The sequence below is a fragment of the Chlorocebus sabaeus genome, chromosome 2, assembly GCF_047675955.1.
Source record: "Chlorocebus sabaeus isolate Y175 chromosome 2, mChlSab1.0.hap1, whole genome shotgun sequence".
NCBI classification, from domain to species: Eukaryota; Metazoa; Chordata; class Mammalia; order Primates; family Cercopithecidae; genus Chlorocebus; species Chlorocebus sabaeus.
Genome location: NC_132905.1, coordinates 1,277,428 through 1,397,271, shown reverse-complemented (window position 1 = coordinate 1,397,271; position 119,844 = coordinate 1,277,428). Strand labels below are relative to the sequence as shown.

The 119,844-nt window shown below is 55.5% G+C and overlaps 4 protein-coding genes and 1 pseudogene across 11 annotated transcripts; 3 read left to right on the top strand and 2 right to left on the bottom strand.

The window, feature by feature from the left end:
- Positions 1 to 34,293: 34,293 nt before the first annotated feature.
- On the top strand, positions 34,294 to 39,344 carry MRGBP (MRG domain binding protein). Its single transcript, XM_008011662.3, has 5 exons — positions 34,294 to 34,522; positions 34,961 to 35,082; positions 37,341 to 37,422; positions 37,729 to 37,803; positions 38,208 to 39,344. Exons 1-5 carry the CDS (start codon positions 34,375 to 34,377, stop codon positions 38,393 to 38,395), a joined length of 615 nt encoding a protein of 204 aa, XP_008009853.1. The 5' UTR covers positions 34,294 to 34,374; the 3' UTR covers positions 38,396 to 39,344.
- Positions 39,345 to 43,669: 4,325 nt separating this feature from the next.
- Positions 43,670 to 52,503, top strand: OGFR (opioid growth factor receptor). 3 transcript variants are annotated; one of them, XM_037982568.2, is made up of 8 exons: positions 43,670 to 43,902; positions 46,328 to 46,396; positions 47,017 to 47,095; positions 48,352 to 48,430; positions 49,274 to 49,340; positions 50,263 to 50,411; positions 51,038 to 51,752; positions 52,193 to 52,503. In XM_037982568.2, the coding sequence occupies exons 1-8, from the start codon at positions 43,726 to 43,728 to the stop codon at positions 52,253 to 52,255; spliced, it is 1,398 nt and encodes a 465-aa protein (XP_037838496.1). In that variant the 5' UTR covers positions 43,670 to 43,725; the 3' UTR covers positions 52,256 to 52,503. The 3 variants fall into 3 exon arrangements, with proteins under 3 accessions (XP_037838496.1, XP_008009831.2, XP_008009841.2); XM_008011640.3 differs by having other exon boundaries at positions 43,671 to 43,902; positions 51,038 to 52,503; XM_008011650.2 differs by having other exon boundaries at positions 43,672 to 43,902; positions 46,333 to 46,396; positions 51,038 to 52,503.
- A 2,966-nt stretch (positions 52,504 to 55,469) lies between these two features.
- On the top strand, positions 55,470 to 83,046 carry COL9A3 (collagen type IX alpha 3 chain). Its single transcript, XM_008011585.3, has 32 exons — positions 55,470 to 55,593; positions 56,016 to 56,084; positions 57,344 to 57,379; positions 58,021 to 58,092; positions 58,747 to 58,800; positions 59,997 to 60,032; positions 60,329 to 60,352; positions 60,579 to 60,632; positions 60,944 to 60,997; positions 61,423 to 61,464; positions 62,984 to 63,040; positions 63,500 to 63,553; positions 64,222 to 64,275; positions 64,592 to 64,645; positions 65,140 to 65,193; positions 65,562 to 65,615; positions 66,244 to 66,297; positions 67,103 to 67,156; positions 67,262 to 67,315; positions 67,776 to 67,820; positions 67,949 to 68,002; positions 68,087 to 68,140; positions 68,680 to 68,733; positions 68,837 to 68,908; positions 70,788 to 70,823; positions 71,718 to 71,762; positions 75,299 to 75,331; positions 75,566 to 75,712; positions 75,848 to 75,902; positions 76,452 to 76,634; positions 80,444 to 80,521; positions 82,000 to 83,046. Exons 1-32 carry the CDS (start codon positions 55,516 to 55,518, stop codon positions 82,188 to 82,190), a joined length of 2,055 nt encoding a protein of 684 aa, XP_008009776.3. The 5' UTR covers positions 55,470 to 55,515; the 3' UTR covers positions 82,191 to 83,046.
- Positions 82,753 to 104,591, bottom strand: TCFL5 (transcription factor like 5). 6 transcript variants are annotated; one of them, XM_073005340.1, is made up of 7 exons: positions 103,805 to 104,440; positions 102,938 to 103,124; positions 102,192 to 102,354; positions 99,820 to 100,063; positions 97,243 to 97,384; positions 88,557 to 88,735; positions 85,320 to 88,133 (listed from the first exon to the last, which is right to left on the bottom strand). In XM_073005340.1, the coding sequence occupies exons 1-7, from the start codon at positions 104,437 to 104,439 to the stop codon at positions 87,887 to 87,889; spliced, it is 1,797 nt and encodes a 598-aa protein (XP_072861441.1). In that variant the 5' UTR covers position 104,440; the 3' UTR covers positions 85,320 to 87,886. The 6 variants fall into 6 exon arrangements, with proteins under 6 accessions (XP_008009787.2, XP_008009797.3, XP_072861441.1 ...); XM_073005341.1 differs by having other exon boundaries at positions 99,820 to 100,060; XM_008011596.3 differs by lacking the exons at positions 85,320 to 88,133; positions 88,557 to 88,735 and adding an exon at positions 82,753 to 83,526 and having other exon boundaries at positions 103,805 to 104,591.
- A 13,482-nt stretch (positions 104,592 to 118,073) lies between these two features.
- LOC103242961 (ADP-ribosylation factor 4-like) lies at positions 118,074 to 119,633 on the bottom strand (annotated as a pseudogene).
- Positions 119,634 to 119,844: the final 211 nt, after the last annotated feature.

The window sequence follows — 119,844 nt, the reverse complement described above, 5'->3', positions numbered from 1 at the left end:
GTGACTGTGACTGAAGTCGGTTTTTCCTATTGATGTTTTTATGCTCCTCTCTGTGCACTTGCTGTAGGTAGGGACACGTGTCCACGCACCACAGACACACCCACGACAGCTGATCTCATATCATTAGCTTGCGGCCAGGTCATGAGGTGTGCCCAGAAGCTGGCCCTTCCTGCCATGAGTGCGTCGGTCATGGAGTCTGGAGCCCCTGAGCTGCCCCCGGTGATGACGCAGCCCCGTAGCTCAAACGCCCACCCCCACTCCCACCGTCTGCAGTTGACGAAAACAAACCCCTGTATCTCTCAATAAAGGTGTCCGAAGGGCCCTGGATGTGGACTTGAGTGTTGAGGGCCTGCATGTGCCCACCCACTCATTCATTCGCTCATTCATTCATTCAGACACGCACCGACGCAGCAGCCAGCCTGCACTGGGCCTCTTACCAAACACCACAGGGCTTTGGCCCCAGAGGCTGGCGGGCGGGGGCGCCAGGATCCCTCTGCTCACAGCCCACCCACCCTCCCTAATTCTTCAAGGAGCAGCAGACCTCCTGCAGGGCCTAGTGACCACTGAGGGGCCTGTGTGGGCAAGTCCTCACCGTCTCCTGAGCTTCAGTCTCCTGATCTGTGCGCTGGACACAGAGGAGACTCAGTGAAGCGGGGAGCCCGGGGTCCCATGATTGCTCAGCTCAGATCTCCATGGCCCCCTCTAGCTAACCCAGGGGTCCTGTGGTTGGTGGGGTCATGACCCTGTCAAAGCCTTAGCAGTGGACAGATAGGCCTGGGTGCAGTACCGAGCCTCTGGCCTGGGCCCAACCCCGTGCAGGCCACTGAGGAGACAGAAGATGCAGCTGAACCCTCACCCCAGGACTTCTGCTCTAAAAATGAGGGTTCCCAGGCACCTCCCAGACCCACCGTTTCCGATTCTCCCCCGCCAAGGCCCTGGTCATTCTACATCCCTGGATGGGCGGCTCTGGCTCTCTGCTGTGCTCCCTTTTAGGGCACCAACAGCTTTTCTCCTGCTTGCCTGAGCCTGAGCCTGAGCCACAAGAGGCTGGTGACAGCAGAGTCTGCAGGGTGGGGCCCTGGAGTCTTTCTCACAAGCCTCCTGGACCTCAGGATTAGGCGTGCTGGGCTCACCCTGTGGAGCTCAGCAGAAGAAGCATTTGCTTGGGCTTGAACAGTCCAGGAAGGCTGCCTGGAGGAGGAGGCAGGTGGGCCGGTGGGAGGCAGAGCCTGAGCAAGGGAGAGTGCAGGAGTGAGGGGTCTCCCCAGGGACATGAGGGGCTCAGAGTGGCTGGAGAGGAGAAGGACAGGTGCTAGGGGAGCAGCAGGGGAGGGAGAAGGTGGGTCGGGAGCTTGAGGGATTTGAGCGCCCATGGAGGGGCTGAGTAGGGCCCTGGCGGGAGGCAGAGGGGAGGAGCCTTGGGGCCCCCATGGTCAGGAGACTGCCATGGTTCCTGGCTCCTGGTGGCAGGGAGCACCCCTTTCTGAGGGGGTCCTCTTGGCCATCTTCAGCAGCCCTGGCCCTGCCTGCCCCTCTCTGCAGCACTTAGAGATTCTCTAAGTGTTGTTTTCCTGTGCCTGGGGGCTCAGGACTCCTTCCTTTGGGGGCAGTTGTCTGGTAGCAGGGCTGGGAGGGGTCTGGGTGAGGGTGGGGAGATAAACTATAACCCTGATCATCTCATGGGGTCTTGGCACATGCTGCCAGGCCCCTCCCTCCCAGCACCCAGCACACACCTTCACCTGCCCTCCCAAGGGGCGCTGCCCCAGATCCCCACCAGGCTCAGCCTGTCCTTGTCTGTGCTAAAGTGTTAGTGGCCACAGCATCTCCTGGTAACAAAGATTCCCCCACCTTCACCCAAAGGACAGCAAAAACACAGAACAACCCCACCCAGCCTAGGGGCAAGGTCCCCCACCTTCCTCTCCACGCCGCACCTGCCCAGCTCGGTCCCCCACCTTCCTCTCCATGCCATACCTGCCCAGCTCGGTCCCCCACCTTCCTCTCCACGCCGCACCGGCCCAGCTCGGTCCCCCACCTTCCTCTCCACACCGCACCTGCCCAGCTCGGAGGTGGGGGTGGCTGGAGAGAGGACTCCTGGGCCCCTGAATCAGAAGAGGCTGCAGGGTCTCTGGGAAGACCCTGTCACCCAACAGCTGCTCTCTCCAGGAAGCCTTAAATTCCCGACAGAGGAAAGCCCAGAGCCAGGAGGAGGCCGGATGGGGGCAAGGAGAGCCTGCCACCTTGGGGTCCCCCTTCCCCTCGGCTGTGAGTGGTCACAAGGTGGGCACAGGGAGAGGGCACTCACCATATGGAGCCCTTGGGGGGCCTGCGTTGTGCACCCAGAGGCTGTGGCGAGCGTTGGGTGAAGAGGGGATGCCAGCTCTTCCCTCTTCCCCAGGCAGCACAGCACAGCCGTGAGGGCACAGGTGCCGATGCACAGGGTCCTGGGCCGAACTCCAGCTCTGCCACTGTGAGCTGGGACGTGGGATAAGGTGGAAGTTAGCACTCAGGGCCCTGCCCGCAGGACCAAGGTTGGCCCCGCCAGGGGAGCTGGGCGGGAGGCGGAGGCTGCCTTCCTTGGCTTCGGGCCTTGGCGGCCAGGCCAGTGTCCCTCCTGGCCCAGAGTGGCACCTGGACCCTCGACTGCTGCCCTCCACAGGCTCCCTGCCTGAACCTGTCCACATCCCCAAGCCTTCAGAGGAGGGCGGTGGCCCAATTTGTCCCCAGGGTTTGACACTCCGCAATGTTTAAGGTTAAGGAACTGGTGTCATTCATGAGCCTCGTGCCTGGCTGCCCGGCTCCTTCTCTGCTCTGGTCTAGTCTGAGTCCCCTCCACCAACCTCGGAGCCTGGTGCCACCCCTCCTGTCACTCTGGAGGTGGCACAGGGTATAGCAGGGCCTGCAGCCAGGTCCCTGCTGTCCTCTCCACTCTAGAGCCTCTCTCCCCTCCAAGCCTCTCCCTGGTCTGAACCTTCCTCTCCTCTGAGCCTCCCTCCGAGCCCCTCCTCCCTCTCCTCTCTTCTCCCTGCCCCTCCCTCTCGCCGCTTCCTCCCTGGAGCTGGGGGCTGTCTCTCTGACTGCATCTCTGGAGGAGGAGGAAGAGGATTGAGAGATAGGACTTTAAGGGCAGATTCTGCCAGGCATCGCCCGGGAGCCCCGGCTGAACCCAGCTGTGTGCAGGGAGCCTCCGGCCGCCCTGGGGCTGAGTATCCTTAGGTCACTGTTCCCATTTGACTGGCCGAGGAAGCCAAGGCTCTGGTAATCTGCCAGGAGCCCACAGCCTCCCTGAGCTTGAAGACCATGGTCTCATCAACGAACGAACGAAGGAAGGAAGGAAGGAAGGAAGGAAGGAAGGAAGGAAGGAAGGAAGGAAGGAAGGAAGAAAGGAAGGAAAAACTCACCCACCATCTGCTTGTGAGCTGATGAGGATGTCCCTACCATCCCCACAGAAGGACACCCCCATAGGAGGACCCCCCACCCCGAGAGCTGACAGCCCCACAGAAGTACCTTCTGTGCTGGGTGTGTCCCTGCCTCATCCCCCTTCCCACCTCCCTGCCTCTGCCTCCATCTCATGTAGCAGGGTCCCTCAAGCCCCCCTGCCCAGCCCCAAGCCTCTAAGGCAGAGGCAGGGCCTTGTTGACAGCCAAAATGCTGTCCTCTGGGGGACAAAGAGGAAAGCCCCTTTCCCAACCACAGGCCTGCAGTGCTCCTGCTGTCCCTGAGCCTTGCGTCTCCTGGGCAGACAGATGGGTGGGCTCACGTCAGAACCACCAGGAAGCCTGTTCCAGACCAGCTTCCCAGGCCCCAGCTGAGCCCCAGGCAATCAGAAGCTGGGGTGGCCTGGAAATCTGCATGTTAACAACTTCTCCAGGAGAGTCAGATGTGCCCTGGGGTGGGAGAGCCACCTCCCTATACCTACCCATCCATCCATTCATTCATTCATTCATTCATTCATCTGCTCTGTGCTCCTCCACCTGGCTGACTCGTCAACCCCCTGGCTGGCACAGAACGGAGGATGTAGGGCTCTACTTCCCCAGCCCCTGCAGGGAATTCTCACAACCCCTGTTCACTGCAAGGCGTACGAGATCACTGCACCCCAGCCCGAGGAACACTGACATTGATGAGAACATCACAGGAATGGAAATACAATCGTGGAATTCCACCGTCATGGAGCAGGAGATCTGGGGACACTGGCCGGGCAGCCTGCCCCAGGCATCCTGGAACACCAGTCCCATGAAGCCAGAGCCCAGGTCACGCCCTCCCCACCCAGCAGGTCTGCTGAGCTCCGCGCTGTTCCAGCACAGAGACAGAAGCCCATCAGCTATAAGACCCACCCAGGAGGACAGTGCTGGCCCGTCGCCATCGCAAGGCAACAGGGGAGCTCTTGGGAGAGGATTCTATACACTCTAAATACCTCTGAAGGAAGAAAAACCAGCCACAGCCACTGAGACCTGAGCTTCCTGTACAGAAAAGTTCCCTACCGCCTCCTCCCTCTCTCCCAGCTCCCTCACTCCCTGCAATTATGACTGGAATTCCAGTTTTATCAGAGCACCATGGAAACCATGGCCAGGCTGAATTTATGAAAGGAATGACGCCAAGCAGAGAGAGAACCGGGTAGGGGAAGGCTGGGAGCCAAGGCAGGGCAGCGAGAGCAAGGCAGACAAGGAGGGGCTGGCACCCGCACGGTGCCTGCAGCACGTGGTGAGCAGGCCCTCCCCAGCACACATGCACGTACACACATGCACCCCACGCACATGCACACAGCATGCACACACACACCCATGCACACACACCATGCACATGTGCCAGTGCATGCATACACACAGGCACACTCGTACATACACACAGGCACACTCATACATACACACAGGCACACTCTATATACACACGGGCACACTCGTACATACACACGGGCACACTCATACGTACACACGGGCACACTTGTGTGTACACACGGGCACACTCGTATATACACACGGGCACACTCGTATATACACACGGGCACACTCGTGTGTACACACAGGCACACTCGTATATACACACAGGCACACTCGTGTCTACACACGGGCACACTCATATATACACACAGGCACACTCTATATACACACAGGCACACTCGTATATACACCCAGGCACACTCGTGTGTACACACAGGCACACTCGTATATACACACAGGCACACTCGTGTGTACACACGGGCACACTCGTATATACACACAGGCACACTGGTGCACATACATGCACCCATGGGCATACACACCATGCACAGGTGCCAGCACATGCACACACACAGGCACACTCATATATATACACACAGGCACACTCGTGTGTACACACGGGCACACTCGTATATACACACGGCACACTCATGTATACACACAGGCACACTCGTATATACACACAGGCACACTGGTGCACATACATGCACCCATGGGCACACACACCATGCACAGGTGCCAGCACATGCATACACACAGGCACACTCGTATATACACACGGGCACACTTGTATGTACACACGGGCACACGTATATACACACAGGCACACTGGTGCACATACATGCACCCATGGGCACACACACCATGCACAGGTGCCAGCACATGCATACACACAGGCACACTCGTATATACACACGGGCACACCCGTATGTACACACGGGCACACTCATATGTACACACGGGCACACTCGTGTATACACACGGGCACACTCATGTATACACATGGGCACACTCGTACGTACACACAGGCACACGTGTATACACACGGGCACACTCGTATATACACACAGGCACACTGGTGCACATACATGCACCCATGGGCACACACACCATGCACAGGTGCCAGCACATGCATACACACGGGCACACTCGTATATACACACAGGCACACTCATGTGTACACACGGGCACACTTGTGCACATACATGCACCCACATGCACACATTTACACTCACCCACACACGCACAAGTGCATCTACACATGCTTGCATGCACACACAGGTATGGCATGTGAACATGAGCACACGCACAAGTGCTCACACTCAGGCACACTCAGCCTGCATAGGGCCTCCCATCTCACTAGGAACGACTCGTTCCTTGGGTCTGTGAGACCTGCCACTTCTCATCCTGCCAGGCCAACTAACCAGGTGACTAGCAGAGCCATTGGGGACACCCCCAGCCAGGGCCAGACCCCAGCCAATTACCCAGGGCCTGCAGCAAGGCCCTGTCAGCTCAACCCCCACCACCTGACCTGGTTCAAGACCCATGACCACTGAGGGCCAGTCTGCAGTTAGGCAAAGGGGCAGGCATAGGGGCCCTGAGGGTTAGCAGCTGTGTCTAGAGCTCGCTGGACAAAGGCCAGGCCAGGCACACTTCAGAAAGCACCTGCCTCCCACCCACTCTTGTCGGTCCCCCACCCCAGGCACCACGCGGCACTGAGGTCTCATCTCGGGCCCCCAATGCCAGGCTCGAGGCCAGCCCTGTCAGGATGGGGCAGAACCCTGGGGGTGGGGGGTCCTGTGGCTGGGCCACTACGCTGCAAGTACAGCAGTGAGAATGATAGCCAGGAAAGGACACTGGCAGCAATAGGGGGCTCTGCCCAGGGCTCTCTGCCTGGGTCGGGGCAAGCTGGGTGTCAGGCAGTCGCATCCCTCGTTTGTTATCCCCACAGGCAGGAGCTGGATAAATACTCAGCCTCCTTCCCACTCCAGGGGAGTCACTGGAGGGTGCTCAGCAGGGGTACTAAGTCATCAGCCCTTCCAGGCGTGCCCCCTTCCCTACTCCCTGTCTTCCTGAGTCACCCCCCAAAGAAATGAATGGCTTCCACGTCAACCCTGGCCTCACATTCTGCTTCCAGGGAGAGTCAGCCAAAAACATCAGGAGACAGCCATGGTGGGGGGACTGTGAGGACCGGGACCCAGACGCCAGCACTCCAGCCTGGACGCCTGCTCACTGGCATGCGCACAGGTGAATATGGAGGGGGGCGGGGGAACTAGGAAAGGAAGAGGAGGTCCCCTGGAGGGAAAGGTGTGGAAGCCGAGGCCTGGAGGGGGCAGATGAGAGGAATGTTCTGGGCAAAGGGGCAAGTTCCTGGCCCTGTTGTTACCATGGCCCAGGGCTCCCCTCACCCAGCTGACAGCATAGCCCCACAGAGGCCTCAGGTGAGGGCCTCATCTGCATCCCCACACAGCCCCCAGGGAGGGTCCCCCTCACAGAGCCCCCAGGTGAGGGCCTCATCCCCACAGAGCCCCCAGGGAGGGCCCCGCCTCACAGAGCCTCATGCCTGCAGACAGGGCCAGGTGAGGTGGACATCTCCTGCACCTACACATCCTCACAACAGGAGGATGCATGTTGCACAGATGGGGAAACTGAGGCTGGGAAAGGGAACATGACCTGCCCATGATCCCACAGGTGTGACTGCCAGAGCTGGAACTAAAACCAGCGTCCTTCCCCAAATCCAGATGTGACTCAAAGTCCTGAGTACACAAAGATCACATGAGGACAGAGGCTCCTGGGGCCTGCACAAACCACAGTTCCGGGCGCCCCAGCTCCAGCAGGCCCGCACACTCCACCAGGGTCTGTCCCCACATCTGCCCTGGGACAGAGGCTCTCACCCCATGCAGCCATGCAGAGAAAGACCACCCCTGATTCTCACCGGCAGAGGTGCCAGCAGGGCCCCGCCTCCCAGGGACAGCGAGTCACACCTGCCTACCCACAACAGCCGCAGGAGCTTTGCTCTCTAAGAATCATGTTGGAAGACCAGAGCCTTTGGGGGCTTAGTTATGCTCTTAGGGTCCTAAAGCCATGTGAGGGTAACTAAGGCCACCACGGTCACCCACTCAGACAGGGAAAGTAGGGCAAGAATGACATTGAAGTTGGCAAACAAGGAAAAACAAGGAAGCGGGTATCTGCCCTCTAGGAGGTCTCCGCCCTCTCAGGGGTCCCTGCTCTCAGGGGTCTCTGGCCTCTCACAGGTCTCTGCTCTCTTGGAGGTCACTGGTCTCAGAGGTCTCTGACCTCTCAAGAGTCTCTGCCCTCCTGGGGTCTCTGCCCTCTCGGGGGTCTCTGCTCTGGGCATGCTCTCTTCCGTCTCAGTGCTGTGTCCCTGCCCTGCCTTTCTCCTCTCTGGTAGTCCTGGGCTCCCAGGACCTAACCTGGCCTTGGATGAACCCAGTACAGTGCCCCTCCTGCCTGTCTCGGGGCATCTGGACACCGCCAGCATCCCATTACTGGACTCTGGTCAAGGAGCTTGGTGTGGATAACAGATTGTTTTGGAAACTTCCCACCCTTAGAGGGACTGAGGGGAATGCCCAGCCCAGCCACAGCTGTCCAGGGCTTTGTTTCTCTGACGTGCCTTACGAGGAGACAGAGTGGCCACCGAGGGGACAGAGCCTGCCATGTACCGTGTGCAGCGGTGGACCACCAGGCAAGAGCACCACAGGGAGTGTCCAGAGATCCAGCCTGGGAAGAGCCGCTCGCCACTTCCAGCAAGGAGCACGCAGGCGCATCCGTTCTTTCTGACCCACACTTTCTAGGGACAGCAGGCCGAGCACCTGTTGTGCGCTGTCCCAGCACGTGCTCTGCAGCCTCTGTCCCATGTGCGGCCGGCACAGACCCTTGCTGCTCGGTGTGCGACTCCCCTGGGCCCTCGCTCCTTTGGGCCGTCACTTTCCCTACTTTGCAGACCTGGAATGCCGTCCCTGCCCCAGCTCCACTGCCCACGGGTGGCCATCCAGGAGCCACAGCGGAGTACACACTGCACTGTGACGCCCAGGGACTCCCAATGCGATGTCCCCGGGGGTCACTGCCCCAGCCCTCAGCGGCCTGCCTCTCTGGGCATTGCACTGGCAGAAGAAAATGTCCTCGCCAGGTTGGGCATGGTGGCTCACGTCTGTAATTCCAGCACTTTGGGAGGCCGAGGCAGGTGGATCACAAGGTCAGGAGATCGAGACCATCCCGGCTAGCATGATGAAACCCTGTTTCTACTAAAAATACAAAAAAAAAAAAAAAAAAAAAATTAGCTGGGTGTGGTGGCGGGTGTCTATAGCCCCAGCTACTCAGGAGGCTGAGGCAGGAGAATGGTGTGAACCCAGGAGGTGGACCTTGCAGTGAGCCGACATCGTACCACTGCGCTCCAGCCAGGGCGACTGAGCAAGACTCTGTGTCAAAAAAAAAAAAAAAGAAAGAAAAAGAAAATGTCGTCACCCAAGGTCACGGCCACCAAGGTCACAGGCTGCCAAGGTCATGGCCGCCCACACCGGGCAGCTGACCTCCAGGGTCATCCTTGGGAAATGCCCACCTGGTCCCGCCTGACCGCCCTGACTGTCTGCCCCATCCCCCGCATCACTGCACTCCAGCCTGGGAGACAGAGCAAGACTCTGTCTCAAAAAAAAGAAAAGAAAAGAGAAAAAGAACTCTATGTTCTCCATTTCAAATGCAGGGAACATCTCTCGGTTTAAGCCGTAAGTGCCCTTCCCAACTCGGCAGACCCGCCCCAGTGAAGAGCATTTTCATGACTTGGGAACAGGACACTCACCTTGTCACTAGGCAGGGCAGTACTCACTGGCTCGGGTGGGCGCCCAGGCAGGAGACAAAGCACTTCCCGGCTTCCGTGTGCCACATGACCAGTCAGTGTGAGAAAAACACAACCCCCAGTGACTGCTGAAGAGGACAGTTCAGCCAGAACTCAAACTGCCACTGTCATCTGCGGAGACCTTGATTTCACAGGGCCTGGTGGTGCTGAAATACTCAGAACATCTTGAACAAATGAATATCCACTTCCTTCACCAGCTCTGTGCTGGGGATGGGGCAGGGCCCTTGCCAGATCAGGAGCTCCTCCCCTGGGGCCCAGCCTCGAACCCCTTAAGCCATCAGGAGATACAGACGACACCCTGAACGATGACACCCAGCTGTTTCCAATCTCTTGCTTGTCCCAGCGAGCACAGCGAGCACATCTTTCCTTGTGCTCTGGGCAAACCCCTGCGGCATCAGCTCCTACCGCGAAATTGGTGTTTCTGGGTCACAGGGTTTGTGCCTTTGTGATTTTGTTGTTATTGCCAAATACCCTCTGCAGAATTGTGCCAAGGCACCTCCCCGCCAGCCTGAGTGTTTGCAATGAAACGCTTTAGCTCGCCTGACATTTCTGCCAGCGTGTTCCACAGCATGCTCTCTCTGCCACATTAATCAACAGGAGCGCAGAGGAAAACTTGAACTTCAGGCTGAGCCATTTCCTGCAATCTGAAAAATGGACATGGCCTTCGGACACAGGGTGGTCCCTTGCCAGGGACTGGATGGAACTGGTTCAATTCCCTGCTCCTGGGCTTCCTGATGTGCAACGTGAGCCATGCTCACCCCAGGGTGGCTGGGAAAAAACACCGGTCCGCTCTGAACGTTTGTTTCTGTGATGGCTGTTCTCGTCCAAGTGAGATGTGCCAGCTCTAAAATACTAAATCGTGGTGCGAAGCTTCGAGGGGCAGCACCTGGGGAGGGGCGGCGGTGGGCTCCAGGTTGCCCAAGGCTGTCATGGGTTCCCGGAGACCCCAGTCCAGCCCAGCCTTGTGCCTGCAGGGGGTTTCCAGCTGCGAATGAAGGAGCTCCAAGTACCTTGTCTCGGCCTTTGCTTGATAATGAAGTACCTCTGCCAGGTGCAGCCGCACTGCACACCTACAGCTCCACACCCTCTACCCACCAGCCCCTCCACTCTGTGGCCTCTTCCACAGGGAACCCCGAGGGGACAGTGGAGCAGGGCCAGGGCTGTTTCAGGCTGCAGGGGGGCACCTGGGTCAGCGTCCCCACCCACTGCCCTCCCCGGCCTTCCAACTTGCTGTGTGCACATTGACAACATGAACAGCCTTTTTCTTTTATTATAAAAGTGATTCATTCTCTCGTGAAGATTTAAATATGAAAGAGTGGATCATACGGAGTGAAGTCTCCGCTAATCCCACCCAGAGATGATTGTGGCAGACAGACGGGCGAGCGTAGAGCTCAGACACTGCCAGCAGCCTCGGATCCTTACATATCCAGAGCACGGCTCACACGCCACTGCCCTGCTGGCTCTGTCAGCCGCACCGCCCTCGGTGACACCTGGGGCTCTCCCTCCTTCCTTTGTGTGCACAACCTCAAAGCCATTTTCTCCAGACTTGGCATTAAGATGATTTTCTGACATGTCGATGCTTCTGAAGCACAAGGAGAGCCCTGTCTCCGTGGTGTCCAAGCAGAGGCTGACGTCCTTTCATGAGGGAGGTGATTCGGGGCGCAGCTGGGCTGGCCGGAGGCATGGAGGCTGAGTTCCCTTCCTCACTGCTCTCTACCTGGAGAAGAAACCATGAGACCATGAGGCCGTGCTGGGGAAAGCCCCAGGGGATGCTTGGGCTCTGTGCTCCCTCCACTGGGGCAGGTGGAGGGCCCTGTGTGCTCCTTCCAGGCAGGGACTGAGGGGACCATGGAAGCCACAACAGGGGTCTGTGTGAAGAGAAGACCCCAACACAAGGTGCCCCAGCACTCCCACCGACTACCAAGGACAGGCAATTTTCAAACCTCCGCCCCAAACTACAACCTGAGGAAAATGGGCGGAGAAAATAAACCCCTTTGACAGAGATATGGTTTTCACCACCACGATAGGACAATGATGAGGGACGGAAGCTGTGGCTGGGCGTGGGAAGGCTGGGTGTGCAAATGTGGGTGGAGTTCTGAGGCCCTGCCCCCTGCCAGTCTTCCACTTGGTCCTCGCGAGGACTTGCATGAGGGAGGTGTTGCTTCTGGGCTCAGAACCCAAGGCAGAGCAGGCTCAAGTCCCACCCCATGGGCCACAAGCCCGCACTGTGACCCCCGAGTGCCCATTCTCCTGGACATCTGCAGAAGGAGGTGCATGAGCCCGGGAGCTCCTGCCTCTGTCTTAAGAGTGGAGCAGCTGGCATGAGGATCAGAGGGTCCCTTCAGTGCAGCCTTCTAGAAGAATGACGGCAACCAGGGCCTCGCAGGGGGAGATGCACCTGCTGGGGCTGAGGAGCAAGTGCAGCCAGCCCCCGGGAAATGTGCACCCAACCCCGTCCTCCCCTCACAAGGGAGGGGAAGCCTCCCCGTTAAGCATTCAAGTCCCAAGTTGCCGGCCGGCGTCGGCTGCAGCTCTCTGTGTGTGGAGATGTCTCATTCCGGCGTCTCCTTTGCTCAGGTCAGCACTCACAAGTTCGGCTGTGTCTCAAAACCCAATTCCTTCCAGTTCCTGAGATGCCCAAGGACAAGGGCACCAGAGAGCGTGAAAAGCTGGAGTAGACGGGACAGAAAGCAGGGTGCAGCACCCCCCAGGGCAGCCCCAGGGACCCCACAGCCATGGTCACCTGTGTGAATGAGCCCCAGGAGCAGGGCAGTGCACGGCCTGCGCGACGGTGCGGGGCGGCCCCGGGTCTCCCTAGCCGCAGGGCAGAGCATGGTCTGTACGATGGTGCGGGGTGGCCCCGGGTCTCTGCCTCAGAGGAGTTCGTTTCCTTTGCCTTTTGTGGTTTCCAGAGGCTCCTGCCCTCCTTGGCAGCACAGCATCTCCCAGCCTCTCTCTCCCTTCCGTTGTGCCCTCTCCTCCTCTGACTCTGACCCTCCCAACCTCTCTTACAGGGGCTATGATTACACTGTGCCCACCCCGACCATCCAGGATAATCTCCCATCTCAAGGTCCTTAACAGCACGTGGGACTGCATTAGCCACCCCAAGGCCCCCAAAAGGCAACCCTGGAGTGGGCCCCTGAGTTGCCTGGGATTCATGGCCGCCCCCTGGCTCGATGGCTCCAGACCGAAATGCACCCAGTTACAGAAACAGACAGTTACTACCTCTTGAATGTGCACGTGTGTGAGGAGAGTGTCACACCCGTCGAATTAAGGTGGACCCGCCATGAGTGGGGGCAACGCTGGCCAACGCCCACCTGGCCCAGCACCCGCAGCTCTCGACCTGGGGCTCCCTCTGTCTCTGGAGCCCACACTAAAGTATGTGTCTCCACCCACGACTGGCAGGGCTTGGGGCATAAACACCCCTCCGGCTTGCCCACAGGGGCCCCAGGCCTCCGCTCCCACACTGTCCCAGGGCTCCCTGGGGCTCGGCTCTCTTTGCTCACAGTGGCCAGGGCTGGGGTTCATTCTTGGTTTCTGGCTGTGTTCTTTCCTTCACTTTCTCTTTCTCCCTTGCCTCAGGGTCTGCATCTGGGGGCCCACTGGGGAGGAAGCAGCCTCCCCCGCCCTCCTCCATCCCACACACCTGTCCCTGGGCAGCCACGGGGAACAGGAGCACAGAAACCCTGGAGACAAGAGGGTGTCCTGGAGCCAGAAGGCAGAGGGCAGGACCCGGGTGGAAGGGCCTTTTGCCCTTGCTTCATGCAGCCCTGGTGCCAGCAGCAGGGCAAGACGAGATCCCAGAGGAGGGGTCTCGGCCGCAGAACTGCAGGGCCAAGGCACCAGCCGCTCAGGGGCCTGGCGAGCTCAGATCACAAACTCCAAGTCAGCTGCCCAGAGAGGAGGGCAGGACGGAGGGATGCGCTGGGCTGTGATGTCACCTCTGCAAACCTCGGCTGATCCCAAGGAGGTCCACAGTGGATATGGTCCTTCAGGGATGCCCTTGAAGGTGAGAGCGGGCCAGGACTTTACACTGTTCCCCCCACCCCTTGGAGCAGTGACCAGCTGCAGCCCAGATGAGGTCAATAGGTACAGAAAGGAGGGGACGGACAGGAAGGAGGGGGCGGGACAGAAAGGAGGGGGCAGGACAGGAAAGGGGCTGGGACAGGACGGAGGGGGCGGGACAGGATGGAGGGGGCGGGACAGGAAGGAGGGGGCGGGACAGGACGGAGGGGGCAGGACAGGAGGAGGAGATGGGAACAGGAAGGAGATGGAATGGGAAGGAGGAAATGGGACAGGAAGGAAGAGATGGGAGCAGGAAGGAGATAGGACTGGAAGGAGGAAATGGGACAGGAAGGAAGAGATGAGGCAGGAAGGAGGAGATGGGAAGGAAAGGAGGGGATAGGACAGAAAGGAGGGATCAGGGTCCTATTCTAAGCTCCTGGGGGCATGATTGCAGGGGTGACATGATGACTTCCAGTCAGCCCTCTATGAGCCACCCCTGTCCATGGAGTCAGCCCTGCCAGGCCAGCAGAGCCCTGGGTTCGCACAGGGAGCCAGGGTGGCGCGGGGCCCGCATTGCTGGCTCCGTTGTCCACATCAATCATTTCTCTACGGCCCAAATCACCCTTAGTCGCCCAGTTCCTGCTCCGCGGCAGTCTGGCTCCTGCTGGCGCCCCAGCCATCTGTCTGCATTAGAGAATGACGCTTGCCAGGGCCTCAGGGAGGTGGCACTGATGGGCAACGCTGTACTCCCTGACCAGGTGACAGCAGACACCACCTCAGGCCCCATGGCATGGGCCTCAGCCTATCTGATGGCTTTGTCCCCAGCCTGTCTGATGGCTTCGTCCCCAGCTTGTCTGATGGCGTGGTCCCCAGCTTGTCTGATGGCGTGGTTGGTGTGGTCCCCGACCTATGTATCTGATGGCGTGGTCTCTGGCTTGTCTGATGGCGTGGTCCCCGGCCTATCTGATGGCTTTGTCCCCAGCCTGTCTGATGGCGTGGTCCCTGGACTGTCTGATGGCGTGGTCCCCGGCCTGATGGCATGGTCCCTGGACTGTCTGATGGCGTGGTTGCTGTGGTCCCCGGCCTGTCTATCTGATGATGTGATCCCCGGCCTATCTGATGGGTCCCCAGCCTGTCTGATGGGGTTGTCCCCTATTGGCTGGCGTGGTCCTGCCTCTTGTCTCACGTTGTGCACCCTGGCCTGCAGGAGGTGACCTAAGGTTGATGACCCCTCCCCCAGGGCCCTTGCACCACACAGCCTGGCCCTGATTACAGCCCCTGGGCTCCTGTGCCTATTCCCACAGCCCCCGCTCTACCAGTTTGCAATTGTCTGTTTCACTCAACACACATTTAATAAGCACCTACTGTGTGCACTGAGCCCAGTGGGAGCAGCACATCAAGGAGGCTGGTGTGGGAGGCCTTGGGTGCCCTCGCTCTGGCTCCCCACCCCAGTGCATGAGGCTGCCTCTCAGGGTCTCAGGCGCCCACACCACAGTGTCTGGGAGAAGGCCTGGGAGCCTGCATTTGGGCAGTGGCTCTGCGGCCCGGCCTTGCTGGCCTCTGGTAGCCCCAGGCAGTGACTCCTCCCTGCCTCCATTTACAGATGAGGAGAGGAGCTGAGGAGGGGGGGCCCGTGACCCTTAGCGGCCAGTTCATTCCCCAGGCCCTGACTGGAGCGGCAGGAAGGAGAACCCACCTTGGGTTGGGGGGTGTGGCATGGACTTTAAGATCCACCCTTTTCCACCCTGGGATCCTGGCTCCTGTCCCCCATCCCAGCCCCAGCCAGGATAGCCCCTGGCCATACCTTCTTGGCACATCAACAGTCATGAGAGGCAGCATCTGCCACCAGGAGGCTTCGTCCCACTGGGCTACCTGGCCAGGGCAGCTGCGACAGGAGAGAGCTGAAGCCCTGAGCCCTCCCCTGCCCTTTCCTAGCTCACCCTCAGGGTTCTAGCTCTGTGTGGATGCCCCTCTGATCCAGAAACTTGCCATAGGCCCCCTCTCTGCCGTGCTCCCCTCTGAGTGACACCCACCCCCTGCAGCCCCCACACCCCCCCACCTTCGCTTCAGAAAGCAGGAGCTGTTAGCCCCGGGGCCCCGCCCACAGGCCACGGTGCCAATGGTGGCTAAAGTCCGCTGTGCTCACCAATCCCCTGCAGTCTTGTCCCTGTAATACCACTTGAGAAGGAACTGGCCACGCAGTCATTTCATGGAGGGGGAAACTGAGGCTCAAGGGTGTCTGTACTTTGGACTGGATCACCCTGCTGTGAGAAGGGGCAGGGCAGAGACGGGGAGCCAGGACCACTCTGCACTGGGAGCACCCACCCTCCCGCACCCCATGTGCGGACTCGAGCTCATCCCTGCTGCTGCAAGGCCAGACAGACACACGGACACTTCGACAGTGGTCCCTGCAAGGGTCAAACACAAATGAAAAAAATTTTTAAATTAATCTTCTATCCTGCAAAAAGGAAAACAGACCCCTTTTCTTACAGCTTTTACTTCAGAAAGCTCTTCGTTGTGGATTCTTTGAATGTGGGTAAATCTTTTTTTTTTTTTTTTTTTGAGATAGAGTCTTGCTCTGTCGCCAGGCTGGAGTGCAGTGGCACGATCTTGGCGCACTGCAAACTCCACCTCCCAGGTTCAAGCGATTCTCCTGCCTCAGCCTCCAGAGTAGCTGGGATTACAAGTGCCCGCCACCACACCCAGCTAATTTTTTGTATTTTAGTAGAGACGGGGTTTCACCGTGTTGGCCAGGATGGTCTCGATCTCCCGACCTCATGATCCGCCCACCTCAGCCTCCCAAAGTGTTGGGATTACAGACGTGAGCCACCACGCCCGGCCAAATGTGGGTAAATCTTTTTAAAAGCTGAATAAGCCCCCTGCCTGGGGACAAGCCAGGGATGTCTTTCCCAGGGGCAGGATACACCACCTTTGAAACGTGGACATCAAGGCAGGTAGCACCTGCCTCCCTGCTCCCTGCCCAAGGCTAGGAGCCTGACTTTGGCAGCCACGATGCTTCAGAACCACCTCCTGTCGTAGAAATACGAGGAGTTTGTTTTTCCTTTGGATAAAGCCAGCTAATTGCTGGCACAGATGGTCACCCCAGTCTCCAGGTGGATGTGAGATGGAGTCTGTGTGACAAATGGTGCCGTCAAGCCGTCCCGCTGGAAGACGAGCTCCTGTTTGTCTTTCAAGGAGAGATGCATGTAGCGGACTGCATCCGCCCGGCTGTGCGCAGGCTGAGATTTCTCTCTGTCTTTGCAAACTCTCAGCAGCTTGCACGTCGTGCACCTGGCATCCTGGTTTAATGCTCAATCAATGGCCAAACGGTTTTCTTTCTTTTCTGCCTTGGTGGAGAGGTCTGGGGGTAGCAGGAGATTTTGTTTTTAACTGTATTTCTCCCACACCCCATGAGATGCTCCAACTCCGTGTGACTAGGAAGGGGCAAGGGAGGAACCCTCTGGAGTCCCCTGCACAGGACGCTGTCTCCGCCCTGCCACCACCGCTTATTCCTGGCTGCGGCTTTGCTGTTGACTCTCACAGGCGTCTGCTCAGAGAAGAACCCAGGTGCCATCGAGGGAGTGCAACGTGCCGCACCCCAAGACATCAAGCTTGTGAGAAGAACAGCGCGGCCCAGCCCCCACTCCAGGCACAGCCGCGGACACCCTGCCCGCCTCTGCCCAGGGAGGTGCAGCCTGCAGAGCATACCTGCCGCTGCCTTCGCATCCCTCGGGAAAGCCAGCCTCATGCCCAGTCTGAGGAGAGTTCTAACGGACGCTGCCAGCTGCCTGCAGGCTCCGGGCTGAGCGCAAGGGAGGGGCCGAGGGTGGCTTTAAAAGGCCTTCACTGATCATTTACCAGGAAGCCCAAAATAGCTTCCCAGTCTACAGCCTCCATGTGTGCCGTGACTAGGACATGTCTGAGTCTTGTCTTTTCATTTCTTGTGTTTTTCAAAAGTATACAATTTATAAATAAGAGTATAGGGCTGGGTGTGGTGGCTCACGCCTGTAATCCCAGCACTTTGGGAGGCCGAGGCAGGTGGATCACGAGGTCAGGAGTTCAAGACCAGCCTGACCCAGATGGTGAAACCGTGTCTCTACTAAAATACAAAAAAATAGCTGGGCGTGGTGGCAGGTGTCTGTAATCTCAGCTACTCGGAAGGCTGAGTCAGAGAATTGCTTAAACCTGGGAGGTGGAGGTTGCAGTGAGTCAAGATCGTGCCACTGCACTCTAGCCTGGGTGACAGAGTGGGATTCTGTCTCAAACAAACAAACAAAAAAAGTACAATTTCCAGTAGGTAACACGTGCACGTGGAGCCACACACAGGAGGCAAAAGCAAACTCCACGTCCTCCCAGCCCCAGGCCTCCTCCTCGAGGCAGCCCTGGGAGGCATTTACATGCTCCTAGAGGGATGGGGAGAATGGGGTCCCTCCTGTCCCACCTACGGACAATTTGTCCCTTTGAGGCAGGAGAATAGGATCTGGTCAGGGAACCTAAGGCTGTTTCACGCTGACTTACTAGAACTAAATTGAAAGGAAAACCCTAACATTCCAGGCCTAAGTAACAAAAGGACCACAGGCTACTCCCTTTGCAAACCCGGCGGATGTAAAATTGAATGAAAATTGGTTTTTGCAACCAATCAGATGTTTGCATAGGAGTGTAACTTTGTTTTGTGGTTTGTTTTTTTGTGGTTTGTTTTCGTTTTGTTTTGTTTTGTTTTGTTTGAGATGGAGTCTTGCTCTGTTGCCCAGGCTGAAGTGCAGTGGGACAGTCTCAGCTCACTGCAACCTCTGCCTCCTGGGTTCAAGCAATTCTCATTCCTCATCCTCCTGAGTAGCTGGGAGTACAAGTGCACACAACCACACCCAACTAATTTTTGTATTTTCAGTAGAGACTAAAGCAGGGTTTCACCATGTTGGCCATGCTGGTCTTGAACTCCTGACCTCAGGTGATCTGCCTGCCTCAGCCTCCCGAAGTGCTGGGATTACAGGTATGAGTCACAGTGCCTGGCCAGGGGTGTAACTTTGCAACTTCACTTCAGCCTCTGATTGATTGCTCTCTGCAGCCAATCAGACTGGTTTCATTTACATGAGGTGAGCATCAAGTACCAATGGGAAACCTCTACAGGGTATTTGAACCCAAGAAGATTCTGTATCCAGGGCCCTTGCACACTCCCACTCCCACATTGTAGGGCATACTTTCATTTTCAATAAATCCCTCCTTTCATTGCTTCATTCTTTCCTTGCTTTGCTGTGCGTTTTGTCCAATTCTTTGTTTAGATGCCAAGAACCTGGACAACTTGCAGTCCAGACCCTCCACCAGTAACACCTTCTCCCTGCCCAGCACCAGTGTGGAGGTCTCTTCATCTCACTGCAGCCCAGAGCTCTTTCCACATGAGACCCAGCACCACCTCCCGCTGGGAGAGGCAGCTCAGTGTCTGTGGGAAGCAGAATGCCCACATTCCAATCCCTTCATGTGCTACCGTGACGTGTGAAAGGGTGTTACGGGAAGTCAGGGACCCCGAACGGAGGGACTGGCTGAAGCCATGGCTGAAGAACATAATTGTGAAGATTTCATGAACATTTATTAGTTCCCCAAATTAATACTTTTATAACTTCTTATGCCTGTCTTTACTGCAATCTCTGCACATAAATTGTGAAGGTTTCATGGACACTTATCACCTCCCCAATCAATACCCTTGTGATTTCCTATGCCTGTCTTTAATCTCTTAATCCCGTCATCTTTGTAAGCTGAGGAGGATGTGTGTCGCCTCAGGACCCTGTGATGATTGCATTAACTGCACAAATTGGGTGTAGAGCATATGTGCTTGAACAATATGACATCTGGGCACCTTGAAAAAAGAACAGGATGGCAGCAAGGCTCAGAGAACAAGGGAGATAACCTTAAACTCTGACTGCCGCTGAGCCGGGGGGAACAGAGCCATATTTCTCTTCTTTCAAAAGCAAATAGGAGAACTATCACTGAATTCTTTTTCTCAGCAAGGAACATCCCTGAGAAAGAGAATGCGCCCCTGAGGGTAGGCCTCTGAAATGACCGCTTTGGGGGCAGCTGTCTTTTACGGTCAAAGACAAAGCGATGAAATAAGGCCCAGTCTCCTGTAGCGCTCCCAGGCTTATTAGGACAAGAAAATTCCCGCCTAATAAATTGTGGTCAGACAGGTTGCCTGCTCTCAAACCCTGTCTCCTGATAAGATGTTATCAATGACAATGCGTGCCCAAAACTTCATTAGCAATCTTAATTTCACCCCATCCTGTGGTCCTGTGATCTCGCCCTGCCTCCACTTGCTTTGTGATATTTTATTACCTTGTGAAGTATGTGATCTCTGTGACCCACACCCTATTCGTACATTCCCTCCCCTTTTGAAAATCGCTAATAAAAACTTGGTTTTACAGCTCAGGGGGCATCATGGAACCTGCCGACATGTGATGTCTCCCCTGGACACCCAGTTTTAAAATTTCTTTCTTGGCCGGGCGCAGTGGCTCACGCCTGTAATCCCAGCACTTTGGGAGGCCGAGGCGGGCGGATCACAAGGTCAGGAGATCAAGACCATGGTGAAACCCCGTCTCTACTAAAAAATAGAAAAAAATTAGCTGGGTGCAGTGGCGGGCGCCTGTAGTCCCAGCTACTCGGGAGGCTGAGGTAGGAGAATGGCGTGAACCCGGGAGGCGGAGCTTGCAGTGAGCCGAGATTGCACCACTGCACTCCAGCCTGGGCGACAGAGCGAGACTCCGTCTCAAAAAAAAAAAAAAAAAAAAATTTCTTTCTCTTGTACTCTTTCCCTTTATTTCTCAGACCAGCTGATGCTTCAGGAAATAGAAAAGAAACCACATTGAATATCAGGGGTTGGGGTTCCCCCGATAGCGGGGGAAGGAGACTTGGCAGCTGTGGTTAAGATTAAGGTGGGGACAGTCCTGGATTCCCCAGTGAACCCAGCATATGAACCCTTAAAGGAGAGCACATTGGCCAGCTTCTCCCTGGAGGCTGAACCATAAGGCAGGAGGTGGAGGCAGAGAGATTCAAGGTAAGGACTTGACCTGGTTTTACTCTGAAGATGGAGGACGGAGCCATGAGCCAGAGAACGGAGCAGCCTCCAGAAGCTGGGAGAAGACTTTGGCCAACATCCAGCAAGGATAAGTCCTGCAGCAGCGGGGCCTGGGTTCTGACAATGGCTTGTCAGAGCAGGAAGCCAGTTATTCCTGGAGCCTCCCAGCAAGAACCCTGCTGGCTGAAACCTCCATTTCAGCCTCATGAGACCTTGAACAGAGAAACCAGAAAACCCAAGAGAACCTCTGACCTCCAGAGCATGAGATGAAAAATGGACGTTGGTTTACGCTGCCACGTGTGTTCTAACTTGTCCCACCAGCAGTGGGAAGCCCACAGCATCCCCCTTGCCTGCTCTGCTGATGTAAAGGCACATTGTTTTCAACCTTCTGCTATGAAGAAAGCTTTGCATTAACTCTCTTTGCTCATATGCACATGTAGTGGAGGACAAATCTGTCAAGCCCTGAGTTGGGTTTTTGAGACACTGTCCATCAAAGCACCCACGGTGTGCCCCTGTGCAGAGGCTATACGTACACACAGCCCCACCAGCCACAGGACAACAGAGGCTGGCTCAGCCAGCCCAGGACCATCCGGCCCCCCAGGAGCTGCCTGATTCCAGAAGCTCACAGGCCATGCCCGGGCTCCCCCTGCGCAGGCTGTCTCCTGGGTCTGAGTGGGGGACAGGAAGGCCTCAGCCTCTCGGGCCACCAGAAATTTTGTGCTCAGATGGGCTGAATGTTCTGGATCTATTTCCTCCTCAAGCCCAAAAGGGTTTGCTTTGTAGGAACCTGTTCCAAGTGATTTCTAGGTACTCAAAGGCTCTTTGGTGGATGTGTCAGGATCCCAATTCCTAAAATTAGAAAGTTGTGTCAAAAATCACAAAAGAGGCTGGGTGTGGTGGCTCACATTTGTAATCCCAGCATTTTGGGAGACTGAGGTGGGCAGATCACTTGAGTTCAGGAGTTCAAGACCAGTCTGGCCAATATGGTGAAACCCTGTCTCTATTAAAGATACAAAAATTAGCTCAGTGTGGTGGCAGGTGTCTGTAATCCCAGATACTCGGGAGGCTGAGGCAGGAGAATCACCTGAACCCAGGAGGTAGAGGTTGCAGTGAGCCGAGATCATCACGCCACTGCACTCCAGCCTGGGCGATAGAGTGAGACTCCGTCTCTAAATAAATAAATAAATAAATAAACAAACAAACAAACAAAATCAAGAGGAACTGGCCTGGCCCAACATCCTGGCTGCTGTGTCCTCCTCGCTGCTAAGTCAGATTCCTCACTCCCCCTGTGGGGTTTCAGTGACCCCTGCACACAGTCTGCTAAGTGCCTGACCTGGCCAGTATTGGAGTCCCCGATCGATCCCACAGAGGTGCCTGTTCAGAGAGAAGTGGTGGGCTTAGAGTTCCCCAGGCCACACTCCACAAGTAGGTGGAGGAAGAAAAGAGAGGTGACACTTGAGGCCGCTGGGGCTCAGCCCCTCCAGGGCCCTTTGACAGGGGTGTATAAACCTCCTACCCAGGGGTGAGGAGCTGGGTGCTCCCCACCAACACCCATTGGCATCAGCAGCAGCTGCCACTGGGGCATCACCTGCCCAAAAGCCAAGGAAGCCCCGTGCAGAAGGCAGCGTGTCTGGAAGTGACCTTCGGGTGGGGCCGCCTTCCTCCAGCTCCCATCCCAGCGAGGACTCCCCTCCCTTCGGCTCTCAGCGTGAGGACGGCTCTGGGCACGGCACCTGCACCCAGCAGAACTTTGCTAACCGGGTCAGATCTCCGGGGCCCAACTCAGCCTGGCCTCTGGGATGGGCCACAGTGCGAGGCGAGAGCGGCAAGCGTGGGAAGGGCGGCTTCCACTTGTTTGGTTTTTGATCAGGGAATGGCAGAAACCCAAGCTTCCCAGGTGGGGAGTCAGCTCTCCTAACGGAGGTGGCCTTGGTGGGGGATGCTTTTCAGCAGGGACTCTTACCCGGAGTGTGTTTGCTGGTGCAGGATGACTGGCTCAGTTTCTGTAACAATCGTTTCCATCAGCATAGAGACAGCTGTTTATATTCTTCAACTTTGTATTATGAAAAACGTCAGACAGAAAAGTTGAGAGACTAGTATCGCATGCACCTGTGTGCACAGAGTCGAGATTCAACAGTTACGAAGGGAAAATTCCACATTTTCTTTTAAATTTACCAAAGACCGAAGCACACCAAGTACTGCAGGAAGGATAGCCTGGGTGGAGGAGGGATGGGGCCGGAGGGTAGGGGCACAGGGTGAAGGGAATGGGGTGGGTGGGACAGAGGTGGGGGATGGAGGGTGCGGTAGCATGGGGGGGAGTGGGGGATGGAAGGTGGGGTGGGGCTGGGTGGGACCGGGTGGGGAGATGGAGGGTGGGGTGAGGCAGAGGTTGGGGAATTGATGGGTGGATGGAGGTGGGTGAGGGTAGAGTGGGATGGGTGAGACATGGCAGCGATGGAGCATGGGGTGAGGCAGAGGTGAGGGGATGAAGGGCAGGGTGGGCCGGGGCAGCTCCCAGTGCCCACAGCTGGAGCAGGCGAGGGGCAGGAGGGAGCGGCTACCTGCCCTGTACTGGACGGGTGGGCCCTGGGGTGCCCCTGACCTGCTGCTGGCTCTCCTGAAGGAGGGGTTTGTTCCCGCCTCCCAAGCCCACAATCTGGTCTGTGTCTGTTGACAACTCCATGAGTGAACTGTGATACGTCAAGGCTTGGGGGAAGTGTGGGAAATGCTTGTGATTTTCTTTCTCTGTAGAAGTCGAGCAGAGAGAGAGCAGCTCCCCCAGTGTGAGCACCTGACACCGAGGAGGCCCGGGGCTCGGAGGCCTAAGGCACTCACTCCAAAGACCTGAGAATTAAGGGAACCTGGGGGGCCTCTTGCCCAGACCTGGAAGAGCAGCAAGTGCTGTGAGGGCCTCTGCACCCCCTGAGGACCCCTGAGCCCCCTGAGGACGGCTGCACCCCGTAAGGACCCCCGTGCCCCCTGAGGACTCCTGTGCCCTGTGAGGACCCTTGTACCCCTGGGCCTGGATGGAAACCCACACACAACCCCACTGATTCCAGGGGAAGAGAAAGGGACCCTGTGGGGCTTGTCAACCATCACAGACCCAGAGACTCTGGGCAGAAGCTTCTGCCTGCCACACTCGGCCCGTGACAGCCCCACCAGGAGAGCCCAGCTATGGCTCACAGAGGAAGCGGCTTAAAGGGCCTCTTTCCACCGGCCGCCAAGCCCCTCTAGGCTTTGCTGAGGCCCTGAGATAACCAAGCAAAAACCAGCCTCACTTCCCAGGGGCTCAATTACCAGAAACTTCACGGAAACAAAAACCCATCCAAAGACATTTTCCCTAATTACCCCGACAAGTCAGACAAAGGCCGCGTAGAGCCTTTCCCCGAGTTTCCCAGCAAGCACCGCGGCATCTGGGTTCTTATGCGGCCGTCAAGCCTGTGCACCTCCACACGGAGCTCAGGAGCCACCCCCAGGGCTCCTGGAGTCAGCTCGGCCTCTGCCAGCAGGCAGGCCCCAGTGCCCACCGGCATTTCTGGGTTTGCAGGGCACAAAGCCTGACGCGTTGCTCCAGCTCCCAGCAAAAAGGAGAGGAGCCCATGTGGCTGTGGCGTGGGCAAATGCATAAGCCCCCCAGTCTGCTGGAAGCCCAGGTGGCCCAGGAGTGCTCCTGGCCTGGCCAGCTGCCCACGCCTCTGGCTTGGACTGTCTGAGGTCCTGAGAGGGAGGCCTAGTCTCCAGCTGCTTAGCCCCAAGAGGAAGGTAAGGCTCACAGGCTGGATGGGTCAGACGCAGCAAAGACAAGAGGCCGCTTGACTCTAGCCAGCACCTGCCTGTGTCCCAGGGCTGCAGTGTGTCCAGGAGGGACCAGCAATGCCCATCTGTCTTGCCTTGGCCACTGCCACAGCCAGCTTGACCACCCAGACCTGAGAGATTTGCGCACCAGCGCACTCAACACAGCAGGCCACAGAGCTGCCCAAAAGCCTTAAATCTGCTCCCACCTTTTTATTCTTGATCTCGGTGTAGACATGCTCTGGAAGATGATCCATTTGGGGCATTGACGCTCCTTCCGCTTGCCACTGTTTTTCTTAGTTACTGCATTATTTTCAGACGGCTGGTGGACACTTTATACCTGTAGGCAGTGCACTGGAGCTGTGCCTCTTGGCTGGTGACTTCTGACTACTCCCATGGAGGGAAAGCCTGGGTTCCCCCTCCCACCTGCATTCCCACCCTCATCTTTTCCTTATGTCCCCTTCAAGATCTTGGACATTCGCCTTCTGTTCAATCATACATTTGAGACCTCCTTTTTCGTCTATAGGATGATTCTAACCAGGTGATATGGTTTGGCTGTGTCCCCACCCAAATCTCATCTTGAATTGTAGCTCCCATAATCCTCACGTGTCATGGGAGGGACCCAGGCGGAGGTAATTGAATCATGGCAGCAGTTACCCCAGGTTGCTGTTCTCGAGACAGTGAGTGAGTTCTCACAAGATCTGATGGTTTTCTAAGGGGTTGTCCCCCTTTTGCTCGGCACTTCTCCTTCCCGCCGCCACATGAAGAATGACGGGTTTTCTTCCCCTTCCACCATGGTTGTAAGTTTCCTGAGGCCTCCCCAGCCCTGTGGAACTGTGAGTCAATTAAACCTCTTTCCTTTATAAATTACCCAGTCTCAGTTATATCTTTATTAGCAGTGTGAGAACAGACTAATACACCAGGCCATCCTGATAAACAGCACTTAAGTATTATGACGATTTAAATATCATCTTTTGAGAAGCCAAGTGCTATGTTTATGTACTAGGGCAGGAAATACAATTCCATTCTAAACCCTTCCGTGTAAACCAGACTCCACAGAGCACAAGCTCTCTGTACCCCGTTTGTTTTCACTCTAGACTTTCACCTTTTCTCCACGTCCTTGCGTCCCCCTGGCCTCCTTCTTCCCAGCTGCTGTGCCTCAGGTGCTTCAGGTGCACTGAGCACCCCAGGTCCTGGCAGATACGTTGTCCTCACACAAGAAGACGTGGGCTGCAATCGAGGTTCTTGGTTCCTTGTGAACTTTGTCTTCAAGCATACAGTGTCGCTGATCCAAGCAGCTGTCACTCTAGCTCTGAGTCCTGTGGGCACTCAGTTCCTCTCCAGAAGCTCTTGGGCCTTCCCTCTTGACCTCCAGATTCTGAAATGTCACCAGAAGCGGAAGCAACACCCTTTGCCTCAGTCCAGCTCAGTACTCGGGAGCCTGGCTCACGTCTCTCTGTTCCCTTCCGTGTTGTCCTCATGGAGCTGCAGATGACACCCACCGAGTTGGCCCTTGAAACCCCAGCATCTCCCTCCTAACAGTCGACAGCAAACGCATCCAAAGCCCGGGTGCTCCAGAGCCCAGCTGATGGGACGTGCTGGGGCAGAGGGACTAACTTCAGAAGGACTTTTCTTGCCTGTGAAAAGAATTGCTCCTTTTACAAAGAGGACATTGGCTGTTTTCTATGTTGACCCAAATAATAATTTCCCTTTGTTGCACAAAAAAAGCAGAGCTGGCCTGTAGAAGCTGAATGAATGGGGAAAGTTTCCATCTTTTTAAAAAATAAATTCTGCCCCTTGTGAACTCACAGGAACCCAACTGGAGAGTTGAAACCTCTGGGAACCCAGGCCAGCCTCCGTGGCATTTTGCAAGTGTCATGTCTCCATCCTGAGTGTTTTTAAAGTCGTGATTGTCCCAGGGTTTTGAGGGATCCAAGGAGACGAGAACAGCAGTGTGAAGTGATGCATGACACTTGCCACAGATGGCCGTGTCAGAGCCTTATCTGAAAACATGCAAGCAGAGGCTGGCTCCATGGGCAGAGGCGCTGCTGGCACCAGGCTCCCCATCAGCCTGGGGAGGAAGCTTCATGGCCAACATCAGTGAGACTCCAGCCTCTGGGGTCAAGGGCCCAGCCCGGCCAAGAACCTGAGAAGCCCTGTCCTCGCTGCCGGACGTCATCGCCCCTGAGAGCTGGTCTCTTGCTCTGGGCAGGGTCCCTGGGGTGCCCCCCCAAGCCTGCACCCCAACTCCCCACCACCCTCAACTATCTGACACCTCTCCTGAAGAAGATGATTCCTGCCAACCCTGCAGAAAACTCCCAGGGGGCCATGGGAAGGGGAGCAAGATGGGCAGGGCTGGCTATTCCCAGGCAGGAGAAAGGAGGGCTGCCCCTCAAACCCACCATTCAGGGAAGGTGAGGGCAGGTGATGGGCCCTGGGGTAGGAAACCCATTACCCAGTACTCCTGAGCCTCAGTTTCCCCATCTGCAATGGCGATAGCAATGGCTCTCCTGGGAGGTTTCTCTGATGCATAAGTGATGTCGTGCCATGAAGAGCTGGCACAGCACGGGCAGAGTGACCAGGAACACGCTCCCACATCCCGACAGCTTGGCCCTTGTTGTCTGGGCTCTGGCTGAGCAGGTCAGGACGAAGGTGTGGCCCCTTGGCTCTCGAAGTCACCATTTGGCAGCTGGACAAAGGTCCTTCCAGCTCAGCCTGTTTGTTTGTTTGTTTCTTTGTTTGTTTGTTTAGACAAGGTCTCACTCACGTTGCCTAGGCTGGAGTGCAGAGGCACAATCACAGCTTGCTGCAGCCTTGACTTCCCAGGGTCGAGCCATCCTCCCTTCTCAGCTTCCTGAGTAACTGGGACTACAAGTGTGTGCCACCACACTCAGGTAAATTTTTTTATTATTTTTTAGTAGAGATGGAGGGCTCCCTATGTTGTCCAGGCTGGCCTCAAACTGCTGGACTCAAGCAGTGTTCCCACCTCGGGCTTCCAGAGTGCTGGGATGACTGTCCCTGGCTGAGCTTGGCTCTTGGTGACAATGGGGCGGTGACTGAGGACTCAAAGGGCCACACAGCCCATGGCAGGCAGGAAACGTGAGGCTTATCTCCCCCAGCAGACTGGAAAAAGACAATGAGAAGCAGCTCAGCCCGGCACTCCCCAGCCAATGTAAGCCAACTTAAAAACAGCTCGGGCCGGGCGCGGTGGCTCACGCCTGTAATCCCAGCACTTCGGGAGGCAGAGGCAGGAGAATGGCATGAACCCGGGAAGCGGAGCTTGCAGTGAGCCGAAATCACGCCACTGAACTCCAGCCTGGATGACAAAGTGAGACTCTGTCTCAAAAAAAAAAAAAGAAAAAAAAACAGCTTGAGTGGCAATTGCGTGGCCTTTCCCACTATGGTGCTTGCACCCACCACCCCTGGAGAAGTGCTGGGCCCCGCCCCAAAGCGTCTGATGCAGCAGAGCTGTGTGTTGGGTGTGCTGACCATGTGCATGTGTGCACGAGTGTGTGCGTGTATATATGTGTCATACATATGCATGTGTATGCACCTGGGTGTACATGTCTGTGTCCGTGTGTGTGTACATGTGTGCACGTGTGTGTGCATGTGTTGTACCTGTGTGTACGTGTTGTACCTGTGTGTACAGGTATGTACGCATATGTATACACACATGTGCACATGTGGGAAGAATACCCATTTCTGACAAGTCTCCGGGTGAGGCTGAGTCTGCCGTTGCAGGGCCCGCATTCTGAGTACCCTGGGTCTATCAGAACGTAAGCCCTCCTCCTCCTCCTCCCGTCCTATCCCACAGGCCAGAGAATAAGAGGTGCGCATGTGGACAGGGGTTCCAGGACAGCATGGCTTCTTACAGCAGAAACACACAGCAGAATCTGTCCATCAAGGCAGGCGTGGTGAAATCAGTTATACACCCTTACCTAGGAATCCTTGGCGCCCACAAAAGCCGTACCTGGAGAGCCAGGGCCCAGGTCTCCCCTGGGCTATCATGGCCGGCCTCTCTCCCTCCCTCTACAGATCCTAAGGAGCACCCAGCAGGGACAGCACCATCCACCCTGCCCCTCACTCATGCAGCTCACACCAGGCAGACGTGATGCTGTGGACCTGGGTAGGCACCACGTTTCAAGGCAAATCAAGCAGCTGACCAGGAGATAATTCAGGCAAAGGAGCAGAATCATCAGATAAAATATAGGATGCCCAGTTATATTTGCATTTCAGATAATTCAAATTTGATTCAAATTTGAAATTAAAATGTGAATTATTTTATAGTATAAGTATGTCCCAAACATATACATGGATTACATTACATTGTGCTATATTATATCATATTATTTTATTAGGAAGGTGGTGACCACTGCTAACCAGAAGGTGCCCATCTCCCAGCCTCATGGGGACACGTGGTTCTTGGTCACGAGAGCTGGGTACGGTGGAAGGGATGTTTAGAAAGCTTTGGTCAAACATATATATATGTGTATATATATACACACACACATATATATAATATTTGGGACATACTTATACTACAAAATTATTCAATGTTTATGAAATTCAAATTTACCTGGGCATCCTGTATTTTTATGTTAAATCTGGCAACCTCTGAAAGGAGCCAAAACCCCCTCAGGCAGTGGAGAGTGTGGCAGCCAGGCCAGCACGCTGCAGCTCCCTCCCTCTCGGGCCGTGGCCTGGCCCTGCAGGGGACATCATAGGAACAATAATTGTCCACTTCTAGTGCTGGGGGCATCATGGGCGCTGCCCCAGAGCCACGACCAGCCCCCCTTTCGGTCAGCATGGTGAGTCTTCAGATGCCCCATGTGGAGAATCATGCTTCTTTTCTAAACGCTGAGAGTGGGCCCCTCGTGGTGGGCAGGTTCCCAGCGAACGGAAACGCCTTCCCTTAGTTCCCTCCAGCAGGGTTCAGACAGGAGCCAAGATCTGGGTCCGAACAGTGGGTGGAAAACGCCCCCTAGAGGTGTGATGTGTTGGCTGCAAGTTTGGCAGCTGAGCCTGCGGACACCCTCACCACGTTGCCTTCAGTCGGGGGTTCCCCCGAAGCCCAACTTCTAATTTATCTGCAACCACAGGCTACTTTGGTCAGAAGGGAAATAATTAGATCAGAATCTTAATAGCATTAATTTCCCCCAAATAGGAAGAAAGCAAACGGTGGGGACATGAGAGCTGTTAATTAGGTGACGACTTCTCCCACCTGGCTGTGCTGGAAAAGCGCCTCTGTGGAAGACACAGCATCCAGGACAGGAAGAGGCAGGCTCGGTGGTGTTGGGTCAGAAACCCCCCGCTTCGTCTGGCAGCTATGCAGTCCCCAGCACCTCTGAGGCCACTCAGCCCGGGAAAGGGGACGACACAGCTGTGCTCAGCGTCTGGCTGCCATGCAGTCCCCAGCACCTCCCGGGCAAGGCCACTCAGCCCAGGGAAGGGGACAACAGAGCTGTGCTCGGTGTCCAGCTATCTGGATGAAGCCCAGGAGGATGGCCTATGGTGGAGCAGGAGAACCTGGGGGAACAAAACCCACAGCGTCCACCCAGCTCCAAAGGCTGTGCTCTTTCTATGATGTCTGGGGTCTCAGGTATGAGTGGCAGAGGGAGCAGTTCCACCAGCCATGTCAGCCTCGCTGCAGTGCAATTCCACTTCTGTCCCAGAGACTCAACCAGAGGGGAGGAAACTGTGACCACAGGCATGTGGACATGCAAGGGTATGTTTGAGTAAAGTCTTCTAAACCTCCTTTCCATTACACCCAACTCTCATGACCAAGAACCAGGTGTCCCCATGGGGTTGGGAGATGGGCACCCTCTGGTTAGCAGTGGTCACCCCTTTCCAGAGATGACATCAGCTCACCAGGCAAGAAACTCCACTTAGTCAGAACCCAGAGCCGATCTGGGGAATGATTCACACTAGCTAGACTTATACAAGACTGATCTATAACCTGGAAGGCTTGTATGTTCGCTAACCATGGGAAAGCCTTTCCAGGGCCTGAGCATTTCCCACCTGGCATCCAAGTCATCTGTTCCTAGGATCAAGATATTTGGGGAGCCACATCCATCTTTTGAAGGAAATTTGAGCAACAGGGATCATAGAGTGAGGATCATTCATTCCATCCCCATGAGTGAGGGAATGGGTCAGTAGGTTGCCATCCACAAATGGCCACTGTCCACCTGCTATGTGTTGGCCTTGCCTGGGAGGTGGGGGACAGTGGTACCACACCAGACCCAGCCCTGGCCCCCTGGAGCCAGCTGATAGCCTGGCAGTGGAGGCACACGTTGAACAAATCATCATCCATGATTCAGAATGACAGGTGTGCAAAGTGTGTCCCACAAAGAACTTGCCGAGTGAGAAACACAAGTGTGTGGCCATAGGGACCAAATGGGGCCCTCACAGCTGGGTGTGCACAGGAGAGAGACAGGCAAAGGGGTGGGGGCAGGCATTTGCACCCTAGGGGGCTGCAGGGTGATTTGCAAGGGGAGCCCAGGTGAGGGTCCACAGGGACTAGAGCAGGCCAGGAAGGGAGGTGGTCAGGGGTTGGCTGGAGCCAGGCTTCTGAGGGTTGATTCCTGGCTCTGCCTTCAAACCAGGCAGTTCCCCACTCTACTCATCTCTGACTCCTCCCCTCAAAGCAGGCGTGACAGTGGCACCTGCCTCTGTCAGAAAGGAGGGGGCGTGTGGGGAAAGCGGGTATTTCATGACGAATGCCCAGCATAGAGCCCTGGAGACAGTACCCCTGCCCAGGTTCCCACTAGAGCAGGCAGACAACCCCAGCTGGGATGAGCCAAGCGTGTGTCTCCATGTAGACCCAGCCCAATCTGGGGCTCAACACCCTCGGGTCTCCTGGTCGGGGCTCCTGTCTAGCCCTTTTATGCTATCTTTTCTCAATAGGCACAGGTACAGGGGATCCCCGAGGGAGAAGGTGCTCCAGACTGCAGGAGGAGAGTACCTGGCTGGGACGGGGTGGGGAGGCGCAAGGACCCCAGGGTGTCCAGGGAACAGTAAGGAGATGAGTAATGGTGAGGGTCCCGTCTCCTGAGCGTTTCTGTGCTAAGTGGCTGTGGGCTGGGTTTCATCCCTCTTTAGAGCAAGGCTGAGGCCAGGCCCACCTAGGGGCCAGGGTAGAGGACGTACCACGTGACAGCAGTGGCCTAGACCCCTCACGAAGTCTCACTGGGCCATATCTCCACCAGGTCATGGCAGGGACCCGTATCACCAGTGGCACCCTGCACAGATGGGGACGCTGGGGCCCAGGTCCCAGACAGCCAACCCAGCTCTTCGACCACTCAGCGGTCCCAGGAGGTGAGGCTGACCACAGTCTGCATGGGCTAAGAGGCTGAGCTCACTAGTGCCAGCTCTGGTTGGTCACCAGGATGCCAGAGCGCGCTGGCACAAGCCCAGGGCACCCTGCAGAGCAACCAAACCTCACGGAGATCCTCAGGGAAGGGGTTGTTGTTGGCCCATGGTACGGAAGAGGACACTAAACCCTCAAGAGGCTCAGGGCCTCGCCCGGTCACACAGCTGGAAGGCGCCAGCGCCAGGAAAGGGACCCGGAAGCCAGACCCGGAGCCTACACCCTCAGAGGCGAAAATATCTGAGCAGCGGGTCCCTGGCCAATGGCCCGTAGTGGGCGTGGCCGAGAGGGAATGGGGCGGAGAGAAGCCCGTGAGGGCAGGGCGGAGGCGGGGCGGGCGGAGCCGGCGGCCGCGGCAGCGTTGATTGGATGCCGCCTTAAGCTCGAATGGGTTTTGACTGGCGGCCCCGCCCCTGATCCGCCCCCGAGCCGCCCTCCCCAGCGCTTCCCCGCCCGGCCCCAGCCTAGGCCCCGCCCTGGTCACGCCCCTTCTTCCCCTCCCGGCCCCGGCCCCGCCCCGCGGTGGGGCTTCCGCAGAGATCCGCGGTTAACGCTTCCCCAGAGCTCGGGCTGGGCGGCCGGGAGTCGGAGGCCGGCGGTCAAGGCCGGCAGGGCCGGACCCCTCCTTGCCCCTGCTCCCAAGAGGCGCTGGACTCCGGAGGCGGGCGTGAGGCCCTCGATCCCGCGCCCAGACCCGGGCAGTGAGCCCTACGCCTGCAGTAATTGTGGGATTGTTGGTTTTGTTTTTTCCTTAGCACCTTTATTGAGATCATAGAGTTCACCCGCTTAAAGCGCACGATTCGGTGGGGTTCTGTTGCGAGCAACCGTGGCCATTATCTAATTCCAGAGCATTTCACCTCGTTAAAAAAGCTGGGCTCTAGCCCGGCGCGGTGGCTCAAGCCTGTAATCCTAGCACTTTGGGAGGCCGAGGAGGGAGGATCACCTGAGGTCAAGAGTTCGAGACCAGCCTGGCCAACATGGTGAAACCGCGTCTCTACTAAAAATACAAAAATTAGCCGGCCGTAGTGAGCGCCTGTGGTCCCAGCTTCTCGGGAGTCTGTCAGGAGAATTGCTTGGACCCGAGAGGCAGAGGTTGCAGTGAGCCAAGATCGCGCCATTGCACCCCAGCCTGGGCAACAGAGCGAGACTCTGCCTCAGAAACAAAAAAGAAGCCGATCCCCATCCGCAGTGACTCGCGTTTCCCTCCCCTCCCCCGTCCCCGGCAACTGTGCGTCTACTTTCTATTTCTATGGAGTTGCCAGTTCTGGCTCTTCCTGTGAATGGATTCCCATGCTGCGTATTTTGGTGTCTGAATTCTCTGACTTTCGTCTCAGCCCGCACCCACGCTGCCGCAGTCCGCGCTCGCGGCTTTTAGGCTGAACGCGGCTGCGCCGTGCGGGTGCCCGCGCTCCGTGCGCCCCTAGCCGGTTCAGCCCCGGTTGGGGGCGGCGCTCGCCTTGCGGCTGCGGATCCCAGCCTGAACCTGTGTCTTGTTCCACCGCCGCGGGCGCCCGCCACGGAGCTGCTGCCTCCTAGGGAGACGGTTCCATCGTTGAAGGAACGGCCGTTCTGTCTTTCGCAGCAACGGCTCCATCTGGCCCCACAGCACGACCGCACGAGGGTCCCGAGCCCCGATCCTCGCAGTACTCGCCACCCCGGCCGCGTGGTTGCGGCGGTCTCGGCGGGGAAGGGGGTCCCCACGCGGGCTGGTTCGCTTTTCGCGTGACCGATGGTGCTCATTGGCCATCTATAAATCTTTTTTTTTCTTTTTCCCGAGTCGGAGTTTCTCTCTTGTTGCCCAAGCTGGATTGCAATGGCGCGATCTCGGCTCACTGCAACCTCCGCCCCTCGGGTTCAAGCCTCTCGAAGTAACTGGCATTACAGGCGCCCGCCACCACGGCCAGCTAATTTTTTTGTATTTTTAGTAGAGACGGGAGTATGCCATGTTGGCCAGGCTGGTCTCGAACTCCTGACCTCAGATGATCCTCCCGCCTCGGCCTCCCAAACCAGGCTGGTCTCGAACTCCTGACCTCAGATGATCCTCCCGCCTCGGCCTCCCAAAGTGCTGGGATTACAGGCGTGAGCCACCGCGCCCGGCCCATCTGTACATCTTCTTTGGAAAAATGTGTATCCAAATCCTTTGCCGTTTTATAGTTAAACTGTCTTTTTATCATAGAGTTATATTTATACCTTCTGCAAGGAAGTTCCTTATCAGATACAGGATTTGCAAATACTTTCTCCCAATCTGTGGGTCGTCTTTTCACTTTGCTGATGGTTTTCTTTGAAGCAAAAAAGTTTTCTGTTGTTGTTTGGGTGAAGTGTTAGAACACTTACTGTGCTTTAAAGAGGAACACGTTTTAAGCACCCCCGCACGGGGCGGAGCAGGGCGGAGTCCCCGGCGGGAAGGGACCCGAGGCCTCGGCTGCGCCTGCGCCGAGGCCGGCGCGTGAGCCAGAGCTCGTGCCTGGCGGAGCGCGCGCCCGCTCCCGAGTGCGCCTGCGCGGAGCTCGTGGCCGCGCCTGCTCCCGCCGGGGGCTCCTTGCTCGGCCGGGCCGCGGCCATGGGAGAGGCCGAGGTGGGCGGCGGGGGCGCCGCAGGCGACAAGGGCCCAGGGGAGGCGGCCACCAGCCCGGCGGAGGAGACAGTGGTGTGGAGCCCCGAGGTGGAGGTGTGCCTCTTCCATGCCATGCTGGGCCACAAGCCCGTCGGTGAGCGCCCAGGCCGCGGACGCGCGTGGGGGCGGGGCGGGCAACCGGCGGGGCGGGGCGGGGCCTGCGCTCGCGACACCCGCGCCCCCACGCGCCCCGCCGAGCCCGGGCCGTGACACCCCCGCCACACCCGTCCCGGGACCCCCGCCCCCTCCCACGCGCCCTTCGGACCCCGCCCCGGACCCCGCCCCCGGCCCGTACCCCCGTGACACCGCGAGGCCCCAGCCCGCAGCGCCCCACCCCCACCTCTGCCCGGGGACGCCCCACCCCCTCCCACACACACCACCCAGCCCTGCCCCCCGACAGCCCCTCCGCACCCTGGCCCGCCCCATCCCACCGCGGCCACCCTTGCCCCTCCAGTCCCCAGGGCACCCCGTCCGCTCCATCCTTTTTCTCCTGCCCTCTGACCGGTTGTCCCGCCGCCCCTCCTCCCCCCAGGTGTGAACCGACACTTCCACATGATTTGTATCCGGGACAAGTTCAGCCAGAACATCGGGCGGCAGGTCCCATCCAAGGTCATCTGGGACCACCTGAGCACCATGTACGACATGCAGGCACTGGTGAGCCCAACTGCCCTCTCTGTGCTGCCCGATGGGGACACGAACCCACACACCGCTGAGGGTCAGCCTGAGCTGGGCAGAGCAGAGGCTGGGGTCCACTGGGCAGAGCAGATGCCCCTCCATGCCTGCTGGGGTCTGCTGGGCAGAGCCCCCTGCAGTGAGACCCATCCTTAAGGAGGGCATCCCAGGGCTCCAGAGCCTGTCGTGGAAAGCACAAACACAGTGCTAGCAGCTGGCCAGCTTTTCAGGGGGCCTGCTTTAGACTGGGTGCTGGGCCAGAGCCTCCAGCTGAGACCCTGGGGAGGGAGGGAAGGATGCGGAGGCCCCAGGCCCTTAGGCCCTTGTCAGCCTCCTGGGATGCCCCAGAAGTGCTTTAGGCAGAGGGTGACCCTATCTGAGTCACACCAAGGTGAATTTGGTGGCTTCTGTGGGAGTCAGGCACATAGAGTCCTAGTCCTCACAGAGCTTGGAGCTGGCAGTGTGTGACGGGTGAGCGCGTCAACTAGGTAAGCAGGGTGGCCACAAGAGACAGGTGGGTGTTCCAGGCTCTGTGGCAGCAGGAGGTGGTGGGTCCAGGAGCTGAAAGAAGGTGGTATACTTGGAGAATGGGGTGGGGGTCAGGGGTCAGGTGACCAGGAGGAGTGGGGACCTATACTGGTGGAAAGAGAGTCTGTGCCAGCCACGCTGGACTCAGGACCACACCAGCCCTTCCAGTAAGACATAGGGGCACCACTGAGGCAAGGAATGCTTGCCGTTGACATTGGTGGAATGACCTGGGTCTCCTTGTCATAGCTGTAGAAAGGGGACAGAGATGCCAGCCGTGCAGGGGCCTGGCTGGCTGAGGAGAGGAAGGATGCTCAGCCCTAGAAATGCCCTGGAAGCTTAAGCCCCTGTTGCTGCAACGTCGCGTGTTGAGGACGTTCTGAGCCAGTGCGGCATTTGCACTGGGCGACCAGTACCTAGTGGCCGAGACACAGCTGGCTACTAAGCTCACAAGGTCCTCCCTGGACCTGCTCCTCCCTAGAGCGTATCCATCAGCCATTGAACCCTGGTCACCACCCCTCAGGGTCAGAAGCCCCCTGTCACCAAACTCCCAGCAGCTTCTTGGTTGTGGGAGAGGGCACCAGGTCCCCAGACACCTCCCACACCGGGATTTGGAGAGATTGGTGCAAATCTATGCCTGTCTCTGGGGAAGACAAACAGCTCCAAGGCCCATAATGTCCCCTGGGGCATGGGTGCTGGCTCAGATGAGCACAGCAGCCCACATGACACTCAGGAAGCCATGTGGGACTGCCAGGCCTTTCAGCCCTAGGATTGTGGCCCTGTTCCTTATTCCTGCAGTGGCCTATGACATCAGTAAGGACTGGGCAAGACCACAGGCTGGCACTTTCTCTGGACCATGACACTTCTGTGTGACTGAGATCTGAGTCTTTCAGACCTTATGAAATACAGAGCCCCTGGAGTACCCCCGAGAGGCTGACCAGCTGGCCCAGGAGATTTTGAGGAGCACAAATGTGGCCTGCCTGTTCCATACAGCACCCAAACTGCCGAGTAGAAGCCCCTGTCTCCTGAATCACCTCCCAGTCCAGGGCCCTTCCTGCCAGCTCCACTTTTCCCTGGCTCCCGGTCTCTCCCTCTGGTCTGTGTGACCTCAGGAGGGCAGTGCCTGGCAAGCACTCGGGTGGCCCCGCTCCATCTGCTCTTCTTCCTTGCCTGGTTCTGTGCCTGTGGCGCTCCCAACTGACACCCTCAGTGTCCATGGGTTCCTGCCACGTGGATGAGAACTCGAGGCGCTGCGGCCTTTCCCCAGGGCTGTCACCGTGCCCTCTGCACGCTGCCTTGGGAACGCAGTCTCTTGGTGAGACCATAGGCCATGTTGGGCAGGCAGGGCCCACAGGTGTGCAGTTTCTTGGTGAGACCGTAGGCCGTGGTGGGCAGGCAGGACCCACAGGTGTGTGTCACAGGGCTACCCGGTCCTCAGGGCCCACCTTAGTGATGCCAGCCCCGGTGGGTCTTCCTGACCCCTGCACGTGCCTCCACTGGTTCTGCCCTTCCTGGGTCTGTCTGAAAAGCCCAGCTGTAGCAGGCACTGTTCACAAAAAGAAGAAATGCCCTTTGCCCATGCCCCGCCCACCGCAGCCTCCAACACAGTGATGTGTGCTTGCTGGCTGCTCGCCAAGTGGCTCTTACATGGCTGTAGTGGCTTCTTGAAACCGCATCTTCACCCTTGTTTCTTAAAACTCTCTATTTGACATCAGCATGAGTCTGAGATTCTTCCATTCCCGAATCCAGAGAGGAACTTCGTCCTTCCAGAAGAGATCATTCAGGAGGTCCGAGAAGGTGAGACTCGGGAGAGGTTGGGCTTGGGAATCAGAAAAGGCCAGACCCTGGCCAAGGGCGGGGAGGTGAGGGTGAGGACCCCGGGCCTCCAGGGAGGTGTGAGGGTCCAGTGCAGACCCCGCCCCACCTGTGCTTGGGTGGTCTTGGAACCTCCGGGATTGGAGAGGACTTTGTTTGAGAGCAGTGGCTGGACGGAAGCTGAGGCCCGTGTGGGCAGCAAGCGTCGGAGCAGTCCCTGGCCTGACCATCCCCCAGCGTCGGCCACCACCGTGGGTTTTCGGTGAGCGTCAGCTGTCTCCTCCACAGGAAAAGTGATGATAGAAGAGGAGATGAAAGAGGAGATGAAGGAAGACGTGGACCCCCACAATGGGGCTGACGATGGTGAGTGTGGAGCTCACCCTGCCCTAATGCCTTTGGGGCTCAGCACCCTGAGGCCACCCTCAGGCAGGGCACAGTCAGGCGGGCATAGAGCGTGTGGTGCAGAGGCCCCGGGCAGGACATCTAGGCACAGGATGGATCCTGCAGTGCCACCTCCCCAGGAGCTGAGTTCCGGCTCCGTGTTGTAGGCCGGGGTCTGAGTGGCGGTCCCTGCAGTGCCCACAGCAGGGAGGTCCTCAGGAGGACCAGGCCCCTCTGCAGCCCCACATGCAAAGGGCTCCCAGCTCAGCAGGAAGCTTTGGGTTCAGAGGGTCACGTGTCAATATGCAGATTTTTTAACTGAACAGGAAGACAAAAATAAGATTCTGGATATTCTGTTTTCAGCCAAGTGATTTTTCGTTTCTCAGTTTTTTCATCTTCAGGGAGTTTGGGGAAAGCAACAGAAAAATCCAGCAAAGACAAAGAGAAGAATTCCTCAGACTTGGGGTGCAAAGAAGGCGCAGACAAGCGGAAGCGCAGCCGGGTCACCGACAAAGTCCTGACCGCGAACAGCAACCCCTCCAGTCCCAGCGCTGCCAAGCGGCGCCGCACATAGACCCCTCAGTCCTGGCGGCAGCAGAGAAGCGGGTGAAGGGCTGTGGTCACTGACGGGGTCGGCTGGGTCTGAGTGCCACCCCCCAGGCCACAGTGATATCACCCCAGTGCCGTGAGCCCACACTGCCCGCCCTCAGGCTCTCAGGTGAACGTGGCCGTCAGTGGGGAAATGTATGTCAGTTGGACCATGTGGGACCCTGATGGACCTGAAAGACCAGGATCAATCCAGCTCAGATGTTGAGGGCTCTGAAGCCTCGTTGTGTCTTCTCTGGAGCAGCTGTGGCTTCCCCGGGGCTGCTTGGTGACATGGATTAGCTCTACATGGGCTGCAGCATTTGGGATCCAGGCTACCTAGAGGGGCATCAGGCCAGGGGAAAACCTCGGATTAGCAAGCAATAAAAACATGACCTCACTCTTCCTCAAAGGAGCCACTGGTCTTCCCTGCGTGACTCAGTTCTTTCCATCTGTTTGTCCCGCTGCAAGCCTGTTTCTGCACTGACTGTGACATCAGAACATGGCCTTCCTGTCACCCCTCCGTGCCACGCACTGACAGCCCCCCTCCACCTGGGAAACTAAGAACTGGATATTTTGCCTCATTCACTTGTACTGTAACAATGTATATAATTTGGTTGGTATTTCACTATTTAATTTTTAAGAAGCCTATTTTACTAGTGTTTTATATGAACAAAGTACTGCAGAAGTTAAACCTGTGTTGTATTTTTTCTGAGATGTTTTGCTTTAAGAGATACTTTTTGCTCAGTTTTTATATGCCAGATACAGAGAATTTGTAGCGGTTATTTTTGTATGATCTAGTAACTTGCAAACAGACCAAATGGGTGAGAGGCGGGACCGTGCAGCTGTCGGGCTGATGAGGAGGAGGTGGCCGCCCCAGTGCTGATGGAGATACCACTTTTGTGTGACTGCGAACATTAAAGCACAAAAAAATCCAACCTGGAGTTGTGTGATTTTCATACCAAAGTGAGTTAACTTTTCCTCCAAAAGGAAGTTTTTATTTTTCCAAGATTTATAACTAAAGCATACACTTAGATGACTTGTTAACATTCACTTGATACAATGTATAAACAAAATAGTAACAGATTCTGAGTGGTTATTTTGTGGACTGTGACAAGCACTTAAAATACAAAATGTTAGGAGGGCAAAACGGTGTGGGCCCTGGTAGGTCAGGCAGGCACCAGCGAGCTCCTTCCTGCTGAAAGCTGGGGCTGCAAGATGAGACCGCTGGCGGGGCCACAGAGTGAAGTCCAGTGTTCCATGTGTGGACAGGGAGACAAGCTCTGTCGTGGCCAGCCAGCGCACCCCAATGTCTTCAGCTTGACGCTGCTTCTCTGCCCGTGGAGTCTCCTCCACATGGGAACATCCCTGGCCGTCTGTCCCTGGAGTCCTCACTATGACGCAGATCACAAGGCACCCACTAAAGAGGCAAAGCCAGGAATCCCGTGGTGTGATCGCCCCGTGTGGCACCTGGTGCTGGTCTGCACCAAACCCGCTGTTGCTTCTGGGGCAGAAGAGCCCAGGGAAGCTGCTGGTCTATGGCCTGCCCAAGCTGCACTCCCAGGGTAGAGCAGCTGCCTGGGGGACCCTGTGGGTCCCTTTTCTATAGAGCCGGGACAAATCCACAGCCCTGCTGTAACAGCCTGCCACAAAGAGCAGGCACCTGGAGGGCCCCACACGCCTAGACCGTAGGACTGAACCTGCCTGGCATTCCTCCACTCACACCCCAAATACTCAGCCCTGCAGCCAGGGAAGGGTGGGGTCTCCCTTTGCTGCCCAAGTGTGCCCCCTTGCCCGTCCGATCTCTCCTGTGAGGTCAGCCTCAGTCAGGGCTTTGTGCCAGGTCCTGTCCTGGAGTCTCGATCTGGGACAGCAGTGTGGCTCTTAGGTACTCCAGAAGCAGGAGGGGAAAGGGGGACAAACACTAACACAGGGTGTCACGGGATGGCCAGAAGGAGTCCTACTCTCCACCCAGGCTCACCGTTGTAAACCTCCATCTGAAACTGCATCTTGGGTGACCTGAGATTGTGCTGGGAAAGACTGGTTAATAAATCTGCCTTCTCTCGATTACTGTAACATTTTGCTGCACTTTCAGGAGAAAGCGAGAGCCCACAGAGTAAGCCCACTGGGCAGGCAAGCAGCAGCCCCCACCCCGGGCCTGCCCTTCTGGACGAGAGGCTGACTGGTTGAAGTCAGGAGCCATGCAGCCCTTATGGACTCACAGGGACTTCCAGGCTTCCTTGTGGGGAGGCCCCGTTCACGCTCTGCTGGCAGGTGGGATGACCACGTCAAATTCACGAGTGTTGGGGCAAGGGCGGTGTGGCCTCCAGTCCTGGTCAGCGCTGTACTTACCCCCTCCTGGCCCTAGAGGTCCTGTCTGTAACCTGGGGGCTTCATGTAATGCATACTCCACCATGTCATGTAGAAGGTGCAGACTGAACACAAATCTGAAAAGGAAAACGGAGCTGGCATGAGGCTGGCCTGCGCACCGACGCTCAGGCACCTGCTGCTGTAGAGGCGAGACATGGCACAGTGCGTGCTCGGGACAAGATCTGAATGGGTCAGAAGCCGCCACTAATGTTGAGCCTGGAAGCCTCAGCAGCGGCTCTGTGCCTGGAACACCCAGGGCCCGAGAGCACCTGTTGCCGCAGAGACATTTTCTCTATGGCTGGCAGCTGGGGTGGGGACTCAGTGAAGGCTGAGAGTGGGAGTGATCTGAACTACCCTGCCTGCCCCACCCAGGGCGACCCAGGGGTGACTGGGAAAGGCAGTTGGGCTCTACTGCTCCCCAAATAGCAGCGAATAAATACTGAGCAGCAGGGCACTGGCCGCCAGGCTCCCTGCTTGGCTGGTTGATTGAGGACAGGGCATGCTTGGGCCAAATCACGTGGCTGCCACTGGTCTTACCTGGAGAAGATATGAAGGCTGAGATCCAAGCCCCGAGCCACACAAAATTCTGCTGGGCTCCTTAGCTGTGAGCAACGCCTGCTGCAGGCACATCACCTACTGCATGTACAGAGACCACTGCCCTTCGTGGGTGCCTGAGAGCTGTGTGTGTGTGTGTGTGTGTGTGTGTGTGTGTATGTGTATGTGTGTGTGTGACAGAAAGGGAGGGAGGGAGGGAGCGGGGGGGAGGGAGGGAGAGAGAGAGAGAGAAAGTGACAGAGAAAGAGAGCCCCTTTCCCCAGCCTCAACAGCAAACCCTTCTGGAATGCCGAGCCATACAGGACGTCACTGAACTGCAGAGGACGCTCTGAAGAAGCAATGCTGTTGCACAGTCCCTTGCAGCAGCTCCTGCACTTCTTGGATTAGTATGTCCCCGAAATGAGCTCTGCGCGCATGCACACACACACACACACACACGACACAAAAGCAACTAAAGAAGAAATTTGGTGTGGTGATATTTGTAAAGAAGCAATTCAGTGTGGTGGTATTTGTAAAACACAAGTTGGGCAATGTCTCTTAATACTCTTTTTAGGGAAGTGGTTCTATATCCTGCCAACAGTAGGCAGCAGCAGGAATGCTGCCCCCTTGGAACAATGTTGTCAGCACCCAGTATGCTTGTCTTTCTGTTTTCTGGGGGCAGTGGAGGAAGCAGCCTGCCCACCCAAGTCTCAGATCATCCAAACCCTATACAACCACCCAGCACCCATCAACGTCCCCATCAGAGCCTCCCCGCCCCCACCCCACCATCTATTCTGATGCTGTAAGCAGATCCCAGCTGTAAATCATCTAACAAGAAGGTCAGGCAGCTCACTCAGTCTCCCTGGGAAACCGGCCCTGGCCACTGCAGTAAGTTGATTTGCAGAAATGTCCAGAGCCCCAAAACTTCGGGGAATCACTACTGTCGTTTTAAGAAAGGGAGATGTATGTCCACAGGTTCCAACCACTAACACCAGTTAGCACCTGCTAACAACGGTCAACAGGTCAGCAAAGATTAGGGCCCAGCGCCCAGAGAGTCCTTAACCTGTACTTGTGACCAGGATTGGAACACTTCCGTTCACGGCTGTCCCTGGCACATAGTACAAGGAATGTCACCAGTTCCCAGGTCCAGGCAGCCTGAGGCCTGCCAGTGGGCCTGCAGGGCTAGGAGATGGCAGTGTCCCCTGGGGGCTGGGCTGGGGCCCGCTCCACCTGTCCACCACCATCATTCCAGGGACAACTCTGCCAGAAGCTATCCTCATGGCCAAGTCCAAAATCCAGATTTAGTTTTACCTAAATTTTTTGAAACGAAGGGGTATAGTAGTTACAGAAGAAGTTTATCTGGGGTGGTCACTCCTGATTTGTATTCCAAGAGGTCACCAACTTTGCCATGCATCACCAGCAGATGTCAAAGGTGGATGGGCAAGGGACCCGCGGTGCTGGGAAACGGCAGCTGAAAGTGACTGTGTGCTGCCCCAGATCTGCCAGTACTTAGAGAGACGGCCCTGAGGAGGCACTGAACTGGCAGCAGCTGTGTTGAACCGTCCCCAGGGTGACCCTCCTGGTGGCCCAGGCTTCGTGTGGTCCTCTTCCCCTAAGTGCCTTCTTACAACTGAGAGAAGATGGCGAGAGAAGATGACAGCTTGCCCATGTCATCTTGGTTATATAAGACTCGGCACCCTAGAGAGAAAGACTCCCCTGGTGGCTTCGAAAAGAAAACGGACATGCTTTGCACTGCCTGTGGAGGGACAGGGGTCCGCCAGCAGCTTCCAGGAGCTGAGTAAGGCCCCCGGCCCGCAGCAAAAGGACAGGGACCCCCACAAACCCAGCTTAGGGAGAGAGGCCCCTGTGGACCTGTGGCCCCTCCAGGGGTTATCCTCCAGGGGCCATTCTTCTGATGGGGACATCCTCTGGGGGGATTTCTCTTGGGGGACAGAAATATTCTTGGAAGGGGGGATTATCTGCGGGGCAGGCATCCTCTGGGCAGAGAATCCTACTGGGAGAACATCATCCGGAAGACATCCTTCCGAGGTACCCGGCTCATCTTCCGGGAGACGGTCCTCTGGGGGGCGGGCAGCCTTTGGGGACATTTTCGGGAGGGAGGATCTCTTAGGGCGGGCATCCTTGTGAGACGGGGTGGGGCGAATCCTCCCGGGTGGGCATCGTGGGGTGGGGGTGGCCGTTCTACCAGGAGCATCCTCCCGGGCGGACGTTGGGGGATTCTCGGGGGAGGGAGGGGCGCCGGGGCGGGCGTCCCGGGGAAGGAGGGGCGTTGCGCGCGGACGCGGGCGGGGCCTGGGCCGCTCCCTCCCCTCCCCCCGCCCCGCCCCGCCCCCCGCGCTTCCTCCGCTTTAGGTTTCGCTTCCGCCTCTAGCGCGAGCTCCGCCGCCGCCGAGCATGGACGACCCCGACTGCGACTCCACCTGGGAGGAGGACGAGGAGGATGCGGAGGACGCGGAGGACGAGGACTGCGAGGACGGCGAGGCCGCCGGCGCGAGGGACGCGGACGCGGGGGACGAGGACGAGGACGAGGAACCGGAGGAGCCGCGGGCGGCGCGGCCCAGCGCGCTCCAGGTGCGGCCCGCGGCGTTGACGAGGCCTGGGGTCCCCGGCGCCCCCCGCCTGGCTGCGTGGACCGGAGACCCCCCTCTCCCGGGCGGAGATACCTGGGGTCTCCTGGAGCTCCCGCAGCCCCGGGGACCCCACCCCAGACCGGTGGACCCCGGCCCCAGGGCCTGGCGGAGAAGTGCGGGGGCCGCGCGTGGGTGATAGAACCTCCCGGGCCCCATCGTGCGTGGGCGCCGTTTCCCCCAGGGGTGCCTCGGGCGCGTCCCGTCTCCGGCCCCCGTGGCCGCCCCCGATGGGACCCCTCCCGCCTCAGGCCCGCGCCTTGGCCTCCTGGCGGCCCCTGCGCAGGCCCCGTGGCCTGGGGCTGGGTCTGGAGCCCGGGCCGGGGCCGGGTCTGGCCTGGGAGGCTTCGCTTCTGCACCCGCGGGAGCCCGGGGCTGGCTGGTGGCCTCTGCCTGTTACTTTTGTTACCGCCGGGCGCCTGTCAACGCCAGGGTTACTTTTGTTGCCAGCGGCTCCCTGAGCCTCGCTGGGAACGCCGCATTGTCACAGTCCGGTCCCGGTCGGGGAGCTGGGATTTATTTGGGAGCGCCCTTCTAGCTGAGCTGCCCGGGTTGTGGGGCCTGGGAAGTATCTGGAACTCCGAGCCATAGGCTCCGCATGGTTTCTCCCCTTGGCACCCAGCACTGTTTGCGTTTGCGCCTAGCCAGGGTGGAGTGGGCAGTGAGAGAGCACGGAGAGGCTGGGCCCTGTCGCTGGGAGGGCAGCTGCCAGGCAGGCTGGGCAGGGGGGCGGGGTCTGGCACTGACGGCGTGACCCCTGGGTGAGCTCTGACGGGCTCCCCTCACTGGAGTTCCTCAGGCCACTCTCCTGAAGCGGTGCTTAGAGGCCCTGACCATCCTGCCAGGCGCCTGTGACCTTTGACCTCTTCCCTTCTGCCTCCTGCTGTGGCTTCTGTCCCCAAGCCCCTCCCCTTCTCCTTCGGACCCCTCAGGCCTCCTGAGCTGCCTGCGCTGGACCCTGGCGGGGCTGTTTGACTTTCTCGTGGGCAGTGTCATGTGTGCACCTGTGGGCTGACTGTGGCCACGTGCAGTCAGGACCCAGCCTCTAGAACTGACCCAGGGAGGCTCCCGCTGGCCCCAGGAAGAAGTAGAAACTGATGGCTGGGCCGGGGGAGAGAACCACAGGAGCAGGCCCTGTTGAGAAGTCAGGCTGAGAGGCTGGTGGTGGTGGCTCAGGCCTGTAATCCCAGCACTTTCGGAGGCCTAGGTGGTCAGATCACCAGAAGTTGGGAGTCCAAGATTAGCCTGGCCAACATGGTGAAACTCTGTCTCTACTAAAAACACAAAATTAACCAGGCGTGGTGATGGGCACCTGTAATCCCGGCTACTCGAGAGGTTTAAGCAGGAGAATCACCGAAACCTGACAGGTGGAGGTTGCAGTGAGTGGAGAGTGCATGGAGCTCCCATCTCCGGGGGAAAGAAAAAGAAGGAAATCAGACAAAGAGGCAATGCCAGGCCCCAGCCGGAGCTCAGCGGGGAGCCAGGGGATACAGTGGCTGACCGGGCCTCCCAGACCCCTTTCTAGCACTCCCTGGGGATCCTGGGTCCCAGTTGTTACCCTGGACAAGCACACCCATTCCTGCCCTACCCACCAAGTGGGGCTCAGCCCCAGCCCCCTTACCCTCATCACAAGGTCAGGGCTGTGTCCCAGCATCCTCATCACTAGGTACTTCCAGCCCTTTGCTTAGCCTCATGATGCTTGGCCTGCAGAGATGGGGGCTGAAGGGCTTGGGGCATCAAGAGGACCTGACGTCTTGCTGAGAAGCCATCTCCAGACAGGGCTGGAGGCTGGAGACTCAGGGCCTGACCTCACCATGGCCAGTGAGGTGTGGGGTTGGGCAGGGAAGGGGCATTCATTCATTAGACACTGCCAGAAGCACGTGGGTCCCCTCCTGGGGCTATAGGTGGTGAGGCCACTGCCCCCAAGAACACAGCCTGGTGACTTTAGAGCACAAAGCAGGGGGAGTCTTCAGGGGCACAGAACAGAGGCTAAACCCAGAGTGGGGGGGTGGCCAGCAGGCCTAGGGGGAGGAGAGGGTCAGGGCCACACCCCTGGGGAGGTGCACGTCAGCCAGGGGCCATCCTAAGGTGGAAGCCAGGAGTCCCAAGGGGGCCTATAGAAGGAGCAGACCCCTACTTGGCTACTGTAGCCCTCTCTGGTTCTGTGCAGGGTGTTCGGGTACTTTACTGAGCCCCAAATCTGCCCCACCGGGAACCCCCGAAAAAGAACCAGGGCGGGAGAATGAAAGGGAGGAGCCATGAAACCCCCATCCTTTAAAGACAGGCCCAGGCCCTGCAGCCCTCACCACGGTGGGGGCTCACTTGGGGGTCTCCCATGGGGGTCCTAATCCCATCTCTTCTCTTCCCAGTCCAGGATGACAGGGTCCCGAAACTGGCGAGCCACGAGGGACATGTGTAGGTACCGGCACAACTACCCGGTACGTGCCTGCCCCTGCCCCAGGACACGGAGCCCTCCCACCAGCTGCTCTTCTCAGCATGTCCCGGCTTCTTCTGGAAGGCCGGCCTGGCTTGCTGCGCCAGGGCCACAATTCTGGGCAGGACCCTGCCTGGAGCACAGCCTGGTGTAGATTCAGAGCCCTGCCCATCCCCTCTCGTGGGAGACCAGGGGTGTCCCCCTACCTTTCTGAGCTTCAGCACACTGTAGCCTTGCAAATGTGGCCATAGTGCCAGCCATGATGTCACCCACACGGCACCCCACTCCCATGCCAGTCCTGTCTCCTGCGGGTGGTGGTTGTCCTCAGCAATTACCCTCCACAGCCCTGAATCACAGAAACCCCTGTGCTGCCTTCAGGGTGCTGAGGAGGGGACCTGCCAGGTCTGGCCTGGCTGGCGAGATGGGGAAGCGGGGGTCCCTGCTGCTTGGAGACAGCTGCTGTCCTCTGAATGGCCTCCACCTGCAGAGTGAGGAGCCATGCGGACTCTTGGGGTCTTGGGCCAGCCTGGAGGTTTGCAGGTGCTCCTCCCCGAAAGGCACGGAGGGCCCCAGGGCAGCTTGTATCTGATGGGTCCCTGCTGTCCCCTTTCTCTGGCTCTTCAGGATCTGGTGGAACGAGACTGCAATGGGGACACGCCAAACCTGAGTTTCTACAGAAATGAGATCCGCTTCCTGCCCAACGGTAGGTGCCCCACAACCACTGGCAGCCAGCACTTCCATCCTTGCCTGGCGGGGGTGGTCCACCGGGGCCTGGTTTGGGATGTCCCCCCGGGATTACCGGGACCACGGCTTTCAAATAGCGCCACAGTGCCCCCTGGAGGCGGCCAGAGGGACTCCAGGTCCCCCAGCCTGGGATCTCTGCAGAGAGGTGTTTGGGTCAGGGTGGGCCAAGTCTGCAAAGAGCCAGAGACTGAATATCTGCAGCTTTTCAGGCCACACGGTCTCTATCAAAACCACTGAGCTCCTCCACGACCTCATGCAAGCCACACGTACACCAAGGAGCTAAGGATGGTTTTTGTATTTTTAAATAGTTGGAAAAAAATTAAAGTAGAGGCCAGGCCTGGTGGCTCACGCCTGTAGTCCCAGCACTTGGGGAGGCCGAGGCGGGTGGATCACACAGTCAGGAGTTCGAGACCAGCCTGGCCAATATGGCGAAACCCCATCTCTACTAAAAATACAAAAAAAATTTAGCCGGGTGTGGTAGTGTGTGCCTGTAGTCCCAGCTACTCAGGAGGCTGAAGCAGGAGAAGCGCTTGAACCTGGGAGGTGGAGGTTGCAGTGAGCCGAGATCAAGCCACTGTGCTCCAGCCTGGGCGACAGAGCGAGACTCCCTCTCAAAAAAAATAGAACAGTATTCTATGACTTTAATATTATAGGAAATTAAAATGTCAACGTCAATAAAGTTTCATGGGCACATGCCCACACCTGTTTATGCATTTGTCATGGCTGCAACGTGAAACAAAGAGACTGGGTGGCTGCACAAAATAGTGTCAGGCCCCCATCTCGGGAGACTGTGCCTGCCTGCCACATCATGGGGCTGGCAGCCCCACAAGCTGGGGGCTTTGTTTGAGGACAGATTTCTGTGGCTGACAGGCCACCTTTTGCGGGAGGTACTGAGGCCCCTCCTATACAGACAGGTCCTGGCCAAGGAGCACTGGTTCCCCCAGAGGGACCTTCCCGGCTCTTACTCGGGTTTGCCGCCAGCCAGCAGCAAGGGTCCAGTTCACAGTTGGCAGCAGGGCAAGGGCTGTGCGTCGGAGGAGGGATGGGCAGCCCCGCTGAGCCTGGCACCCTGAAGAGCCTCAGGAGACGGGGACGAGGAGTAGCTTAGGGAAGCTGCTGGCAGCACTGCCTCCCTTTGTCCCCCCCACACACCCCATCCTCCTGAGCACGGGCAGGGTAGCTGCCACAGCTGACTTGTCCCCATGGGGCTCCCAGGCTGTTTCATTGAGGACATTCTTCAGAACTGGAGGGACAACTATGACCTCCTTGAGGACAATCACTCCTACATCCAGTGGTGAGTTCGGGAGAATGGGAGGATGGGCGGTGGGGGAGGCTTCAGGGGGAGGGGCCCTCCCAGGCAAGAGCCCTCCCCATGCTGCTTCCTGGCGTGACTGAGCACTCCCTGTCCTTCCTGGAAGCTTCCTGTCCATATGACACGAATGGACATTACTGGACATGCAAGAGCCACTGAGGGAAGGCTCAGGTCTGTCCCCAGTCTGTGGGCTCTTGGTGACTAGGGGGACAGGAAGGGCTGCACACAAGCTCCCTGAAACAGGAGAGGGGGCGGGTCCTGCCTGCCAGAGGGGCAGCCTTGGTGCCAGGAGGCCTCTGTGAGCCTCAAGAGGTGGCCCCTGTGTCCGACTCAGCTGGGGCAGGATCCTGGCATAGTGCTGGGGTGAGCCTCGTGCAGGCATCTCGGGAATCCACAGTGTAGCCTCGGAAACACAGCAAGCTCTACTTTGGGGACAGCTCTCTGGGCATCCACAGGGAGCCTCTGCTGGCGTGCGATGTGTCACGAGTGACAGCACAAGAGAGGGAAGACTTCCGTGAGGAGTAGAAAGGAAGGCCCTGGTCTGCCCGGGGTGGATGGCCGCAGGGCCCCTTGCTATCTGAGTCACCTCCCCAGTGCTGCTGAGCATGCAGGCTGTGGTCACAGCCGCACATCTCCTGTCCTGGGCCCTCGCCCACTCACCTGAGCTCCCCCACCCCTGCTCCTCTGCCTAGCCACTCCCTCCTAGAGTTGAGCCTGGGGGAGCCCAGAGAGGATGGGAGCTGCCCCGGGCTACACAGCAAGTACGTGCCTGAGAGCTGGAAGCAGCTCTCCTAACCCCTTGCCTGGGCATCTCTTCTCCTGCAGGCTGTTTCCTCTGCGAGAACCGGGAGTGAACTGGCATGCCAAGCCCCTCACGCTCAGGGAAGTCGAGGTGAGCCAGGCCTTGGCTGTGGCTGGAGGGGGAGATGGGGAGGCCTGGGCAAGCCACGCCTCTTCAGAGACAGAGTCACATCTGACAGCAGGCATTGAGTGCCTCCTCTGGGGCCCCTTGAAAGGCAGAGGTCCAGTATGATGACCTCTAGTATGACCTTCCCTCCCCAGTGGTTCTCGCCCCACTAGGCATCTAGAGAAACCTAATTTCCGAGGCTGTTTGTCCCCATGTGGGGGTCTGGGACTGAGCTCCTGAGAGACCTGGAATGGTGGGATTTGCCTTTCTCACCACTGGTTTAGGCTGGAGTGGGGTCACCCAAGTCTGGAAGCTGCCCCTGAAGGATGCAGGGACTTAGAGAGCCAAGGGGCCCCTCCTGGCGCTTTCCCGTGGCCAGGGCCTTCCTCTCGGGGGAGGGCAGCAGCCTCGGGCCCTGGCAAGAGCTCGGAGCAGCTCAGAGGAGAAATGAAGACTTGAATGTGTCTCTTGTCACTTTACCCTAAAAGTCTAAGTTCAGGCCAGGCGCCATGGCTCACATTTGTAATCCCCACACTGTGGGAGGCTGAGGCAGGTGGACCACCTGAGGTCAGGAGTTTGAGACCAGCCTGACCAACGTGACAAAACCCCGTCTCTACTAAAAATACAAGAAAAATAGTCAGGCGTGGTGGTGGGCACCTGTAATCCCAGCTACCTGGGAGGCAGAGATTGCAGTGACTGAGATTGCACCACTGCACTCCAGCCTGGGCAACAGAGCAAGATTCTGTCTCTAAATGTATGTATGTATGTATATGTGTGTGTATGTGTGTATGTCTGTCTGTCTAGTCCAGGCCTCTGAGTGAGTCGGGACCCAAGGCCACCCCCACACTCCCCGAGAGAACTGGGGCTTCAGGGATGGGCCTGAGCTCTCCAAGGGGGTCTTTTCCAGGTGTTTAAAAGCTCCCAGGAGATCCAGGAGAGGCTTGTCCGGGCCTACGAACTCATGCTGGGCTTCTACGGGATCCGGCTGGAGGACCGAGGCACAGGCACAGTGGGCCGAGCCCAGAACTACCAGAAGCGCTTCCAGAACCTGAACTGGTGAGGCCCCGCGACTCCTGCCCGCCCCCAGCCCCAGCACAGAACAGGGTCACGTCAGGTTTCGGGCAGGTCACAGAGCGCTGCTGCAGACACACAACTCCAGGGCCGCTTGGGCAAGGACCAAGGCCCTGAGCCCCTCCTTGCTGCCTGTAGAGCCAGGCGGTCGGTCCCTCCCCAGTAGGGTTGGTGAGAAGGTGAAGAATGCTGTTCCTGCACCCGGGAGGGGGCAGTCCGCACAGAGAAGCAAGCAAGGGTGAGGGAGAATCTGCAGTGGCACAGCCAGCTCTCACAGGGTGATCAAGGCCCCTGTACCCTGGAGGGGCCCCTTGTGGTTCTTGTCCAGCCAGCTCCTCCCCACCAGGGGGACTCGGGGTACAGCCACCCTCTAGGTGATGTGTCAGTATCCCCACCTCCAGCCCCCCTGTGTCTAGGGCCCACAGGCCATTTTCATGGGGACAGCGTGAGTCCTCCCCTGGGCCCAGGGAGGCAAATGGAGAGAAAGACTGGATCGTGGGCCGGGATGGGGAGACTCCCGTGGAGCTGGGTGGGAGTGCAGGCCAGGACAGGATGTGGCCCAGCAGGAGGGGCCCCGGCCATTGACCTCTGCTGACCCGAACCTCCCACAGGCGCAGCCACAACAACCTCCGCATCACGCGCATCCTCAAGTCGCTGGGTGAGCTGGGCCTTGAGCACTTCCAGGCGCCGCTGGTCCGCTTCTTCCTGGAGGAGACGCTGGTGCGGCGGGAGCTGCCGGGCGTGCGGCAGAGTGCCCTGGACTACTTCATGTTCGCTGTGCGCTGCCGGAGCCAGCGCCGCCAGCTGGTGCACTTCGCCTGGGAGCACTTCCGGCCCCGCTGCAAGTTTGTCTGGGGGCCCCCAGACAAGCTGCGGAGGTTCAAGCCCAGCTCTCTGCCCCGTCCGCTCGAGGGCTCCAGGAAGGCGGAGGAAGAAGGAAGCCCCGGGGACCCCGACCACAAGGCCAGCACCCAGGGTCGGACCTGTGGGCCAGAGCACAGCAAGGGTAGGGGCAGGGTGGATGAGGGGCCCCAGCCACGGAGTGTGGAGCCCCAGGATGCGGGACCCCTGGAGAGGAGCCAGGGGGATGAGGCAGGGGGCCACAGGGAAGATGGGCCAGAGCCCCTAAGCCCCAAGGAGAGCAAGAAGAGGAAGCTGGAGCTGAGCCGGCGGGAGCAGCCCCCAACAGAGCCAGGCCCTCACAGTGCCTCGGAGGTGGAGAAGATCGCTTTGAACTTGGAGGGGTGTGCCCTCAGCCAGGGCAGCCTCAGGACGGGGACCCAGGAAGTGGGGGGCCAGGACCCCGGGGAGGCCGTGCAGCCCTGCCCCCAACCCCTGGGAGCCAGGGTGGCTGACAAGGTGAGGAAGCGGAGGAAGGTGGATGAGGGTGCTGGGGACAGTGCTGTGGTAGCCAGTGGTGGCTCCCAGACCTTGGCCCTTGCCGGGTGCCCTGCCCCATTGGGGTACCCCAAGGCTGGACACAGTGAGAACGGGGTTGAGGAGGACACAGAAGGTCGAACGGGGCCCAAAGAAGGTACCCCTGGGAGCCCATCGGAGACCCCAGGCCCCAGCCCCACAGGACCTGCAGGGGACGAGCCAGCTGAGAGCCCGTCGGAGACCCCAGGCCCCAGCCCAGCAGGACCTGCAGGGGACGAGCCAGCCAAGGCAGGGGAGGCAGCAGAGGTGCAGGACACAGAGGCGAAACCTTCTGCCAAATCTGGGAAGCCTTAAGGAAAGGATTGCCCAATGGCGCGTTGGACCTCTGGCCCTGCTGCAAGGGCTGGGGCCTCCGGAGCTGCTGCGGGCTCCCCTCAGGCTCTGCTCCGTGACCCATGACCTGCAGTGCTGGCCTCCCGTGGTGGCCACTGTAGCAGCCACCGGAAGGTGTGAGGCCCTCAGGGAAAGCCAAGGCCTGCAGAAGCCTCCTGGCCTGGCTGTGTCTTCCCCACCCAGCTCTCCCCTGCACCCCTGTCTTTGTAAATTGACCTTTCTCGGGTGGAGGGGGTGGGGGGCAGGGCTGCTTTTCTTAGTCTGGTGCCAAGCAAGGCCTTTTCTGAATAAACTCGTTTGACTTTGAGTCTTTGGTATGGACTGGGGTCCTGTTGGGTGGCTGGTAGGGCTGGTGTCACGGCTGCTGTCCCTCCAGGCTCCGGTGGCCTGGCCCGGCTACTGCCTCACATTGCTCCACCAGGTGCCCGTGGGGGCAGAGTGGTGGCACAGCCCTCCCCACACACCCACTTGGCCACAGTCCCCAGGTGTGCACAGGTGGGCAGGCTGCAGCCTCTCAGAGCCTTCGAAGGTCGGACTGAGGTCCCTCAGCAGGCTTTGCCACCTGTTGAAGATGAGTCTGGGAATTCCCCTGGGGTGGGCTGGGGGCAGTGCTTGTGCATGGTGGGGGTGTAGACAAGGCCTTTCTGCCTGCTGTGATCTAGGATGCGATGCTGTGCCTCGGGCAGGCTTGGCAGTGCTCTCTGTCTGGCTCCTTGGCTCCCTCAGGTCTGGTGAAGCCAGGTGCGCCCCCCGGGCAGCCCCTCCCTGCAGTCTGGTCTTGTCACCCTGGGCCAGGACCCCCACCCTTCCCGGTTCACTACATTTCTACATCAGCGGGGTAAGGAGCTTTTGTGGGGCCTCAGGAGGGGCCGGACACTTGTCTTTGCTCAGTGAAGGATAAGGCAGACCCGGGGCACCCCTGGGTGGGAGGATTAAAGCTGAAGACCCTGGTACCACTTCAGGGAAAATGCCCAGGTCCCATCTGGTGGCACCGGATACACAAGCCAGAAGTCATTGGGAGGAGACACCCCAGGTTCAATGATCCCCCAGAGCTGGGTGGGGAAGCTGTGGGACCCCTGGTGCCTCAACTCACGTGTGGCTCAGTGAGGGGATTCCTGCCATGGAGGGAAACCGAGGCAGTGAGGGGGACATAGGGCTAGAAATGCAGTCACTGGGGCAGCACCCAACAGATCCAGCGTCCCTGGTTGAGGCCGTTGTGGGGCTGGAGTCGGTGGAAATCAGCACCTGAAGTGAGGAGCCCCTGTTGGAGCAGCCCTGGGGGCCGGTGCCTGGTGGTGGGCGCCTGGCGACAGCAGGCAGTGCTGGCCAGCCAACCTGGGCTTCAGGGAGAGTGATGACCCACAACGGGCGGGCAGCAGGAGGCTCTGCACCACTCAAAGGTGAGCCGGGGGAGGCTGAGCTCTGGCAGCGTCCACCCTCTGCCCAGGATCTGCCTGGAGCTGGGGGTGGTTTTTTGAGGGACTTGAAGGTGGTTCAGGGGGACATCAAGTAGGTGTCCCAGGCGTGAGGCGGCTCCCCTGGCCTGAGGTGAAGGCCAGCTGTTTTGTCTCATTTGGATCAGAGAGCAATTCTTGCTGACCGCATGCTGGGCATCGTGGGGATAGGCAGAGTGGGGTGTGGGGCCAGGGACCAGGGGAGAGCCACTGAGGAGGGGCTGGCCACAGGGTCATCTTGCCAGGTGGAACTGGTAGGGAGGAGGACTCCTGTCCCCCAGACCCTGGGCTTGGGGTGGGGCTGCTGCTAGGAGCCCCTGAGGCCCCCTGCTGTCTGGGCTGACCTGCTCCACCCACCCCTCCCCCTTGTCAAAAGTCCTCTGTTAGGAAGCTCTGTGCCAGGATGACTTGGACTCCTCAGGAGGGTGAGCCTTTCCAGCTCCTCCCGCCTGGCCTGATGGAATTCACACCCCCCCCCCCCCAGTCACCGCTGTCCCCCAGCAGTGAAGGGAGACTCTCCCTCCACTCACTTCACCTCGGGAGAGATTAGAGCGACACTTTATGATTTTGAGACAGGGTCTCACTGTCTTGCCCAGGCAGGAGTGCAGTGGCACCATCTTGGCTCACTGCAGCCCCCACCTTACGGGCTCAAGTGATCCTCTTGCCTCAGCCTCCTGTGTAGCTGGGCCTACAGGTGAGCACCACCATGCCCAGCCGATGTTTTAATTTTTGGTAGAGATGAGGCCTCCCTCTGTCACCCAGGCTGACTGCGTCTGGCGGGAGTGCCACACTCCTGCTGAGCCATTTGCACCCACTCCCCTCTTATCCCCTCCTGCCCTTGCTAACTCGCAGCATCGCAACAGTCCTGAGTCCCCACCTGCCCAAAGGAAGCTCCTGCAGCCTCCTACAACCCCCAGGGCAGCCTTTCTCGGGGAATTCTCAAGACTCCTGGGGGAGGGGCTGCCATTCTGCGCCTTCATTGACCCTACAGGCAACTGAAGCGTTTGAGTCCCCTAGGGCAGCGACTGCCCTGGCAGCCTGAGACAGACCTTGGCCGGACTTGGCAACCCCCGAGCTTGTGGGAGATGGACATGGCCAGCACCGCCTTCAGGTTCCTGCTCAGGACACAGTTCCTTCAGGCCGGGAATCCGGGGGAGGCATCCTTCTCCTGGACCAGGGTCATCGTTTTGTGCTTGCTCCCGGGAGTCTGGGGTTGGAGTCTTGTCTTAGCCAGTGGCAGCTGACGTGGCCTGACCACCCGGCCTGTCGAGGTCCACGGGTGACGGGCCGCGGTGGGGGTGCTCCCAGCCCAGCAGGCAGCCCTGGACAGCGACCCCAGAGCAGGAACCAGGGCTGCAGTGGGCACTGACCTGGCCCTGGTACCGAGGATTCACCCTCCCCGGGGTCTTCCTGGGCCTTGGGCCGCCTGGGTCCGCTCCAGCGCCTGGAGAGGGGTCTGCGGCTTCGGAAACTCGCGGGTCCCCCCTGCCCCTTCCTGAAGGGAGCCCTTCAGCGCCGCACGCTTCCTCCCCCACACTTGGGTTGAAGAGCAAGGAGGGAAAAGAGCGTCTTTCTCTCTTGCTCAAAGCTGCGTGTGTGCAACGCGCCAGCCCCAGGATAATTTTAACTCGCGGCCGGAGAGAACGCGCCGCCGCCCGGCGTCTTTTTTTTTGTTTTTTCACCCTGGCGGGTTGGGCTGCGGCGCAGGGCGGGTAGAAGCCCCCCCTCCAGGTGGGCCCGGCTGAATGGGGGGCTTGTGCAGGCGGGGGCGGGGAAAGGGAAGGGGAAGGGGCCGCCCACCTCACGCCCCGCCCGCCCGCCCGCTGCCAGCCCCGACGCCGCCGCAGTTCAGACTCCGCGCAGCCATGGCCCGGCCGCCCGCGCTCGCCCCGCTGCTGCTCCTGCTCCTGCTCGGGGAGCTCCTGGCGGCCGCCGGGGCGCAGGTGAGCGCGAGCTCCGGGCTCTGACGCTGGACGTGGAGCCGCGCGGCCCAGGGACGGCCCCAGCCCCGAGCCCGCCACTCCAGGGTGCCCGGCGCAGCCGCGACGCCCCCAGCCCATGTCGCTGTCGGGGCGCGGAGTCGCCAGAGCCTCGGGATGAGCCTCGACCGACTGTGTCCTCGATGGGTCCTCGCTGGCCCTGGTCGGCCGGCGCCGCCGCCTCTGCTGGGAGCACAAGGAGGCCTTTGTTCCCGCGGCCCGAGGGAGGCGGGGGACACACTGCCCGGGGGCGCCTGGCTCCGCCCGGGGCTTTGGGGCTCACTGAGGAGAGCAGGCCCCAGAGCCGCTCGGGACCCGGGAGGAGGGAACGCTGGGTCCGGCCCACCGGGGCACCTGCGCTCCTTAATGAGTTTTCTCCGTTTCAGAAAGTGGGACTCCCAGGCCCTCCAGGCCCCCCAGGGCCGCCGGGGAAGCCCGGCCAGGACGGCATTGACGTGAGTTTGGGGGTGGGGAGGGCCCCGAGCACTCTGGGGTTCTGACTCTGGCCCCCACCTCCCTGAGCTCCCCAGCGTGATGGAGAGAAAACCAGGCCCCACCTCCCAGAGCCAGGGTGACACCAGGGGGCAGCCAGAGCCTTCACGGGATGGAGGTGGCCCTTCGGGGATTGCTGGTGGGTAGGGGTGGAGGGTGTCACGTGGTGGTCCCCGACCCAGAATGCCGGCACTGAGCTGTGTGTCTCTGGGTCCCCTGAGGGGCCTGTGCCCCTGTGCTCTGGGTTCTGGCCCCTGGGGCTGAAGTGGGGAGGGGCACGTCCCTCGGGTGGATGGGGGCCGGGGGTCTTGTTGGAGGTTGCTGCGCTCTGGAGCCAGCCATGGAGGGGGTTCAGGAGCCAACTCGGTCCCAGAGATGATGTCCCTCACGGGTATCTCAGGCCTGGTGTGGACCAAGCAGCAGGAGGGAGCAGCTGAAATTCTACAGCTGTGTGTCTCTTGGAGGGACCGTCTGGGGTGAACCTCCCTGTGTGACCACCACCGGGGCGGGGGTCCCCTCAGGGCCTGTGCTCGCTGTGTGGTTCCTCATGGAGGGCCGTGGCAGGCTGCACCAAGAGCCCCCCGTGACCCACCCTCTGCCCCCCGCCCAGCTCGGCCTCAATGGCCACAGCCTCCTTCCCCAGCCGCAGGGCTGTGCTCAGGACAGGCATGTGGACCTGAACCCCCATGGCCCACGGCCCTGGCCTCCCTAGGCTCCTCCTGGGCCAGACATCTGGACCCCAGGGCTCCCACCTGAAGCCTGGTCTTGACGTCTCAGTTAAAGACCCGGTGGTCGTCAACAGGGTGGGGAGCTGGGGGATCTTCCTGGAGACTGTGGGGAAGCTGCCCTTCGCAGCAGATGGAACAGAGAGGCCTCCCAGCCCCCAGGCCTTCTTCCTAAAGCCCCAGGCCATTGAGGGAGGGGGATTACTGATGCATTCCCATCACTCCTGGGAGCTGTGTCCCCGCCTGCAAAGTGGTTCCCAAATGCCCTGTGGCTGCAAGCGCTGAGCCTCTCTCTCCAGGTCACCCCTTTGCCTGTTGCTGCCCCACACATGGGAGGGTGCCCCCTAGGTATGGATCGGGGGCTCAGGGACGCCTTTTGTCTGCTTGAGCTGGGCCTCCAGGGCTGATTTGGAGGCCAGTGCTGCTCTTTACCCTGAGGCAGGGTTCTTGGGGGACCTCTGATTTTCAGGGTTACATGTGGGTATCTTTCCTCACAGGGAGAAACTGGTCCTCCAGGTCTACCTGGGCCCCCGGTGAGTGTCCCTGGCTGGGGAGACAACCTTTTTCTAGTCTGGAGAGAAAGAGGGGACTCGGAACAGAGGGGTCATTGATGTCCTGTCGCATCCTGCCGGAGCCCGGGTTGCCTAAGGGGAGGCCTCAGAGGGCCCAGAGCAGGCCCGGAGCCAGAGGGGCGGGAGGGTAGTGTGTGGGCTCAGCCTCTGCATGTTCTGGGCAGGGCCTAACTTTGAAGCTTTCTTTGGACCAGTGCCAGGCAGGCCAGGGCCGGGGCTGGTACAGCCCTTCAGGTGCCCCAGGCCCAAGGTGGCACGGAGCCCTCCCACCTTCTCCAGCCCCAGGGATTGAGGGTCCTGGGGCTCAGAGTTCTGTCTGGGCCCACTGGGGGTCCAACAGAGATGCCTGCTGGCTCTTAGCCAGGGAGGCTGAGGTGACCAGACGAAGATCTTACAGATGCCACTGAGGGATGAGGCAGGCAGCCTTCCTGGGCCAGCAAGCTGTGGGCAAGCAGGACACACGTGCCCCAGCTGAGCTGGGTCTGCCAGACGGCAGGGAGGACCCAGGTGGGGGGAATTGGAAAGCATTTTGCTTCCTTGCTGAAGGCCTGGGCTCGGAGCCAGACCCTGCCCTCATATCTCTGCCCTTTCCTCCTGCACAGGGACCAAAGGGGGCCCCAGGAAAGCCGGGGAAATCAGGAGAGGCCGGGCTGCCAGGACTGCCGGGTGTGGACGTGAGTGCGCCTGCCCCTCCCCCCATGCCCCACTCCCCGCTCCAAGGCTCTGGAGGAGTCCAGCCTTAATTGCTGTTGTCCAGCTGGGCCTGCTCAGGCGGGAAACCCAGTCCTGAGAGAAGTCTCCAGAAGTCCCCAACAGGGGTCCTTTGGCCTTCGTCCCAGACGCCACTAGCATCTGGCAGAGGACAGAGCCAGCCCAGTGGAGTCGGAAGTTCCGCCAGCCTTCGCTTGTCCAGGAATGAGTGCCCATTGTCAGGCCCCTCTGCCCACTGCTGCCCGGGCCCCTGTGAGCCCCAGGCTGGTCTCGCTCAGTCATCATGGGCTCCAGGCCTGGCCCCAGGGCCACTGGAGCTTTATTTGGGAAGCCAGGCCTGAGAAGTGAGCTGTCCAGTCCTACTGGGTTGGTCCCCGAGGCCTGACTACAGCAGGCGCCTCCGTTGCTGGCTTCCTGCTGGCTGCCCCCCTCCTCCCAGGCCCTCTGGGCACAGCAGGTAGACAGTAGACAGGGCCAAGAGAGGAGGCTGCCAACCTAAGGGTCTTCTGTGCCTCTCTGGACTCACCAAGAGAAGGGTCCATGCTTCCATTTTTGCCTGGGAGTGGCATGTGCTTCCCATGTGGCCCCTCGAACTCGCCCTCTGCCTCTTTCCCCAGGGTCTGACTGGGCGAGATGGACCCCCTGGACCCAAGGGTGCCCCTGGGGAACGGGTAAGTGCCTGCGCCAAACCCAGTGGCTTCAGTTCAGAAGTGAAGTCCCCCGGCCACCTCTGGCTGTTCTGTGTCCACAAGGCCAAGGAGCTGGTAGTTCCAAGGACAGCTGCCCTGCCCGTGCCTGGGGTGGAGGGGCAGAAGGGCAGGATGCCACGTGGCCAGTCCCCTGTGCCTGCCTCCCTGCCCCACCCCCACATATGGTCAGAGTTGTCCTGGTATGCAGACCATGGCAGGGAGAAGAGGGATGGTTTGGGGGAACCCACCCCAGGTGCCTCCTCAGAATGTCCCTGCAGCCCCCAGGGCCCTGGGCAGACCACCACCAGGGACCCCTGGGCACGCAGCCTGCAGAGTCCCCTGTGCCTGCCTGCTGGACACTGAATCCTTTACCCTGAGTGGCACCACCACCCAAGGGTGCCTTTCTCCCCTCGTGGCTTCTGAGTACAAAACTGAAACCAGCATTCTCTCTTTGGCCCTCATAAGACATGGCAGTCAGCCAACCGGGTGCCACTGACCCCAGACTCAAATCATCACAGAGGGCAGGAAGGCTGGGCTGGGAACACAAGGACACAGCCCTGCCTGTGGGCCCCTTGGGAGCTCGTCAGGCATGAGGCGATTCTGAGCTGAAAACAGGAGGGAAACAGTAGCTGCTGGCGGCCGAGTCTGTGGTGCCCAGGGGTGTGGGGTGGGCTCATCTCCAGGCTTTCAGGAGGGGCCTCCAGCCTCAGAGCAGGGCCCGTGTGAGCCGTCCAGGGAATGACACATTTCAAGCAGCAGGGCCCAGACAGGGCCCAGAGTTTGGACAGCAGACGGCACCTGGCTGTCCAAGGCTCTGGGGACTTGCTGACGTGGGCGGGGGCTGAGGATTCAGCAGGCTTCGTGGGTGGGTTATCGGGAGGGCTTCCTGGTGGAGACAGGCACCTGGGGTCACTTCTGTGCATCTCAGACCTGCCCCAGGTCGCGCCTTCGCCTTTCTGTAGCAGGCACTGGGACTCTGGTGCCATCTGTCTCCGGCAGCTCCCCAGGACGTCAAGGACCCTCCAGGTCGAGGGCTCAGAGGCCCTGCCCCTCTGTGAAGTGGGGACTTGGACCCTGTTGCCCTGGGAGTTGGAGCTGTGGGTCACACTTCAGCGGGAGGGGATTGGGTTTGCAAATAGAGGCCCAGCTCAACCTAGACACCTGCTTTCCTCCCACAGGGAAGTCTGGGACCCCCGGGGCCGCCCGGGCTGGGGGTGAGTATGGAGTGTGGTCCTCTCCTCTCCATGCAGTTTGGGGAACTGGAGAGGTCTGGTCTAAATGGCATCCAGGAATCGCAGGGGCCATCCCTGGCCCTCTCCTCTGCCACCCCTCTGCAGCCTCTCCTGAGGCTGGTGCCTGGACAGGGTCCTGGAGCCCTCTCTGGGCTGGGACCAGATGCCCATGCCTGGAACCGCCCTTTCCCCGGGACCCACCTGCACCATCTTAGGGAGGGGTGAGGTGCAGCCCATGTTGTGCCCAGCAGGCTCTGACCCCATGTTTGGCTTTGCAGGGCAAAGGCCTCCCTGGACCCCCCGTGAGTACTGACAACCCTTGGGGCCCTGAGCAAGCGTGCCAGTACCCAGAGCCTGCCAGGCTGGGGTGTCCCAAACCATGCCTGGGTGTAGGGCTTCTCAGGGGCAGTGATCTGACCATCCCATACCTGGAGCCCCCCTCCCTTCGGAGGCGGCACACCGACCCTGGGTGGGGATCCTCGGGGCTCCCTGGGGCAGACCTCCTCACCTCTCTTTACCTCCCTCCAGGGAGAGGCAGGAGTGAGCGGCCCCCCAGGTGGGATCGGCCTCCGCGGCCCCCCGGTGAGTGGCTGTCCCAGACCCTCTTAGAGTGTGCTCACCTATGGCCTCCACCCCCAGACTCAACAGCCAGGGACCCTCTTCCCTTCTCCCCTTTCCCTTTCTCCCCCACCCCTACGTTGGTACGTGTTGGTAGAAGTCCTGGCCAATGATCCAGACCCGACCTCAGGACGCAGACACCAGCAGAGGCCGTGGGAGTGGGGGCTGGCGGGAGCTGGGCGTGTCCACCTCCCTGGGAGAAGCCGGGCACCTCACTTAGGTGGGGGCTGGTCCCACTCTAAGTCATACCACTCTAAGACATACCCCCTCCCCAGGGACCGTCTGGACTCCCCGGCCTCCCTGGCCCCCCGGGACCTCCCGGACCCCCTGTAAGTACTGGGCAAAGGCTCTAAGAAGTGCTGGGCATGGACTAGGGCACCGGGTTGGGCCCTCCCCCGGCTCCATGCCCTCCGAGATCTCCTAACCCTAACTTGGCCACTCCCAGGAACAGTCAGTGGTGGGGCCAGTGGCTGTGGCTAGGCCAGCCAACTTGGGGATGATCAGGGCTCAGGTCCCCAAGGCCACCCTGCCCCAAGGACAGGTGGATTCTGTCATTGTCACATGCCCTGTGGGTGGGCCAGCAGCACCCAGCACTGGCCACTTGGGGGACGGGATGAAGGGTCTCCAAGTCCCCTGGTGGATGGGGAAGGTTGTGGTCCGTCAGAGAGTGGGTGGGTGGGTGGGTTGGGTGGGTTGGGTGGGTGCAGGTGGACGAGGAGGGCAGGAGAATGTCAGCTGTCTCTTTGTGTCTTAGGGACACCCAGGAGTCCTCCCTGAAGGCGTCACTGACCTTCAGGTAGGCACTTGCAGCCATATGTGAAGGGCGCTGGGAGGTGCCTACCTTGGGGGGCGGGGTCTGGCCTGGAGAGGGACTCGTCCATCCTGGCAAGAAGGCAGGGCCCGAACACTCCCTGGGGACGGGAGCTCAGTGCAGACAGCTCAGACACAACCTGGCAGAGAGCCTGGCTGGGACCTCCCCCTCCCGCTTCCCGCCCTCCTCGCCACTGCCTAGACCTGCACTGTCCCTCACAAAGCCACCAGGGCGTGGAGCTGGGCAAATTTAATGAATCACAATCATGTCATGGAGCCATCGAGCTCCCCTGCGTCATCCACAGAGGACACCTTTGGCCACAGATGGCGACAGAATAGTCCCTCGCTGCATTCGGAACTGCAGTCTGGGGCCTACCTTTATCTTGATCTTTGAGCCATGTCAATCACCTGAAAAGAAAACAGGCTCAGGCCAGGCACAGTGGCTCACGCCTGTAATCCCAGCACTTTGGGAGGCCAAGACAGGAGGATTACTTCAGCTCAGGAGTTTGAGACCAGCCTGGGCAACATAGTGAGATCTTTGTGTCTACAAAAAATTTTTAAAGTAGCCAGACGTGGTGGCATGCCTGTTGTCCTAGCTATTTAGGTGGCTGTGGTGTGAGGATCACTTGAGCCCAGGAGGCAGAGGTTGCAGTGTGCTGTGATCAAGCCACTGCATTCCAGCCTGAGCAACCAAGCTAACCCCTGTCTCAAAAAAAAAAAAAAAAAAAAAAAATGAAGAGGAAAGACAATGGGCTTGGGAGGCCACGGATCCATCTCTCCTCTGGTTGGCCATCTGTGGTGGCAGTCAGTGCCTCGTTTCCATAGAGAGGTTTGATAGTTTTGAAGGGAAAAGCTCGGCCCACTCCGACCTGGCCACCGGTGGCTGTCTACCAGCCTCTCTCCTCACCCCACCCCGGGGCCCGGGTGCCTGGCCAGCCTGTGTCTCAGAAGGGAGGCTTTAGGGAACCTTCCAGAATGTGGTGTGTGATTGGGCCCCTGACCATGGGATGAGTGGGGCGGGGGCTGAAGATACGGGTCTGAACCCTTGGCCCAGCCTGCCCATTGCAGCTGTGGGATAATCTAGAAGCAGCCCTGGGTTTCCTGAGCATCAGGCCTGTTGCCTGGGCTCACGGTGTCCCTCCTAAAAGCCCCGTGCTAAGCATGTTCCTGTGCTGAGGACAGCCCCCAACCTAAGGCTGCTACAAGGCCCCCTGCAGAGCCAACTGCCGTGCTATGCTGAATGGCTGCTTTCAAACCCAGTGTCTGCCGTGGGGCTGAGAAATCCGAGCCGGCTGCTCTATGCAGCCTTCGCTGGGCTTGGCCAGGTCTTCGAAGGAGACCCTGTCTGTGATCTGTCCTGGTGTCGTCACCGGGGTGGAGTGGCCTCCTGGGGTCCCGTCACCCGTGCGGAGTGGCCTCCTGGGGTCCCGTGGGTGCTGACCTCTGCGTCAGAGGGTCCTGCTCTGTTTGGCTGGGAGGGGTCTGACTGCTCTGTTTTCCGACAGTGCCCAAGTATCTGCCCACCAGGTCCCCCAGGGCCCCCTGGAATGCCGGGGTTCAAGGTGAGTCACTGGGACCCAAGCACTGCCCTATGCAAGGGCAGGAGGTGGCCGGGCTCCCATGGGGCTGTGGGGGTGGCAGGTCCAGAAAGCTGGGCCCTGGTTCCAGGGTTGCCCCAGGAAGAAAGCCAGTCCAGCCTCCCTGTCCCGCCTTCAGCACCCCAGTGACAAGCTGATGTGGCCAGGCTGGGACTGGTAATGGGCGTCAGAGAGACTGTGGGGGAGAGCTAGCCTCAAGCCCCCACCACGCCCCCAGCCCTGGCCCGCTCCTGACCGCAGAGTGCCCTCAGGTGGGTCCCAGCGCCTCTCAGGCCTCGGTTTCCCCGTGAGGGCCCAGGCCCGCAGTCCTGTGCTGCCGTGTGGCGGGCCCTGGGCTGACTGACCCTGCAGGCCTCACTTCAGTGTTGCCAGGGAGGGGGTGTCAGGGGGTCGAGGGGGCAGTGACCCCATGTTTGCTTTCAGGGACCCACTGGCTACAAAGGCGAGCAGGGGGAAGTCGGCAAGGACGGCGAGAAGGTAAAGCTGCCGCACAGCAGCTGGGGAGGGGCTGGGGCCTGGGGGCTGGGCTCGGGCGGGAGGGAGGGGCTGTCTCATGGGTGTGGCTGTGCTGGCACCTGCTGTGCCCGTCTTCTGGGGGCCTGGCTGGCCAGAGCTGCGTGATTTGGGCAGGGTCCCTGGACAGATCCCGCCTGCCTGGCCTGGCTGTGGAAGCTCTCCCTGGTTTGTGTCTGTGGCCGGGCAAGGGGTGTCTGTGAGGATGACTGTCTTTAGCCTGTAGCCTCCCCTCACCTGTGGCTGCTGTCCATGGAGGGTGTCCATCGTCGCCTGCAGGCCGGGGGACCGGGTCTGGGATGGCCTTTAGCATGGCTGGAGTGATCAGATGAGGAGACCCCAGGTGCACATCAGAGGGGTCCCTGCTTGGCCATGAGGAGGGGCCTGGACAGGGCTGAAGGGTCTTATGGGAACAGTGGCCACAGACCCAGCCCCCGCAGGGCGAGGCCACCGAGACTCGCAGGACTGCTCTGGAGCTGTGGGCAAGTGACCCCTTCGCAGAGCCTCCAAGGCCCAGCTGTGAAGGGGGCAACGCCCCCAGCTGCTTGGACTTGAGCAGGGCGACTAGAGGCACTGAACGGTGCAAGGAGAGCCAGACTGGGCCACTGACCACCCTGTCTGCTCTGTTTCAGGGCGACCCTGGCCCCCCTGGGCCCGCCGGCCTCCCGGGCAGCGTGGGGCTGCAGGTGAGGCTAGGAAGGGGTAAGGATGGTGGGATGGGAACTCAGCCCTACACGTGTCTACCCCTGAGGGGGCCGTCTCGGGCTGGGGAGTGTTTGGCCAATACCCAGGCACAGGAGCACGACCTGGCTGGGGGTCTCACCTCTGCCAAGGCTGCGGATCTCAAGGCTGGTGCCCCCTACCTCTGGGGGAGCTGAGCTGAGGCTGAGGGCTCATGGAAGACACCAGGGCTCCCAGGGGTACCCCGAGGGCCGAGGCCCTGCGTGCTCCCCGGGGTGGAGGTGAAGCCCTAGTCTCTGCATCTGTGCCTCTCTCCCGCAGGGCCCGCGGGGATTACAAGGACTGCCAGGGCCACTTGGGCCCCCTGGGGACAGGGTAAGTTCTGCAGCCCCTAGTGGGGGCCGGCCAGGTGGCTGGGGGCCTGGTTGTCCACACCTCCAGACCTCAGATGGGCCCCGTGAGTGATGCTCTGAAGCAGCCGGCACCCTGGCTCTGGCTGTTGCCGCTGTGGTGCAGGCCTTGCTCTGGGCCCCTGTTCTCGCGTGTGCCTGGGCTGACAGTCAGCGATCACGGACACCCACACGAGGTCCCAGGCTGCTGTGGGGGCTGTTCTCGTGTGTGCCTGGGTGAGGGCTGATGAACTGCTCGCTGACACCCACACGCGGTCCCAGGCTGCTGTGAGAGCTGTCGTGGCTTAGGCCAGAGCAAGGAGCAGGAGGGATTTGGAGACGACCTGGTGGCATCTTGGGGGAACTTGCTGGGGAGCCCTAGAGGAAGGGCTGCTTGTGTCTGGGCCTCCCCTGAGGGAGCACTGGGGGCATGCCAGCCAGGCCTCAGACAAGAGGTCCCCAGATCCCCTCTCTCTGCAGGGTCCCATCGGGTTCCGAGGGCCGCCTGGGATCCCAGGAGCACCTGGGAAAGCGGTACGTGTGTCAGTGGACGGTGGGCCCCATGTCTCATGGCCTCTCTCACCCTTTCCCTCTGCTCCTCTCAGATGCCCCCAACCCCACTGGGGTCCCCCTTCTGTGGCTGAGCTGTTCCCTGGACACCCTGGGAGGGCTTGTGGCATGAGTAGGGGGTGCTTACCAATGGAATCCATTCTTCGTGGGACATTTGCCTCCTTTCTGGTTCTGGACGTGGAACGAGAGGTCACCATTGTCCCTGTGGCACCTCCGGCCATCTCTGACCACTCCTGGAGGGCTGTCCCCTGCCCGGGCCTGGAGGGGCCCCCATCCCACTCTCTGACCATCTCCGTGGTGTTAACTCTGTCCCTGTCCCACCTTATTTCCAGGGTGACCGAGGCGAGAGGGGCCCAGAAGGGTTCCGTGGCCCCAAGGGTGACCTCGTAAGTGAGAGGGAACTTGGTTCCCTGGGTCCTTATGTGGAAGAACCCAATTTCCCTCCTGACTCGTGCTGGGGAGGGGGACACACTCGGGAGTGAGACTGTGAGGGGCCACCCTGGGTGGGCCTGGGGGTGCGTCGGGGGGAGCCTGGCCCTGGAGGGCCCCAGCTCTCTCCCTGGCCCCAGCTGTTCTCCCGGAGCCACATGGGAGCTCTGTGGCCCCTGCAGAGCGGCCAGCGGGCCGGGTGGAGGGACCAGGTTCCAGGGCTTGGATCCTGCCCCCAGAGAAACGGCTCTCGGGTTGAGCAAGTGAACATAAGGAAAGTCCAGAGACAGTCAAGCGTTCCAGGAGTGGAACTGAAGTGACCGTCCCCAAACTGGTCAGCCTCCACACCTCCCTCGACCAAGCCCTCGCAGCCGGAGCAGCAGGGAGCCACCGTGCCGTGCTGCAGCATCCATGGATCCAAGCACAGTTTTCTCCGCGCACCCACAGGCCCCAGGGTGGTAGTCGGGGGTGGCCCCTGCCACTGCCCCCCACAGCTCCTTGGTGTCCCCGAGCAGCTGGCCGGGGAACGCGTGAGGCCGTCTGGGAAGAGACTGCCACTGCCTCTGTCACTTGTGTGTCCTCTAGGGCAGACCTGGTCCCAAGGGAATCCCCGGAGTGGCCGGGCCAAGTGGGGAGCCGGTGAGTGCATGTGGCTGCTCCCCCGAGAATGCTCCTCCCCTGGGTGCTGGCTACGTACAGGCAGAGACCGCACTCAGAAGGGCTGGAGCTCAGGGCCCTCTGCTGTGGCCGTCTCGAAATCCGGGTTAACGGCTGAACAGCCCCCCTGCCCTGCACATTTCTCTTTTGCCCAGAGCCTCACGAGTGTGCAGGAGTAGGGGCCTCAGGCTGGGTTTGCCTGCATGGAGGACACGGGAAGTAAGGGTGGGTGGGCAGCACCGCTGGGCAGAGGTGGCCACTCCTGGGGTCCCAGGCACCTGTGCAGGCACCTTCCTTCCTGCTGTGTGCCCACCCTCAGCCCAGACTGGAGCTCCCTTCCAGCCCCTCGTGTTGCCTCTACCCCTGGAGCGGTGCCCTCTCTTGGGACACCCAGCACTTGGCTGTGTTCTGATTCCAAAACCAGTCCAGGGTGGATGAGGCAGGCATGGCCTAAGTCCTGGCTCCCAAGCCTCAGTTTTCCCCCCGTAAAATGGGCCAGAACCGAACTTCCCTTAGGGCACCATGATGTGCCTTGTGGACAAGGCCTCGGGCGTCAGCGCTGCTTCAGCACCACCTCTGCCGCCCACCGCACTCCTCGCCTGTGTGGTCACCGAGGCAGCACTGGTTGCCACAGGCCACCTCGATCATGAAACCAGACAACTGCCAGGGTTTGGGGGCAGACACAGTGTTAGGTTGATGGGGAAGGAGGCTGCCCCCAGGGCGGGACTGTAGAGGAAGGGAGCGTGGGCCACCTGCCCAACGGGCCTTACGCATCCCTTGTCCCCAGGGCATGCCGGGCAAGGACGGCCAGAATGGTGTGCCAGGACTCGATGGCCAGAAGGTTGGCATGGGGCTTAGGGTGTGATGAGAGGGAGGGGGCTGGAGGGGAGTTCAGCCTTCTGAGGCCTCAGCCTCCCCTTCCCCACCCCAATCTCTGTCCTCACAGGGAGAGGCTGGTCGCAGCGGTGCTCCGGGAGAGAAGGGCCCCAGCGGGCTGCCGGTGAGTGCCTGGTGGGTGGGGCCAGCCTGGAGCGCCACAGCTTCTGCCTGCCCAGGGGTCCCTGTTGCGCTGGGTGGGTTGGTCGCTGTAGGGCTGGCTCCCTGTGAGGGGTTCTGGGGCCTGTGTCCATCAGAGCCTGGCACAACCCCTGGCTCCCAGTGGGTGCTGTGCCCGGTGGGTTGCCTGTGTGTGTGCATATGTGTGCTTATTCATATGTACGTGGGACATGTGTGAACATGTGTATGGCCATCCCTGGATGCCGTGCGGTCATCACCCCCAGGGGCCCGGAGTAGGGGCTCCTGCATCCAAGGCCAGGGAAGCTCTCAAAGCCGCACGTAAGGTCGACAAGGCTGGGAGAAGTCAGCCCTGCCCTTTGGGTGCACTCACTCTGGCCCCTGCACCCTGCCTGTGTGCACATTGCCATGACCGGCAGCCCTGACCTCAAGCTCTCTCCTGGCAGGGCCTCCCTGGACGAGCAGGGTCCAAAGGCGAGAAGGGAGAAAGGGTAAGTGGCTGCAGCTGCTTTCTCTCTGCAAAGGGAGGCAAGGGGACGGGAGGCGAGGGGACGGGAGGCCAGTGACCTGGCCCAGATGCAGGTGTAGGCAGGCACTAACAGCTTTCTTTTCTCTGCAGGGCAGAGCTGGGGAGCTGGGTGAGGCTGGCCCCTCAGGAGAGCCAGGCGTCCCTGTGAGTATCTGCGGCGCCCCAGACCCCACCCCGTCTCGCATGTGTGCAGGCCCTGCCCTCACACCCTCCTTCCCTTCCCTGTAGGGAGATGCTGGCATGCCTGGGGAGCGTGGTGAGGCTGGCCACCGGGGCTCAGCGGTGAGTGCAGGGATGTGGCCCTGGGTCGGGGGTTAGCACTGAGCCGTTGGCACGTGGGCCCAGTTTCTGAGCAGGCCGGGGTGGCATTTGGTTGCCTTGATGAGCCAGGCTCACAAAAGCCGAGGATGCTGGGAGGTGTGGGGCCCCGCCTTCTTGTCCCTCGCCCACTGGGAGATGGTCCCGGGCCAGGCCGGAGCTGCCCTGTTTTCAAGCCCTCTATGCCGAGCCTAGCCTTGTGCCCCTGTAGACTGAGATGACAGCACGAGCCACAGGACCCTGGTTGGGGGAGCCATGGGCATGGGTGCCTGGCCCCGAGTCTGACCTGACAAATTGGGTCCAGGGCATACCTGCGTTCTGAGACCCCCTAAACTGCCCTGGGAGGTAGCCCTGCCTCTGTCCCCAGCAATCCAGCCAGGTGGTTTAGAACTGGCTCCAGTGTCCACCCAGCTCTGGGGGGAGGCCGAGCCAGGCTCCCTGTGACCTCTTGGGGGCTCCTTGAACCCTGAGACATCCACTCACACCTCATCTTTGTCTTCCAGGGGGCCCTCGGCCCACAAGGCCCTCCCGGAGCCCCTGGCATCCAAGGCTTCCAGGTGGGTGAGGTTGGGGCAAGGGCCTAGCACAGGGGGCGGCATACCCAGACGGGTGAGACCCGACAGGGTATGGGCACTGACGAGCCAGGACCTCCTTCCCCAGGGCCGGAAAGGCAGCATGGGAGAACCCGGCCTTCCAGGCCCCCAGGGCCTCCGAGGTGATGTGGGTGACCGGGTAAGTGGCGCTCTCAGCAGGAAGCACCCCTGCGCCCCCATCCCCACCCCCTACCACAGTCTCCCACCCCCTACCACAGTCTCCACCCCTGCCACAGTCCCCCACCCCCTACCACAGTCTCTACCCCCTACCACAGTCTCCACCCCCTACCACAGTCTCCACCCCCTACCACAGTCTCCACCCCCACCACAGTCCCCCACCCCCTACCACAGTCTCCACCCCCTACCACAGTCTCCACCCCCTACCACAGTCCCCCACCCCCTACCAAAGTCCCCCACCCCCTACCACAGTCCCCCACCCCCTACCACAGTCCCCCACCCCCTACCACAGTCCCCCACCCCCTACCACAGTCTCCACCCCCTATCACAGTCCCCCACCCCCTACCACAGTCTCCACCCCCTACCACAGTCCCCCACCCCCTACCAAAGTCCCCCACCCCCTACCACAGTCTCCACCCCCTATCACAGTCCTCAACCCCCTACCACAGTGCCCCAGGACGCAGACAGGGAGAGGCCCTCATAGCTCCCGGTGGCAACTCTGACCGCGGGCAGTGTCTCCCTGCATGGTGGAGGCGGTGGCATCAGGGCCCCAACTGTGGCGCCTTCGGCCCCTCTGACCTTCCATGTGGTGTTCCTTGTGGGTGGACGGCTGCGGGAGCCTGGGCTCTGCCTCCTGCCCTGTGTAGAGGCCTGGCAGGGGACCTGGCGGGCGACCTGCACACAGGCAGTGCTCATTCCTCAGGACTGGCGTGGAGGCTGAGGCTCCGAGAGCCAGGCCGGCTCCTGCCTGCGGTGTCTGCGGAGGCACCATTGACAGAGGATTGCGCTGCTATAAAATGGGTTTGAACACCAAATCCCAAGTGACTGCAACAGTCACAGTTTCCACCTCGTCAAGACTTTTTCCTGCTGGGCTTGCAGCGGCTGCAGCGTTGGCTCCTTGGGGTCCGGGCAGAAGGGGGACATGGCCTGCCCAGGGCCCCAGCTCACTGGGAGGAGCCTATGGGTCTGGTCTGGGCCCCAGCCACGCTCCACCAGGTCCCTGGGGACCTCGTGTGCCCGCTGTGGCCGCCTCTGCCCAGCAGACAGACCCTTTTTAGACGTGAATCCCGAGAAGCCTCCGGGACACAGCTGCAGATGCCCGTGCCTCCAGGGTGATGGTCATTCCAGGGTGATGGTCATTCCAGGATGATGGCCATTCCAGGGTGATGGCCAGGGCTGTAGACACCACCGCCCCATGGGGAATAGCGGGCTGTTTTTTAGCCTCCAGGCAGGACATTCTAGAGGTGGGGGCCCTGCCAACAACCTCAAGGCCTCCGAGAGATGGTAGGACTGGCACTTGCCCTGCGGGTACTGCGCCTATCCCAGGTGTGGGTGGGGCCTGGTGGCTGAATTTCCCTTTTGCTTTAAACTCACAGGAAAGCCTCCTGCTTTTCTGCCCCTTGGGCAAGTTCTCACTTACACGGCCATGTGAGCACGTGGACGTTTTTTAAAGGGGTTCATAGCAACTCCTGGCCATGTCCTAATTTCACAATCCCAGGGGAAGGTGATTAGATGAGCTTTTGCATCTTTGACTCCACTGTGATGGGATTATCCTGCGATTATGCAAAAATACCCGCACGAATTCACGTGTGTTACAAACAATGCCAAACCTAACGAGACTGCACTACCCACAAGGGGAGACTGGACAGAGCCGTTGGGCCCAGAGGCTGTGAACCTGAGCTTGGTCTATGGGCCTGTGTCTGGGAGCCTGTGTTCACAGAAGCCCTTTGTACAGCACAGATGGGGATGTGGGGCGGTGTTTACCATTCCTGGGCCCAGGGCAGGCTTACTTTAGGGATTCTTGTCATTCCTCTAATCCAGAGCCTTTTCTCCACTCCCAGGGTCCGGGAGGCACTGCAGGCCCTAAGGGAGACCAGGTGAGCTGGGCGCAGGCCGAGGCAAAAGGAATGATGGCAAAGCTGCACAGCTTCTCCCAGACTCTGCCTGCCCTGGCTCTGGCCCTGGCTGTGTTTTCGGGACGCTGAGCCTCCTTTCTCCTCTTGCTGTCTCCGTCGGTCGCCCTTTCTGGCTCCTGCCACTCCTGCTTAGGACAGCGACAACAGCACTGGGCACCCAGCCCCCAGGCATGCCCCAGCGTCCCCCGCTGCCTTCCTGGGTGCAGACAGCTGGCCAAAGTGTCCCTGCATGGCCCTGGGTGCAACAGAAGCTACTTCTGGTGCAGGAGGCACCAGTAGGGACCCTCAAAAGGACGGAGGTGTTTCCTGCTGTCCTTTTGGAGAACGAACAGAGGGAAGGGGCTAGGCTCTGCGTGTGTGTTTTGCAGGCAGATTTGAAATGCATTTCTGCTCTTCCAAGCGCTTCTCTCTCTGGAAAAGTGTCGGGGTGGGTGGGGCTGTGGTCGTGGCTGCCCTGCCCTCCTGCACTGCCTGCTCTGGGTGAGTGGGGCCGTAGTTTTTGTGGCTCTCCTGCAGTGCCTGCTCTCACTTCTGGGCACACAGCCTTTCCATGCAGCTGGAGGGCCTGCGGCAATCGAACCCCCACCCTAGGTTCTGCTTGGCCGAAAAGCCTCATTATGCAAACAAATGTCTTCCCTTTTTTGGCCCCGCCTCTGCCTGCAGGTCTCCCAAGGCAGGGTCCTGGGCTGCCTTTGGAGCTGATTAAAAGGCAGTGAGACCCTGGGGCCTGGGCTTTTGGCCTCGACCTCAGGATGAACATTACACCCACGGAGGCTTGAGAGCAGGGAGTTTAAGGCATGAAGTCTCTACTCATGCATGAACAGCTCTTTTAACTTTGGGGTGTATTGTTTTCAGGGCATTGCAGGTTCCGACGGTCTTCCTGGGGATAAAGGAGAACTGGTGAGTACTTAGGTAACCTCACTGTCACCAATAGCTGGGAGTGAGGTCGTCACTGTGGCCGGGGAGCAGTCCTGGGGACAGGGTCAAAATCTGCAGCTCCCCCTGGAAGACCTGCAGCTCTGCTGGGCAGCGTGGGGATGGAGCAGGGTCGGGCAGAGGCCCTGGCCACTGGCCGTCCCTTAGCAAGTGGGCAGTGCCTGGCAGGAAAGCGAGGTGGCTCTGAAGCCTGACCTGACCCGGTCAGACCGGTGGGGCTGCCGCACTCTGCCCCATGGAGCGGCACCTGCCTGAAGCAGTCACAGTGGCGTTTTTGTTTTGTTTTCTTGTTTTTGTTTTTTTGGGGTTTTTTTTTTTGAGACGAAGTTTTGCTCTGTTGCCCAGGCTGGAGCACAGTGGTGCGATCTCGGCTTACTGCAACCTCTGCCTCCTTGGTTCAAGCGATTTTCCTGCCCCAGCCTCCCGAGTAGCCAGGATTACAGGCCCTCCCACAGCCCACTAATGTTTTATGTTTTCTGGGGGTTTTTGTTTGTTTGTTTGTTTGTTTTGAGACGGAGTCTCGCTCTGCCGCCCAGGCTGGAGTGCAGTGGTTTGATCTCTCACTGCAAGCTCCGCCTCCCAGGTTTACGCCATTCTCCTGCCTCAGCCTCCCGAGTAGCTGGGACTACAGGCGCCCGCCATCACGCCCGGCTAGTTTTTTGTATTTTTTTTAGTAGAGACGGGGTTTCACCGTGTTAGCCAGGATGGTCTCGATCTCCTGACCTCGTGATCCGCCCATCTCGGCCTCCCAAAGTGCTGGGATTACAGGCTTGAGCCACCGCGCCCGGCCTGTTTGTTTTTGAGATGGAGTCTCGCTCTTTTGCCCAGGCTGGAATGCAGTGACGCGATCTCAGCTCACTGCAACCTCCCTAGTTCAAGCGATTCTCCTGCCTCAGCTTCCTGAATAGCTGGGATTACAGGTACCTGCCACCACGCCCGGCTAGTTTTTGTATTTTTAGTAGAGACAGGGTTTCACCATGCTGGCCAGACTGGTCTCGAATTCCCGACCTCAGGCAATCCGCCCACTTCCGCCTTCCAAAGTGCTGAGAATACAGGTGCGAGCCACCGTGCCTGGCCTAATTTTTGTATTTTTAGTAGAGATGGGGTTTCACCATGTCGGCCAGGCTAGTCTCAAACTCCTGACCTCAGGTGATCTATCTGCCTTGACCTCCCAAAGTGCTGGTATTACAGGCGCGAGCCGCCATGCCAGGCCCACAGCTGGTTTTTAACTGAAGAAAACTCCACTTCCACAGGCCTGAAACTCAGGTGAAGCATAAAATCAGGTTCTTGTTTGAGTCCCTTGATGGACAGATTTCTCCTTCTGGAGGTAACAAATGGAGCAGTCATGAGTCCGAGGGAAGGAGGGCCTTTCTGGCTTTCCCGAGGCCAGGGTTTTTAATCTATAATTAAGTCTTTCCTTTGTGATTGGGTGAAATAGAAGCAGCCTAGCCTCAGGGACCCCAGTCTCTGGCAGACCCCCGCAGCCCCATGTAAACTTTTTGTGCCTCTGACCAAAAGACCTTAGTTGTATGTGTTTCATGTCGTGAATTCTTTTTTTAATTTTTTTTTGAGACGGAGTCTTACTCTGTCCCCAGGTTGGAGTGCAGTGGTGGGATCTCAGCTCACTGCAACCTCCGCCTCCTGCGTTCAAGCGATTCTCCTGCCTCAGCCTCCCAAGTAGCTGGGACTACAGGTGCCCGCCACCACGCCCGGCTAATTTTTGTATTTAGTAGAGACAGGGTTTCACCATGGTGGTGGTCAGGCTGGTCTCAAACTCCTGACCTTGTGATCCGCCTGCCTTGGCCTCCCAAAGTGCTGGGATTACAGGCATGAGCCACCGCGCCTGGCCCATTTAGTGAATTCTTAGACAACCCTGACAAATGGACCCTGGAAATCCCAGAAGCTGCCCTACCTGGCTACTGTTGCTTGTGGGGTGAGGGGCAGAGCCCCCGGCAGGCGTTTCGGGAAACCTAAGGCTTTGCTCTCAGCTACTCGCACGGTTGGGCTGTGTGAGGTGACCCCACAGTCGAGCTGTGTGAGGTGACCCCTACCCTCCTGGCCTCAGTGGGGCATGGTGCCTGGGCCCGGTGGGTCCCTCAGATGTGTGGTTAGGCTGTGTCAGTCCGTTTTCTGCTGCTGTAACAAAACACCACAGCTTGGGTAATTTACAAGGAAAAGAGATTCATGTGGCTCCTAGTTCTGGAGGCTGGGAAGCCCCAGACCGAGGGGCACATCCATCGAGGGCCTCCCCACTGCGTCATTCCATGGTAGAAGGCAGAAGGGCTGAGAGGAGGTGCCAGAGCGGGGGAAGGGGCCCAACCCATCCTTTTCATGAGGTGCCCACTGTGGAGACAATGGCGTTAGTCTACTCCAGAAAGCAGAGCTCTCAAACCTAATCACCTCTTAAAAGGCCTCACCTCTGTTTTTTTTTTTTTGAGACGGAGTCTCGCTCTGTTGCCCAGGCTGGAGTGCAGTGGCCGGATCTCAGCTCACTGCAAGCTCTGCCTCCCGGGTTGATGCCATTCTCCTGCCTCAGCCTCCTGAGTAGCTGGGACTACAGGCGCCCGCCACCTCACCTGGCTAGTTTTTTTGTATTTTTTAGTAGAGACGGGGTTTCACCATGTTAGCCAGGATGGTCTCGATTTCCTGACCTCGTGATCCGCCCGTCTCGGCCTCCCAAAGTGCTGGGATCACCAGCTTGAGCCACTGCGCCCGGCCAAGGCCCCACCTCTTTTTTTTTTTTTTTGAGACGGAGTCTCACTCTGTTGCCCAGGCTGGAGTGCAGTGGCCAGATCTCGGCTCACTGCAAGCTCCGCCTCCCGGGTTTACGCCATTCTCCTGCCTCAGCCTCCTGAGTAGCTGGGACTACAGGCGCCCGCCACCTTGCCCGGCTAGATTTTTTGTATTTTTTAGTAGAGACGGGGTTTTACCATGTTAGCCAGGATGGTCTCGATCTCCTGACCTCGTGTCCACCCATCTCGGCCTCCCAAAGTGCTGGGATTACAGGCTTGAGCCACCGCGCCCGGCCAAGCCCCATCTCTTAACAGCATCGCAGTGGCCCTTCAATTCCAGCACGTGTTTTGGAGGAGACACTCAGCCCAGCCGACTGTGTGTTGACACACCTGCGGCCAGTCATTCCTGAGGACCCGGCTGGAGGGGGTCCCAGGGTTTTAGGGCAGAGAGGTTCAGCCTAGCATTAGGCATGTTAGTAAGAAAAAGGAAGGGAAACGAAGTAAGCGTGTGTAGGAGACAGCACCGCACAGCTACCAAAGTCACTCTTCCCGGGAAAGTAAGTTTTTAAAAAGCTTCAATCAATCAACACAATCACAGCAATATAAAAAATGTATATAGAAGAACAGAAGGAAGGAGCCACTGTCAATAATTGGATGTAGTCTAATAGCAGGTGTGTGGATGACTTGATTTATTTTATCCTCGACTGGCTACTTCCCACCCACCAGCAATACACACTTAGTTAAAACGCACAACTCTTCTCTCCTCAGGGTGCCAGCGGCCCGGTCGGACCCAAGGGAGAGGTGAGTGCCTGGCCACTGTTCCGGCGACACAATCCGTGGGTGCCTGCTGGCTTCCTGCCCACTGCTGGGCAACCAGGCGGCCCTGCAGGGCACTGCCCAGACCTGAGGTTGTAAAAAAGCTTGCTCTGGTCAAGGCTGGGCAAGATGACTCCGTGCCGGCCAGGAAAAGAGCGTGTCAGGGTGGCTCTGGGCTCCTGGGCTCGCCCTGACCCGCCTTCCTCTGTTTCTCTGCAGTCTGGCAGTCGAGGGGAGCTGGGCCCTAAAGGCATCCAGGGTCCCAACGGCACCAGCGGCGTTCAGGGTGTCCCCGGGCCCCCCGGTCCTCTGGGCCTCCAGGGCGTCCAGGGTGTTCCTGGCATCACGGGGAAGCCGGGCGTTCCGGTACGTCGCTTTTCCAGCTTTCGCAGGCTTGAGATGGTGTTTTTTCCTGAAGGAAGTTACTTTGCGGGGTGGTGGTGGGAACGCCTTCCAGAGGCTGCCGCCCCCATGCTGACGAATGTGTGCGGTGAATTCCAGGGGAAGGAGGCCAGCGAGCAGCGCATCAGGGAGCTGTGTGGGGGGCTGATCAGCGGTAAGTCAGACACCCGCACGGCTGCAGGAGGGCCCGTCCCCACCTGGGGTTCCCGTGCCTGGGGCTACACACAGCCTTCCCGCCACCACTTTCCAGCCAGACTGAGCCGCTAGCACTCACCCTGCCTCTTAGCCCTTGGGGGTCCACGTCCGCCTTGGCGTCTGCCCGTCCTCTGCACCAGAGGATGGCCCACTCTCTGGCCCCGGATTCAACCAGATGCCCAGCACGCAGCAGACGCCCTAAAGTCTACTGAATGTGATGGGTACAAGAACAGCGGAGTGTGCCCCTGTGGCTGGCAGGGCAGGTCCCCAGACACCGCCGAGGGCACTTCCTTCACCTTCCCACTCTCAGGCTTCTCAGGCTCCAAGGGGTTGGGGGGTCCTCTCTAGTCCGGCCTTCATCACCCCAAAGCAGTTAAACCATTTTCCATCAATCGGAAGGAAAACTTCCTTCTGGAAGGCAGCACTGTGCAGATATTTCATGCTTCACGTAACAATACTTTTGATGATCCTCTCTCAAGTAAACGCCTGCACCCTTGTTTTCCCAAAGAACAAATTGCACAGTTAGCCACGCACCTGAGGAAGCCTTTGGCACCGGGGTCCATTGGCCGGCCCGGTCCAGCTGGCCCCCCTGGACCCCCAGGACCCCCAGGCTCCATTGGTCACCCTGGCGCTCGAGGACCCCCTGGATACCGTGGTCCCACTGGGGAGCTGGGAGACCCCGGGCCTAGAGGTGAGTGGTCGGCCCCACGACACGGTCACCTTGCTGTAAAAATCCCTGAGACTGACTTGTTAGTAGGCGCTGCTTCTGGTGCCTGCCAAGCGCCCTCAGTGGTAATTCCCGGAAGGCAGGGGCCCCTCATATTTTGGGGCCTAGCGCAGTTAACACCTTAGTAATCCTGTGGGAACTGGAACATTTTTAAAATGTGATGCTTTTCTCAAATACCATTAGAACAATATTTGGCAGGGAGAGGTTGATTAAAACTGTGGCGAAGGCCGGGCAGTGGCTCCCGCCTGGAATCCCAGCACTTTCGGAGGCCAAGGTGGGCAGATCACAAGGTCAGGAGTTCCAGACCAGCCTGACCAACATGGTGAAACCCCATCTCTACTAAAAATACAAAAATTAGCCGGGCATGGTGGCACACGCCTGTAATCCCAGCTACTCAGGAGGCTGAGGTAGGAGAATCTCTTGAACCCCGGAGGCAGAGGTTGCAGTGAGCTGAGTTTGCACCATTGCACTCCAGCTTGGGCAACAGAGCGAGACTCCATCTCCATAAAAGAAAAAAAAAGGTGAGGAATGGCCGGGTGTGATGGCTCACGCCTGTAATCCCAGCACTTTGGGAGGCCAAGGCAGGTGGTTTACTGGAAGTCAGGAGTTCAAGGCCAGCCTGGCCAACGTGGTAAAACCCCGTCTCTACTAAAAATACAAAATTAGCCGGATGTGGTGGCATGCACCTGTAATCCCAGCTACTCGGGAGGCTGAGGCAGGAGAATCGCTTGAACCTGGAAGGCGGAGGTTGCAGTGAGCTTAGATCATGCCATTGCATTCTGGCATGGGCAAAAAGAGCGAAACTGTCTCAAAAAAATAAAATGTGAGGAATGAATAAATAAGAGTTGCATTTATATTGACAAGATGCACCTTCATGAAAACTGGCAGCATGTGAAAATTTCTGTTGCAAAAGGCAAACATACGAAATTCAAAGTTCTCTCCATATTAAGGGCTATCAAGAACACAGAAAGCTTTAATTTAGAAACAAGACGAAAATCACTGACATTCGCTGATGAACTGCTGATCCTCCACGCGGCTGAGCTGTGTGCATGGCTGGCAGTATTGACTTGCCAGAAAGGCTTTGAGGTACCCAGGTGTAAACTGGGGAGGTCTGGAGGCATGGAAGACACACAATTGTGTTAACTGTTGGACACGAACCCTTACCAGAATTTTAAAATGTCAAGACGCCTTCCATCTGCAACATCCGGTCAGCTGCCCTTCAGCCCAAGTAAAGGATTTAAAGCTCACGATTCCAGTGGATCCCACCTTCCAGACCAGATAACGTCCTGCTTCCCAAAAATAGCTTAAGAAAAACGTTTCTAAAGGGAACTTAACTCTGCGAGTTTGTCTTCATCTCTGAGACGAAATTGAACTATTTAGCAAGGTGGTCGTGTTCCATAGTTAGAGATATTATTTCACTTATTTTAAAGATACTGAGATTGAAGATTTTCAGCACTTGAGTGTCAAATTCATTTTGTGGTCCATATGTCCAAATTATCAAATAGCTTCCTGTTTTCCTGGAAACTACTTTAAGTTATGACTTTCTCAGGCCATCTAGGCTAGTCTTATGCCACATGAGGGACTGCAATCTTCAAAAAGAGACCACATAAGATTTTCTCCAGATAGGGACCTAAACTCCTTCAAGACTTTGAAAATAAAATTCAGGCCAGGCGCGGTGGCTCACGCCTGTAATCCCAACACTTTGGGAGGCCGAGGTGGGTGGATCACCTGAGGCCAGGAGTTCGAGACCAGCCTGACCAACATGGTGAAACCCCATCTCTACTAAAAATACAAAAATTAGCTGGACGTGGTGGCGCGTGCCTGTAGTCCCAGCTACTCAGGAGGCTGAGGCAGGAGAATCACTTGAACCCAGGAGGTGGAGGTTGTAGTGAGCTGAGATCACACCACTGCACTCCAGCCTGGGCAACAGAGCAAGACTTCGTCTCAAAAGAAAAAAGAAAAGAAAATTCAAAAAGCACATTAATGACCATTACCCGTTCTCAGACAGTGGTGTGGTGGAATTAGTGAGCAGAGACCACACTGACCCGTGTGCCTGACCGTCCTGACCATCCTGACCGTGCTGGCTGGCCTCTGGGACGGCTGCACTTTTGCGCCCTGTGAAGATGAGCACGTCTGCGGCAGGAGCCGCTCCATGGAGAGGTGCTTGGTGCCTCGGGCTGTGGTCAGTGAAGCTGGCACGATGCCCAGAGCTGACCATGGGAACTGAATGTGAATATAAATGCACGCTTGGACCCACTGCAGGTCCTCGCTCGGAAGCCTCTGTTACTGCTGTGCCTCGAGCCCCCTCCCTGGAAAAGGAGCACCAGCAGGACCGCCTTCTGCCCAAGGGCACAGTAGGTCAGCCCGTGGCATCGGGCCAGTCACGCCAGACACACTGGGCACCAGGGGCCACTGAAGCCCGCTGCCCCGCTGGGGAGGCCCACCCGAGTTCCCAGGCCATGGGCACCGCTCCCGCCCGTGGCCGTGCATGATGTGCAGATGGGCAGTGACTGCCTCGACGTTGGCACCGCTAGTCACACCTGTGCTCATCAATTGCAGAAGGTAGCAGGGTTGCAGGATTGAAACAGACACACAAACACCAAGCAAAACAAAGTTGGTGCCGCTGCAACGACCATGAGACAAAACAGACCGGCTCTGTGCTGCTGCCTGCCTTACGGGATCCCTTCGTTGACAGGCTCACTCTACCGGGAGCAAATCCTAGAGTGACCTGTGCGCATCCAGCCTCGTGGCTTCCGGGCACATAAAGCCAGGGTTGACACGGCTGGGCGCGGTGGCTCAGCCTGGAATCCCAGCACTTTGGGAGGCCAAGGCGAGAGGATGTCTTGAGGCCAGAAGTTCAAGACCAGCTGAGGCAATACAGTGAGACCCAATCTCTATAAAATTAGCCGGGCGTGGTGGCACGCCTGTAATCCCAGCTACCCAGGAGGCTGAGGTAGGAGGATCCCTTGAGTCCAGGAGGTTGAGGCTGCAGTGAGCTATGATCACGACACTGCACTCTGGCCTAGGCAACAGAGAGAGATCCTGTCTCAAAAAAAAAATAGATGGTAACACACCCCTCTCCTCACCCAGCAAAACACAGATGTAAGATTTGAATGACGCAATTAGAGGGACGTGAAAATGCCCTTAGATGACCCATGGGTCGAAAATCATTTAAAATAGGATTATAAAATATTAGTAAATAACTGCTTAATAGGCATAAATATTTTGAACAAAACTAAAATCCCATTCAAATTGGCTGCCAGAGGTCCGGGAGGTCGTTCAGCCATGCAGGGCTCAGCAGCAGGCACATGTTCTGACGGCTGTGCCACTGGGCGGTTTCGCTGTGGGAACATCTGAGTTCACTTGCGCAAGCCCGGCCTCCCTCACCCCTGGGCCGTGTGCCAGAGCCTGGGGCTTATGGCTGGAGACCTGCACAGCGTGTTACTGTGCTGGGTCCTGTGGGCGGCTCTAACACAGTGGTGGGTATCTGTGTTAAACACATCCAAACACGGAAAAGGTATGGTGAAAATTGGGTATGATAATCTTATGGGACCACCATCGCCTATACGGCAAGTCGTTGACCTGCAGCCGTCCTGCGGCGCAAGACTGTGTACAGGTGGGTCCCTCTTGTCGGACCCCGTCAAGCCCTGTGTGACGTCTGTACTTCGGTAAAAAGTGGGAACCCTGTTTATTACAAAAGTCGATCAGACACCGCTGTGCTGTGGCTGCAACAGATACTCTAACCATGTGTCCGTGTTCACACCTCGTGACAGGAAGCCAGGGTGACAGAGGAGACAAAGGCGTGGCAGGAGCAGGACTGGACGGGCCTGACGGAGACCAGGGGCCCCAAGGTACGAGTGCACGGCCAGCACGGCTTCACTGGGTGGCATCTCCTCCGCCATCTTGTAGCTTTATGTGGGGTGTGCTTGGGTTACGAATGGGTCTCTTTTTCTCTTCTCTTGGCAAAGCAATCTCAGAGGCAAGATTAGGAATTGTCTCAGTAACCACTGTAATACATAAAAGTTTAATCGGGGCTGGCGCGGTGGCTCACACCTGTAATCCCAGCACTTTCGGAGGCTGAGGCAGGCGGATAACCTGAGGTCAGAAGTTTGAGACCAGCCTGGCCAACATAGTGGAACCCCGTCTCTATTAAAAATACAAAAATGAGCCAGGCATGGTGGCAGGCGCCTGTAATCCCAGATACTTGGAAGGCTGAGACAGGAGAATTGCTTGAACCCAGGAGGCGGAGGTTGCAGGTTGCAGTGAGCCAAGATCGCACCACTGCCCTCCAGCCTGGCGACAGAGCGAGACTCCGTCTCAAAAAAAAAAAAAAGTTTAATCAGTAAGCAGATCCTCCTGGATCTATTTTAGCTAAGTCGATTTGGTTAGATTCTGTTTAAGCTATTCAGTATCTATTTCAGTTAAATTCTGACAGAATTTTCTCTTAACTGACCTGTGCATCCATTGAATGTTTCCATTTCTAATGTCAAAAATAAATGCTTTGTCACGGAGGGAGGCGCGCCAGGATCCCTGGCAAAGGCCATCCCCTTCCTGCCCCTGCCTTAGCCTGGTGCCTCCTCAAAACCAGGAGGCCTTAGACTCCAAGGATGTGTGTGCCCAGGTGAGAAGGATCCCGAACGGTCTTCAAGAAGGCACCCGCTCCCACCTTTCCCTGGTTGCCCTGGAGCCCTGTCCTCTCCTCCATGCACTCACACTGCTCTCTGGGTGCCCCATGCTCCTGGGCTCTCTCCTTTGCTGACCTAGCTCTGCCTCTACCTGGTGTCCCAGTGCGCAGGTGTCCTGGGCCCCCAGCCGCATCTCTCCACCTGTGTGGCTTTGAACAGCGTCTGTGTCGCGCTTGCTGATGGACAGCAGCCCCCCAGCTGTGCCATGACCACACCATTCTGCACTTTGTCACCTCATCTCAGTGAATGGCTCTGACACCCCGACTTAGGCGGTTGACTCCCTCTTCCCTCACACTCAGGCCTTCCCCCATGGTTCCACTGTCATCACTCACCAAAGCCACCCCAGGCCCCCTGCCCACTACAAATCCACTCCTCACTCACACAGCCCCCACCAAACCCGAGTAAGTCAGAGTGCGGGTGTCCTCAGGACGGCTCCGCACCCTTGCCTGGGGCTAGCCACGCCTGGCCTTCTCAGGGCACTCCCAACAGCCAGCCCCGCGGAGAGCCTTTGTGCGCCCTGTTCCCTCGGCCTCCCCGACCCCCCACGGCTGATGGAAGAGCAGGGCTTGCTCGCAGCTGGACGTCAAGTACCCCTGCTTTCAGTCCCGGCTGCAGCTGAACTCACCCTTCTGCTCTGTCCCAAGGACCCCAAGGCGTGCCCGGCACCAGCAAGGATGGCCAGGACGGTGCTCCCGGCGAGCCTGGGCCTCCCGGAGATCCTGGGCTTCCAGGTGCCATTGGCGCCCAGGGGACACCGGGGATCTGCGACACCTCAGCCTGCCAAGGAGCCGTGTTAGGAGGGGTCGGGGAAAAATCAGGCTCTAGAAGCTCATAAAATTCAACGTAAGGAAATAACCAAGTGACAAAAATGCCTGAAGCACAGTGGGGCGGTCATGAAGGAGCAGGGGTGTGGCAGGCTGGCGACGTCCAGGAGAGTGAGCGCCCCAGCTGCCCCTCGGCCGCCGACTGGACGCACAGGCCCTGCCAGCGAGCACCCTCATTGGGCTGTCGCCTGACCGCATACCTCAAAAGGCCCTAGCTAATAAGCATGTAAGCCCAGCATTTGAGGGAAGGTAGGGTGTTTGTATAAAATGTTGTGTACAATTCCATAAGATGAAGAATATTCAGTAACTTGTTTACGTAGCATTTGTGTAGAGACTGTGATCTCATCCCAATAAAATGATGTATTAAATCTTCAGATTAATGACTGGCTACAGAGTAACAAAAAATAAAGAATTTAATGTACAGTAAATTCTCTCCCATACAAAGGTGTAGTCTGATGTTTTGTGTACAAACTTGCATCTCCAATTAACAGTATTTATTGAGGGTGACTTTGTATTGCACTAATGTCTATTGCTATTACCTGTTGTGATAAATAAAGCCACTCATTTAAAAACTCAATTCCAAACACCACAGTTTATTACACATAAAGTAATGACTCTCGATATGAAAATGTGGGCATTTAAGCATCTACTGTGACAGTATTTCATTTGTGGACAAAAGTAGCTTTCAAGCAAGTATCTGGAAAATGTTTAGCACAAAGGTTTAAAATGGCCCTGCATGTCGCAGTGCACCACCACGGGACTCGGAATCATTACAAAGGGGTGTGACATAACAAATGAAATAAAATTTCCAAACTGTTTTGAGTTAACAATTTAACGTGTTCCAATTGCTAAAGGGGCGTATTTAAAATGTAAATACAATAAGTAAAAAGCAGTGTACTTTTTAAGATTAAAGAAAGTACAAAGGATGTTAATTTTTTATCATGTTAAGAAAACATGATGGAATCAGGGCATTGAAAAAATGCTTACTAATTATTCAGATGGCTTCATCCCCAAATGGTCTAAGAGGACATTCATGGATAAGTATTTGGTTCTAGATAAATATTTTTACAAAATGTGCTCTCAAAGTCCCTACTGGAGTCCCGTCAGCTTGAGTCACGTCCTTTTCGAGTCAGACGATCTGAGCAGAGTTCCAGGATTGCGGAAAATGTGCACAGATCACGAAGGAATGGCTGTTCACTCCCTGAGGATTCCTGTTCAGTCCAATCACTTGATCTCCATCGAGGGGCTACTCTGTAGACTCTGCTGTGCAGGACAGGCCGCCAAGGAGTCTGGTCTGGTCAGCTTTAGCCTTCGGCCAGTTTTACCGCAAAATACACTCTCAAATTCCTAAAGAAGTGATGGTTAATGTACTGAATTAATAGACATAAAAACTGCTATCTTCCAAAGTGCAAAAGGTTGAAATAAAAAGTTATGTAAATGACTTTAAAATATGCTGTTTTAAGGTGTCATTCACGAACTTGGGTCATACCTCACAATGGGGTTTATGTAATAAACAGATTTGAGCAATTTTTTTCAAATAGCAGTTACACTGTACATATACTTTTATTTAGTTTTTCCAGTACTCAGAATGTCTGGCCACATTGTATTATTGTGGTAAAATATACATGACATGAATGTTCCAACCATTAACAGGCCCTAGCTATCAATCTGTAAACCCAGCATTTGAGAGAAGGTACAGTGTATATATTAAACGTTTCAGGCTGGGTGCGGTGGCTCATGCCTGTAATCCCAGCACTTTGGGAGGCTGAGGTGGGTGGATCACCTGAGGTCAGGAGTTCAAGACCAGACTGACCAACATGGTGAAACCCTGTCTCTACTAAAAATATAAAAATTAGCTGGGCGTGGTGGCAAGCACCTGTCATCCCAGCTACTTGGGAGGTGGAGGTAGGAGAATCTCTTGAGCCTGGGAATTGGAGGTAGCAGTGAGCCGAGATCATGCCGTTACACTCCAGCCTGGGCAACAAGAGTGAAACTCTGTCTCAAAAAAATAAATTTTTAAAAAGTTTCAACCATTAGGCCGGACGCGGTGGCTCATGCCTGTAATCCCAGCACTTTGGGAGGCTGAGGCAGGCAGATCACCTGAGGTTGGGAGTTTGAGGCCAGTCTGACCAGCATGGAGAAACCCTGTCTCTACTAAAAATACAAAATTAGCCGGGTGTGGTGGCACATGCCTGTAATCCCAGCTATTCGGGAGGCTGAGGCAGGAGAATCGCTTGAACCCGGGAGGCGGAGGCTGCGGTGAACCGAGATCGCGCCATTGCCCTCCAGCCTGGGCAACAAGAGTGAAACTCCGTTTCAAAAAAATAAATTTTTAAAAAGTTTCAACCATTAACAAGTCAGGGGCATCTACCCCCATCCCAGGGCGACTCCCTTGCCCTCTGCACTGCCACACACGGAGGGTTCTGAGGCCAGCACGGTGGAGGTGCTGCTTGCTGAGATGGCTCTGTCCTTGGGGAGACCCTGCCAGCAGGGTGGAGGTGGGGTGGGCTTGCTCCTGTCACACCACCTGTCTTTTACAAAAGGCCTCAGTGATGATGGCGGGGTCAGTCTCAACCTCCCAAAGGAGAGACTGAGACGCAGAGAGAGGCACAGGTGACGGCCCGATGACAGGCGCCCACCACCACAGGTACGCCAAGTGCAGAATGTGGAAACATCTACAGGGCAAATCATCCCCTTTCAACAAATGAACGGTGAGGAAGACAGGAAGGGGGAACTATTACGGGATAAGATATATTTAAAAACTGTCAACCAAATGCGATGTCTGGACCCTGATTCAAACGAGCTGACTGTAGAGACACTTGTTGGCTCACGGGAGAGTCTGCCCAGACTCGGGAAGGAGACTCAGAGGTGGGTATTAAGGAATGAAGGCATTCGGGAAGCAGACTGATAGTGCGGTTGTTTTTAAACAGGCCTTTTCTTTCTAAAGATATATTTATGAATGAAATGATGTTTGGAATTGTTTTAAAATAATTCAGTGGGGTGGGAGGGCGAGGGCACAGGTGAAACAAGCTGATACCTCAAACTGAGTTAGAGGGACCTGGGAGTTCATTATTCTCCCCATTTTTGTGCACATTTGAAAATTTCCGTTGTTTTAAAACATAGCATTCTACACGATTAAATCCAGGTTTACATATTGTTTATTGCGGTATTAAAACATAGAACAAAATTTGCCTTTTAAGCACATGTAAGTGAACAGTGGAGCAGTGTGAAGTCCATTCACAGTGCTGTGCAGCCGCCACCACCACAAACAGCAAACAGCAACTCCGTACCCACTGAATACTGACTCCACACCCACTCCGGCCCCCAGCCCCTGGCACGTACCATTCCGCTTTCTGTCTCTATGAATCTGACGGCTCCAGGTGCCTCGTTGACGGAATTCTGCAGGGTTTGCCCTTTTGTGACTGGCTTACTTCACTTAGCATAATGTCCTCAAGGGCCATCCACGCGGGAGCCTGGGTCAGAATGTCATTCCTTGTCATGGCTCAATAAGGTTCTGTTGTGGGTAAACATCTGTTTACTCATTCATCTGTTGGAGCCCACTTGAGGTGTTTCTGCCTTTTGGCCACTGTGAAAGGTGCTGCTATGAATATTCATAGAAAAGCTTCCATTTGGGTCCCTGTTTCACCTTTTTGGGGTTTATGCTTCTCTGGTGATTCTATGTTTAACCTTCTGAGGAGCTGTCATACCGTTTTCCACAGCGGTGGCACCATTCACACCCCCATCGGCAATGCACGGGGATTCCGATCTCCCCACATCCTTGCCAACACTTGCTATTTTCTGTTTTGTTTTTTTTTTTTTTAATAGCCATACTAATATGTGTGAAGTAGTATTTCATTGGGTCTTGATTTGTATTTCCCTAATGACTAACAGCTTGGCGCATCTTTCACGGGCTTACTGGCCATCTGTGTATCTTCTCTGGAGAAATGTCTATTCAGGTGCTTTGCCCATTTTTGAGTTGTCTGTTTTTTGGACAGGGTCTTGCTCTGTCTCTCAGGCTGGAATGCAGTGGCACAACCAAGGCTCACTGCAGGCTCAGCCTCCTGAGTAGCTGGGACTACAGGTGCATGTTACCACATCCAGCTTTTAAAATATGTTTTTTTTTTCTTTTTTGAGACTTACCCAGGTGAGAGTGCAATGCCATGATCTCGGCTCACCACAACCTCCACCTCTCCTAGTTCAAGTGATTCTCCTGCCTCAGCCTCCTGAGCAGCTGGGATTACAGGCGCCCGCCACCACACCCGGCTAATTTTTGTTTTTTTAGTAGAGACGGGGTTTCACCATGTTGGCCAGTCTGGTCTCGAACTCCTGACCTCAGGTGATCCACCCGCCTCAGCCTCCCAAAGTGCTGGGATTACAGGCGGGAGCCATGGTGCCCAGCCTGTGTAGTCTCTTTGCTGCTGAGTTGTGGTAAGTTTGTACTGAATTCAAGTCCAGAGGACGTAAGAGCCATGCTGCCAAGGATTTAACTTCCAAATCGTCTGGAGTGGCTGTAACATTCCACCCATCCACTTTTAAGCAACTTCCCAACCAAGCAAGCTGCCATTTCCAGCTACTGCGTACACTCAGAATCTACGACTGTGTATAAATATACCCATTTCTTCCCAATTTTTTTTTTTTTTGAGATGGAGTCTCGCTCTTGTCACCCAGACTGGGGTGCAATGGCACAATCTCGGCTCACTGCAACCTTTGCCTCCTGGGTTCAAGTGATTCTCCCACCTCAGCCTCCTGAGTAGCTGGGATTACAGGCATGCACCACCATGCCTGGCTAATTTTTATATTTTTAGTAGAGACGGGGTTTCAACATGTTGACCAGGCTGGTCTTGAACTCCTGACCTCAGGTGATCCACCCACCTCGGCCTCCCAAAATGCTGGGAATTACAGGTGTGAGCTACCACACCTGGCTTCTTCCCAAATTTTAAAAGGTTTTAGGATGCAATTTAAGATGACCCCACATTTTGATAATTTCCTACATTCTGATACCTAAAGCCTACATATGAAAAACACTGGCAGGGTGCGGTGGCTCACACCTGTAATCCCAGCACTTTGGGAGGCCAAGGCAGGTGGATCACGAGGTCAAGAGATTGAGACCATTCTGGTTAACACGGTGAAACCCTGTCTCTACTAAAAATACAAAAAATTAGCCGGGTGTGGTGGCTGGCGCCTGTAGTCCCAGCTACTCGGGAGGCTGAGGCAGGAGAATGGCGTGAACCCAGGAGGTGGAGCTGGCAGTCAGCTGAGATTGCGCCACTGCACTCCAGCCTGGGCGACAGAACAACACTCCATCTCAAAAAAAAAAAAAAAAAAAAAAAATTGCCTGTATTTGGTAAGACAGAATTCACCTTTTAGAATAATTAAATGGAAGTCAGAGCCCAGGCCGGCTCCACCAAAGTTGGACCCTCGGAGATGGTCTCAGACTGCCAGGGCGTCATCCCTTCAGCGAACCCCGCGGACCATGGCAGCGTTTCGCGACGAGGTGGAAATCGAGGACTTCCAATATGACGAGGACTCGGAGACGTATTTCTGTCCCTGCCCATGTGGAGATAACTTCGCCATCACCAAAGAAGATCTGGAGAACGGGGAAGGCGTGGCAATGTGTCCTAGCTGCTCTCTCCTTACAAAAGTGACTTATGACAAAGATCAGTCTGCGTGCGGAGAAACGGTCCCAGCCCCTTCAGTCAACAAAGAATTAAGTGCTGAAGAAGCCTTCAGGAATCCGAATCCTGAACAGCTGGAAATGAGCCCAGATAGAAATTTCAAACGCAAAGCTTCTGGCTTCATGGAGACAACCACTTGTGATCCGCGGTTCTGTGGGAGTGTCGCGGATTCTTTCCATCAACTCTGCTGATTTCATCTGCAGGAAGCAAGTCCGTAACATGACGTATCTGGATTTTGTGCTTAGAACCTTAGGTTTGGAATCATTCTTAATTATCCATCTAAATTTAAAAGAAGATAATTTCAAAAAAAAAGAAAGGAAGAAGAAAATAATCATTCTCAGACATAACCAGGCACTGGCGAGATCTTCTCAGCTATTTTCACACAGTGATGAGGCTAGCTAGCCCCAGCGTCTGCCTTCACTGTGGACAGTCGGGCAGAGGCAGGGTTAAGCTGTGGTTCCATCTGGACCCTTGCAGGGCCCGCCCACAACCCGTCTCCTGGGAGTTGGGGCAGCTGTGAAAGAGGAACAGATCCCTTTAGTCCCCTCAACCGAGCCCAGGCCAAAGACATGGCACTGATGTCACCGCACTCTCAGTCAGCATCTATTTGCAACAGAACATATGTGAAATAGTCAAGTTTTAAAGGAATTTTTATAACATCAAAACATACTGAGATGATAACGTAACAAAGTAGATACTCACATTAGATTTGTGAATATGAGAAGAATAACAATAAGACAGGTGTGGTGGTGATGGGTGCCTATAGTCCTAGCTACTCGGGAGGTTGAGGCAGGAGGATCACCTGAGCCTGAGAGGACAAGGCTGCAATAAGCTGTGGTTGCACCGCACTCCAGCCTGGGTGACAGAATGAGAGCCCCTCGCTAAAAAAAAAAAAAGAGAGAAAGAGAAAAAAAAAAAAGAAAAAGAATAATACCAACAATAAAAAAAATTTCTTGGTAGGAAAAAAGAAATAGTTCTAACTACATGTCAGGAAAATATACCAGGAAGTTATTAACAGGAAGAAAGCAGCCGGGCCTTTGGGAGGCCAAGGCGGGCGGATCACCTGAGGTCAGGAGTTTGAGAACAGCCTCACCAACACGGAGAAACCCTGTCTCTAATAAAAATACAAAATTAGCTGGGCGTGGTGGCATACACCTATAATCCCAGCTACTCGGGAGGCTGAAGCAGGAGAATAGCTTGAACCCGGGAGGCAGAGGCTGCAGTGAGCCAAGATCTCGCCATTGCACGGCAGCCTGGGCAACAAGAGCAAAACTCTGTCTCAAAAAAAAAAAAAGAAAAGAAAAATAACAAGCTACTTAGAACTGAGAAACAATGAAAGCATTGCGTCCTAACCTGTGAAATGTTTCAAAAGTATACCAGGACAAATTTACTATAATGCATTGATTAGAAAACAAGATAGACGAAATAAACTTTCAACCCAAGACGCCAGACTAAAATTAAACTTAAAGAAGGAAATAAGAGAAATAAGGTTTTTGGATAATAAAGATAAAAGCAAATTATGACGGAGAAAGCACTACCACTGACCCCACACGAAAAACCAAAAAAGTGAATGACTGAGCCCCAGAAAGACTCCAGCACAGCCCAGGCCAGAGGGTTACAGTGGACAAAGGAGCTCAGGTGGCCAGAGGTAAGGAGGCATAAACTCATTAGGTCAAAGACAATGGCTTTTCTTTTTCAAGATGCTTTATTTTTAAAACAGGTCACAACACAGCGTTCGGCTCATTCTGCCACGAACAAGCGACAAAGGCTTGCTCTGCAGCCGAGAGGCCCTCCAGTGGCATGTTCAAAAACAGAATGAAAATCTGAATGAATGTGGGCCGGGCGTGGTGGCTCACGCTGGCGATCCCAGCACTGTGGGAGGCCAAGGCGGGCGGTCACCTGAGGTCAGGAGTTCGAGACCAGCCTGGTCAATATGGCAAAACCCTGTCTATACTAAAAATACAAAAATTAGCTGGGCATGGTAGCGTGACTAAACAGCACGGGAGGCTGCGGTCACAGGCTGCTGGGAATGGATCCAAGAGAGGATGCAGTAGCTCAAGAGGTACAGACAAGCGCCGGGCAGCCAAGGAGAGCAGAGAAATGGGCGGTTGCCAGTACAGGACACGAGGTCCAGGGAGTTCTCACAGGAGGATCATGAGAGAAGTCACAGCGTGTCCACAGGAAAGGAGGACAGAAGGGACAGGCCAGTCCGAGTCTGCAGCAGGGCCTGACGCCAGACAGCATGTGAGGGACAGCGACACCAGGGCCTGATGCAGACGGCAAGGAGACGCGAAGTGGGATTCAGCCACCTGCTGGTGTGAAGAAGGGAGGGACAGACACCACAAGGGAGGCCCCAGGTGTGGTCGGCGCCTTCAGGGCCCCCAGTGTGCAGGGGCGTCTCACAACTACACACAACCAGCGTCCCAGATGCCATCCCGACTGTGGAAAAAGTTGTAGTGGGCACTATTGCGACAGCAGGCAAAATGTGAGTAACAGTCTTGCACCAATGTTAAATGTCCTCATTTTCATCGTTATGGATATTAAAAAGTAAACACCGGGGCCTGGCGCGGTGGCTTAAGCCTGTAATCCCAGCACTTTGGGAGGCCGAGGCGGGCGGATCACCTGAAGTCAGGAGTTCGAGACCAGCCTGGTCAACATGGCGAAACCCTGTCTCTAATAAAAATACAAAAATTAGCAGGGCATGGTGGCGCGCGTTTGTAATCCCAGTTACTCGGGAGGCTGAGGCAGGAGGATCGCTTGAACCCAATAAGCAGAGGTTGCAGTGAGCCAGGATCACACCATTGCACTCCAGACTGGGTGGCAAGAGCGAGACTCCATCTCAAACAAAAAAAATTAAAAACGGCCAGGTGTGGTGGCTCACACCTGTAATCCCAGCACTTTGGGAGGCTGAGATAGGTGGATCACCCAAGGTCAGGAGTTCGAGATCAGCCTGCCAACATGGCAAAACCCTGTCTCTACTAAAAATACAAAAATTAACTGGGCGTGGTAGCGCACGTTTGTAGTCCCAGCTACTCGGGAGGCTGAGGCAGGAGAATCACTTAAACCCAGGAGGCGGAGGTTGCAGTGAGCTGACATCACACCATTGCACTCCAGAGTGGGTGACAAGAGCGAGACTCCATCTCAAACAAACAAAAAAAGTAAACACTGGCCGAGTGTGGTGGTTCATGCCTGTAATCCCAGCACTTTGGGAGGCTGAGGCAGGTAGATCACCTGAGGTCAGGAGTTCGAGACCAGCCTGGCCAACATGATGAAAACCCGTCTCTACTAAATACAAAAATTAGCTGGGCGTGGTGGCTCAACTGCAATCCCAGCACTTTGGGAGGCTAAGGTGGGTGGGATCACTTGAGGTCAGGAGTTTGAGACCAGCCTGGTCAACATGGTGAAACCCCATCTCTACTAAAAATACAAAAATTAGCCGGGGGTGGTGGCGCACGCCTATAGTCCTAGCTACTCGAGAGGCTGAGGCAGAATTGCTTGAACCCGGGAGGCAGAGGTTGCAGTGAGCTGAGATCGCACCACTACACTCCAGCCTGGGCAACAGAGCAAAACTCTGTCTGAAAAAAAAAAAAAAAAACCCAAAAAAACATGGACGTACTTAGGTATAAAGAAGCATGGTGTCTGCAACTTACTATCAAATGGATCCCAAAGATACTGGAGAGAAACTGGGACTGGCAGGGAGAATGGAGCAAACCTAGACAGGCCTACAAAGAGCTCTGTGTACCGTTCTTGCAATTTTTCTGTAAGTTTGAAATTACACCAAAATTTGAAACTACCAAAAGTAAATAGAGTCATCTAAACCCAGAATGTGGGGCACTCTCTAGATAACTGGCCTGATCTCTTCAAAACCTCAATGCCGTAGTTAATAAGTGTGGGTGGGATTCTTACAGCTCAAAGAGCTTAAAAACCATCATCAAATGCGGTGTATAATCCATGGGTGGGTGGCTGGACTGTGGGGAAAAAACAGCTAAGAAAGTCATTTTTAGAACATTTTGGCTGGGTGTGGTGGCTCATGCCGATAATCCCAGCACTTTGGGAGGTCAGCCTGGGCAACATAGCGAGACCCTATTGCTACAAAAATTTAAAAAATTGGTCAGGCATGGTGGCTCATGCTTGTAATCCCAGCACTTTGGGAGGCTGAAGCAGGAGGATCACTTGGGCCCAGAAGTATGAGACCAGCCTGTGAAACATGTCAAAACCCCATCCCTACAAAAATAAAATTAGCTGGGCATGATGGCACACACCAGTAGTCCTAGCTACTTAGGAGGCTGAGGCAGGAGGATTGCTTGAATCTAGGAGGCAGAGGCTGCAGTGAGCCATAATCATGCTACTGCACTCCAGTCTGGGAGACAGCAAGACTCTGTCTCAAAAAAAAAAAAAACATTAAAATGAAAAAAATTGGGCAGGTATGGTAGCAATAAAAGAACATTTTGGACAGATCTGAACACAGTCTGTGCATGAGGGGATATGAAAACGACTTGCCATCATCTTGGTGAGGCATGATAGTGGTGTTGGGGTTCCGTGGAAGGCCTGTCTTTCAAAGATTTATGTACAAATATTTAGAGATGAAGGTTCGTGTCTACAATTGTCTTTGAAATTGTGCGTGTGTACAAAGTAAATACGGCAAATGTTCATTGCAGAGATTGAAGGATAGGTGTACAGATGATCACTGTACTTCCTACGTTCACTAGAAAACTAACAGGAAGTGAATCACTGGTGATTGATGCCGCCCTGCCCTCACCCCATACTTGTCTATCCCCTGCCTCCCGATGTCCCCACCTGATGCCCCCAGAATGCCGAGATCCTGCTTCTCCGAGTCTTCCCTCCCAGTAAACAGCCCCATCCACCCAGTCACTGAAGCCAAATCCTGACGCCTTTTTCCCATCACACCCCCCAACTGGTACCGCCACAAACACAAGCAGCCTCGTGCCTTTCCTCCTCCCCAGCGCCGCCCCCTGGCAGCCACTGCCCGGCCAGCCACATCTCCCAGCTGCTGCAGACTCCTGGTTTCCACTCTCACCCCAGCCCAACTCCTACTTCCCAGCATCCGGTGCCCCAGCAGCGGGGTCACGTGGGTCAGGTCGTGTCACTCGCTGCCAAAAGACTGCCAAGGCCCCCAACCCTCAGGACTTGCGGTCCACCAGGCCCCAGCCTGCCCCAGGGCCCTGCCCTGCAACGCTGGCTGGCAGACAGGCACTCCTCAGACCCTGCAGCTCCCAGGTCCCGGCTGCCAGCTCCCTCAAGCACCCAATCCAAAGCAGCCCCCCAGTCAGGCTGGTTCTCAGCAGCATCCTCCACCCGCAAGGCCCTGCTCCCACTGTCTTCACGTTTACTCGTCCCCCGCCTCCCTCCACGCCAGACGTGCCTCTGTCTTGCCCGGGGTACCCCAGCATCGTCAGCAGTGCCTGGTCACACTGGAAAAGACCTGCTGAGTGAAATGTATACCAAATAATATAGAGAAATCACTTAAAATGCTCATGTGTTATGTCTTTAAGGACAAAAACACGCACGCAAGTAAAAGGGGGAAGTCACTAAGGAAATAATTAAGAACCCATGTGTTTTGGCTTTTTAGGTTCTAATTCCCCGAAAAAATTGTGAATTGACTTGACCTCAGCCTATTTCTTGGTGGGTCTAATAATGTGACCCAGAAATAATCAGGTTCAATGTAATTACATTTCGGAAATATTCAGCAAACAGAATGTATGTAAAATATATCCATAAACATCTGGTCTACTTAATCTGACTGTACATACAATTAACATTTTTTAATTTCAAAAATTATAAATGCCTTTGTCTTATTTGAGTAAATTAGATCAATAATGATTTGCTAATAGATACACAAAACCAAAACATTAAAGCATTTTTAAAACACAAAAGCTTTATTTTATCAAAACAAATCAACAGTCTACCTCTAACAATAATCTTCATTGTAAATAACCATAAATGATCCAATTAGAACACATTTAACATAGTATCGCTATAGAATGCAATTAAATGCATAATGAAAATAAAGAACCTAAATTATGCAACTCACAAGATGTAAATGTCATGTGGAACATAGAAAAGGGGCAGAGACGGCCAGGCGCGGTGGCTCAAGCCTGCAATCCCAGCACTTTGGGAGGCCGAGTCGGGCGGATCACGAGGTCAGGAGATCGAAACCATCCTGGCTAACTCAGTGAAACCCTGTCTCTACTAAAAAATACAAAAAACTGGCCGGGCGTGGTGGCGGGCGCCTGTAGTCCCAGCTACGCGGGAGGCTGAGGCAGGAGAATGGCGAGAACCCGGGAGGCGGAGCTTGCAGTGAGCTGAGATCCGGCCACTGCACTACAGCCTGGACGACAGAGCGAGACTCCGTCTCAAAAAAAAAAAAAAAAAAAAAAAAGAAAAGGGGCAGAGAGAAGACAAACTTCTGCCTGGTGCTGAAGCGAAGAGCCCTCACTCACCATCGCCCAGCTGCGGGGGACCTCTCTCCAGCCCCACCACGACAAGACACAGAAGCCCTTCTTTTGAGATGGAGTCTTGCTCTGTCACCCAGGCTGGAGTGCAGTGGCGCTATCTTGGCTCACTGCAACCTCCATCTCCCGGGTTCAATTCTCCTGCCTCAGCCTCCTGAGTAGCTGGGACTACAGGCACGTGCCACCACGCCCAGCTAATTTTTGTATTTTTAGTAGAGATGGGGTCTCATCACATTCGCCAAGCTGGTCTCGAACTCCTGGCCTCAAATGATCCACCCGCCTCAGCCTCCCAGAGTGCTGGGATCACAGCACGAGTCACTGTGCCAGGCCTGGGAGCCCTTCTTGAAAGGGGTCTTTGTTTGTTGCAGCAACCTTAGCTCGTTCTCTAGTCAGACTCCTGCCTGGGTCAACAGCAGCAATTCCCCCACAGCCTGGACCAGGTACAAAGTCAGGACCCTGTGGATCTATTTCACTAAGATCTGCTCACTCCTGGAGGGCCAAAGAGCCACTCACCCTGGCCACTGCAACGCTGAGGCCGGGACCTGGAACTCGGGTCCCCCCAGGGCAGGGCCCAGAACCAGCCCTGTGACTGACACCGTCTTCCTTTTGGGCCACTGAGGGGCTGACCGAACTCCCACATTCAAACCACACGTCCAGTTCCAGCCAACAACAATGGCTTCCTGCAGGCCACTGCCATGACCATGCAGACAGGATCACGGCAGGGTGGCTGTCCTGAGAGACTGGATATGCAGGCGCTAACATGCCGGTTCCTCCCTAGTCACCCAGTCCACAGAAGCACAGTCACCCAGTCCACAGAAGTATAATCACCCAGTCCACAGAAGTACAGTCACCCAGTCCACAGAAGTACAGTCACCCAGTCCACAGAAGTATAATCACCCAGTCCACAGAAGTACAGTCACCCGGTCCACAGAAGTACAGTCACCCGGTCCACAGAAGCATAATCACCCAGTCCACAGAAGTACAGTCACCCAGTCCACAGAAGTATAATCACCCAGTCCACAGAAGTACAGTCACCCGGTCCACAGAAGTACAGTCACCCGGTCCACAGAAGTATAATCACCCTGTCCACAGAAGTATAGTCACCCGGTCCACAGAAGTATAGTCACCCGGTCCACAGAAGTATAGTCACCCGGTCCACAGAAGTATAGTCACCCTGTCCACAGAAGTACAGTCACCCAGTCCACAGAAGCATAATCACCCTGTCCACAGAAGTATAGTCACCCGGTCCACAGAAGTATAGTCACCCTGTCCACAGAAGTATAGTCACCCAGTCCAGAGAACTACACTCACCCAGTCCACAGAAGCACAGTCACCCAGTCCACAGAAGTATAGTCACCCTGTCCACAGAAGTATAGTCACCCGGTCCAGAGAACTACACTCACCCAGTCCACAGAAGTACAGTCACCCAGTCCACAGAAGTATAATCACCCAGTCCACAGAAGTACAGTCACCCGGTCCACAGAAGTACAGTCACCCGGTCCACAGAAGCATAATCACCCAGTCCACAGAAGTACAGTCACCCAGTCCACAGAAGTATAATCACCCAGTCCACAGAAGTACAGTCACCCGGTCCACAGAAGTACAGTCACCCGGTCCACAGAAGTATAATCACCCTGTCCACAGAAGTATAGTCACCCGGTCCACAGAAGTATAGTCACCCGGTCCACAGAAGTATAGTCACCCGGTCCACAGAAGTATAGTCACCCTGTCCACAGAAGTACAGTCACCCAGTCCACAGAAGCATAATCACCCTGTCCACAGAAGTATAGTCACCCGGTCCACAGAAGTATAGTCACCCTGTCCACAGAAGTATAGTCACCCAGTCCAGAGAACTACACTCACCCAGTCCACAGAAGCACAGTCACCCAGTCCACAGAAGTATAGTCACCCTGTCCACAGAAGTATAGTCACCCGGTCCAGAGAACTACACTCACCCAGTCCACAGAAGTATAGTCACCCTGTCCACAGAAGTACAGTCACCCAGTCCACAGAAGCATAATCACCCTGTCCACAGAAGTATAGTCACCTGGTCCACAGAACTACACTCACCCAGTCCACAGAGGCAGTCACCCGGTCCACAGAAGTATATTCACCCAGCCCACAGAAGTATAGTCACCCAGTCCACAGAGGTTTAGTCACCCGGTCCACAGAAGTATATTTCTTATTAACCTGTTGGGCATATTTGAAGTTCATATCAGACTATTTGTCACGTACCTGCATTTTTGTTTCTCTTTCTTTTTTAGGGTGGGTGGGGGTGGGGCAGGGTCTTGCCCTGTTGCCCAGGCTGGAGTGCAGTGGTATGATCTCAGCTCACTGCAGCCTCCACCTCCCTGGCTCAATCGATCCTCCCTCCTCAGCCCCCCACCGAGTAGCAGGGACTACAGGCGTATGCCACCACACCAGGCTAATTTTTGTCTTTTTAGTAGAGATGGGGTCTTGCCATGTTGCCCAGGCTGGTCTCAAACTCCTGGGTTCAAGAGGGCCTCCCAAAGTGCTGGGATTACAGACGTGAACCACTGTGCCTGGCCGGTTTTTGTTTTTCTATTCTTGCTTTTATCCCTTTCACAAGTTTTTCCGAGGGCAAAAATCATGTCCTACACACCCGTTAGCCCCAGTACAATATACCGTGCAGAGCACGGGCCCAATCTGCTATCTGACAATTGACTCTTCACAGTCATTTATACACTGCAGTGTAACACATGTAGGCCGTGACTAACACTTCAGTAAATGACAAGTTATATCATTAGTGAGCAGAGCTTTGTTCATAATGGACTTAGTATTTGACGTTAGATTCCAGGAAGCAAAGGATAGTCTGAGTTATCCTTAGGAAAAAAGAGGGACGTGGATAAGTAAAATTTATAAAATTCTGGAAATCTACCTGGCCTACCACTAACCTTTTTAAGAGAATCTCCGTGTCTTTCCTGGATATATTTCAGGAATGCTGTGGTCCACTGCAGAGTTGTGGCCTTGTCAGTCTCGGCATTGCAGAACGGTACTAAGAGATTCAACTCATCACAGCAAATGCGGATTCTGCGCCTACAGTCAAAACCCAAAGTCATCACCGAGAGAGGCCGGAGCAAAACAAACACGTAAAAGGAAGCATCTCACTGTAGTACTTGAAGGAATCAGAGCCCATGAAGCCTGGCCACTGAGTGCCACGGAAATGCCCATCACCACAGGAAGTCCCACAGCTTTGCCACGGCCTTGTCTACAGAGGCAGCTACTGCCTTTGGGAGGCCAGAGCATCCTTGGGTGCCCTCGGCAGCCCCATGACCCACACGCTCCCTGGAGCTTTCCTTATTGACTTCTCATGGGCCAGGTTCAAGTCTCTGGATTAGGGATGGTTCCAAAGCCCCTGAAATTGGAAGCAACATTTTTGGTCTGACACCTTCCTCCGTCTGGACCACTGAGGGGTCCAAAGTGGGCAGATTACTCTTTCATTCAAGACTGATATTACTTGCCCTTTACGGGCTAAAAACCCTACCGGGAACTCACGCACAGCTTTCAGATTCTCCAAGGGGCCCTGATTCTGAAAGGATCACGGCCCAACACTCTGTTAATATTCTGAAACTCAGTCTTTGTAGAGATTGAAGTCTTGTTATTAGACTGTTTTTTAAACTTTTACATATTACATTCAGTACCATGCAAAGTCCTAAACAAGCAGATACTCAGCAACTTATTCAATATGGCCTTTGTTACTCGTCTTCACACCGTGTATTTAGAATTTTAATTAGAGACTCTGCTGGTAAAACAGCAGCTGGCATTTACTAGGTGCTTTTGGACTTCTAGGCATTGAGCCAAACACTCTTTGCGCATCAGCTCATTCAACTCTAACCACAAGTCTATCCAGTAGAGCTAGAAGTCAAACTTTCAAACTGTCGACATACGGTGTAAGGCTTTCTACATAGCAGCTACTCAATGAATGTCTATTAAATAAATGTCAGAGCAAGCAAAATGCCCTTCATAATTCACAGTAGGCTGAGGAAGGCCCTCAGTTAGTCTGTGTATGTAAGTATCATAAAAAGATATATAGCTAGCTTTTTTATTTTCTTTCTTTGGGACATGGGTCTCACTTTGTGGCCCAGGCTGGAGTGCAGTGGCAGGATCACAGCTGACTATAGCGTTGACTCCTGGGCTCAAGCGATCCTCCCACACCTCAGCCTCCCAAGTAGCTGGGACAACAGGTGTGCACCACCACTAGTATTGGTTTTTCTTTAGAGACAGGGACTTGCTATGTTGCCCAGGCTGGTTTCAAACCCTGGGCTCAAGCAATCCTCCCACCACGGCCTCCCAAAGTACTGAGATTACAGCCATAAGCCACTGCACCCTGCCCTAGCTAATTTGAATAGATCCCTTTAAAAGAAATTGCCATGCTGGGCGTGGAGGCTCACGCCTGTAATCCCAGCACTTTGGGAGGCCGAGGCGGGCAGACCATCTGAAGTCAGGAGTTCAAGACCAACCTGACCAACATGGGGAAACTCCGTCTCTACTAAAAATACAAAATTAGCCGGGCGTGGTGACGCATGCCTGTAATCCCAGCTACTAGGGAGGCTGAGGCGGGAGAATCACTTGAACCTGGGAGGTGGAGGTTGCAGTGAGCTGAGATCGTGCCATTGCGCTCCAGCCTGGGCAACAAGAGTAAATCTCCATCTCACCAAAAAAAAAAAAAAAAAAGAAAACCCAATTATAATAGAAAAAAACTAACTACCTCTTAATTCTACAAAGAAGGATACTACAAATAAAATCTACAGACAAAACCACTTAAATAACAATTTTAACCTCCTTCTTCCCAGCAATCTTAAAAGAACCAGGAAAACTTGCAGAATTCAGTTGGCTGGTTAAGCAGCAGTTACCATAACAGCCTGATCACTCTCCTCAGAAAGGCCTGCAGTCAGCGCTGGCCCTTAGTGGAGTCTGCGAACCTAGATTTGTAGAGTTAAGAGTGGCTCCCAGGACCTACACTGTGCAAACAATATGGTTGACGCTGATCACCTGTTTTCCTTCTGAGAGACTGGACTGCGGCTGCATGCAGGGAGGGCGTGCCTACGTAACGCGCCCCTGGTCTCTAGCAAGCTTTCCTGGTTGGCAACACCTCACCCACGTTTTCAGACCACATGACTGGGGCATGAGCGGCATCCTGCCTGACTCCACAGGGCACGCTCTTAGAAGCTTGCACCTCATCTCCTGCCTTCCTCCCATGACCTTTGCTGATCTCACCTGGCATCCTTTCTCCATAGTAAGTCACAGCCTGAGAGTAACTACATGCTGAGTCCCAGGAGTCCTCCTAATGAGCCAGCGAGCCTGGGCGCAGTCTGGGGGATCCCTGATCCATCTGGGAAAGTTAACGATGCTCCTACCTCCTTTCTTCCCTCTGAACGCAGAAATGGCTAAGGATCATTTTATCTGTGATAACCATGTATGACTAAGGTAATCATTTATGAGCCAGCCTGACAAGCAGTCGCACGTATTACCTTCTATCTCTTTCCATTCGGTTATGCCTCTCTCTACGCTGAGACCTTCCTCCCTGGGGCCCACTCTGGGCCTGCTCCCCCAGGTTTGACTGTGAGGACTCCGAAGACTGCCAAGCGCCCTGTGTGGCAGTGGCACCTTCGTCCACATTCTGAATCTCTCCGAGGGCTCTTCGCTCTACATTTGTGTCCAACTGACGCATTCTACTCCGATTCCTCTTCAGTGCTTGTTTGCATAGCGCTTCTTCTTTGCAAAAGAAGAAAAAAGTGGTTTTTAATTTTTTATTCTTATCTCAATTAATGCTGAACAGAGTTTTGGCCTTTTCAATCCAAGATATAAACATTATTTGGTAAGCAGCACAGAGAACCGAACCACAAAGAGATGTACTAATGCAGTTACTCAGTGTCAGCAGGGAACAGAAGTCCAAGCCTATTTTATATAACGAAACTGAACGGCCAGGCGCGGTGGCTCACATCTGTAATCCCAGCACTTTGGGAGGCTGAGACGGGTGGATCACGAGGTTAGATCGAGACCATCCTGGCTAACATGGTGAAACTCCATCTCTACTAAAATTTAAAAAAAAAAAAATTAGCCGGGCATGGTGGCGGGCGCCTGTAGTCCCAGATACTTGGGAGGCTGAGGCAGGAGAATGGCATGAACCCGGGAGGCGGAGCTTGCAGTGAGCCGAGATCGTGCCACTGCACTCCAGCCTGGGCGACAGAGCGAGACTCCGTCTCAAAAAACAAAAACAAAAACAATGAAACTGAACGAGAATCAATCATCAAATTAAATACATCTTCCAAGTGCTATACAACCAATATGACCTCATCCAAAGTCCCTCTTTTTTTTTTTATTTTGAGATGGAGTCTCGCTCTGTTGCCCAGGCTGGAGTGCAGTGGCGTGGTCTCAGCTCACTGCAAGCTCCGCCTTCCGGGTTCACACCATTCTCCTGCCTCAGCTTCCTGAGTAACTGGGACTACAGGCATGCGCCACCACACCCAGCTAATTTTTTTGTATTTTTAGCAGGGACGGGGTTTCACCGTGTTAGGCAGGATAGTCTCGAGCTCCTGATCTTGTAATCCACCCGCCTTGGCCTCCCAAAGTACTGGGATTACAGGCTTGAGCCACCATGCCCGGCCCAAAGTCCCTCTCTTTAATCAACAGGTGTTACCTATGAATACAGAAAACAAGAAGTTGTTTACTTTTTCTCAAGGTCAGAATGGGAAAAATATTTAAAAACTACTTGGACATATTTCCTCCCAAAAATATTTTCTTTATATACAATTATTCTAAGAACAAGAAAAAAACCCAATTATTTTAATATGACAGTATTTTTACTGCAATGCTCAGAACAAAACTGAAGCAGCATTAAGTGTATGCCCTTGCCTCAGAAGTGGCTCTCCTCCCCAAAGCATTATGTAAGAAGTAGCGTCCGAGCTCTTCTGCTGCATAACAGGCTGTGCCACGTGTGCATATGTGGAACTGTATCCATCAAAGAACCACAGGCACGTGACTGGCAGGCGTGCTCATGTGCACGTGTATGCCACACAGAGCACATATTACAGAAGGATGAAGAAGCTTTCAGCAGGAGAGAGGAATTCAGTTGTTTTGGTGACATTTTATTCCTTAACCTGAGTAGTCAGCACAGAGGCTACTTTAATACTCATCTTTGTATCTTACAAATGTGAACATACACTTTGGCATAAAATTTTGCAGGGAGGAAAAGGAGTGACTGACACGGGAGAAGGCAGTAGCTCTCCATCCCCGTCCTGTCTTCACCAACTCTTGGAAAGCTGAGTGTAAGGAGTGTTCTTTTCATCGGGTCACTTGACAAATCAGTTTCCCAGGAAGGGACTATGCAGGTGTTTCCCAGGGAGGAAGGGGCTAGGCAGGTTAGCACAGCAGTGCCTTCAGCAGTGACTTTATTTCCAAACTTTCTGAATCACCTTACGGCCTCTCGCTGGCAGCCCAGGGTCCTCCTATTAGCATCCACCTAACCAAAGGCTTTCAGCAGATGTTAGATGCCTGCCTCACTCATGGAGTACAAAATAAGGAAAATAAAAAACTATAAAGTACTTTCAGTAACCTGAAGATAACGGAAAATTTATGTAAGTCTATCACTTTAATGTTATGAAAAAGCCCTCAAACTCAATGTTCCCACATCAAGGTTAATTATATTTGTGAATCAGAATAATGTTTAAAGTGAGAAGACGGGGAAGCGGGTGGACGGATCCGGAGATACACGGACACCTCCAAGACTGTTTCCCATGTGTACAAACCATCTGTCTCCCCTACCCCCCGCAAGGCCAAAATACCATCAGCCACAGGGCTCGGTCACAAGAAAGCTCCCACTACCTGCTGCTTCATCGCTTACCTCCCACTTTAATCCAAACTTGCTCAGGCAAAGCTTTGTTTCTACTACCTAATGTCTGTTTAGTGGATTCAATTTCTTGCTGATAACAGAAAGAAAATGCTCTAGGCAATCCAATATCCTGGTGCTTGGCAGCTTCAAGGACAGAACATGAGTTACTAGAACTCTGGAAAAAAATGAAGCAACAGGAATTTTATCAATATGTGACTTAATGTCCTCTTTACTGCACAAATAAAATGCACTTAACAAACATCAAAGCTACTAATACATAATTTGGAGAACTTTAGTTGCACTGAAGATTTTAAAACATTCCCATACCACATACTCAACTTGCACAGCTGTTTTTTTGGTTTTTTTTTTTTGAGACAGGGACTCGACTCTGTCGCCCAGACTGGAGTGCAGTGTCGGGATGTCAGCTCACCACAACCTCCACCTCCCAGGCTCAAGCGATTCTCCTGCCTCAGCCTCCTGAGTAGCTGGGATTACAGGTGTCTGCCACTACCCCCCAGTTAATTTTCACATGGGGTTTCACCATGCTGGCCAGGCTGTTCTTGAACTCCTGACCTCAAATGACCCACTCACCTTGGCCTCCCAAAGTGCTGGGATTATAGGTGTGAGCCTCGGCGCCCAGCTTAAAAGGTTATTAAGCTCACTCAAGGGAAAAAAAAGTACTTGGGACCTAACCAAAATAAGTTAAAATTTACCCATTTAATACAAAAGAGCAAAGCTTCACAAATCATGTTCCCTACCTGTGTCTGTGAAAGATTAGAATTTCCACTAGTAGAGCAAGCATTTGTAGTAAACAGTGGGTATGTAAACTGCAAAGCAGTAGTTGTAGCAGCAGTTTTATTTTTCACTAATGTTGTACATTTGTTTTGTTGTTGATGAAGAGGAACATTCATTAATTCAGATGGATGTCGAATGAGAGTTACCAAACTGCCAAGACAAAAGAAAGCTCAGAAGTGTCAGGAATACGTGGCAGACAAGCATCCACCATCCCACTCTCACGGCTCTGGCCACTTTTTCCAGACAGCAACTCAACTCTCATCCTGGAAATCTCTACACAACAGTTATCAACTCGTGCTGTTGTGGAAGTCCCAAATCTGCGCCACCTCCCTGCTCTCGTCACATCCTGACACCAATCTTACTTCTGCCATCCTCCAGTCTGACCATGATGGACAACTACAGGTTGGGATGAGCAAAAAACTGCGGACTCAGCCCCTTCCACAACCATTCCTGAGGGTCACCAAGGGGGCGGCTGCAGGCTGGAGCCTCATTTTAGAGCTCAAAGCCTGCAAACCCGCGTCGGGCCTTCCTAGGCTTCCCTGACATCTAAGAGTGCCACCCGGAGCACATGGTTCCCAGGAATTCTGCGCGCTCGGCCCCACTCTCCAGGTGGGGCCACTGGGGGGGGGGTTTAGTTCCAGGAAGTACCTGCTCCCCGGGGCCCGCACAGCGCACACAGCCTTTCGGGGAGGCCCCACACCCGGTGGGGTCCGCGCCCTGTGCCGCCGGGAGGGCAGGCTGGGGGCGTGCACAGCGAGGGCCCCCTTTGCCTCCGCCCCGGCCCTGGCCTCCACCCGGGCCCTGCCAGCCCCCGGCCGCCGGGCACGCACTTGTTGAGCGCCACGCCCGGCTCGGGGGGCTCGGGGCCGCGCGGCGCGGGCGGCGGCTCGGCAGGGAGGCTGTTGAAGCGGTCCTCCAGGCGGACGCGCACGGCCGGCTTGGCCCGGGCCTCGGGCGCGCCCTCGGGTCCAGCAGCGCCCGCGCCCTCCTTGGCGGCGCCGTCGGCCCGGGCCCTCGCCCCATCCCCGCCGCCCGGCGTCTTCTCCGCCGCGCCCGCCTCGCTCAGCAGCATCATGCGCAGCTCCTGGAAGTCGATGTGGCCCAGGCAGGGCGCGTCGGCCGCCAGCGCGGACGGGCACAGCACGGGGTACACGGGTGCTGCGCCCCCAAGACCGCCCGCCGCGAAGCCGCCCGCGCCCGCGCCCGGGCCCGCCGCCGCCAGCAGCGCCGAGTTGAGGCGCGTCTCGAGCTCGCCGTCAGCCGCCGCCTCCATGTGCGAGTAGAGGATGTGCTGCAGCTGCGTGTACTCCACCTCCGTCATCTCCACCAGGCTCAGGTCGGTGGTCGTGAAGCTCAGTCCCTGCTCGCCCAGCGCCGCGTCCCCGCCGCCCGCGCCCTCGACGCCCGCCTCGCCGCCTGCCGCGCCTGCCTCCGGCGGCGGCTCCCGCGGCCCGGGGCCCGACATGGCGGCGCGGCGCGGCCCAACGGCGGCGAGGGCGACGCGGGCGGCGGGCGGCGGGCGGCGGGCGGCGGGAGGCGGGAAGCGACCCCCGGCCCGAGCACTACGCTGCGCCGGCCACAGCTGGCGCGCCGTTGGGGGAGGGAAAACCGCTGAGTGCCTCGCACTGCGCCTGCGCCGCCCCGCCCCGCAACGGCAACCCCACCCCTGCGCTAGCCCCGCCCCCTCCGTTACCCGCCGCCGCCGGCCCCGCCCTTGCCCAACCGCCCGCACGCCCGGCCCCGCCCCCGCCCCACGTCGGCGGCTGCTTGCACGAAGGGCCCGCCCCCACGGCCCAGCCACGCCCCCAGTTCCCAGCCACGCCTCTGCTGCCCGGCCACGCCCCGCTGAGGCCCGGCGAGGGCAGCTGCGCTGGAGTCTGCGTGGTACCTGCGCGGTGACACCCTGGGGAGAAGCCACATCCGTGTGTGCACGTGCGCCCCATTACAGCCGCAGGAATGAAGACATTGTCAAAACAGCTACCTAGACCCACAGTGCCCAGGCCATCTGCTTTATCCGCGTAAAATGCGCAGCGCATGGCCGGGCGCCGTGGCTCATACCTGTAATCCCAGTACTTTGGGAGGCCGAGGCGGGTGGTCAGGAGGTCAGGAGATCGAGACCAGCCTGGCCAACATGGTGAAACCCTGTCTCTGCTAAAAATACAAAACTTAGCTGGGCGTCGTATCGCTTGAACCCAGGAGGCGGAGGTTGCAGTGACTTAAGATCACGCCACTGCACTCCAACCTGGGTGACAGAGTGAGACTCTATCTCAAAAAAAAAAAAAAAAAAAAGCACAGCGCGACGGTAGTGGTGCATTCCCAGCGCTGGGCCCGCCTCCACTGCCCCTGTCACCGCGGGTCCCCTGTAGCAGTCAGCACACTGCCCCTCCCCCACCTGCAGCCACTAATCTTCTTCCTGAGTCCAGGAGTTTGCCTAGGCTGGGACTTCCCTGTTGATGGAACCATGCAATATGTGGTCTTTAAGAGATTTATTTTTGCAATCTTGAGATAATTCCTGTACTTAACCTCTCACCTACATTCCCATCTCACACAGTAGTTAGTTGTCTGTTCTCTGTCTAGACATTAGGACACTTAAAGGCCTGTGACTTGCACATCATCTTCTAAGCCAGGTCTTAATCTTTCACTCATTTCATCACAGTTTAGACACAGGCCAATGTATTACAATGATTCAGCGATGGGCTATGAAAGTTCAGCCATGCAAAGCTAAACTCACACATGTATACGTGAAAATAATATATCAGTTTTGGGCAAAACATCAGGTTTCAGAAAACAATATCAAGGGGGAAAGCATGGACTTAAAACTCTCAGGGACATGGCAACAGAAGTCGTCTAAAGTAAAACAGAGAGAGGGAAGGCTAAGAGAGTGAGCAGAGCATCAGTGAGCTATGGGGCCGTTTCAAGCAGTGTGATTTGAAGTCCCCTGGGGGTGGAAGGATGTGGAGAAAGACATTTTAAGAAGTAATGATTGCCAGGTGAGGTGGCTCACGCCTGTAATCCCAGCACTTTGGGAGGCCGAGGCGGGCAGATCCCTTGAGGTCAGGAGTTCGAGATCAGCTTGGCCAACATGGTGAAACCCCATCTCTACTAAAAATATAAAAAATTAGCCAGTTGTGGTGGCATGTGCCTGTAATCCCAGCTACCCAGGAGGCTGAGGCAGAAGAATTGCTGGAACTCGGGAGGTGGAGGTTTCAGTGAGTAGAGATTGCGCCGCTGCACTCCAGCCTGGGAGACAGAGCAAGACTGTCTCAACAAACAAAAACAAAACAACGAAAAAAGTAATGATTGAAAAGTTTTTTAAAACTACAAACCTACAGACCCAAGAAGTTTAACATATCTCGAACACAAGAAACACGAAGGAACTACACCAAAACGGAAAGCAAATTGCTTTATTTATTTATTTATTTATTTTTGGGGATGGAGTCTTGCTCTGTCTCCCAGGCTGGAGTGCAATGGCATGATCTCAACTCAGCACAACCTCTGCCTCCGGGGTTCAAGTGATTCTCCTGCCTCAGCCTCCCGAGTAGTTGGGATTACAGGCATGTGCCACCACGCCTGGACAATTTTTTGTATTTTTAGTAGAGATGGGATTTTGCCATGTTAGTCAGACTGGTCTCGAACTCCTGACTTCAGGTGATCTGCCCACCTTAGTCTCCCAAATGCTGGGATTACAGTCATAAGCCACCGTGCCTGGCCTCAAATTGCTTTAAATCGGTGAAAAACCTTAAAAGCAGCTACACACACACACACACACACGAGACATTGTGTACAGAGGAACAAAGATAAGAATGATTGCAGGCCGGGCGCAGTGACGCACACCTGTAATCCCAGCACTTTGGGAAGCTGAGGCCAGCGGATCATGAGGTCAGGAAATCGAGACCATCCTGGCAAACATGGTGAAACCACGTCTCTACTAAAAATAACAAAAAAAATTAGCTGGGCATGGTGGCACGTGCCTGTAATCCCAGCTAACTCGGGAGGCTGAGGCACGAGAATCGCTTGAACCTGGGAGGTGGATGTTGCCATGAGCCAAGATCACGCCACTGCACTCCAGCCTTACAACAGAGTGAGACTCCTTCTACAAAAAAAAAAAAAAAAAGAATGATTGCAGACATTTTTTCAGGAATAATGTGAGTCCGAACACGGTGGAATCACAGCTTTGAAGTGCTGAGGGAAAGGGAAAGTTCACTGATGCTGTAAGGCATCTGTATTCACAAGCTGTGCCTCTGTGAATTCAACCAAGGGTCGAAATCCTCGGAACAGAAAATTCCTTCTGTACTGAAATGCACAGACTGCTCCTCCCTGTCATTGTTCCTTAAACAATATGTTATAACAAGTATTTATTTAGCATCTATGTTGCATTAGGCATTATAAGTAATCTCGGTTTGTATATGTTTTAGAAACAGGGTCTCACTCTGTCTCCCAGACTGGAGCGCAGTAGTGCAGTTACAGCTCACTGCAGCCTCGACCTCCTGAGCTCAACCAATCCTCCTGCATGGCTCTCCCGAGTAGCTGGGAGCACAGGCACACACAACCATACCCTGCTAATTGTTATTTTCTTTTATTTTTTGTAGACATGGGATCTTACTATGTTGCCCAGACTGGTCTTGAACTCCTGGCCTCAAGTGATCCTCCCACCTCAGCCTACCAAAATTACGGAGATTACAGGTGTGAGTCATCACACTCGCCCCTACAGGTGATTTAAAGTGTATGGAAGAATGTGCATAGGTTATATGGAAACACGATGACATTTTACATAAGGGGCTTGAACATTCATGGATTTTGGTATCCATGGGGGGTACTGGAACACATCCCCCAGGGCTACTGAGGGATAACTGTAATTCTGTACCCAGCAAAGATATTTTTCAAAAACAAAGGCAAAATAAAGACTTTTTTGAACTTACAAAAGCTAAAATAATCCATCACTAGCAGACTTGCATGTTCAGGAAGTCCTTCAGACAAAAGGAAGGTGAGACTGGATAGAAGTCACAGTCTCCACAGAAGAATGAAGAGACTGGACGAGTTAAAGCTATTTATTATGAGCCTTAGCACAACCACTGCAATACAACAACAAAGAGTGATGGCTAATAAGTCGATAAAGGAGAGAAAATGGAATCAGACTCTCAAAGGGGCAGAAAGTGAGATATGATTGTGCCACTGCGCACCAGCCTGAACGACAGAGACCTTACCTCTAAAGTAAATAAATAAATGATACAAAATTTTAAAATGCAAGAGGCAGGAAAAAGAAAAATAGAACAAAGAGCACATGGGACAAATAGAGAATAAATAGCAAGATAGCAGATTTAAATCCAATTTAAAAATCACATAAGATGTAAAAGGTTTAAACACGTCAATGAGAAAGCAGAGACCAGAATGGATAAAAAGTCAGACCTTGGAGGCTGGGCGTGGTGGCTCACGCCTGTAATCTCAGCAGTCTGAGAGGCTGAGGCGGGCGGATCACGAGGTCAGGAGATGGAGACCATCCTGGTTAACATGGTGAAACCCCGTCTTTACTGAAAAATATAAAAAATTAGCCAGACATGGTGGTGGGTGCCTGTAGTCCCAGCTACTTGGGAGGCTGAGGCAGGAGAATGGTGTGAACCCAGGAGGCAGAGCTTGCAGTGAGCGGAGATCACACCACTGCACTCCAGCCTGGGTGACAGAGCAAGACTCCATCTCAAAAAAAAAAAAAAAAACAGCCAGACCTTGGAGTGCCCGTAAGAAATTCATTTTAAAGAGACAAACAGTGAAAGGATGGAAAATGCATACCTCCCTAGCACTGTCAAAAGGCAGCTGGAATAGGCATATAAATACTAAAGTCAATTTCAAGGGGGCAGGTCTGAAAAAAAAAGAAAAAAGAATACTGAAGTAGATTTCAGAGCCAAGAATTTTGCCAGAGATACTGGTCATTTCACAGTGAAATAGGGCGCAGAACATTTTCCTAATTAAATGCATCTAATTAGAAAGCTTAAAAATACATGGACCAGGGCCGGGCACGGTGGCTTACTCCTGTAATCCCAGCACTTTGGGAGGCCGAGGTGGGCGGATCACTTGATGTCAGGAGTTCGAGACCAGCCTGGCTAACATGGCAAAACCCCATCTCTACTAAAAATACAAAAATTAGCTGGGCATGGTGGCGTGCGCCTATAATCCCAGCTACTTGGCAGGCTGAGGCGGGAGAATCACTTGAACTTGGGAGGCAGAGGTTGCAGTGAACTGATACTGTGCCATTGCACTCCAGCCTGGGCAAAAGAGCGAAACCCTGTCTCAAAAAAATAAAAAATAATGAAACAAAACAAACATGAAGCAGGCCGGGTATGGTGGCTTACACCTGTAATCCCAGCACTTTGGGAGGCCAAGGCAGGCAGATCACAAGGTCAGGAGTTCAAGACCAATCTGGCCAACATGGTGAAACCCCGTTTCTACTAAAAATACAAAACAATTAGCCAGGCGTGGTGGCGTGCACCTGTAATCCAGCTACTTGGGAGAATGAAGCAGGGGAATTGCTTGAACCAGGGAGGTGGAGGTTGCAGTGAGCTGAGATTGTACCACTGCACTCCAGCCTGGGCGACAGAGCAAGACTCCATCTCAAAAAAAAAAAAAAAAAAATCTGGGCATGGTGGCTCACACCTATAATCCCAGCACTTTGGGAGGCTGAGGCAGGTGGATCACCTGAGGTTGGGAGTTGGAGACCAGCCTGACCAACATGGAGAAAGTCCGTCTCTACTAAAAAGAAAAAAAAATTAGCTAGACGTGCTGGCGCATGCCTGTAATCCCAGCTACTCTGGAGGCTGAGGCAGGAGTATCGCTTGAACCCGGGAGGCGGAGGTTACAGCAGAGATCGTGCCACTGCACTCTAGCCTGGGTGACAGAGTGAGACTCCGTCTCAAAAGAAAGAGAGAGAGAGAGAGAGAGGAGAAAGACAGAAAATCAGAAAGGATGCAGAAGACCCGAACGACGCCATCAACCAACTTGCTCCAGCTGATGTTTATAGAACACCCCAACCACCAACATCAGAATACAGTCTTTTCAACTGGATAGGTAACAACTACCAAGATACACCATAATTTGGACCATAAAATATGTCTTAATAAATTTAAAGAAACTTTACAAAAGTATGTCCTCAACCACAACTGAATTTAATTTCAAATCTAATGTAACGATATTTAAGATATTGTAAATCTCCAAACGTTTGGCAACTAAATAATACATTTCTAAATGTCTCATGGGTCAAAGAACTCAAAAGGGAAGTTATAAAGTATTTAGAAATGAGCAAAAATGAAAAAGACAACATCAAAATGTATGGAATATAGCTGAAGAAGTACTTAGAAATGTATAGCAATCACAAAAGAAGAAAAGTATCAAATTATTAATCTCAACTTCTGCATTGAGGAGCTAGAAAAGGAAGAGTAAAGTAAGCAGAAGAACTGTGCATCAGTTTCCATTGTATTTCTAAATACAATAAAAAACAGAAAAACAGTAGAGAAAAACTCAAATGAAACCAAAGACTGGCCGGGCGCGGTGGCTCAGACCTGTAATCCCAGCACTTTGGGAGGCAGAGGCGGGTGGATCACTTGACGTCAGGAGTTTGAGACCAGCCTGGCCAACATGGTGAAACCCTGTCTCTACTAAAAATACAAAAATTGGCCAGGCGTGGTGGTGGGTCTCTGTAACCCCAACTATTCGGGAGGCTGAGGCAGGAGAATCGCTTGAACCTGGGAGGCAGAGGTTGCAGTGAGCGGAGATCGCACCACTGCACTCCAGCCTGGGCGACAGAATGAGACTCCATCTCAAAGAAAAAAAAAGAAAAAAAAGAAACCGAAGGCTGGTTCTTTGAGAGAATCAATAAGATCTATCAACCTCTGGCCAGACTGACAGCAGGAAAAAAGAGAAAAACAAATGACCAGAACCAGGAATAGGCAGTGACAGCACTAAAGATTCTAAAGATATTGGACACGTGGTGGCTTATGCCTATACTCCCAGCACTTTGGGAGGCCAGGGTGCACAGGTCACTTAAGCTCAGAAGTTTAAAACCAGCCTGGGCAACATGGCAAAACTCCATCTCCACAAAAAATACCAACAATTAGCCAGGACTGGTGGTGCATGTCTGTGATTCCAGCTACTTGGGAGGCTGAGGTGGGAGGATCACCTGAGCCCAGGAGGCGGAAGCTGCAGTGAGCTGTGATCGTGCCATTGCACTCCAGCCGAGGGGACACAGTGAGACCCTGTCTCAAAAATAAAATGAAGAAAAAAGGCTTCTGTAGATATTGAAAGTATATTAAGAGGCTGTTATGAACAACTTTATGGCAATAAAATCAACAACTTAGACAAAATGGGCAAATTCCTTAAAATACATAAATTACAAGAGCTCACTCAAGAATAAATAGATAACTTTGATTTCTCTCTATCTGTTGATAAAATTGAATTGGCAATTAAGGACCTTCTCACAGAGAAAACTCCCCTAACAGATGTCTTCACGAGTGAATCCTGATAAACGTTTCAGGAAGCAGTAACACCAATTCTACCCAAACTCTTCCCAGAAACTGAACAGTGCATTCTATGAAACAAACATAACTCATATCAAAACCAGACAAAACTAAACTACAGAGCAATGTCTGACAGGAACAAAGATACAAAAGTTATTTTTATTTATTACTTTAAAAAAAAAATGTTTCAAGAGACAGGGTCTTACTCTGTCACCCAGACTAGAGTGCAGTGGTGTGATCGTGGCTCACCTCAGCCTCAATCTCATGGGCTCAGGCGATCCTCCCACCTCAGCCTCCTCAGTAGCTGGGACCACAGGCATGTCAGAATACCTGGCAATTAAAAAAATTTTTTTGTAGAGACAAGAGCCTTGCTATGTTGCCCAGTCTGATCTCAAATTCCTGGGCTCAAGCAATCCTTCCACCTCAGCCTCCCAAAGTGTTGGGATTACAGTTGTGAGCTACCATGCCCAAGCTGATCTTGGCACACTGCAACCTCCTTTTCCTGGTTCCAGCGATTCTCCTGCCTCAGCCTCCCGAGTAGCTGCGACTACAGGCACCCGCCACCACACCCGGCTAATTTTTGTATTTTTAGTAGAGGCAGGGTTTCAGCATATTGACCAGGGTGGTCTTGAACTCCTGACCTTGTGATCCGCCTGCCTCAGCCTCCCATAGTGCTGGGATTACAGGCATGAGCCACCACACCCAGCCCAAAATTCTTTTAAAATAATGTTAGCCCTGTAATCCCTGCACTTTGGGAGGCTGAGATGGATGGATCATTGGAGGCCAGGAGTTCGAGACCAGCCTGGCCAATGTGGTGAAATCCTGTCTCTACAAAAAAATACAAAAATTAGCCGGACATGGTGGCAGGCACCTGTAGTCCCAGCTACTGGGGAGGCTGAGGCAAAGAAATGCTTGAACCCAGGAGGCAGAAGTTGCAGTGAGCCGAGATCACACGACTGCACTCCAGCCTGGGCAACAGAGCGAGACTGTGTCTCAAATAAATAAATAAGTTCGCCAAGTGTGCCAGCAGGCACCTGTCATACCGGCTGCTCAGGAGACTGAGATGAAAAGATCTCCTCAGTCAGGGAGTTCAAGGCTGCAGCATGCTGTGATAGCATCTGTGAATAGACACTGCACTTCGGCTTGGACAGCATAGTGAGACCTCACATCTAAAACCTTTTTTTAAGTTTCAAAGATTTTAGCATTACTTTTTTTTTTTTTTTTTTTTTTTTTTTTTGAGACAGAGTCTTGCACTGTTGTCCAAGCTGGAGTGCAATGGCACGATCTTGTTTCACTGCAACCTCCGCCTCCTGGGTTCAAGCAATTCTCCTACCTCAGCCTCCCGAGTAGCTGGGAGTGTGGGCACCCGCCACCATGCCCAGCTAATTTTTTTGTATTTTTAGTAGAGACGGGGTTTCACTATGTTGGCCAGGCTGGTCTCGAACTCCTGACCTTGTAATCTGCTGGCCTCAGGCTCCCAAAGTGCTGAGATTACAGGTGCGAGCCACTGCGTCCGGCCAGCATTAAAATATTTTATGTTATGACTGTCATTGTCTGTTTTCTGTAGCTCAAACTGAATGACTGAGCTTGGGTAACTTATAAAGAAAAAGAAAGTGTTTCTTTTCAGTGCTGGAGGCTGGGAAGCTCAAGGTTGAGGGGCCACACCCGGTGAGGACTTCTTGGTGCTGGGACTCTGCAGAGTCACGTGGTGGCACAAGTGTCCCACGGCGAGCGGGCCCATGAAGACTCTGTCAGCCTACACTTGGCACATGGCCCAGCAATGGCGGGCACTCATCCCAGAGAAAGAAAATTTACATCTCCTCACACACTTACCCACAGAGGTTCATAGCAGCTTTATTTGTAATAGCCAAGAACTCAAAACAACCAATAGGTGAACAGTCAAAAAAAACGAACTCATCCTTACCATGGAACTGTACTCGGCAATGAGAAGGGCTGGGCACTGACACGCACAACTCGGGTGGGTCTTAAGGGCATTGAGCTGTGTGAAAAAAAACACACAGTCTCAGAAGACCACATAGAGTAGACGTCATGGGCTGAACGGTGAGGCCCCCCAGCTCATATATTCATGCCCTAGTCCCCAGTTCCCCAGTACCCCAGAATGTGGCTGTTTGTTTTTTGTTTTGTTTGTTTGTTTTTGAGATGGAGTCTCACTCTGCCGCCCAGGCTGGAGTACAGTGGTGCGATTCTCAGCTCACTGCAACCTCTACCTCCCAGGTTCAAGCAATTCTCCTGCCTCAGCCTCCCGAGTAGCTGAGATTACGGGCACCCACCACCACACTCAGCTAATTTTTGTACTTTTAGTAGAGACGGGGTTTCACCACGTTGATCAGGCTGGTCTCAATCTCTTGACCTCGTGATCCACCCGCCTTGGCCTCTCAAAGTGCTGGGAGTACAGGCGTGAGCCACGGTGCCCGGCCTGTGGCAGTATTTGGAGACAGGGCCTTCGAAGAGGTGATTAAGTTAAAACGAGGACGTGAGGTTGAGACCTCATCTGATATGACTGGGGTCCTTATTAAAAAGAGGCAGGAGGGATTCATTAAAAAGCCACGTGAGGATACAGTGGAAAGGCAGCCATCTGTGACCAGAAAGGGAGGCCTCGAGGAAGCCAGAGCTGCCACACTTAGAGCTTGCACTTCCAGCCTTCAGAACTGTGGGAAAATAAATTTCTCATTTTTATTTTTTTTAATTAAAAACTTTTTTTATTTTTTAAAATATTTTTGAGGTGGAGTCTCCCTCTGTCACCCTGGCTGGAGGGCATTAGTGCGATCTTGGCTCACTGCAACTTCTGCCTCCCAGATTCATGCAGTTCTCTTGCCTCAGCCTCCTGAGTAGCTGGGATTACAGGCGCCCGCCACCACGCCCAGCTAATTTCTGTATTTTTAGTAGAGATGGGTTTTCACTATGTTGGCCAGGCTGCTCTCAAACTCCTGGCCTCAAGTGATCCACCCACCTTGGCCTCCCAAAGTGCTGGAGTTACAGGCGTGCGCCGCCGCGCCCGGCCACATTTCTTTTTAAAGCCACCCAGTGTGTGGCGGTTTGTTATGGCAGCCCCAGGAAACTTATACAGTGTAATTCCGTGTATATAATGGTATTGAAATAACAAAAGTATAGAAATCAATAACAAATTTATGGTTACCAAGGGGAAGGAATGGGGGGTAGAAACACGGGTTGACCCTAAGGAGTAGCATGAAGGACTCTGTGGTGAGGGAGAGCTGGGTCTTGGCTGTGGCTGCGTGAATCTGCACATGTGAAAATGCCACAGAGCTGGACACATGCAGTCGACCCATATCTGTTTCCAGGTGTTTTTTTTTTTTTTCTGGAGATGGCGTCTTGCTCTATCGCCCAGCCTGGAAATCAGTGGCGCAACCTCGGTTCACTGCAATCTCCGTCTCCTGGGTTCAAGTGATCCTCCTGCTTCAGCCTCCGGAGTAGCTGGGATCACAAGCGTCTGCCACCACACTCGGCTAATTTTTGTATTTTTAGTAGAGATGAGGTTTTGCCATGTTGACAAGGCTGGTCTCTAACCCCTGACGTCAGGTGATCCACCTGCCTCGGCCTCCCAAAGTGCTGGGATTACAGGCGTGAGCCACTGCGCTCACCCTCCAGTTTTGATATTGGGCTATAGTTATGTAAACTGTAACCACTGAGGGACACTGAGTGAGATTTTCATGGGACTTCTCTGTACTATTTTTGCAACTTCCTGTGAATCTACAATTATTTCAAATTAAAAAATTTTTAATTCAGTTGTATTTCTATACAATAGCAACAATCAGAAACTGAATTTTTAAGAGATGGCATTTACCATGGTATTAAAAAAATACGAAAAAAGTTAGAAATAGGGCCAGGCATGGTGGTTCACACCTGTAATCCCAGCACTTTGGGAGGCCAAGGTGGGCGGGCCACCAGAGGTCAGGAGTCGGAGACCAGCCTGACCAACATGGTGAAACCCCCATCTATACTAAAAATACAAAAATTAGCCAAGGCTGGTGGCAGGCACCTGTAATTCCAGCTACTCAGGAGGCTGAAGCAGGAGAATTGCTTGAACCTGGGAGGCGGAGGTTGCAGTGAGCCGAGATCGTGCCACTGCAGTCCAGCCTCAGTGACAAAGTGAGACTCAGTCTCAAAAAAAAAAAGCTTAGAAATAAATTTGACAAAAGATGTAAAAGACCTGTATACTGATAACTACAAAATACTGTTGAAATAAATTAAAAAGATGGACAAATATAGAGTATACTATGTTCATGGATTAGAAGGTTTGATAGTGTTAAGATGTATGTTATTCCCAAAATTGATGTATGCAGTTCCAATAAAAATCCAGCAGTGTCTTAGTCCATTTGTGCTGTCATAACAAGACACCTTAGACTGGGTCACTTATAAACAACAGAAATGTATTGCTCCTAGTTCTGGAAGCTGGAAAGTTCCAGATCAAGGCACCAGCATATATGATGACTGGTGAGGGCCTGTTCCGCTCAGATGGTGCCTTCCTGCTGCATCCTCATGTACCAGAGAGAAAATCAGCTCCCTCAGGCCTGTTGTAAAAGGGCACTAATCCCATTCATGATGGCTCTCCCATCATGACCTAGTCACCTCCTAAAGATCCCTCTTCTTATTTTTTGTTTTTGTTTTTGAGATGAAGTCTCAATTTATTGCCTAGGCTGGAGTGCAATGGTGTGATCTTGGTCCACTGCAACCTCCGCCTCCCAGGTTCAAGCAATTCTCCTGCCTCAGCCTCCTGAGTAGCTGGGATTATAGGCGCGTGTCACCACACCCGGCTAATTTTTTTGTACTTTTAGTAGAGACAGGGTTTCTCCATGTTGGTCAGGCTGGTCTCGAACTCCTGAGCTCAGGTGATCCTCCCACCTCGGCTTCCCAAAGGGCTGGGATTACAGGCATGAGCCACCGCGCCCAGCCATTGTTTTAAAGACCCCTTTTCTTTTTGTTTTTGAGATGGAGTCTCGCTCTGTCGCTCAGGCTGGAGTGCAGTGGCGCGATCTCATGTTTTGACCCCTCTTCTTAATGCCACCACAGTGGAGATTAGGTTTCAGTATGAATCTTGGAGGGATACAAACTCAGACCATAGCAAGCAAGGTTTTTTTTTTTTTTTCTTTTTTTTTTCTTTTTTTAATTCTTGGAAGGTTGGGCAGGGCAGGGTCACCAGGCCGGCCGGCAACTGCTCCCCCTTCCTCCCATCCTCTTGTAGCTTCTTGGACTCCTGGGCCAGTTGATATTTCTGTTCTGTGATGTGGAGTGATCAAAGCTGGTTCTGGGTTTTCTGGAGCTGGATCTTTGATTGCCTTTGATTTAAAAGCATTCGTGGCCAGGCGCGGTGGCTCAAGCCTGTAATCCCAGCACTTTGGGAGGCCGAGACGGGTGGATCACGAGGTCAGGAGATCGAGACCATCCTGGCTAACACGGTGAAACCCCGTCTCTATTAAAAATACAAAAAGTTAGCCGGGCGAGGTGGCAGGCGCCTGTAGTCCCAGCTACTCGGGAGGCTGAGGCAGGAGAATGGCGTGAACCCGGGAGGCGGAGCTTGCAGTGAGCTGAGATCCGGCCACTGCACTCCAGCCTGGGTGACAGAGCGAGACTCTGTCTCAAAATAAATAAATAAATAAATAAATAAATAAATAAATAAATAAAAGCATTCGTGACCCCGTTTCCCTCGGGAAAGAGGCGCTGATAATTCATGCAAATGGCCATCGATGGGCAGAATTCACCAAGTGCCTCTGGAACCAAGGCTGCCATTGAACATTGTAGTAAAAACGGGGTGATGCTTTCGCCCAAGTGCCCTGGATAACCTGGGAAAAGAAAATGGTGAGTCAGTGCTTTATTTTTAATTAATTAATTAATTTTTTTGAGGCAGAGTCTTGCTCTGGAGACTGGAGTGCAGTGGTGTGATCTCCGCTCACTGCCACCTCTGCCTCCTGGGTTCACGCGATTCTCCTGCCTCAGCCACCCGAGTAGCTGGGATTACAGGCACATGCCACGATGCCTGGCTATGTTTTGTATTTTTCTGGTAGAGACAGGGTTTCGCCATGTTGGCCGGGCTGGTCTCGAGCTCCTGACCTCAAGTGATCTGCCTGCCTCGGCCCCCCAAAGTTCTGGGATTACAGATGTAAGTCACCGTGCCCAGCCTAAATTCTTTTTTCTTTCTTTTTTTTTTTTAGATGGAGTCTCTGTCACCCAGGCTGGAGTACGGTGGCACGATCTCGGTTCACTGCAACATCCGCTTCCTAGGTTCAAGCGATTCTTCCGCCTCAGCCTCCCGAGTAGCTGGGATTACAGGCACGTGCCACCACGCTGGCTAATTTTTTTTAGTAGAGACGGGGTTTGGGGTTTCATCATGTTAGCCAGGATGGTCTCGATCTCCTGACCTCGTGATCCACCCACCTCGGCCTCCCAAAGTGCTGGGATTACAGGCGCGAGCCACCGCGCCCGGCCTTTTTTATTTATTTATTTATTTTAAATAGAGACAAGGTCCATCGTGTTGCCCAGGCTGGTCTCCAGCAAGCTCAGGGGATTCACCTCCTCCCCACAGGGCTCCCCCAGGCGTGAGCCACCGCGCCCGCCTTATTTATTTACTTGTCTGTATTTTAATCTCCAAGGTGGATTTATTTAAAGGTTTCACAACTATGTCCAGGTTTTAGGCTTATGGGAAGTAAATGGGGACACTTTTTTCCTAAGAAGAATTTCTTTAAAACCAAGCACATTGCTGAAGAACAACATTATATCTGGCAAACAATAATTGGCAACAAAATAAGTTTATTATTCTGCCCAAGCCAGCCCCCGATGCTGTTTCTTAACCAAGATACAAACTAATTTTGCTGTAGCAAATCTGGACCAATTTTATCAAAACATGTCTTTGGTTAGATGTCTAGTTTCCATTTAATGTTTTGAAAACTCATTTGACAGCCAGTCAAGTCCCTCATCCACACCAGCTCCGTGCTGCACAAGTAGCTTGAACGTACCATGTCCTATTAGGAAGAGACTGAAGAGCTGGCTCATCTGTCGTCGCACTGATGGCCCAAGCACTGGGCAAACCCTGTTTGTTTGCGGAGAGCAGTGGCGCTGCATCTCCACACTCACCTGCCCGAAGCCTTTTCTGCAGCACATCTGCCACTTCCCGAATTCTTTCACGATCGTTGCTGTCTACCAGCAAAAGAAGACCCTGGGTATTCTGGAAGTAATGCTTCCAGAGAGGCCTCATTATATCTTGACCACCAACATCCCACGCTGTGAAACAAGTGTCCTCTTTTTGAGTCAGAGTCTCGCTCTGTCAACCAGCCTGGAGTGCAACGGTGTGATCTCAGCTCACTGCAACCTCCACCTCCTGGGTTCAAGCAATTCTGCTGCCTCAGCCCCCCCAAGTAGCTGGGATTGCAGGAGCCCACCACCACGCCTGGCTAATTTTTGTATATTTAATAGAGTTGGGGTTCCACTGTATTGGCCAGGCTGGTCTTGAATTCCTGACCTCGTGATCTGCCTGCTTTGGCCTCCCAAAGTGCTGAGATTATAGGCTGAGCCGCCGCGCCCGGTCCAAAACAAGTGTTCTTATATTTTACTGCTTCCATGTTAAAACCAGTGGCAAGAACTGTGGTGAGTACCTGCCCTAACTTCAGTTTATACACAATGTGAAGGCAGAATCCAATCAAACCATCCAAATGTGCACCTGCTTCTTGCTGAAGAGGTGGGAGAAGAGAGAGGAGATGGTGGGGACCATAGGTTCATGGCACTTGTGATGGGCAGAAGCAGAGGGGTTGGGGGCGGCCCTGTACTTTCTTCATTCATGCTTCCAGGCAAATTGAACAAGGGGGAAGAGAAAGAGCTGAGGAAGAAAGAGGGAGGCAGGGATGTCTCACTGGTCCATGTGCTGGTGAAGCTGTAGACAGGAATTAGCAGGACAAGGACCTGCTGGTGATGGACACAGCAGCTCCAGCTCTCGGTGCTTTAAATTCCTGGTTTGGAGTCTGAAAAGGAACCTGAAAGCCTCTATGACTGCCTTAAAATAAGTCCTTATCTTCTGTAGCCATGGGGCTGAGATTTCTGCAAAACAAACCTGAAGCCTAGTCTCCTGGATGATTTAATTACAGCATAATCTACAGTTTCGACTTTGCAGTGCCTCTTTTGTTAAATTTAAGGGAAGTTGGGAAAGAACTGGAACCTGACGTTGGAATGGGGGCATGTGGGAAGATCCCAGTGAAGCTGAGGACCGCAAGCCCCGCAAGTCTGTTGGGATCTGCCCGTAAACTCCACAAGTCGTCTTTGAAGGCACGTGCGGCTCTTCCACCACTGCCTGGGGAGCTGAGACCCCTTTGCCTGAAGACCCTCAAGTGCCTTCCCTAGGGAGC

Coding starts and splice junctions, on each gene's coding strand:
- MRGBP (XM_008011662.3), top strand. CDS start 34,375: ATGGGAGAGGCCGAGGTGGGCGGCGGGGGCGCCGCAGGCGACAAGGGC. Junction 35,083..37,340: donor TGTACGACATGCAGGCACTG/GTGAGCCCAACT, acceptor ATTTGACATCAG/CATGAGTCTGAGATTCTTCC. Junction 37,804..38,207: donor CCACAATGGGGCTGACGATG/GTGAGTGTGGAG, acceptor TTCGTTTCTCAG/TTTTTTCATCTTCAGGGAGT.
- OGFR (XM_008011640.3), top strand. CDS start 43,726: ATGGACGACCCCGACTGCGACTCCACCTGGGAGGAGGACGAGGAGGAT. Junction 43,903..46,327: donor CGCGGCCCAGCGCGCTCCAG/GTGCGGCCCGCG, acceptor TTCTCTTCCCAG/TCCAGGATGACAGGGTCCCG. Junction 50,412..51,037: donor CGCTTCCAGAACCTGAACTG/GTGAGGCCCCGC, acceptor AACCTCCCACAG/GCGCAGCCACAACAACCTCC.
- COL9A3 (XM_008011585.3), top strand. CDS start 55,516: ATGGCCCGGCCGCCCGCGCTCGCCCCGCTGCTGCTCCTGCTCCTGCTC. Junction 67,821..67,948: donor AAGGCGAGAAGGGAGAAAGG/GTAAGTGGCTGC, acceptor TTTTCTCTGCAG/GGCAGAGCTGGGGAGCTGGG. Junction 71,763..75,298: donor CTGGGGATAAAGGAGAACTG/GTGAGTACTTAG, acceptor TTCTCTCCTCAG/GGTGCCAGCGGCCCGGTCGG.
- TCFL5 (XM_073005340.1), bottom strand. CDS start 104,439: ATGTCGGGCCCCGGGCCGCGGGAGCCGCCGCCGGAGGCAGGCGCGGCA. Junction 103,125..103,804: donor CCGGGCGTGGCGCTCAACAA/GTGCGTGCCCGG, acceptor TTGTCTTGGCAG/TTTGGTAACTCTCATTCGAC. Junction 88,736..97,242: donor ACGGAGATTCTCTTAAAAAG/GTTAGTGGTAGG, acceptor TTTTTTTTTTAG/CGAGGGGCTCTCATTCTGTC.